General features: G+C 44.2%; 1 protein-coding gene across 1 annotated transcript; it reads left to right on the top strand.

Annotated features, from left to right (window-relative positions):
• The first annotated feature begins 11,564 nt into the window (after positions 1 to 11,564).
• CHRNA4 (cholinergic receptor nicotinic alpha 4 subunit) lies at positions 11,565 to 121,413 on the top strand. The gene is made up of 6 exons (XM_061631009.1): positions 11,565 to 12,075; positions 17,492 to 17,643; positions 55,255 to 55,299; positions 58,246 to 58,355; positions 81,540 to 82,923; positions 119,117 to 121,413. Exons 1-6 carry the CDS (start codon positions 11,985 to 11,987, stop codon positions 119,240 to 119,242), a joined length of 1,908 nt encoding a protein of 635 aa, XP_061486993.1. The 5' UTR covers positions 11,565 to 11,984; the 3' UTR covers positions 119,243 to 121,413.
• The last annotated feature ends 483 nt before the right edge of the window (positions 121,414 to 121,896 follow it).

Here is a 121,896-nt window from a genome sequence, read left to right on the forward strand (position 1 = left end):
CTCCTAAAGATACAGGATCAGTCTCAGGTCATGAACCTGGCAACCCTATCTGCATGGGAAAGAGTATATATAGAGAGGAACCTTCCTAGACTGTCCTTTCCTTTCTAACCTGTGTTGATCTTCCTTCCAGGCTAGACTGATAACTGATACTCTTATGACTGCTGACCTTACTTCCTACGTCCCCCACTCTCTCTCCCCCTCGCTTCCACTCCTCCCTTGGAGTAGAAATCGCTTTTCTCTGGAGATGCCTTGTTGCATCTTCACCTTAGTAGCCAGAACTAGGGGTATTAAACATGTATTTCCTTTAATAAATGCCAGTTTATTTTCTTAAAGCCAGAGTCTCAGTTTATCCAGGGTGAAATTCTCCTTCAACAGGGATTCTGTTACAGTTCAGCTTCTGCCAGCATTCAGCTCCAGCGCTTTGTTCTACCTCCACTGTTGGAAGCAGCTTGCCCCTGAATGCCAGTTGCTGGGAATCACAAGTGAAGAAATCAGCTGTCGTGCTGAGGTCTTGTTCGCAGGCTTCCCATAGGTATCCAGTTGCCACTGTGAGAACAGGATGCTGGACCAGATGGGCCTTTGGTTCAATCCATCAAGGCTCTTCTTATGCTCTTAGATTTCTCCTACCTAGAACATCTTCATACATACATTTGGTTGTATCCAGCTAAGTCTTACCGAGAACTGAAATTAATAGAACTAACTTAGTCACGCCCATTAATTTCAATGAGTCTACTCTGAATAGGATTAGCGCTGGATACAGCCCATTGTTCTGATGCCTCTTTGTAGATCTGATGCTTTCTGATACGCCCTTTCTACTTTTTCCAGCCAAATCTAACCCCTGTTCACATAATCCCTTCCTTAAAGGAAGAAGAACAAATCCTCCTTAATCTCCCTATGGCCTGAACTAATGTATGTTTTCTCTGGAGGATGCCAAATGCCAACATCTGCCACTTGCGGCACTCTTGATAACCCTGATGTTCCATCCACTTCCATCCACTCCCTGTTCCATAAGGTAACCAGCTCAGGAGGCGCTGAACGCAACTTCATTCAGGTGGATGGAGTTAAAAGGCAGCTTGCAGAGCAGCCTCTTGATCCTTCCACCTCCATCCCATTAAAGAGCCTGAATACACATGGAATACACTTTGCAAAATCACACATATTAGTGGGAACAATATAGTGTGTATAATGGGGAACAATATAGTGTGTATAATGGGAAGACCTTCAGATAACTATTTCTCACCTTTCTGGTATGAGCAGAAAAAGAAACCTTTGTTATTCATGAAGTAGCTCATTCCCACCCATAAGATTCCCTCCCCAGGGGTGTAGTCATCCAGCATCCCAGGGGGTCTTAGACCCTTTACTTTTTTGGGAGCAGTGTCCCAGCAAGGTCCCTATGTCTCCAGCATCCTGTAAGCCAATCAGTGTGAAAAGAGAGTGTGTTAGCCACTGAGAAGAGTCTTCTAATGTGCTTTCTTGACATTTCCTGCAGTTTGGAGCCAATCTGAGTGAAAGGTGGTGAGTCAGCCACTAAGAAGACTCTTCTCAACAGCTAACACTCTCCCCTTTCATGATTATTGGTTCCTAGGGATGTCTGTTGTGGGTAAAGGTATTAACAAGGATCTCATTCACAACTCAGCAGTAAAAAAGGGGGAGCATGATTGTGACTAACATTAAGGGACTCTGCACTTCTGAATTTGCCACTACACACCTGCCCCCACACCAGATTTCACTTATCTAGAGATGGTGTGAAAGTCCACTGTGATCTGTACATATCAAACAGTCTCCTCCTGCAAAGTGAGTGTCATTTAAATGTTTCTTCCCCCTTGCAGAAGAGTGGCAAAGGAGGAAGAGGTACTGCCAGGTTGAAGGGGTCCCAGTTTTGGAGTGCCCACATTGGCCTCACAATCCCCCTCTGCCAGTCTTATCACATACTTATTTTGGGGATGTTACTAAGCTAAATTAAAATGGTCTGACTGCTGGGTGTTGGGCTTCCTAGCATGCCATGGCTTCCTACCACTGGTCCACCACCACTACCTCCTGCGGAGGTGATGATTTGCCCTCCCCTGGGCTGCAAAGGTCCTGGACTTACGTCCCAAAGTTCAGGGCTAACAGCACCACTGAGAGGCAGTGGTGGTGGAGAATTCATAACATCACAGACTTGTTGAGTTGAATGCATTCAGACAGCTGAAGGGTTCGAAAAGTTGAAGAAAACCCTCATTCCTTGAGGCTTGGAGGTTCTGTGAGAACAACACTCTTTTCCGAGGTAGACACTCTTATTTTGTCCTGCTATCGTCTCTTCTTGCCAGAGATCAAAGCTTCGTCATCATCTTGTGTGTTCCCTAGAATCTTGATTCCATTTTGCCTTGAAAAGGTGAGGTAGTGTACAGTAATGCTTCTAATGTTTGTTGGAAATGTAAACAACAAGAAGGATCATTTTATCATATGTGGTGGCTGTGTAAAAAGGCAAAATCATTTTGGGCACAGATAGGTAGGAAGATGCAAAAAATTCTAAAGATAAATATTCAGTCAAAACCAGAATTTTTTTATTGGGTTTTATGGATAAACAAATAGAAAAGAAATATGGAAGAATAATATTATATATGATTACGGCAGCAAGATTATTATATGCACAAAAGTGGAAAATGGAATCAACACCAACAACGGAAGAATGGCTATTGAAATTAATGGACTTAGTAGAAATGGATAAATTGACATGTCTACTTAGAGAAAAATCGACAGATACATTTCTTAAGGAATGGAAGCCTCTCTTAGACTTTTTGTTGAAAGATCAAAATAAAATGATGATATTGGGAAGTTTGATATATATTATATACTTATAGCTGATCTGCGACAAATCGGAAGTCAACTATTTTTTTTATTTTTTTTTTTGTATTATGTTTTTTGACTTTGTTTTGTTTGTCTTTTGAAAAATTTGAATAAAAATTATATAAAAAAAAGAAAAGGTGAGGTAGTAAGGGTATGTTGTAAGTTTCTTGCCAAAATTCTGTATTGATATGGACCTCCTGAGATTGCAAATGCTGCTCATTCTAATCTAATCAAAGCCACACTGTATCACCTATAGAAATGGCTACTGAGTAGGGATGGAAGGATCTGTCAATTGCGGTTCTCTCAGTTTTCTCATTTTTCTGATCTTAAATTCAGCAATGAACATTTCTGCAGCAATTTGCCTGTTTTTTTTAATCCTCCTGAAAATCCATCACATTTTAGTGCAAATTTCTCCTCCTGAACACATTTTTGTATGCAGTTTTGACTAATGTACATATTTTTGCAAGCAATTTCTCCTTATATAATGGACTTTTATATTATTTTCACTAATATATTAATTGTTATGCACACTTCCGCTAACATAGCTTGGTTGGAGAACTGCATCACAAAATTCAGTGAAGTACGAATTTCAAAGGATACCCGTGTTTCGGTGCTGGTATTGGAAAAGAGGGTCAGAGAGAAAAATATAGTATTATTACAATAGATTTTTATTGAATTGGTCCATAGACCAAATCAAAATAAAATAAATTATAGATATTAGACTCCCTACCTAAACACCACCTTGCAACAAGCCTTATAGGCTACAAAGCAGTCAAAAGGATACTACTGTAGCTCAGAGCCGTAGTAACCCTGCCCACCTTTCAGCCAGAGGCACGCAACAGAAGCTGGCTGTTTGGTAGGGGTTTTGCTCCCCCCATGTGTTTGCCCTTGCCCTGCCTCTAGGAGGTCATGTACTGATGTTAGAGCAGCCTCTGCCAACCTGGTGCACTCATAAGAACATAAGAAGAGCCTGCTGGATCAGGCCAATGGCCCACCTAGTCCAGCATCCTGTTTTCATGGTGGCTAACCAGATGCCCCAATGGGAATTCTGCAAGCAGAACCTGAGCGCAACAGCACTCTCCCCTCCTGCAGTTTCCAGGAATTATTATTTCCAGCAACTGGTATTACCCACGACCCTGAGATTAAGAGTTCCATGCTCTGATGGGACTGGAGGGCACCATGTCGGCAAAGGCTGCATTAGAGCTCCTTGCATTGGTAGTACCATCTGTCATGGTTAAGGGTACACCTGCAAGTTTGACTTACCACGTAGTCCAACATTCACTTTCTTATTTATTTAATTTATTTATTATTTAATTTGTATCCTGCCCTTCCTCCCAGCAGGAGCCCAGGGCGGCAAACAAAGCGCTAAAAACACTTTAAAACATCATACAAACAGATCTTAAAATACATTAAAACAAAACAGCATTAAAAACATTTTAAAAAACAACTTTAAAAAAGGGTTAAAAACATTATTAAAAAACATATTAAGCAATTCTAACACAGATGCAGACTGGGATAGGTCTCAACCTAAAAGGCTCGTTGAAAGAGGAAAGTCTTCAAAAGGCGCCAAAAAGATAGCAGAGATGGCGCTATTGCACCATCTGGATAAGAAAAGACACTGAACATATTCCTCACCCTGTAGGCAGCGTTGGCCTTGGTGCATCTTGGCTTCTCCTGCTCTCTGCTTAAGTCGCACAGAGTCTCATGAACTATATTCTTTAACTGTATGCTTTACAGCAGCATGCTAAACAGCTTACTTCTAAAAAAGGAAACAGCGGGGAAGGGGTTGCCTGGTAAGCTTGTAGTGTGTCAGGGCTACACATTGACCTCACCCTCTGTGCAGATGCCACCAGCCTGTCCATATGGTGCATTCTATTGGTGCCTCCTTTCTCTGAAACTTTCTCATCCCAGCTATCCTGTCCAGAGCCGAAACCACAAGGCTGAGACGCGGGTGCAATTAAATCTCATTTTATTAAAGTAATGGATACATCAAAGGCATTGCTCTTCATAGAAGAACCTACACTAACTCACTAAAAGTCCTTAACTACACTCTAGACATGCTCTGCAGAGTATGAAGGAAGTTGACTCAGCAACTCCCCACTGTGAGCTGCAAGCTTAAGTAGGGAACGTTTTTGATCGTAATCTCTGACTCCTTCGCAAGTCCTGTCTCTGCCCTGTCCGTTTCTCGCGGCGGCAGGAGCGAGGTGACGGGGGGCGTGTTTCCAACGGCTCATCGGAGGACACCTGCTCCTGAGTAGCAGGCTCAAGGTAAGGAGGCTGCATCACGCTGGTGGCATCCTGGGAACTGCTTGGCAAGGGAGGAGTTGGCAAGTTCTCTGGACCTTCCCCCAACAGGTCCTCTGCAACAACAAGGGGCGGCGCGCCATCTGTGGGAATTGGCTCAAGTTCAGGCTTGCTTCCCCCCCCAAGGTCCTGCTCAGACTCAACAACTCCTGGGTCTTCTGCGCCTTCTGGCAGCTGAGGAGCCTGAAACTCATGCCTCCCCCCTCCCTGCCCCTCCAGGGAGAGCTGAGGCTCAACATCAGTTGGTCATTAGGGATACTTGTAACAGAGATCTTGAATCTGAGTTTGCTGATTTCCTCCTCCCTCTCAATCCATTTTCCTTTTGTGCCATGTCTTTTTAGATTGTAAGTCTGGGGGCAGGGACTGTTTTTTTTAAGTGATTTGTAAGCTGTTCTACCAGCTTTGTTGACTGAAGAGTGAGCTATATAAATATGTAAACAAAAATGCAGAATTTAACAGGCCTTTTGAGCATGTGCCAAGGCATTCACACATCATGCTGAGCTCTCTCATTCCTTAGACATTCTATGTTTATTCCGCATACTGTACGTATTTATTTGTTTGTTAAAAATGTATACCCCGCCTTTCTAATATATATGTATCACCCAAAGAGGCTTAAAATAATTAAGATCACCGTTGTAAAATACAACCCTAAAAACGTAACAGTGACAGGCAAAAACACATTTTTCTATAAAACCAGTTCAGTCTGGCAAATGTAAAGCCTACTAATTGTTAAAAAGTCTTCACAAGCCGACAGAAGGCCATCCAAGGCTCAGGCCATCCAAACCTCAAGCAGCAGGCTGCTCCACAGTACCTCTGGGTGCCTCCATCCCTTGCTGCAATCAATTTTGCTTCCAGCACTGATGAGACAACAGAGAAGGGCTTCCCCACTTGATCTTAACCAGTGGGAATGGTTGTCATGGGAGGAGGCAGTCCCTTGGGCATCCTGGGCTCTGCCCATTTAGTGAATCACTACTAATTTGAATTCTGCCTTGGAAGCAGATTGTCAACACATGCAGGCACTGCAAGATAGGTATAAAATGGTCCCATGAGTGACCACTCAGTAATAGGGATAGGGGAGAAATTTGATTCACATTTAAAGCCAAGTTTACCAAATTTCCTCTTTCTGAAACAGTATGAGAACCAAAACACAAATATTCTTTGAAATTTGCACACCTGAATTTTGCAATGCAGTTCTCCAGCCGAGCAGTGTTTACAAAAATGCATATATATGGGGAAAATGTGCATAAAATGAATATATTGGTGAAAATGACACACACAAATGCATTGCATAAAGAAAAATGCTTGCAAAATGTGTACATTAGTCACAACTAAGTACAAAAATGCATTTATCAGGGGAAATTCACACTAGAATGCTGAAGAATTCTCATTAATTCCTGAAGATTTTTTTTTTAAAAAAAAATGCAAACTGCTGCAGAAATGTGGAGAACCTAGTTTAAGATTAGCATTCTGGACCACAGGAACTTTCCAGAGACTCTTTCAAAGGTAGCCCCATGTAGAGTGAACTGCAAGAATCCATTCTCAATGTAACTAAGGCATGTGTTGCCATAAAGCTTTGCAATGAGCTCCATTGATTTCAGTAGGATTTGCATCCAAGTAATGCATTTCAGAACTCAGGCATTCATCATCAGTCGGGCCAGCTGGTAGGGAAGAAGATCCTCTCTCCTTGCAACAGTTTGGATTTTTCAGTTATTAATAACTTTGGACTCCAGCTCTGTTATTTATTATATGAATATTGGCATTTCAGCTTTGAGCAATATATCCTGAGCAGTGTACTTTGGATGAGCTGAGATTTGATGGATATGGGTCTGGGTTGAACAATGTGTAGGCTCTTCTGGTAGCTGCTTTTGGGGAGGCCTTGGTTTGTTCTTGTTCTTGTGGAGGATCAGAATGTTTTCAACAGTGGTGCCTGTGCCAAAATCTGTCCTTCAATTTCTCAAACATTTTCTTCCTCTGGGAAAGAGCCTTCCATTTTTCTGCTTCATTGTTAGGGTGCTTTAGAATATTTTTAGAATTCCAGTGGGTTCAGAGTTTTGAGCTTACTTTATTGTTGCAAGGTGGCTGCGTGTGTGATGTGTGTATATACCTCTGTTTCCATGAAACAATTCTCCGGTGTTCTGCAGCCTGCCTGGCTGCCTGTGCTTCCTGATCTGAAAAAGCCCCAAGGGTCTCATGATGCCTTCCTCTGGGCTGTAATGGAATAGTAGGCCCTCAGAAAGGGTGCAAAAAGCAGACCAGTGGTGGAATAATTTGCAGGATGAAAGAAAGGATACTCGCATCCCCTCAGCCAACTCAAAAGTAAAGTGCATCAGAACCCTTGCATCCCAGCCATGAGAAGTTAGCTGACATTTTCTCTCCCCTTTGATAATTTCTGAAGGCAATTTCTTTTCTTGTGAATTGATGGAGAATGGTCAAAAACAAATGTGGGAGTAATTCTTGGCCCAACGCTAGTTGCTGATGAGGATGCCGAACTACTGCAAAGAGACCTAAAAACATGCAAATCTAACATGCAGGCATGATGTCAAACCTCCCTCCTTCCCCTCTTCCTCTCCGTGTGTAAGGGGTTCTCAGCTTATCCACGGCCCACTCTTGGACAGGCTGGAGATCAAACTGCAAAATAAAAAAGGGGAAATAGTGCGTTTTAAAATCTGCTCCACTGTGGTTACTTTTTATATCTTTCAAGAACCACCATGCTGTTACCAAGACAGAACAAAGAGCGCTCTCCCCGCATTGTTAAATAAAGAGATGTGTCCCTTTGGTATGCACACTCAGTTCATTGTTGGTAATCACTCAGGCTGGATTTCAGGCAATCATTTTAGAGAGAACTGAAGACAGTATAAGAAAGATCCATGGGGAATACACTAAGGTATTTAACATAAGAAGATGAGGGTCTGCAGCAGAAAAGGGGGAGGGGAGCCCTAGTGTAGGTATGGTTCTTTGAAACCAAGCCCATGCAGCTGTTTTCTCCTGTGCAAATAAATCTGATTTTTTTTAATTAAAAAAAACTTTCTCTGATCAGAGAGGACTAAAATCTTGAAGCAGTTGAAATCCTGAGTTCAGTCTGCATTGATAATGGCACAGAATAAAATGTTGCACTCTACAACTCTCCCTCTCTGTCTTTTTTTTTTTTTTTTAAACTGGCTCATAAGAAAATGTATTAACTTAAAGTTATTTTTATATCGTTGTGCAGGGTTGGCGAGCCTGTGGCCCTCCAGATGTTGATATACTACAACTCCCATCGGCCCCAGACAACAGGACCGGTGGCAAGGGATGATGGGAGGAGTTGTCCCAACGCCTGGAAAGTGGCAGGTTTCTCATTCCTGCTGTAATGGGAAGTAGCCGTTGACCAAGCAATGAAGCTCATTTTTAGTGGACCTTATGCCAATTGTGCATTGATCTTGGAATGGAGGAAGCAGTTGCATAGGAAGCAAATGCATTGTGGTGGCTAGGGTTGTGTGTGTGTGTGTGTGTGTGTGTGTGTGTGTGTGTGTGTGTGTGTGTGTGTGTGAGAGAGAGAGAGAGAGAGAGAGAGAGAGAGAGAGAGAGAATTGTGTACTGGCAAGCTTGTGAACCTAATCTTCCCTCAGCCCGTTACTTAATTGGCTTTAGGCCAGCTTTAGTCTCTCATCTAAAATATGGAAATAATAATGCTAACTCCAGGTGAAAGCCTGTTTTAAGGATGTGAGATAATCACAGATATGCTATACACTCAAAAAGTATAGGAACCTGATGATCTCAGCTCAGACCATGGTGTAAGAAGAAACACCAATAAAGTGGCTCTGTGGAGTTCATTTCTCATGCAAAGAAGCCAGATAGAAGGGAAAGTTCTATCAATGCACTGCATTTAGTGATAATCAGATCATATTATATAATTGGTATTCTTAACTGAATTTTGATGCTATTTTATATTGTTTTGATTGATCTACTGTATGCATTATACTTCTGTTGCACATTTCTTTTGTAATATGCATTAATGTTGTCCACTGCTTTGAAGGGCTTTGGGCCAAAAAGCATTATATAAATAAATCATACATAACAAACCCAGAAGAACCCTACTAGATCAGACTAAAGGTCCATCTATTCCAGAATTCTGTTCCTACAGTGGCCAACAGTGGTTCCTACAGTGGCCAACAGAAGCCCACAAGCAGGACACAAGGGAAGAATATTCTCCTGTCTGTTATCCCCTTGAATGGGTATTCAAAGAGTTAAGCATAGGATTGGAAGTGACCTCAATGGTCATCTAGTCAACCCCTTGCCAATGCAGGAAACCCACTACTACAACATCCCTGGTACGTCTCCATCCTGCCTTTTCTTAAAAGCCTCTGGCAAAGGAGAGTCCGTCTGCTCCACTGCCAAACAGCTCATGCCATCAGCAAGTTCTTCCTAATGTTTGGTGTAAATCTTTTTCCTTGTCATGTGAACCTTGTGGGCTCAGGAGCATCTACAGCAATGGGGCAGGGAGGATGCTCCATTGTCTAGGTGACAGCCCTTCACAGTGGTGGCTGGTGGCTCCATGTGAGTGGGGCAGTGGAATCCACACCATGTTTTAGTCTGAACTTTAAAGGAGCTGTCCAAAGTGCTGAAGCTCCTTGAGCAGCTCCTTTAAAATTCAGATTAAAACCCAGAGTAGATCACTGCCCTGCTGACATGAAGCCACCAGCCAGCACTTGCCCTTCAGATATCTGAAGGTGGCTTTCATATTGCCTCTTCATCATCTCTTCTCCAAGGTAAACATACATAACTCCTTCAGCCTTTCCTCACAGGACCTGGTCTCCTCTTGGTTGCTCTCTTCTGGGCACATGACCTTGAAGTTTCATATAATTTACATTGCTGCTAATAATAACCACTATGCTACATTTAGGGTGGTATCCGATGCTCCTATTGCACAAGCAGAACAGGCTTATGCACACACAGTGGGGCTCTCCCATTCCCTCTCCCACCCTTCAGCCTCTAGAACCCCCTTCAAGGTCAGCTCAAAAAGGCAGGGTGACCTTCCAGAGCAGATTTTGGGAGTGGGGGGTGGGATCTATCTCTCTATCTCTCTATCTCTCTATCTCGATAGATAGATAGATAGATAGATAGATAGATAGATAGATAGATAGATAGATAGATAGATAGATAGATAGATAGATAGATAGATAGATAGATAGATATGGTTAACTGATTAAAATACTTCTGAGTAATTAAGAAGGTGCCTGCTGTTCATTAGGGATCAGATACTTTCACACATATTGAAACTATTCTGAAGACAGGCACTTGATTTCAGCTGCATAGTCCAAAGGCACTTAAAGCAGCTCCCTTGCTGAAGGTAAGTAGCTCTGGTCTGGTCCATGTCTGGAAGGGAGATCAGATGAGAACCATGGGTGGGCCACCCTTGGCTGCCACCATGGAAGAAAGACAGGGTGCAAATGATACAGCCCTTACAAAAAGCTGCGTGCGGCAGGGCCATCTTAGAAGAGGCATCCTTCCTCTGTCTCCCATAGGAGGCAATGCCTCTTAAGAACCAAAGAGCCCTTTGGCATCAGGCCAGTGGCCCATCTAGCCCAGCTTTCTGTTCTCACAGTGGCCAACCAGATGCCCCCAAAGGGAAGCCCTCCAGAAGCACCTGAGCACAACAGCACTCTCCTAAGGGATTCCTAGCAACTGGTATGCAGTCCGGAAGACGGTACAGACATTATGGCAATGGACCAGACCAAAGGGGTGTCACCAGTCCAACATCTTGGATCAACCCCGCAGAGCCTGCAACTTGCTTGCAGCCACCCACAACGATTAATGGCCACCCATAAGCCTCTCCTCCACAACGTTGTCCTTCTAAGGTGATGCCTGCTTCCACCAGGACACAAATCATATCCCTCCCCCGCGGTATTGTGACAAGCATATCTGCAGATTTAAAAGATGGTTCTGGGAAGGCTGCCCTGCGATGTGCACACTCAATGGGAGCAAGTCCCATTGAAGTCAAGAGGGTTTGCTTCTGAGTAAAGGGGCACAGGATCGCAGCTCATCTGGCCAAAAACACAAAACCTCAATCCAGTAAGATTTTTAAAAAAGAATGGGTGAAGAGGAGCTCTAAAGAAGGTCGGGAAATAAAGCGGGACATTCTGTGTGTGCGCTGTAAATCTGGAGGGAGTGAAGCCACGTTCTTGAACGACGCACTCCCCAGTCTTGTCCTCTGGGCTATTGCGTGGTTTGGAGTGGGATCTCCTCCTCCTCTCCCCCCCCCCCAGTCTCTGAAGAAGAGGATGAGGGTCGGTCTCGGGGGCTGAAACACACAAGCAGAGCCCCCCCCCGTTTTCCTCCCCACCCCCCCGGGCCCAGGGAAAGCGCCCACTGGCTCCCCTCCGCCTCCGCCGTCCAATCCGAGCTCAGCTAATTCAAAAGGGAGAGGCAAGGCCACCTCGATGTGGCCAGAGTGCCAAGAGGATGCAGCGGCTCCCTAAAGCTCGGCGGAGGCAAGCCGAAGCAGGACAGCAGGGAAGCGACCGGCGCAGGAGACCCAACGCCGCGAGGATCCCACGGGAGGAGCCAACGGTCGCCAATCGGCCTCGCAGAGCTCCGAAGGAAGACGGCTGTCCCGGGGATCACAAAGAGGACTAGAAGCCCGGCGCGCGGTGCGGTGTCTCTGCTTGTACGGAGCGGACGTGGTGGGAACGAGGCGGAGGACGCGGACTCAGCCCCGGCGAAGACCCTTTCTATCCAAAAGCGGAGCGATCGGGCGAGCCAGGAGGTGGCGGCAGCGCCGGCGCTGGGGAGACCATGAATCGGGACCCCGCGAGGACGGAGAGGGGGGCCACGTTGACGCGAAAGGAATTGGTACGCTGACCTAAGCGGAAAGAGGGATGGCTTTGCGTCGTCGTGGGCGCTCCGCAATGGGATTCCTCGCGTTTCAAGAGCATCTCCTCTTGCTGCTCTGCGCAAACTTCTTCCCTGGTAAGTTTCACGCGAATCTTACCTGTGGGCGCGCGTGTGTGTGTGAGAGAAGAGTGTGTCCATCCGTCCATCCATCATCTGCTCAATTTCTCTCTCCCGTGCCCAAGCCCTGGCTCAAAGCCTCTCGCACTTCGGTCGCTTTGCAGCAATAGTCATTTTCTCCAAAAAATCTTTTCTTTCCTCTTCCTTTCCCTGTTTTCTTTCTCACACCCTGGGATGTCTGTTTGAAGAGTCTTGTTTGCCTCTTCTAGAAGAATATAAATTATGGGTTGTATTCAATGCGTGTCCTACACAGAGTAGACCCATTGGAGCTAATGGGCATGGGTTTACTCTGGCCTGAACTTAGTTGGAGGCAACCCATGCTTTAAAAAAGTAATTGTGCAAGGGCTGACCAGGGTTAGTCAGCAGTAATGGGAAGGTGGCACTCTGCACATGCTTGGTGGTTCTCTTTTTGCATTAAATCCACCCCCTTTGTTCCAAGGAACCCTGGGCCACAACAACAATAGCAGCAGCAACACCAGCCCTTTGAGGTAGGCTAGGTGGAGAGATAATGACCGGTCCAAAGTCAGCTTGGCAACTTTTTGGCTGAACAAAGATTAGAACTCAGCCCCTTTCCACCACAATGACTCTCAAAATCTAACTCATTGCATTTGTATGCTGTCTTTCTCACACTGAACTCACACGGAATTCAGAGTAGCGGTGTGACAAGCGCTCCCATTTGATCCTCACAACAACCCTGTGGGGTACATTAGGCTGAGACACAATGAGTGCGCCAAGGTTATCCTGTGAACTTCAGTAACAATGAAAGTTACATAGGAAGCTGCCTTACGCAAGATCAAATGGTGTGCCTATCTAGCCCAGTATTGTCTGCTCTGACTGGCAGCCTCTCCCATCACCTGCTCCCTTTAAGTGGAGATGCCAGGGATTGACCTTGGGATTTTCTGCATATATACAAAGTATCGCCCCTTCCCTGGGTCCTTGTAGACTAGCCTTTCCCAGCCAGGCACCCTCTGGATGTTCTTGGACTCCAACTCCTATCAGCCCCAGACAACATCGCCAAAGATCAGCCATGGTCAGAGTTATGGTCCAAAAAGAGCTGGAGAGCATCACGTTAGGGAAAGCTGTCATGGACTAACCCTTCACCTGCTCCCCCTCTCCAGCCTGTTCCAGCACTCCCTGGAGGTTTGCATTACATGCCGAAAGAGATACTGTTTAGAGGGTCTGGACTGCAGAGTTTTCCTGGCTCCAGTCAAGCTCTAGGTGAAGAAGACACATGCAAAGTGAGATTTGGAGAGGGGTGATATTGTCCGTCTTTTGCAGGAAAACTTTTACTGTGCTGTTATTATTGGTCCTTCTGACTTTACAGAGGTGTTCTGGAATGTAGATGGGTGTTAACTTCCCCTCCATCCTGCCAGTCAGTTTCCATCTAGGAAGCTTTACAGACTGTTCAGCCTTGTTATATGTTACTGTCGTTTTTAGAATGTGTTTATGTTTATCATTTTGTACCTGCCCAGTGACTGGTGAAAGGCCTCCCTGGAGCATGTGCAGAGTACACTGGCTTGCTGCTGAATGACCACAGTCATCCACTGTGTCCCTGAGATTAGGCATCAGAGTTTTGATGTCAGAGAGCATGCTATGGAGACCTTGTGACAAGGGTCTTTACCCCCCCCAGAGTAACATTGTGAAAACTGAGAAGTATTACCTCATCCATGAACTCACTAGGAAGACTAAAGCAACGCTTCTATCAGCCTCACTTTTCTCCCTGATCTGCAGTATGGGAGGGGGGGAGAGAATACTATCCTACCTTGCAGGGCTGTTGTAAGAATCAGTTGCACATGATACACTTAGAATATTCAAAAAGCCAGAGAAGGGTGGCAGGTCCGTTAGCCATCTTGGGAGGTTTTTACCCCCAAAGGCAGATAGCAACAAACATCTAACTACTAAATATATAATTTGCTTTACACTCCTTGCAAGCAACAATTTTACAAAGTCTGTGATGATCAAAAGCCAATCCTTCTTTTTTGCTTTAATTGTTAGGGTTCTTCTCTTCCCCTCCCTTCTTTTCTGTCTCTAAGAGCCTCTTCTTTCCCCCTCTCTCTTCCTGTTGGGGAGTTTTATGCATCTTCCAGATTGCTTGTTCCCATTCCACTGATGCCTTTAAAGATTTTTTTTTTTTAAAGGCAAAAGTAAAGATAATATAATCCAGGGCAGGTTAAAGAATGAAAAGCTTTGCTGAGCCCTAGTGAAAACTGTGTCTGTGTGTGATCCACTGTCTTACAGTCCCACTGGCTTGAAGGAGACCACTTTCCCAGTGGAAACTGCAGCCGCTTAATGAGTGCCTGAGCCACACGTCTTAGCTTCCCCCTCCCTCATGCCCCCCTCCTTGCCTTTGGGCACAGGCTGTAAAGACTTGAAAAGCTTTATTTTCTTGGCAGTTTCTGAGCCAAGGCAAAGCTTGACTTCGTTTGTTTTTCCAAACTAAACCAAGATGCAGGTCAGAAAGTTCCCTTAATAGCTCCCCAGCAGCATTAAAGTTTTCAGGCCATCTCCAGCAGCGAGGGCCCTATCCTTTACTTAATTCTCACCTTATTATCTGCTTCACATATAATTGCTCAGGGAGAAGAAACTGGCCAAAGATGGTTAGTTCAAAGTGATCCTGGCATTGCAAATCCCCCTCTACCCTAAATTGGTTAATCTTCCTATGAATATTTATCACTTATGTAGCACTTTGAATTGCTTTATCACATTTGCAAAATGGTCACTTGTATTTATTTGCCTGCACTAAAACAGACAAAAACAACCTTGTGAGGTAGGCTAGCTACCAGCTATCATTTTGTTTTACAGATGGGGAACTGAAACTGGGAGAAAGGGCTTCCCTAAGGTCATAGAATAAAACCATGGCAAACCTAGGGCATGGGTTTTTACAGCCCATTCTTAACAGCAACAGCATCAGTTGCTATTACTATTATTACTATTACTACTACTACTACTACTACTATTAATAATAATAATAATAATAATAATAATATCCTGTTCTTCCTCCCAATAGGAGCCCGTACTCACCAGTAAAACAAAGCATCTATATTTCCATTTGATAGGCTAAGGGACACTTTCATGGCTACCTAGCAAAATGGCCACCTAGCAAAATTTTAGGACAATGCAGAGCATGGCTATTACAATAGCCACACTGGAATAACAATTAATCCTAGTTAGTCTCTATTGTGCCGTTTCCCACCTCTCTTCCTTTGAACTCCCATTTCTGTTTCCCTCCAGCAGACATAATAAAATTAGCAAATGTTGCAATGGGTTTAATGGGATTTACTTTCCTAGTAATTCTGTGTAGGGTCGTGAATGGATTTTCACAAGAGATCAACAGATCTGGCACATACCTGGGTCACAACTTGCCACATCCTGAAAGACTTCAAAAATGAAGCATGTTGCAATTCATGATTGGCTTTCTACTAATTTTTTATTATTGTTAAAAATAGTTATAACTTGCCCTTCATCAATACAAATAGCAGGGCAGTGTGCAGAACATAAAGCCATTGCATGTATATATGTATGTATTCCTAAAAGGGCGGTGAATCTAGACATGCTTATCTTGTGCCCCTGCTTGCCTTCACCACACACAAAGTGATTGTGTCAAATAGTCCCCAGTGTGAGCTTTCAAGGTTGCTCTTGGCTTATGTAGTGGCTATTATTCACTGGGTCTGGCCAGAGGGCCACAGACAGCTGCTTGCTTGCCTGAGGCCTTGCTTGCCTGAGGTCATTTGATGCCACACGGGCAGTTAAAGTAATCTTGGTTTTGGTGAAAAGTGTTGGATAATAGCTCTTTCTGATTGCCGACTCAGATGTGGGATCCCATCTTTGGAGATACTGTATATGAAATTCCCTGCCTGTGGGAAGTGAGCATGTTGAGGAGAAGGGTTTCAGCATCATTTTCTCCTGGCCTGCTAGCTTTCCATGTGCAGGAAATGCTTTATAGTGGCAGAACATTCAAACATGCAATCCCTCACTCTGAAGCCTGAGGTGATGCAGTTTTTCCCAGGAAGGACTGTACCATGTACAATTTTTGTATGCTTTTTGTATGCTTGAATCACTCTTTAGTGTATAACCACTTTTTGGTTCTCTTGTTAGGCAAGCGACTAGCCTGTGCCCTACATCTCCTGCAATTCACACATGCAAATCAATACTTGGTGTTACAATGAGTGATGAACATGCTCTATCGAGGGCTGGTTTGCATGGATGAATGAACTATCTTAGAGTCATCCCCAGATAAAGAACACCCATATAGGGATGAATCAGTTTCTGATCTGTATCGATTTCACATGCATCCATTCATAAGTCCATTCTATCCCAATTTCACATCAATATAATAATTTAAAAGAAGGAATCTACAAACATTTATGCTTCAGTAGTATTTTGTTTGCATTTCCTCACAAAATAGGCATTTCTAAATGTGTATTCTCTCAAAGTACACATTTCCAAATGGATTTTATTCTAAAAGATGTATTTTTTAAAATAAACATTTTGGAGGATTGTTTTGAACTGAGAATAGCAGCACAAAAATTCAAGGTGTGAAATCTGAAAGAGAACTGTTCCGACCCAAGGGGATGTGCTTCAGGTCAGTTTGTACTGAAATGTGCGAAGAACAAATTCCTCAAGCATCCCTACCTCCACATGACTTGATAGCCAGTTTACATGTGTGTTTTCATTGCTTGACATCTGCAACATCGGGCTGCTTGTGTGAATGAGCCACTGCAGATCTGACAACACAGAGAGAAGTCCCATGGGATTTTTTTTAACGCAGCTTGTTCATACATTCAGCTGCAGCTGTGAGCCAGCCAAAAGTTCATGGCTGAGAGGAGAGTTGCAGCCCAGCATCCTAGTCCAAGACCAGCTGCAGTAGCAGATGATGCAGTGGGGCAGCCTTGCTCACCAGGTCTCCAGTAACCCACATTGCTGCTGCATACCAGGATGGAGAGAGGGAGGAGGGAGATGGGGCAAAATGCAAAAGCCCTGGCAGGAGACCCAGATTTGGCTCCAGCAGTTCTTCTGTGCCGTCCTGACCTCACTACCTCCTAATCCCTCCTTGTCATCATCCCAGGATGCAGCAGTGATGCAGGTGACCAGAGGTCAGGTGAGCCCTGCCCTGCTGCCCATTATTGCCAGCGTGAGAGTAGACACAATACTGGGGTAGATTAGACCCATGTTCAAATCCCTGTTCAGCCAAGAAATTCACTAGGTAAACTTGGGCCACTCATGGTCTCTTAGTCTTACCTTCCTCACAGGGTTTGTATATTAGTTCTGTGTAGGAAGGGTTGACAGAACACACACAAAGTAATTTGCCCTTATTCATTTTTTGACAGGACACACACAGACACACACAGTATTATCTTCTGCTCTCTCTCTGCAGCATTCAGCCATGTCGAAACTCGAGCCCATGCAGAGGAGCGTCTCTTGAAGAAACTCTTCTCTGGATACAACAAGTGGTCTCGGCCAGTGGCCAATATTTCGGATGTGGTCATTGTGCGCTTTGGATTGTCCATTGCACAGCTGATCGATGTCGTAAGTACAACTGAAAGCAACTGTGTGGATGTATGTATATTAAGTGTAACAACAACAACAACAACAAATAACAACAATAATAATAAATTAGTGTGGAGGGAGACATGGGGGAATTATAACTCTAGTTCTTCCCAGTCTGAATTTGCATGTGGACGTTCTTCCTTCGCACTTCAAAATTGCATGTGGAAATCCAGAAATCCAGAGTTTTCAAACATGAAGTATTAAAACAAGAGTCAGTGTGGTGAAGTGGTTAGAGTGTCTGACCAGGGAGACTCAGATTCAGACCCCTCCTCATCCATGAAAATTGCTGGGAAGCTGGCCTTGGGTCAGTCAGCCTAACTTATCCGACATGATTATTGTGAAGATAAAAATGGCAGGGTGGGTGTGGGGAGGATGTATGCAACCTTAGCTTCTTCATTATAGGTAACAAGTGAATAGGAAATAACTGGGGAAACCACCAGCCCTAACAGCTGGAGCTCAGTAGTGTCTCACAAATCCCTTTCTTCCTTGCAGTATGAAAAATATATAACTAAGCACAGCTGGGCTTGTTTTAGATAAATTGTTACTATCATCTGCTAGTACTCATGTTGTATGTAGTAAATTAGTTTGATTTATTATTGAGACCTAAAATGCGGGAAACAGCAGGGAGTAGAAAAAGAGGAAGGCCAAACAAGAGTTGGATTGATTCCATAAAGGAAGCCACAGACCTGAACTTACAAGATCTGAACAGGGTGGTTCATGACAGATGCTCTTGGAGGTCACTGATTCATAAATAAGTCGAAATCAACTTGAAGGCACATAATAACAAACAAAATGCGGGGTCTATGTCTGAATCCAACCTGGACTACCAATGTGTTGAGTTTGAATCCCACCCCCTATCATGGCTTTATTGGGTTTCAATCAACCGGTCGAGTCATTGTCTCTCAGCCTTGCTATGCAACAGGGACCACAGCTCAGTAACGAAGCATTTGTTTATTGATAAGATTTCGTACCCACCCTTCACCACCGCAGAGACTGATGATTGCAGAAGGATGGCTGGCATTTCAGAGCATGTTGCCTTATACTTAAACCTGTCCCAGGGCAGATTATGATAATATAATCATACCGTCATAAAAGTAAAACAGTTGCAATTATAAGAAAGAGTAAAATGGTCCAAAACAGAACAGTGTAGTCGGAACAAATCTGCTTGGTATGCAGAAGACTCCAAGTTTTGTCCCTGACATCTTCGGTTAAAAGATCACAATGCAGGTGATGGGAAAGGCCTTTTTATGCCTGTGTCCCTGCAGAGCTGTTGCTAGTCAGAGTAGAACATACTGGGCTAGGAGGAGTGGAAGCTGCTCCATTAGGGCGCAGAAGGCACCGCCCCACCAACCTCAGTCTGCTGTCAGCCTGCCAGCTACCTGCCTGCCTTCTTACTCGCAACCAATTCAGGGGGTGTTTCACCTGCATGTCAGCTTCCTTCTCCTTAGTCCAAAGGTGTTGCCTCTTGAAGAATTCAGTTGGGAGGAGTATGGGTGCAAACCTAGAATTAGTTGGCTCCACTCGTCATTGGCTCTGGCTTCACCTACTGTTGGGCTCCCTGCCTTCCGCCCCACCAGTCTCAGTGGGCACCAGCCACCACTGGCTAGAAGCACAAATGATCTGGCATGGAATAAGGCAGCTTCCCATGAACAATAATCATAGGGTTGTTATCAAGCTGTTGCAAAGGCTTCAGAGACATTTGTTCCTCAAAAAAAGAGCAGGTGAAATGATGAATAATCCAGTGTATTGCTTTGCACATACTAATGCATTAGACATAATAACATTTGCATAATTGTTATGCTTTGAACTATTTACTGATGGACCCCTGCAGAACTAGGCTTCCTTGCGAGAATCGCTGAGTGTAGGAAAACAGGACAAGATAATGGAGATATTTTGGTGTAGCATGAACTGAGCTTTATTGACATGGCATTTTTGATGGCATGCAAGAGGAGACATTTTGGGACAGTTAATGAGCTCATTCCAGTGGATAGTTCATTTGGTCTTTGTAGTAAACTGCTCTGTGGTATATTATGTATGGGATGTTGAGTAACCTGGAAGTTAATTGGGAATGGATTCAGAGGGTTGTGGTTTTGTTTGCTTATTTGTTTTCGGATGGGGTGACGTTGTTATTCTCTTAGAATCAGAGTCCAAACCCTATTGACATAATCAAATGCAGAGTTAAACACACTCAAGAATGTTGATTTAAATGGGCATGTTTGTGCCTGAGTCTTTATTGAATTGTAGCCAATGGCCTGATTCACATGGCACATTAAACCATAGTTTAAAACAAAAGATAGTTTGCTGTGAATGAGCAACCTGCTAGTGCGCGCTGCTCAAAACATCCCATGGTACTCCTTCTGTGCTGCCATGCTACAGAGAAAACAAGCCAGAATTTGGCTTTTCATGTCCTCCAAACCTGGGCTCATGGTTTGTATGAACAAACCACAGGCCTAGGTTTGGACAAGCTAAACAGAGTCAGGTGTTGTCTGTATACAGCTTTGGAAGTGACTGGAGATGTGTGTCTCTTCTAACTTCTGCAGTGGGGAGTCTGCTTTGTGTGGTGGCTTCCCACATGATCTAGAACAGGGGTGTGGAACCTCTTCTGGCCAGATCTTCATTTCCTCGACCCCTGATGGGCCAAAGTTGACAGGTGGGTGTCTGACAATCACCTGCGAATCACCTGACATCATAGTGATGTCAGGTGATGCTTCCCTTTGAAGCCCCAATTTTCAGGACTTCAAAGTGAAACTGAAGGCACGCTCTGATCTACCTAGAATGAGAACTTGACTTTGAATGCTCCTTGTCCACATGGAAAAATGCGGAGGGGATTGAAGGTGTTCTCTGATCGGCCCATCAACTGAACGGCAGATGGGAGCACATCTTCAAATGACCCCCACATGGTGCTTCTACTTAGGTCTTTGTGGTATGAAGGCATGCTCTGTTCTGCCCATGAGTTGGTGGGTGGATGGGAGCATGCCATCAAGCTACCTGTGATGTCAGCTGGTGGGCATGGTTTGGGGAAAATGGTGTCAGGGTCAGCTTGGACCCCTTGAGGAGCCATGATTGCCCCAGAGGCCAGAGGTCCCCCACCCCTTATCCTGAACCTCTGCCTCACCCCAGGCCACACCTACTCCCTAGCCACACCTTGTCTCCCCAGGCCACACCCCTCTCTGTCTTTGCTTCACTTGCACCTACAGTGTTTTTGCCTGGCTGAAATGTGTCCTTGAACTCTGACAATGGCCCTTTCTTGCCTGGCTAGAGGAGAGAGAAAGACGGGTGTGTGAATGTGAATAAAAATTAGTCTACTGTAGAAAAGTGAAATTCACATTCATTACTTTTGTCTACTTTTGCCTCTGGCCCCTCCCACCACCAACATGTGGCCCCCATAAGGTTGCCCAGAAGGGAATGTGGCCCTTGGGCTGAAAAAAAGCTTCTCCCCTCCATTCTGCATTATGCATGGAGACCTTCACATGTAGAGCAAGATAAACACAGTGATGGTGGGGGTGGTGCTAAACCTGTGGCCCACTGCCCCTATTATCATGGTTACCTTCTTCACACACTAAGTATGTGAAGAGGGCTAGATGTCTCATACTGGACTTCAAGCCTAGCTCAGTTTGGAGGACTACACTGTAGCCTACACACTAGGAAGACAGTTTTGTGTGTGTGTGTGTGTTAATCTCCAGAGACTGATGACTGCAGAAGGATTGTTGGCATTTCAGAGAATGTTGTCTTATATTTAAGCCTGTCCCAGATATTCCCAAACAGGGTAGATTGAGGGCCAGTATGCAGATGAGGCTGGCAAAGGTAGTAATGATAAATGCAACTTCATGTACCTTCCTGACAATTTGTCATATGGTTATAGTGACCTTTATATATGTGCAGAGTGATTCATCGCTTGATGTGCCGCGTAGAGTTTTCAGATAATAGCTTCAGAGCAACCTTTTTTTTAAGGTTAGCTCACCGTGCCAAAAGCCATGATTGCAGCCGCATAAAAACTCTTCCTCTCCCCAAGTTCTGGCACAACTGTAAGATTGGATGATTGCTGTGGTAGCAGCACAGCTGTAAACTACATTCTTGTAGGATGTGTCTTCTATATGGGCTCATTTCTTTGGAACACTGCAGGAGGGAGGAGATGGGTGTCTCACCTCTATGGTGAAGAGAAGATTACATGACCTTCCAGAGGTCTATAGACTTAATATATCCTTATCAGACTTGGGGAGCAATCCAAACTCCCACACTAGCTCAGTGTTTGTGGGAGGGTACGGAACCGTGAGGCCACTGCCACATCCACAATCCTGGGCAGAAGTTGCAATATGCCCAACATTCCGTGCTGCAAAATTTCCAAAATTGGAAGGGCCATCGTTCAGTGGTAGAGTATCTGCTTTACATGCAGAAGGTCCCAGGTTCAAAGCCCAGCACTTCTTGGTAGGGTTGGGACAAAGCCTTGCATGAAACCCTCCACATTTCTGCAGAAATCCCCCCCCCCAAAAAAAGACCTCATGGAAATTGTTTAGCATTTTAGTGAAACTTTCTCCTAATAAACACATTTTTTGCATGCAGTTTTGACTAATGTACACATTTTTGCAAGCAATTTTCCTAATGTAGTGCATTTTTGTATGCCATTTTCACTATTTATTTTTATGCCCACTTTCCTCTGACACATGCATTTTTATAAACATGTTTGGTTGGAGAACTGCATTGCAAAATTTGGATATGTGTGAATTTTGAAGGAAGGCTGTGTTTTGGTTCTCATATTGTTTTGGAAAGTCCAAAGCACCTTGGACAGCTCCTTAACAGTTCAGACTAAAAACCAGAGCAAATTCCACTGTCCCACTGACACGGTGCCACCACTGGGTATCTCCATAAGAGCAGGACTGATGCTGTCTAAACTGTGAATATATCTGACTGCTTCACTTCAAAAATAATAGAGAAAAAGTGAGCTGGAAAAAGATCAGAAAAGGACAGCCAACATGATCAAGGGGATGGAGTGACTCTCCTATGAGAAAGGTTACAATATTTGGAACATTTTGTTTAGAAAAAAGGTGAGAAAAGGGGCACATGGCAGAGGTGCATATAAGATTATGTGTCGTGTAGAGAAAGTGGATAGAGAGAAGTTCCTCCCCCTTCATAATACTAGAATTCAAGGTCATCCAATGAAGCTGAATGTTGGGAGACAAGAAATTATGTCTTTGCACAGTGCATAATTAAACCATGAAATTCACTGCCACAGGTATTAGTGATGGCCACCAGCTTGGATGGCTTCAAAGAGGAATAGACAAATACATGGAGGGTGAGGCCATCCATCACCCTGTCCTTTATAGATTACAGCAAAGCCTTTGACTGTGTAGATCATGGAAAACGATGGAATGCTTTAAAAGAAATGGGGGTGCCACAGCATCTGATTGTCCTGATGCGCAACCTATACTCTGGACAAGAGGCTACTGTAAGGACAGAATATGGAGAAACTGACTGGTTCCCCATCGGAAAGGGTGTGAGACAGGGGTGTATTTTATCACCCTACTTGTTTAATCTATTCTCAGAACATATCATATGGACAGCAGGATTGGACCAAGATGAAGGAGGTGTGAAAATTGGAGGGAGAAATATCAGTAATTTAAGATATGCAGACGATACCATACTTCTAGCAGAAACCAGTAATGATTTAACACAAATGCTGATGAAAGTGAAAGAGGAAAGCACAAAATCAGGACTACAGCTGAATGTCAAGAAGACTAAAATAATGACAACAGAAGATTTATGCAACTTTACAGTTGACAATGAGGACATTGAACTTGTCAAAGATTATCAATACCTTGGCATAGTCATTCAACAAAATAGAGACCATAGTCGAGAAATCAGAAGAAGGCTAGGACTGGGGAGGGCAGCTACGAGAGAACTAGAAAAGGTCCTCAAATGCAAAGATGTATCACTGAACACTAAAGTCAGGATCATTCAGACCATGGTATTCCCGATCTCTATGTATGGATGTGAAAGTTGGACAGTGAAAAAAGTGGATAAAAGAAAAATCAACTCATTTGAAATGTGGTGTTGGAGGAGAGCTTTGCTCATACCATGGACTGCAAAAAAGACAAATAATTGGGTGTCAGAACAAATTAAACCAGAACTATCATCATCATCAGCGCTTTATTTGCTTTTAGCCATAGGCCATTGCACAGCATACAACAAACAATTTAAAACCATACGACCATTAAAACCATACAACTTAAAATTTGCAATCATTACAAGGTTGTGGGCATTTTGCTTTTACGTAATTTGCTCTTAGCTTTTTTGCAGCTAGGGCAAAGTTGGCCACCACAACTGTTACCTGGTTGTGCTTATCGTCCAGGAGCTCGGCTACTAGGATGTTGCAAGGTAACCCCCCTTTAAGGTTGATCAGAGGTGCTAGGAATTTGTGTCTAGGATTCCTATACAGGGGGCAAAAGAGCATGTAGTGCACTAGATCTTCAGGCACCTTACAGCCACGAACACAAATTCGCTCCTCTATCGAAATACCCCGATACCTACCTTCAAGGTAAGCTGTAGGCATTGTTTGAAATCTGATTTCTGTGAAAGCTCTACGCAAAGGGGCACTTGTTAGGGAGACAAAGTAGGGCAGGACAGCATGACTGGGTTTAAGCAAGGGAAATCAAGCTGAAAAAGGGGCCGCCATTATTGTGGCCCTGTCTTGATTCGCATCATTGTTAAAAACCCAATTACGGAGCTCAGAAGTATTTAAATCTAAGAGTTTCCTATGGGAGAGGTTGTAGGTTTCAATTATTGCCTGACAGCATTGAGCCCAACCCCCAGTCCGGTGCTGCTCGTGCCAACAGAATTTTATGAGAGGTATCCTCCGAGTTAGAGATCTTCCTCCAAAACCTTAAGGAAGCCAGATCAATTTTTGCTGCCAGCGAAGGGAGGCCTAATTCAGCTCTTAAATGGGCCGACGGTGTACCACGAGGAAGTCCCAGGATCTGTCTCATAAAGGTGTTTTGGAGGGCCTCAAGGCTAGATTTAAGTGAACGGCTGCAAAGCTCTGATCCATATAAAATTTTTGGTAGGGCTTTGGCCATAAAGATTTTTAACATCGGCATGACCAGCTGGCCCCCACGGGCATAGAAAAACCTTCTTATTTGTCCTATCACTCTAGAGCCCGTTAATTTGGTGACCTCCAGTTGGGATCTCCACGAGAGTTTATCGCTAAAGTTTATACCTAGGTATTTAAAGGTCTGCACTTGATCTAGTGATTTCCCATTTAGGGTCCAGTTTGTTTTTGCCTTCTTATGTTTCCCACATACCATGATTTTGGTTTTGGAATGGTTCAGTTGCAGGCATTCTTCCAAGTGGGTCAGCATTCTTTTTAGTCCTATTTTATTTAGGGAAAACAGGGCCAGGTCGTCTGCATATAATAGTGACGAAATTTTCCTAGGCCCCGCTGATGGAGGAAAGAAAGAAGGGGAGGCCATTTCGGGAATGATGTCATTTATAAAAAAGTTGAAAAGAAAAGGGGCCAATATGCACCCTTGTTTAACACCTCTCTCTGCTGGTATTTCTCGAGAGAGTATTCCATTCCTCCCAAGTCGGACTCGTAAAAAATTAGACTGGTGGAGAGATCGAATTAACCACAATAGTCTTTTATCAACATTGGTTTGACCTAATTTTGCGCCACAGCAGCTCCCTGTCAATGGAGTCAAAAGCGGAGGAAAAGTCTACAAATGCCACATAAAGGGATGCGTTTGGGTCCAGGGTAGACTTTTTTATTAAGTGCTGGAGGATAAAAGCTTGGTCGACTGTGCTCCTACCTGTCCTAAATCCGGCCTGTTCTTGATGGATAATAGAGTACTTGGAGTCCCACTCTAGCAATTTGTTTAAAAGGAAGCGCCTGTACAATTTAGATGTCACGTCTAATAGGCTAATAGGCCTATAATTTCAGGGGTCTGAGGGATCGCCTTTCTTGAAGATGGGGACTATTATACTAGTGCGCCAGCCGGTAGGGATGGCGCCAGTGGAGTTTATGTGAGAGAAAAGTATAGCTAGGAGGGGACCCCACCAGAGAATTTCAGAAATAAATATCTCTGGAGGCAACATGTCCTCCCCCGGTGCTTTCCCGGCCCGAAGGGTCATAATCAACTCCCCTATATCCACGCTGGAGACAGGGGGCCATGATGGAAGTATGGCCAGGTCTTCGGGGGGAGACAGCAGTGGTGATGGCTCACTCCCGAAGATGGCATGGAAACGTGAGACCCAGATTTCCGGAAGGATGGGGGGGATGGGCACAAAATAATTTTGGGAGAACCCCCCCTTGAATTAACCTCCAGAATTCGGGGTCGTTTCCTTGAGATAGTGCCCGTCCCAGGGCCCGCCAGTTGTTGGTAAAAAAGGCCTGCTTTTTTCCTTTAAGTAGCCTTTTATAAGCCCTTTTTAATGAGAGCAGGTGAAGTGTGGCTGCGTCAGAATTATCTCGCCTGGTAGTTCTAATTTGGGCACATAATTCTCTTTTCTTAGTTCGGCATTCCCTATCGAACCATGTTTTAGGGCCGCATGGGGTCCTGACTGGGGCTATTTGGGTTACCAGCGGTTTGAGCACGTTGATGGTGTTCTCATATATCCTGGAAATGTCGGCTGGGGTGTCTAAGGCCAACTGGCGAAGCTCTAACAAAGCGGTCGACTCTAATAATCGTCTTACAGCTGACCCAATTTCTATTGACCATTTAAGGCGCTTTGACCCTTGCAGAGTGTCCAGCATCGGGGCAGATGTAGATAAATGCGAATGGCGAGAAAAGCCACTGAGGACAAGTCTCAGGGGGATGTGGTCGCTGTCTGGTCTGGCTTCGACAGAAAATTCTTTAACAAAAGCAACTAAGGGAGGTGACCCAAGGATATAGTCCACTACGCTGGCGCCTTTCCCTGAAATGAAAGTATGAAACCCATAAGATAAGTCCAGGTACAAGCCGTTAAAACAAATTAACTGGGATCTAACAATCAAGTGAAACAAGGTGCGCCCATTTTTGTTGGTAGTCTTATCCCGGGACAACCGAGGTAAGGTTATCAGATCATCCGATGAAGCCCAAAGGTTATTTTCTAAGCAGGGGTAGCTGGCACCCATTCTTGCGTTTAAGTCTCCGCCAATAAGGAGAAGGTGGGACGGGTAATCACATAAAAAGTTGTCCAGATAGTTTTCCAGTTCAGACCAGGTGGACAGAGCTAGACAAGGATGCGGGGGGGGGATATACATTTAAACATATAAAGGGGGGGAAATCAGAGGCACGTATTATTAAAGGCAGACAGATGTCAGGGGCTGCTCCCTGGGGCTCGATGACAAGTACGTCCAGTGTGGTAGCTATCAAAGTTGCTAGGCCGCCACTACCATGACCCACAGCTGCGGTTCTCTTTGCCGGCTTCTCCCAGGTCTTAAATCCCTGGAGGGAGAGGGAGTTAGTGTCTAAAAGCCATGTCTCTTGAAGACAGAGGATATCAAAAGATTGTAAAAAGCCAATCAGCTCCAAATCTGCCGCCTTATTTTTCCATCCTGCGATGTTCCACGAGAGGAAGTTTGTATAAGGGCCCTGCATTTCAGGACGGCTCTTAAAAGTTTTTTGTTTTTCCGGCGGTGATGGAAACCCAAGGGGGGACAGTGGGAGAGTGGAATCTTTAAATGTTTGGTTCCGTCATTACATTGAGTTTCCCAAGACCGAGATTTGCTCAGTGTCCGGGTTTAAGATGCTGACTTTTGAGGAGATTGGGCCATGAGGGCGCACCAGGGAGCGTGGTCGAGGCACTGGCTTCCCTGGGGATCCCAGTTCGTCGGTGTGAACCAGAATTATCACTGGAAGCTAAAATGATGAAACTGAGGTTATCATATTTTGGGCACATAATGAGAAGACATGATTCACTAGAAAAGACCATAATGCTGGGAAAAACAGAAGGGGGTAGAAAAGAGGAAGACCAAACAAGAGATGGATTGATTCCATAAAGAAAGTCACAGACGTGAACTTACAAGATCTGAACAGGGTGGTTCATGACAGATGCTGTTGATTCATAGGGTCACCATAAGTCATAACCGACTTGAAGGCACAAAACAACATACGAGGCTATCCATGATGGCTATGCCCTGCCTCCACTCTATTACACTTAGGAGAGTTAGGGGTTAGTGGGGGAGGATACAAAGGAGCTGTGGTGTCTATCTGCCACCCAAGTGATTTCATGTCTAGGGTGGACAGAAGATAGCTCTAGATTTGCTGGTAGCTGGAGTATGCCTTTGAGTACTGGTTGCTGAGAATCGCTGCTGGAGCAAATGCTGTCATGCTCAGGTCCTACTTGTGGGCTTCCCATAGACACCTGGTCGGCCACTGTGAGAACAGGATGCTGGGCTAGATGGGACACTGGCTTGATCCAGCAAGGCCCTTTCTATGTTCTTAGCTTTAGAAAAGATTTCCGCAACAGCTTTTTTTCTTTTTGGGGAGGGGCTAGGCAGTGGGGCAATAAAATAAAACAAAACATTGGCAAGGAACTGCATTCACATTCCTCCTCTGGGAGCTCATCCCAGAACTTTGGAGTTGCTGCCAAAAGGGGTCTGTTCTTTCCTGCTACAGTCACGATCTCCCATCTTGGGGTGGTCCATGTGTCCCACTTTACAAAAGATGGTGCTTTGTTTGAAGGGGCTGTCTATCTGAAGGGCAGTCTGGCCCATAAACAGAAGGAAGGGAGAGCGGGAAAGGCCTTGAAGTTGCCCATCGACAGTTAGCACCTGGGGAGCAGGTTAAGCAGGTACACAGCTCACCTGCTCACAGTCTTCCCCACTACGGTGAGATTTGCTTATTTGTTTAAAAGCGTTTACAGATTCCTTACTATTTCAATAAGTGGCGTTCACATGAAAAAAACAACAACTGATCTTTAAAACATGCATTTTGTTTTATGTAGGCTGCATTCACACTGCACATTTATTCCACTATTATTCCACTTTAAACAGTCATGGCTTCCCCCAAAGTATGCAGGGAACTGTAGTTTGCAAAGGATGCTGAGAATTGTTAGGAGACCCCTATTCCCCTCACAGAGCTACGATTCCCAGAGTTCCCTGGGAAGAGGGATTGACTGTTAAACCACACATGGAATTGTAGCTCTGTGAAGGGAATAGGAGTCCCCTAACAACTCTCAGCACCCTTCACAAACTACACTTCCGAAGATGCTTTGTGTGACATCATGACTGTTTAAAGTGGAATCTTAGTGGACTAAAGGGATGGTGTTAATGTGGCCCTAGAGCATCTTTTGTCTGATCGGAATCCTCAGGTCATAGTTAAAGTGGCCAGTTTGTGTGCAGCAGCCATTACATGTCAGAGAGCAATGATAAATTAACATCATTCACAGATTTTATAACTCTTTTTTTATTGGTGCTTGTATAGTTTTTTGCTGTTTGAATTTTAATTACATCCTGTTTTAATGTTGTGTATTTATATTTCTATGCTGTAATAATAAACTTACTTACTTTAAAACAAGATCCAAAACACAGCCGAAAACCAATGTATTGTATTTAGATTAAATCTGTACCAATTATTTCTACATTAGCACTTCTATATGTACATCAGCATATGCAGATTTTACGCAAATGTGCATCCTCTTTTGGTGGTGATGCATTTTGTCTTTTTTTTTTTTGGTGGCAATTTATAAAGGGGCCTCCTATCCTGACATGATGGGGCTTTAAGAAAGGCCTATGCCTGCCAGCCTTAAGTGACAGCGTGCATGAGTGGTGATTATGGTGCTGTTGGTGAGAAGGTTTTTCAGGAAAGGTGAGCAGATCCCAGACTATGAAGGCCTATCAATGTGCCCAGCTTCCCAGCAGTGATGGCCCACTAGCATAATTGAATGATGCAGAAAGCTGAGCTGTGCTCCGTATTAAGCTGAGCCCTGAGCCCTGAACTGAATGAGACCTCTTCAGAGGCTTTTTGACCACGGCTGAGTCAGGTTCAGATAGCCCCAGAACATTATGGGTCAGGTATAATGGTCCAGAGTGAACCAGGGCTATCAGGGGTGGGCCATGTTGGGGTGTGTGGAGCAACAACATCATTCAACACTGGGCGGTGGCATCTAGAGGGGGGAAGCCACAGAGCAGGTGCCGGAGTGCCCCCTAACTGATGCCGACCTCTTCTGTGGCTCTTCGACAGTCTGCTCCCATGATGTCCTCCCTTCCAAGCCCAACCCAAAGGAAGAGGCCAGTGTTGGGCAAGCCTAGGAAAGGCCTGCCCTTGACTCCACCCTGCTCAGGCTCTTGCAGGATTGCCTGAGATCGGTAGCGATCCCGTGAGAGCAAGCATGGGTGGGAGGAAGAATCTCCCAACCATTGTTCTGGGGCCACGCATTGCCCCACAAATGTGCCTCATGCTGGGCATGCAGTAGTTCTTGCGCAGTGCTGGTTGCACCTGCCTGCTCTCAACAGGTAGGAGAATGGGGACAAAGCTAGCATTAGTTGTTCTACCTACTATTGACTCTAGCTGTGCCTGTCATTGGCTGTGGTTCAACCTAATGTTTGGCTCCCTAACTTCCTTCTTACCAGTTCCAATGGGCATCAGCCAGCACTGGCTACAATTCAACGTGTTAGTACTAGCATGCAAAACCTTAAACGGCTTGGGTACCTCCCCCCAGTATCATGCGTCTTGGGCCCTCCAGTTGAGAAGGAAGGACCTGTTGGTGATGCCGTTGACAAGGCCTTCTCAGTGGAGGTCCCCATTTGTGGAACGACCTCCCTGTTGAGCTGTGTTTGTCACTCTCATTATTACCAAGAGGTATTTAAAACATTCCTGGTCACCCATTTGATTTCTGAAAGAAGCTATTCCTGCTGGCAACAAAAATTGTATTGCTTTGCTGTTTCGTTGTATGCCACCTTGGGCTCCTTTGCAAGAAATTTAATAAAATCTTTATCATTTTAGAAACTAGTCTGAGTTTGAGGGAAATGCCCCTCTCTCATTTCCTCATGTCTGGGAAATCACATCAGAGTCTAACCACACTGCAGATGCCAGAGTTTAAGATGCTGTTGAATAATTAACGACATTGCACAGTGGTGATACATTAACAAAGATAGACTTTCCTAAATTATGAAGGGGCAAAATCAATACTTATGGTTTGAAGTGCTGTCCCGGCTTAACCTCACAAGAAGGAAAAAGGATCTCTCTCTCTCTCACACACACTCGCACTTATATTAGACATGCAAAATACATATGGCAATGAGTTCTACAAATTGGCTAAGCCACAGTATGGTTTTGAGTTGGGATAGTAGGAAGATTCAGGAGGAAGGATTCTTGGCCCAGGCCTCCTACTCAGGCCTCAGGGAAGGGGTTAAAAGATGCCCACAGTTCCTTTTCCTCTCCCTTGGCATAGGGGAGAAATCTGATTCTGTTCACATTTAAGGGCGAACGTATCTAATTTGCACTTTCTGAAACAATATGTGTACAGAAACACATCTATTCTTCACATTTGCACTCCTCTGAATTTTGCAATGCAGTTCTCTATCCAGGTACTGTGTACACAATGTATATATTGGGGTAAAGTGTGCATAAAATGCATATTAATAAACATACAAAACATAATTAAAAACAAAAATTCAGAGAAATTGCTCTGCAAAAATGTGCATGTTAGGGGACATTTGCATTAAAATGCTGATGAATTTTCATGAGGACTTACAAAAATTGCAAACTGATGTGGATAACTGAATGGAATAATGAGGAATTAGAGAAACCAGAACTGACAGATATGCCCATCCCTGCTTCTCCCCCAGCTCAGCCTCCAAGCCCCTACCTGAGTTTCAATGAATCCTCCTGAGCTTGGTTCACTCTGCTCCTTAAAAGCTGCCTTCTAGTCAAAACCTACTTCCCGCTTCTTCCCCAGCTGATCCCCACTTCCTGTTTCCTCCCCAGCTCCCTTGCAGGAATGTAGGGCATAAGCATAAGAAACAATTAATTTAATGTATTTATACAGCAAGACAGGTATGAGTGGGATGAGTAGCTTTGTCGCAGCTGGGTCAAAGCCGAAAGGAAGCCCAGAGGCTGATATGCACAGATCTGAAAGGAAAGTCTGGAGTTCTACAACAAACTCAATAGGAACATGAAATGTGAGAAGCATGAACCAGGGAAAGTTAGAAATTGTCAAGCAAGAAATGGAACGCATCAACATTACAATACTTGGCGTGAGTGGGAATGGGACATTTTCAATCAGGCAACTACAAAATATTTTATGCCTGAAATAAGAAATCAAGAAGAAATGGGGTTGCTTTAATAGTGAGAAGTGATGTAGCAAAAGCAATTAGGAGCTATAACACAAGGTCTGAGCGAGTGATATCAATCAGTTTTAATGCGAAACCTAGTAACATAACCATCATCCAAGCCAATGCTCCAACAGCAAATGCAGAAGAAGAGGAATTGGAAATATTTTATGCAGAAGTACAGGAAGAAACTGATCACACACCAAAACAAGATGTGCTGATAATCATGGGGGACTGGAATGCAAAAGTAGGAAACAGAGAAGAACTAGGAATTGTAGGGAAATGGGGCTCAGGAGATAGAAATGAAGCAGGAAAAAGACTTATTGAATTCTATGAAGCTAATAATTTGTTTCTTGCAAATACATTTTTGAGCAACTGAAAAGATGACTGTACACGTGGACATCACCAAATGGTCAATATAAGAATATAGGACTCAAACTGATTATATAATTTGTAGCAGAAGATGGAGAAATTCCATACTTTCTGCAAAAACAAAACCAGGAGCAGACTGCAGTACAGATCATGAACAGAATTGAGGCTTTAAACTTAGTTGACAGAGAACCAGAAGAACTGTGGATTGAAGTCAGAGACACTGTCAGGGAAGAATGCAAAAAGACAATACCTCTAGTTAAAAAGAAAGACCTCAATGGATGACTGATGAAACTCTTAAAATGGTTAAAGAAAGAAGGCAAGCAAAAGGAAAAAGAAACAAGGTCAGAACCCTAAATGCAATAATACAGCAACTACTACACAGGGACAAAGAGAACTATTACAATAGTTATTGTATAAAAATAGAAGGGGACAACAAAAAAGGTAGAACAAGAGCCGATTCCAAAAGATTAGAGAAATGAAAGGGAAATTCAAACCACGAATAGGGATGTTGAATAATCAACAGGGGAACACACTGACTGACCGAGATGGAATAAAAGGAAGGTGGAAGCAATACACTGAAGAACTCTGTAAAAGTGATGAAAGGATGACAGATTCATTCATGGATGAACTGTATGATGAAGAACCAGAAATTTTAAAATGCGAGGTGAAAGCTGCTCTTAAAATACTTATTTATTTTATTTATTTATTATTTTATTTATACTCCGCCCTTCCTTCCAGCAGGAGCCCAGGGCGGCAAACAGAAACACTAAAAACACTTTAAAACATCATAAAAAGACCTTAAAATACATTAAAACAAAACAATGTTAAAAACATTAAAAAAAAACTTTAAAAACATCTTTTTTAAAAAAGGGTTAAAGATATTAAAAGACATATTAAAAGCAATTCTAACACAGACGCAGGCTGAGATGGGTCTCAACTTAAAAGGCTTGTCGGAAGAGGAAAGAAGAAACATGGAAGAAACAAATCACCAGGAACAGATGACATACCAATACAGTTGCTACAAGTTACTGAGACTGAAACTGTCCAATTTTTGACAAACATTTGTCAGCAAATATGGAAAACTAAACAATGGCCCACAGACTGGAAGAGTTCAATATAAATCCCAACTCCAAAGAAAGGGAATCCCAGAGAATGCAGTAATTATCAAACTATTGCCTTAATATCCCATGCAAGTAAAGTAATGCTCAAGATTCTACAACAAAGGCTCTTGCCACATATGGAGTGAGAAATGCCAGATGTCCAAGATGGATTTAGAAAGGGGAGAGGCACCAGAGATTATATCGCAAACATATGTTGGATAATGGAACAGATGAAGGAATTTCAGAAGGAAATCACCCTGTGCTTTATAGATTACAGCAAAGCCTTTGATTGTGTAGATCATGAAAAACTATCGAATGCTTTAAAAGAAATGGAGGTGCCACAGCATCTGATTGTCCTGATCAGAGCTTGGAAAAGTTACTTTTTTTGAACTACAACTCCCACCAGCCCAATCCAGTGGCTGTGCTGTCTGGGGCTGATGGGAGTTGCAGTTTAAAAAAGTAACTTTTCCAAGCTCTGGTCCTGATGCACAACCTATACTCTCAACAAAGGCTACTGTAAGGACAGAATATGGAGAAACCGATTGGTTCCCAATTGGAAAAGGTGTGAGACAGGGGTGTATTTTATCACCCTATGTGTGCCCCAGGTTGGAGTGGGAGGTTTCAAGGCACCAGACGCTGAAACTGAGGACTGGGAAGATGAGCTGGGGGAGGGGAAGAGCAGCAGGGATGGTCCTCAGAGTTTGCAAGTCCCAGTGACACTTTGACTCCTCCCCGATCCTGGCCCTCCTGCTGAAGTGCAACCAGAACTGTCAGAGGCTGCCCCTTTGATGACTGTTCCTTTGGACACACCTCCCTTGACTGAGCCTGCAGTGGAAGCGCTGCCTGTTTCATGTGACAATTCCCAGACGGCACCCCGCAGGTTTCCACAGGCAAGCAAGGTGGTCTCCCATCACTCACAGAGAGGGAAGCTGACAGCCAGCCCCTTTCTCCATGCGCGCGCCAACGGCAAAACTGGGAGATTCAACAGCTGTTAAGGAGGAGCCAACGGCTTCGCTTGAAAGCCAAGCGTACTTAAGGGGGCGCAGGGGAGGGGTTTGGTGCTGAGTCAATGTTGTAATGCTGCAGAGTCATGCTTAGTCTAAATTAGTCAGGGGGAAGTTCCTAGAAAGCTAGTTAGTTTAATGAGGCGCACTGCTTTTGATGTAACTGTAACATTAATAAAAAGAGAAAAAATCATAGCTGCATCTGAGTCTGGATCTCTCGACTTTGGACAGGACACCCTATTTGTTTAATCTATATGCAGAACACATCATACAAAAAGTGGGACTGGACCAAAATGAAGGAGGTGTGAAAATTGAAGGGAGAAATATAAATAATTTAAGATATGCAGATGATACCATACTACTAGCAGAAACCAGTAACGATTTGAAATGAATGGTGATAAAAGTTAAAGAGGAAAGCACAAAAGCAGGACTACAGCTGAACGTCAAAAAGACTAAAGTAATGACAACAGAAGATTTATGTAACTTTAAAGTTGACAACGAGGACACAACTTGTCAAGGATTATCAATACCTTGGCACAGTCATTAACCCAAATGGAAACAATAGTCAAGAAATCAGAAGAAGGCTAGGACTGGGGAGGACAGCTATGAGAGAACTAGAAAAGGTCCTCAAATGCAAAGATGTATCACTGAACACTAAAGTCAGGATCATTCAGACCATGGTATTTCTGATCTCTATGCATGGATGTGAAAGTTGGACAGTGATAAAAGCGGGTAAGAGAAAAATCAATTCATTTGAAATGTGATGTTGGAGGATAGCCTTGCAGATACCATGGACCATGAAAAAGTTGAATAATTGGGTGTTAGAACAAATTAAACCAGAACTATCATTAGGATGATATCATGAAACTGAGGTTATCATACTTTGGATATATAAAGAGAAGACCTGATTCACTAGAAAAGACCATAATGCTGGGAAAAACAGAAGGGACTAGAAAAAGAGGAAGGCCAAACAAGAGATGGATTGATTCCATAAAGGAAGCCACAGACCTGAACTTACAAGATCTGAACAGGGTGGTTCATGACAGATCCTATTGGAGGTCGCTGATTCATAGAGTCGCCATAAGTCATAACTGAGTTGAAGGCACATAACAACAACATACAGCAAGAACTTTTTTTCAGGGCAACCAAACAAATTAAAAGCAACACCAAACAATGCAATTATCAACACTCTATAATCTAAAACCAGCAGGGGGTGGGTGGGGGAGAAATGCAGCAGCATATGGCAATGTAACCAATCATCATTTAAAAGGCCTGGGAAAATATTAAAGTTCATATCTCAGTGCTGGAATGCCATCTGAGTAGGTACCCGGTGAGCTTCTCCAGGAAGAATATTCCACAAAATGGGTGCCACCACTGAAAAGGCCGTCTCCCCAAATGTTACCCACTGCACCTCAGCTTAAGGTGCCTTTATAAGTTGAGCTCAGTGTATGGGCAGGCTCATGTAAACAATTCTTCTGGTGCCCTGGTCCTGCCACTGAGATATTCATCTGAATTAATAATCTATATATTTTTTTCTAAATATTTATTTATTTATTGCATTTGTATACCGCCGCATAGCCGAAGCTCTCTGGGCTGTTTACAACAAATAAATAAATTGCTGTGCAGTATGGCTTTACAGGTAAACTGAAGCACTTTGAATTAGGAATATAAATAATCAGAAAGGAAGAACAGTCCAAAACTCAGGTGTGGCTTAATAGAGAAGGGTAGCCATCACCACATTCAAGCCCCAGCACTCACACTGGCCAGGGGAAAAGGCAAAGATGCTGTTTCACTATGTCAGCTTCCAGGATGATGAACTCAGACAGGCCCGAATTGTGCCTATTGCCAGCACATGACAGCAAGAGGGCTGGGCCAACTCTGCCCCACGTCCTGTTCCAGGTGTTTCTGCTGGCTACAGCAGGCAATAGCTTCCACCACCCTCCTGCTATTTGGGGAGGTGCACTGAGGCACTTTTTGCCATGCCTGTTTAAAGTGGTATTTAAATGTATGCTGTGAGATCTTAGTAAAATATGCAACTTTTCCAAGGGCCTACAGGAAAATCCTATTGCTGGAGTCCATAACCAATAGCTTGGAGCCAAAGAACCACATACACAACTGAGGTCTCACCCACTTTCTGTTGCAGTCCCCCAAAGCTACTCCTGAGGTTCGGGGGACCCTCCAGAATGGAATGCTGCATGGGACTTCAGCACCTTGGTATGGGGTGAACAGAGTATCAACAACCCCTTTGTATACCTGAGCAGGTGTTTGGGTTCAAACCAACTGGCAACCTGCATTGCTAGGCATTTGTACATTAGAAAGGGACCTGTTTCAGCCAAAATCAGTTGTGACAAAGTCCTGTTGAAACCAATGGAGCAAGTTAATGGCTGCAGTCCAAGGGCTGCAGTTATGTTGAACTTTAGCTGAATCAGGGCCATTGTTTTTGATCACAGCCATTACCACTCTTGCAGTTCATTGATTTATTTTTTTTAAGCCCAGCCTTTGCTGTACATCCAAGGCAATTTATTAAGACAATTAAATTAGTTCATCCAGAGTAATTGCTTATTGTGAGCCAGAGTGCTCTTTTGAATGTCAATGGCTCACAGATTATATTTCTACATGCTTAGCATGCGAAATACACAGGATAGACCAACAAAAAGACCGGCCTTTCTAGCTCAAACTCTGTGATTCTGGAGGACTTAAACATGATGCTGGCTAGCATCCAGTTTCCTGTGAAGTTCAGCACAGGGGTAAGAACTACTACATAACAGTGGCTCATGCCACACTTCTTTATGTGTCCGCTCAGTTCAGTGGGGTTTACTCCCAAGTAGGTGTGTGTATATGATTGCAGCCTTAGAGACAGAGCTATGATTCAGGAAGATTAGTTCAAATCCTGCCTCGGTCATAAACTCAGTTGGTGCCTTAAGCAAGTTACTAGACCTCTGCGGGCAATTGATTGAACACACAGTGGAGAAATCTAGATTTTGTTGCTTTACCCCATTCCCCTCCTACATGCTCTGTTCACACTCTTGCTCTCATGTAGGGATCTACATACATAGAGCCACAACATAGGAGGAAGGGAGGAAGTTTCATGCTCCCGTTTTGCTTTGAACCCATCCAAATTTAGGTTGAAAGCTCTGAACAGATTGCTACAAACTTGCCAAGTGGTGCCTGTTGTGGAAGAGTTAATGATCCCTTACCGCAGCACTCCATGCAGTTGTATTAATGTTAAAAACGTTCATTGCTCTATTCATGGATCTCTTTTGAAACCCATAATTTGGCCCTGACTTAGAGTTTTTTGGAGGGTGGGGGTTTGAATACTGCTTGGGATTAGTTCTCATTCTAAATACACATTCAATCCCAGCACATTAGGATGTCTCTGGCTGTGTTTTGATGTTTTAGGAACACAGCGGCGGTGTTTGACACAGCGGGGGCCAGTGGAGGACAGAAAGGTGCCCTTAGCTGTGATTGTGCCGGCCTTTTGCAGTCTGAATTAATTTGGAGCTTGAGTTAATGGGGAGGCGGCCTAGTTCTGAAAGAGCTGCTTGTATATGACCTCTTTCGCAGGTTGGCCAGAAAAATAAAGAGAGAGAGAGAGAGATCTTCATTACTGATGCAGACTTTAAAATGAGATAATTTTAAAGCAGAGATCTTACTTAGCTCTTACTTCTGAGATGAGAAGTACAAATCTTGGGGGATTCATGTCATCTTTAAGATGGGGGAGAAATTAAATTCAGTTCATGCTGAAAGGCAGATCTACCTCATTTGCACTTTCCAAAACAATATACAAACCGAAAGGCAACCACCCTTCAAAATTCACACTTCCCCAAATTTTGCAATGCAGCTCTCCAGCAAAGTAATGAGTACACAAAATGCATATACTAGGATACACTGTGCATACATTAGTGGGAATAACATAAAATGCATTATATAAGATGAAATTGCTTTTAAAAAATGTTAGGGAAAATTGCAAAGAAAGATGTGTCATAAGGAGAAATTTGCACTAAAATGCTGCTGAATTTTCATGAGGACTCGCTTTTTTAAAATCCACAAACTGTGTGGAAATGTGAAAAATGGAACTTTAGAGTGGAAAAATGAGGAATGGAAAGAAACCAAAATTGACTGATTTGTCCATCCCTCCCTCAACTTCAAGGTGAGTACTGCCAGCCTCATATTCTTCTCCAGCTTAGATAAAATGGGAGCCATAAAACACCTGTTTTTCTACCACCCATAATTTCTCCTGTGCAGTCAGTTCCTCCCATTCAGCCACAAGTGCCTGGTTGGTGGGTGACTTACCTCTGGCTCCCTGAGGTGTGAAGTAGCAACGCAGGGAAGGCAGGAAGGTACCCAGCACACCACCCACATGCCCTTGATAGCCCTTGGGAAATGTAGTTTTTCTAAAAGCAGCTGACATTTGTAACAGTTAAATTTCTCAGGGGTTATCTTCCTGCCCAGGTGTTAAGCACTGGGAAGGTGCTCTGCAGAGGCAAGTGGAGGGCAGTGGGGAAGAGGTGTCTCTGTCTAGCTGTTTGGTGTTGTGGGGGCCCCACTGCCTGCCATGCTGGCCAGGTAAATGGGGTTTGGAAGGTTAGGGTGAGTGGGCGTAAGGGTCCGGATTACAGGCTTCCCATCATACACTACGTCAGGTTTGGGACAGGTAAAGACATGGCTCCCTAGCAAAGGCCAGGTTTACAGGCACCCATCAGCTGATGGTTGGCATTTGCAAAGCCCCATGACTTTGCCCATGTGGTATGCAAGCAAATGAACCTGCTTCAGGCGCCATTGTGATGTCAGGAGATTGGGTGGTTCTCACTACTTGTCAAAACTGCCCACAGGGGGTGGTGGGTCTCATCCCACTGCACAGAAACTGTTCACTGCCCCTGTTCTTAAGGGATGGAGAGAGATTGTAGGGCTCGGAGAGAATTCAGTTTGGCTCAACAATAAGTACCTTGACTTAATTTACAGCCAGCCTGATAGAAGTTGTGCAGGGGAGGGGGATGCCCATCTCTGCTCTAAAGTGGCAAATCAAAGCAGGTCAACTGAGGGACTGTTCCTAAACCCCATAATTTTGAATTTTGCCAGTATCCCTCATAGAGATGTTGGAGAATTCAGCGGGAAATGGAAGGAGAAATTGGAGCTGTATGTGCGGTTTTGTCCAAGGTGTGGAACCGAAATCAACCCAGCAAATACAATCAGTATTTACTCACAAAATTCTTATTCTTTTTCAAAAGTCCACAACTGATATGTCATTAATGATGGAGTTATTTTACGTTGCTTTTATGTTGCCTGTGCATTGAAATGAATAGTGTGGAAATAATTGTGTCATTAATTACATTAAATCCATAACATGCATAAAATTATGTAAATAATTATGTCAATTATGTGTGGTGTAGTGGTTAGAGTGTTGGACTATGACCTGGGAGACCAGGGTTCGAATCCCCACACAGCCATGAAGCGCACTGGGTGACCTTGGGCCAGTCACAGCCTCTCAGCCTCAGAGGAAGGCAGTGGTAAACCACCTCTGAATACCGCTTACCATGAAAACCCTACTCATAGGGTCGCCATTAGTTGGAATCGACTTGAAGGCAGTCCATCAACATCAACGTTAAATAGCAGATGATGAGACAAATAACATAGTATTTGGTGGAAACCAAACTTCAGCAGAACAGAAACGGTGCTGCTTGTAAATTGGAACAGAAATCATTGCCTTCTTACATCCCTAGTTATATTTCATCCCAGCTGGCATATCCTCCAAGGAGTTCAGCAGAATATGCATACTGCTAACCTCACAACACCCTTGTGAGTTGTTAGACTGAGAGAAGTCTTGTAATACATATGAACCCAGTCCAAGTCCTACACTCTAGTTACAACAGATAAAGGATCCAGAAAACATGAAATGAGTTGTTTTAAGATTTATTATTATTTTATTTATTAAATTTATATCCCGCCCTTCCTCCCAGAAGGAGCCCAGGGCAGCAAACAAAAACACTTTAAAACATATTAAAAACTGAGTTTAAAATATATTAAAACAAAATGTTTAAAACTTTTTTTTAAACAAAACATCTTTAAAAATATCTTTTTATAAAATGATTGTTAAAGTCTACATTTACTTTTACTTTGTCATACCATAAATATCCATGCCATCCCCACTTCAAATTATGGCCCTCCAAATCCAATAGTCTTTTATTCCTCAATAAAATCCATTCCTTTATCCAGACTAAACAGCAGGCAGCAAAATAAAGTCTCAGATTTGGTAATCCCAGTCCTCCTCTTTCTTTGGCATCTTGTAGTAGTTTAAATTTAACTCTTGGTTTTTTTCCTTGCCATACAAATTTAGAGATATCTTTTTGCCATTGTTTAAAAGGTAAATGAGAGGATATTACAGGTATTGTTTGAAACAAAAACATCATTCTCGGTAATACATTCATTTTTATCACAGATATTCTACCCATTAATGACAGTTGTAGTTTATTCCATTTTAGCAAGTCTTTCTTAATCTCTGTCCATAATTTTTCATAATTATTATGAAACAACTTTGAATTTTTATTTGTCATAATGATACCTAAATATTTCAACTTTTTCTCTATTGTAAAATCTGTCTTGTCCATTAACTCTTTCTGTTCCCTTAAAGTTAAATTTTTCACCAACATCTTTGTTTTTTGATTGTTGATCTTAAATCCTGCTAACGGTCCAAATTCTTTTAATTTGTCCATCAATACATTAATTCCTTCCAAAGGATTTTCTAGTACAATTATCAAATCATCAGCAAATGCTCTCAATTTATAACAAATCCTCTGTTGAAAATATGGAATAGATATAAACCAAGGTTTTATTCGAAAATACCATTATGTGTCTCAAGTCAAGAAGCGTTTTATACAAGAGAAATGGCTGGAAAAGAGAAATGGTTAACTTATCAAGAACTATTAGAAAATGTACATGGAGAATATACAATGAAAGAGAGAGAACAACTGACAAAGGAAGGATATAGTTTTCAATGGTTTGCCTATTTACAATTGTTAGAAAGATATAAAATGGACAAGAAAATGTATGGGTTTGAAATAAGTAAATCTGATTTTGAAATAGGATTGTGTACAAATGATGAAAATATAATTGCGAAAATGTATAAACTCTTATTGAAAATGGATATGGAGGAAGAACAAGTAAAAGAGTGTATGGTAAAGTGGGCAAAAAATTTTGGTCATAACATACAAATGGATCAATGGGAAAATATGTGGAAAAAAGGTTTGAAATTTACACTATGCTATAATCTTAAAGAAAATTTTTATAAAATGATGTACCATTGGTACATGACTCCAGAAAAGTTGTCAAAAATGTATAGTAATGTTTCTAATGTTTGTTGGAAATGTAAACAACAAGAAGGATCATTTTATCATATGTGGTGGTTATGTAAAAAGGCAAAATCATTTTGGGCACAGATAGGTAGGAAGATGCAAAAAATTCTAAAGATAAATATTCAGTCAAAACCAGAATTTTTTTTATTGGGTTTTATGGATAAACAAATAGAAAAGAAATATGGAAGAATAATATTATATATGATTACGGCAGCAAGATTATTATATGCACAAAAGTGGAAAATGGAATCAACACCAACAATGGAAGAATGGCTATTGAAATTAATGGATTTAGTAGAAATGGACAAATTGACATGTTTACTTAGAGAAAAATTGACAGATACATTTCTTAAGGAATGGAAGCCTCTTGGACTTCCGGGAAGGGTGACTTAGCCTGTGCCTGCTTTTGAGACGGGCTCCTGCCTCAAAAGAAGCTTATTCAGATATATCAGTCAGTTTTTTCTTTTTTTTTTGACTGATTAAACTTCTCCCGGGTAGGGAGAAACGAAGAGATTAACCTCAAAGCCTATTTTTGTTGGGACGACCAGATCTCATTAATTTATGGGACGAGGTCCAGCCGACGAAGGTGGGACGGATTTTCAACAGCAAGCTCTATCTGTTAAAGCGAACGTTCATCTTATCTTCTAAGAGAGAACGCACTAACAGGCAAGCACCCTTCTTTCTATATTTTTCTTTTACTTGACTTAAATTGTTGCTGTTTAAAAGAGATTTGCCAGATTGATCGGTTTTTGACATCTCACTGGGGAGCCGTAACTTCTCTCTGCTACGCACTAATTAATAGCTTATCTCTGTTTTTGTTGCAAAAAGCTGTCCTGGATTTGCATTCTAAAGATATACACAGAAGAGGGATTTCTATTCCAGATTTTTATTTTGAAAAATATTATACTGTTTTGAGACTACTCTCTTTTTGGTCTATTTTATTTTGACGAATCTGTTTCTTGACGATTGCCATTAATTGTTTCGATCCTGGGAACTGCATTTTGTTTACTTAACTATTGGAGAGATAAGGCTGTCTGCTCTGTTTGTACTGTGATGTCACCAAGTTTGGAGTATTAACCCAATTGTTGCTGAAATAAGAAGTGGTTTTCCTATATTTTTCTTTTAAAATGGCAATTAAGAAAGTGGCTGAGAATCTGGAAATAACTATGTTTCAGAAAATAATGGATGAGATTGAGATAATGAAAATTGAATTGAGTAAAATGAAGCAGGAGATTAAAGATATAAGGGTCCCTGTGAGAGAGGTGACCCTGGAAGGGGTCCCTGTGAGAGAGGAGACCCCGGAGATTGGAACAGGGGTCCCTGTGAGAGAGGAGACCCTGGAGACTGGAATAGGGGTCCCTGTGAGAGAGGAGATCCCGGAGATTGGAACAAACGTGGAACAGGAACAAGATTTGGAGTCTATGGACTTTAGAAATAAAATCTATTGTTTGGAACTCAATGTTATCTCTGAAGAAATTAATGAAGATTCTAGAGATAAAGTTATCAATGGCATGGACTATCTTCTGGACTGGAATGATGTGATGGAGCCCAATATAGAGAAAATCTATGGACTTAACTGCAGCCATGTGACAATGGAAAAACTTTTAAGAGATGACCCAGTGTATTTTGAAAAAAAGAACAGAGATATGATTTTACAGCAGTATTTCAGCAACCTATTCAGAATGGATGGCAAGAAAATATTTGGGATAGAGGTAATTCCCATCAGACTCTTACTATATGACTATGGCTTTGACAGCAAGATTATTATGGAATACTGATAATGGAAGATTGGATATTGAAATTACTGGACTTAACAAGACTACTGAAGATGGAAGATGGAAAATGGAATTACTAGAGATAATAGAACAATGGCTACTGAAATTACTGAACCTAACAGATTCTGATGTGATGGATTAATTGAAATGTTTATTTTGACTATGGTTATGACAATAAGATTATCATAATTAGTAATGAGATGGATTAATCGATATGCTTATCTGGAAAAAAAAATTGATAGATATATTTCTTAAAGAATTGAAACCTCTCTTTGACTTTTTGTGGAAAGAATAAAGTAATGTTTATGAGATTTGATGATATCATCAAGGCTTCTACCAAATTGTGTGTTTACTTAGCAACATGCCAGCATTTTGTCTGCCCTGAATTCAGATAGTTGTGTTGTTTCATAGAATACTAAAATGCAGCTGGATTATAGGGACATACATACACCCTTATTTCATGTTTGGTTAGGGTTGTTTTCTATTGCAGAAAGGGGTGGGGGACGGAAACTGAGCAGTCTATTTTTCTTTTAAGCTGCAATCTTGTGCATCCTTACCTGGAAGCAGAAATAGGAAGCTGCCTTATACAGAGTCCGACCATTGGCCCATCTAGCTCAGTAATGTCTACACTGACTGGCAGCAGCTCTCCAGGATTTCAGACAGGGTTCCCTCCCGGCGCTACCTGGAGATGTTGGGGAGTGAACCTGGGACCTTCTGCATACAAAACAGATGCTCCACCACTGAGCTACATCCCACTGAGCTCACTGGGACTTGACCTGTTTGATGTTAATTCATGTAAATGTATGCAGACATAGCTATCTGTTACTTTATTAAATACAACTATGAGAGAGTAAAAAGACTCACAAGCTGGGCATGAATATGGTGGCCTCTTTTTGGCTTTTGAGGTATAGTGCCTCTGCACATGGATGTTCTATGTACTGTGCATGTTTAGCCTTGAGAAGAGAAGGCTGAGGGGAGATACGATAGCACTCCTGGAGTACTTGAAAGGTTGCCACACAGAGGAGGGCCGGGATCTCTTCTCAATCGTCCCAGAGTGCAAGACACGGAATAATGGGCTCAAGTTTCAGGATACCAGATTTTAACTGAACATCAGGAAAAACTTCCTACCTGTTAGAGCGGTACGACATTGGAACCACTGACCTAGGGAGGTGATGGACTCTCCAATGCTAGAGGCATTCAAGAGGCAGCTGGACAGCCACCTGTCGGGTAGGCTTTAATTTGGATTCCTGCATTGATCAGGGTGTTGAACTCAATGGCCTTATCGGCCCCTTCTACTATTTTTTTTTTTTTACAATAATTTTTATTCAATTTTTCATAAAACATAGAAAACAAAATCATAAAACATTCAAAGACAAAAAACAAAACAAAACAAAAATGATTAAACAATAAAATAAAATAAAATAAAATGTTGACTTCCCATTTGTCACATATCAAATCAGTTATAGGTCTACAATATATAACAATCCTGTCTCTTAAATCATATTATAAAATCACTTTCCTCCAGTAGTTATCTTAATTAATCATCAAATCTCATAAACATTACTTTATTCTTTCCACAAAAAGTCAAAGAGAGGTTTCAATTCTTTAAGAAATATATCTATCAATTTTTCTCCAAATAAACATGTCAATTAATCCATCTCGTTAATAATTATAATAATCTTATTGTCAAAACCATAGTCCAAATAAACATTTCGATTAATCCATCTCATCAGAATCTGTTAGGTCCAATAATTTCAATAGCCATTATTCCATTATCCCTATTAGTTCCATCTTCCATCTTCAATAGTCCTGTTAAGTCCAGTAATTTCAGTGTCCAATCTTCCATTATCAGTATTCCATAATAATCTTGCTGTTGTAGCCATAGTCATATAATAAGAGTCTGATGGGAATTTCCTCTATCCCAAATATTTTCTTGCCATCCATTCTGAATAAGTTGCTGAAATACTGTTGTAAAGTCATATCTGTGTTCTTCTTTTTTACAAAATGCACTGGCTCATCTCTTAAGAGTTTTTCCATTGTCACATGGCTGCAGTTAATTCCATAGATTTTCTCTATATCAAGCTCCATCACATCATTCCAGTCCAGAAGATTATCCAAGCCATTGATAACTTTATCTCTAATATCTTCATTAATTTCTTCAGAGATAACGTTAAATTCCAAACAGTAGATTTTATTTCTAAAATCCATAAACTCCAGATCTTTTTCCAGTTCCACATTTGTTCCAATCTCCAGGGCTTGTATCTTCCCTTTATTTTTTCTTTTCTCATCTCTGATCTCATTCTCCTCTCTCACAGGGTCCCCTATTTCTTTAAGCTCCTGCGTCATTTTGCTCAGTTCAATTTTCAGCTCCTTACTACCCTGTCGCAGGGTTTGTTTCGTTATCTCAATCTCATCCATTATTTTCTGAAACATAATTACTTCCAGATTCTCAGCCACTTTCTTGATTGCCATTTTTAAAACCACGAAAACAAAGCAAAACAAAAATAAAGAAGAACCACTTCTTATTTCAGCAACAATTGGGTTAATATTCCAGGCTTGATGACATCACAGTATAAACAGAGCAACCTGCCTTATCTCTCTTGTGCAAGAATGCAAAACAAATTTAGTTCCCAGCATCAAAACAGTTAGTGGCGTCGTGAAGAAGCAGATTCGTCAAAATAAAATAGACCAAAAAAAGAATAGTCCCAGACAATATAATATTCCTCGGAATAGAAATCAGGAATAGAAATCCCTCTTCTGTTTATTATCTTTAGAATGCACTTCCAGGACAGCTTTTTGCGACAGAAACAGAGATAAGCTGTTAATTTCGTGAATAACAGAGAAGAGCTATATCTCACCCAGAAGTTGTCCAAAGCCGATCAATCTGACAAATCTCCTTTTGCTGCAACAATTTAAACCAAGTAAAAAAAATAATAGAAAGAAGGGTGCTTGCCTGTTAGTCCGTTCTCTCTTTGAAGAAAAGATAAACGTATCGCTTAAGCAGATAGAGCTTGTTAGAAAGTCCGTCCAGCATTGTTGGCTGGACCTTATCTCATAAATTAATGAAATCCAGTCCTCCCAACAAAAACAGGCTTTGAGGTTGATCTCTACGTTTCTCCCTGCCCGGGAGAAATTTCATCAGTCAAAAAAAAAAAAATGTTCTGACTGATTTATATCTGAATAAGCTTCTTTTGAGGCGGGAGCCCGTCCCAAAAGCAGGCACAAGCGAAGTCACCCTTCCCGGAAGTCGGCCCCTTCTACTATTGTATGATTCTATGTAATTATCATGACTAACACGTGGAACTTGCAACAAAATGTTCCAATGTACGATGCTCCTGTTCAGTGTTCCAGCCAGCCATTCTCTTTTCTAAGATACTCCATTCCTCTTGGTTTTCCTGAACAGTCAGCATTCCACGGCCACTGCTCAGTGAGCTGTGGTTTGGGGTGTGTGTGCATGTACGTTGTCTGTTAGGAGTTTTTTTCCTGTATTCTTTCCCTATTTTTTTTTGCAAACCTTGCGATTCCCCAAACCTCCAGAAACCTCTTTTCATGCTTTTACTATGTAAGTATTGGCACTCAAGATAATGAGTTTATTATCAGGGGGAACTGCGTGAGGATCAGGAGCTTGCATTCTGATGTGGAGAGCAATAGGGAGCACATGCAAGGAATTAAAGACAGGGAGATATGGAGTCATAGTGAAAGAAAGAGAATGATGAGTGTTGCACACATGCTCTGAATTGACTGGAGAGTAGAGAGAGAAAGAGCACAAGAGGTGAACATGTGGCTTGAGGGTGTTCATATCCCTCTTGCACTTGGATGTGTGCGAGGAGGAGAGAAATCCTATGGCAACACCATGAACAGGGTTTTCATGGTAAGTGGTATTCAGAGGTAGTTTCCCATTGCCTTCCTCTGAGGCTGAGAGGCAGTGACTGGCCCAAGGTCACCCAGTGAGCTTCATGGCTGTGTGGAGATTCCAACCCTGGTCTCCCAGGTTGCAGCCCAACACTCTAACCACTACACCACACTGTCTCTCACATCTATATCTATAAAGAGAGGCAGGCATGATAATGGATTCATGGCATTGAGAAAGTGGATAGAGAAAAGTTCTTCTCCCTCTCTCATAATACTAGAACTCGTGGATATTCAAAGAAGCTGAATGTTGGAAGATTCAGGACAGACAAAAGGAAGTACTTCTTTACTCAGCACATAGTTAAACTATGGAATTTTCTCCCACAAGATGCAGTAATGGCCACCAGCTTGGATGGCTTTAAAAGATTAGACAAATTCATGGAGAACAGGGCTATCGATGGCTACTAGCCATGATGGCTGTGCTCTGCCACCCCAGTCAGAGGCAGCATGCTTCTGAAAACCAGTTGCCGGAAGCCTCAGGAGGGGAGAGTGTTCTTGCACTCGGGTCCTGCTTGCGGGCTTCCCCCAGGCACCTGGTTGGCCACTGTGAGAACAGGATGCTGGACTAGATGGGCCACTGGCCTGATCCAGCAGGCTCTTCTTATGTTCTTATGTTCTTAACTAGAGCTGAAATGCATTCACTCCCAACATCTCCTTTGGAAATCTTTGGGTGTTGAACATGCTCAAGATGTCCTTCCAACAGTCAAAGGTACTTCAAAGACTGGATATCTATATATGACACCCAACAATATTTAATTTCAGTATTTGACACATGCTAGTTTACATTTTGCAGGATTTGCGCATTGTCAAGGAATGGCTAGCATTTGACAGTACTGATATGCAGGGGCAAATCACGACGGTTTTCAAACTTCCTACTTTATTTATTTACATTTATATCACACCTTTCTTCCATCATGGAACCCAAGGCAGTGTGCATGTGGTTCTCATATAGTCGCCCAGACAGGCACAGACCAGGACCAGATCTACGTAGCTTTTGAAAGGTGGTGACCTCAGGTGCATTCAGACCATATTCTGAGACACTTCTCAAAACGTTTTCTACCCCATTGTCTGAAAAGGATCTTCTACGTGTTCCAGATGAAGCAGACATCTGCCGCTCCAGGTGGTAGCACTAGAACTGGTGGGCAGGAGTTGCTGGGAAGAAGATTGCAGCTAAACTTGCTAATAATAAGAGTTAGTTAGTAATGGAAGACCCTGCCTTGGAAGGCGGTGGGCTCTCCTTTGCTGGAGGTGTTTAAACAGAGGTTGGATAGCTATAGGTAAAAGTTGCTGGTAGTACAGGGTTGGCCTTGCAGGCCAAATTTTACATGTTGCCAGGCCTTCTCTCCTGTCAATCACCTCACATCACAATGAGGTCACAGTCACCTCATGTCACAATCGTGCTGCATTGGCTGCACATGCTGGTTCCCTGCAGGGGCCTGGCTGGTGCAGCCAAACTGGGCAGGATTTAACCCCTCCCCCCATACACACACTCATCAGCTGATGAGCAGGGTTAAATCCTATTGCACTGACTGCACACACTGAGTTCCCCTGCAGAAATTTGTTCTGGGGGTTCCTCCAACCCTCCAGAGCAGATTTGGGGTAGGTGTGGGGCACACAAGGGGGGAGGGAGAAAAGTTCCAAAGGCCAACTGGAAATCTTTGTGCTGACAGAACAAGTGGGTTGAATACCCCCCTGACCTTCCAGTCCTTTCCACAACCATCCCTTCCCAGGTAATTTTTTTTTAAATTAAGTCTGATTCTGTATAAGTGGTCTGTCCCTTTCCCAAAGTATCTCCCTCGCTTAAAACAATTTGATGGAAATGGGGAGGAGAGCCTTGTCAAGTGAACTGCCAATGGTAAAGAATTAATTTGAGCTGTTATAGCCTCTTTATAGGAAGTTAATGGACCATTTGGATACAGGGTAAAGATGACGCCATTCCAATACCATTCAGGATGAATTTATTGGGGTAAAAAACAAACACACAATATACTTTGTTTAGCATCTTACACAGCAATTCTGCTGGAGAAAATAGCAGGGAAGATTATTTGAATATGTACTTTTAAAAAAAAAGGAGGGAGGAGTGCAAGCAGGAACATAGGATGCTGCCTTGTACTGAATCAGACCATTGGTTCATCTAGCTCAGTGTTGTCTGCACTGACTGGTAGCAGCTCTCTAGGATTCTTGGCCAGTCCTACTCCTACCTAGAAATGCTGGGGATTGAACCTGGAACCTTCCTGGAACCTGGAACCAGGGAAATGATGGGTAGGATCCCGTGGCTAGATAGACTAAAGAAAAAAGGAGCCCAAGAAGCGTGGGAGTTCATGAAGAACGTATTACAAAAAGCGCAATCGCTAACAATTCCAAAGAGGAAGAAAAATGGAAGACATCAGAAAAAGCCAATGTGGCTACACAGAAGACTGGTGGAGGAGGTAAAAGTAAAAAAGAGCATGTATAAAGAATGGAAGGAAGGATGCATCACCAAGGAAGAGTACCGACGAGCGGCTCGGGCTTGCAGGAATAGCGTAAGGAAAGCTAAAACCCAGAATGAGCTGAGGCTGGCGAGGGAAGCGAGGAACAACAAAAAGGGGTTTTCCAGATATGTTCGAAGCAAGAGAAAGACCAAGCAAACGGTGGGACTGCTGCTCAATGAGGATGGCAAAATGTTGACAGATAACGAGGGAAAAGCAGAACTGCTCAACACCTATTTTGCCTCCGTTTTCTCCCAAAAAGGGAACAGTGTGCAACCTTGCATCGGTAGCAATCTCAGTAAGGGGTCGGGACTGGTTTGAGATTGATAAGGAGATAGTCAGGAAATACCTAGTTAACCTAAATGAGTTCAAATCTCCAGGGCCTGATGAACTGCATCCCAGAGTATTGAAGGAACTTGCAGATGTACTCTCGGAACCTCTGGCCATCATCTTTGAGAAATCCTGGAGAACGGGAGAGGTGCCGGAGGATTGGAGACGGGCAAACGTTGTCCCGCTCTTTAAAAAGGGTAAAAAAGAAGATCTGGGGAATTACAGGCCGGTCAGTATGACTTCAATACCGGGAAAGATATTAGAACGGATAATAAAAGTGTCCATTGGCAACTATCTAGATGACAATGCTGTGATTAGTAGGAGCCAGCATGGGTTTGTCAAGAAAAAATCCTGTCCAACTAATCTCATCTCTTTTTTTGATCGGGTCACTAGCTTAGTAGATGGTGGAAATGCTGTAGATGTCATCTATCTAGATTTCAGCAAGGCGTTTGACAAAGTCCCCCACGACCTTTTGATTAGCAAACTGGTCAAATGCGGACTACATGGAAATACTGTCAGGTGGATTCACAACTGGTTGGAAAACCGTACTCAAAGAGTGGTCGTCGGTGGCTCTGCTTTGGACTGGAAGGAGGTTTCGAGTGGAGTGCCACAGGGTTCTGTCCTGGGGCCGATACTCTTCAACATTTTTATCAATGACTTAGATGATGGGGTGGAGGGAAGCCTTATGAAGTTTACGGATGATACAAAACTGGGAGGGATAGCTAACACAATGGAAGACAGGAATAAAATCCAAAGGGACCTGGATAGACTAGAAAATTGGGCTGAAATTAATAAAATGACATTCAATAAAGACAAATGCAGGATTCTGCATTTAGGCCACAAAAACAAAATGCATGGGTACAGGATGGGAAATACCCGGCTTAGCAGTAGTGCGTGTGAGAAGGACCTTGGAATTGTAGTGGATCGCAAGTTGAACATGACCCAGCAGTGTGATGCTGCAGAAAAAAAGGCAAATGCAGTTTTGGGCTGCATAAACAGAGCTATAGTTTCCAGGTCGAGGGAAGTAATAGTCCCACTATATTCTGCATTGGTCAGGCCTCATCTGGAATACTGCGTTCAGTTCTGGGCGCCTCATTTTAAGAAAGATATAGACAAGTTAGAGCGGGTTCAGAAGAGGGCGACAAGGATGATAGCCGGTATGGAGAACAAGTCTTATGAGGAAAGGTTGAAGGAACTTGGCATGTTCAGTCTGGTGAAGAGAAGGCTGAGGGGTGACATGATTGCACTCTTTAAGTACCTGAAGGGCTGTCACATAGAGGAGGGTACAGATTTGTTCTCTGCTGCCCCAGAGGGTAGGACTAGGTCTAATGGTTTTAAGTTGCAGGAGCGTAGATTCAGATTGGATATTAGAAGGAACTTCTTGACAGTAAGGGCGGTTCAGCAATGGAACCGACTGCCTAGGGAGGTGGTGGGATCCCCTTCGCTGGATGTCTTCAAGCAGAGGCTGGACAGCTATCTGCTGGAGATGCTCTAGCTGTGGATTTCCTGCTGTGAGCAGGGGGTTGGACTTGATGGCCTACAAGGCCCCTTCCAACTCTATGATTCTATGATTCTGCATGCAAAACACATGCTCTACCACTGAGCTACAGCCTTTCCCCCCTGTATACAATGGGAGGGGGTGATTCAAGCAGGTCAAGTGTCAGGGGTCAGCATTACTAGGGCACGCGCCCCTGGCAGGAAGTCCCGCTGCCGACTCGAAGTCTCTGGGCCCTCCTCCTTGCTGTCACTGCCCTGCTGATGCTCTCTGAGCCTGCACAGACAACAAGGAAGAGAGAAGGGACAGCAATCTTGTGTCCTCAGTTTGGGCAGCTTTGCAGATAGGAACCAGAGGGAGGAGGGCAAGGGAATGCTTACTGAGGACAGTGGCGAGGAGCAGGGAGACCCAGTCAAGGAACATCTCCCCCACTTAGAGCATCTTGCCCAAGACTCCGCCAAAACTGTGGCCAGCACTGGTTTATATTATTATTATTATTATTATTATTATTATTATTATTATTATTATTATTATTATGCTGCCCTTCCTCCCAGCAGGAGCCCAGAGTGGCAAACAGAAATGCTAAGAACACTTTAAAACATCATAAAAAAACCTTAAAATACATTAAAATGTAACAACAAAAACATTTTTTAAAAAAGCTTTAAAAACATTTTTTTAAAAAAGGGTTAAAACATATTATTAAAGAAAACATATTTTTGGGGTGGGTTAGATTTTATCATTATTGCTTTTAGATTTTAATGTTATTGTATTGGTGTGTCATTTTGTTCATTTTGTACGTCGCCCAGAGTGGCTGGATGGCCAGCCAGATGGGCGACTAAGAAATCCAATAAATTAAATTAAATGAATTAAATTAAATTAAATTAAATATTAAAGGCAATTCTAACACAGATGCAGACTGGGATAGGTCTCAACTTAAAAGGCTTGTTGAAAGAGGAAAGTCTTCAAAAGGCACCGAAAAGATAGCAGAGATGGCGCCTGCCTAAAATTTAAGGGGAGGGAATGATATCATGTACTGGAAATAGAACAGCAGCAGGGAGAAAGGCAAACAATGTGAAAGGGAATATACTGTATTATATCAGGCGTGGGGAACCTTTGGCCCACCAGATGTTACGGAACCAAAACTCCCATCTTCCCTGACCAATGGTGATGAGAGTTGATGGGAGCTGTAGTTCAGCAACATCTGGAGGGTCAAAGGTTCCCTTTGCGGTATATAGTACAAGGTAATTACTAAAGACTATTCATTGAAACAAATACAACAGTTTAAAAAGAGGTAACCTAATCAATGCATGATTTTCCATGTCTCAATAACAAACTATTTTTATTCAATTTATACCCAGTCCTTCCTCCTGAAGCAACCCAGGGTGGCAAACACATCAATAATAGTGTTGTTTTTTTAAAATGTAAAAACAGTGATTTTAGGGTTGCCAGAAAAAGTATCTTTAAGCCATCAAATGCTTGGGTAAACAGAAGTGTTTTTAAATTCCTCCCAAAAGTCATCAGCTTTTTTAAAATATGTTTTTAAAGATGATTTGTTTTAATATATTTTAAAGTCTGTTTTTAGGATGTTTTGGAGTGTTTTTAGTTTTTAGTTTGTCGCCCTGGGCTCCTTCTGGGAGGAAGGATGGGATATAAATATAATTGATAAATAAAATAATAATAATAATAAGGCAGACGGCCACACCTCATCAAGGAGGGCATTCCACAAACAGGGAACCACCACTGAAAAGGTCCTGTCACAGATTAATGCCAACTGGGCAGCCCTCACTATGACTGTCTCTCTCTCCCACCCCCATATAGAGGATTACAAATCAATGTTTAAAAGACAGGTCCCTGTGCCAAGGAGGTGCTAAACTAAAATGTAAAAAAGTGACATGAAATCCTATGGCTTGAGATAAGTTATTTACAGCCTTTTTCTTCATCTGCGCCCCGCAGGTAAGGGCCTCCTGCAGAGACCATCTTATCAGGAGGTCTGTTCTGCACAACATAGGAAGCAGACCTTTAGTGTAGTGGCACCTACCCTTCGAAATTCCCTCCTGTTAAGTATCAGACAGGCACCATCTTTTTGGTGCCTACTGAACATCTTCCTCTTTCAACAAGACTTTTAAGTAGCAACCTTATCCCAGTCTGCATCTGTTTTGGAATTGCTGTTTAAGCTGTTTTTAAACCTTCTTCTTTTTTTAAAAAAAAGATGTTTTAAAACCTTTTATTAAAAAGATGTTTTTGAAGCTTTTAAAAATCATTTTTAAAGATGTTTGGTTTTAATATATTTTAAAGTCTGTTTTTATGATGTTTTAAAGTGTTTTAGTGCTTTTGTTTGCTGCCCTGGGCTCCTACTGGGAGGAAGGGTGGGATATCAAATAAATAAAGGAAGGAAGGAAGGAAGGAAGGAAGGAAGGAAGGAAGGAAGGAAGGAAGGAAGGAAGGAAGGAAGGAAGGAAGGAAGGAAGGAAGGAAGGAAGATGTGGCTAGTATTTGGAGAGTGCAACTTTTTGGGGGGGAATGTCATTCAAGGCTTGCACCCCATGATTTCTTCTTCTGGGTCTCAACCAGCCACCTTAACACTGTGGCTCAGGTTTGGCACTAATGCACAAGCATGCAAGTTCCCAGAGAGGAGATTGTGGCTGCTTTCCTCCTCCTCCATTCCTGCTGCTGCTGCGAGCTAGACTATGGTTTGGCTTGGTTTAGCATGCCACCTGAACCTGAGCCCAGGGTTTGCCTTTCTCCAGACAATCCATGAGCTGCAATCTAAGGTTTATTCTCGGTTTACAGCTCATAGCAAGTGTGGAGCGTGACAGATGACAAGCCCAAGTTCAGATGACACACTAAGCCAAAGAGTAGACAGTAGCACAAGGACTAGAGGAGCAAAGCAGCCACAAGCTCCTCTCTGGGAACCCTCACACTTGCACATTCACACTAAGGCCTGACCTGGCTGAGCATTCCTGTTGAACTGAGTTTTAGAGAGAAAATATTTATTTATTTAATTATTAATTAAACTTATATACCGCCCGATTAGCTCTCTGGGCGGTGAACATCAAAACATCAAAAAAATACAATAAAATTACACAATACTGTTTAAGAGCGTAATTTCTCGGAATATCATCAGTCCCTCTCCCAAAGTATGATGTGGCAGAATCTAGAATGACGGTCCCATGCTGCAGGGAATGTGAGCTTATCCCCATACATGATAGATGGGGAAAGGCCAGGCTAAAGTCCTACCCCTCTTTCTCTTATGACCGTGGCTTCAGCGGCGACTGTTAATAGAAATTTACAAGCTGGTACTGCACAAGACTGCGCTGTTAGGTTTGCTTGATGAGCAATGAGAAGCAGATGTGTTCTGTTTTACACTAAGCTAAGATGCTTGGTAGCATCTGCTTTTTTTAAGCTCATGCTTAAATACCTTTATTACTGCAATTGTTAGTGATTTGCAGAAAGTGGATGGCAGCAACGAAAGCTGCTGTTTCAAGAGCATTCAGGGACAATGGCTGTTCTTTTTTCATCTCAGGCTTATCTTTCTTTCTCCAGGATGAAAAAAACCAAATGATGACCACTAATGTGTGGGTGAAACAAGTGAGTCAACCAAGATGCCTTCTCTTGTATTTATCAGTTTTCCTATATATTACAAATAGCTCACTTTTTTTTTAGCTGAGAAAACAGAGGGCAAAATTTAGCTAGAAGTTCTCTTGTGCAAATGGTATGCTCTTGTGCAGCTCCATTTCAGTGGAATTCAGATCTTTGCCACTGGATTGTATCCAGAAATTTGCCCTAAACTGTCATTCTGAACTCAAAATCCATATTTAAATTACCAAAATCACATACCTCCATTCTGAATGCCCAATAACCCCAACAAGGAGTCAGCATTAGGTGCAAATTTTGAAGGATGGCTGAGCTTCAGTTCCTGTGTTGTTTCAAGAAGTGCAAATTAGGTAGAGTTGTCTTTAAAATATGAACTGAATTATTTTCCCCCAATCTCTAATGCTAATTAATATATTTCCTCAAGGGGTGGGATATTAAATTAAATCATCTCTAGCTACAGTTACATATTGCAGGTGGACAGTGCATGCAGAGGGAGCTTTGCAAATCACCTACCCACAGTTTTTCAGATTTGATTTATCATAGATTATTTTCAGTGCCTCTCTATACAAAGTCCAAAAATAGATTGTAAAAAAGTCACGCCATCTAAACCAGGGATGGGGAACCTGTGGCTGCCAAGATGTTGTTGGATGCCAAATTTCGTCTGTCCTGGGGAGCAAAGCCAATGGTCCGGGAAGAGATGCTGTGCCTGTTCGCTGCATTCCTCCAGGAGTGTTGCAGGAGACTGCAGTCCAGTCTGGTACAGCGTGGCTATTCCATGTCTCCTGCCGAATTCTCTCTGTGAGGAGAGGCTGGCTGGTAAGCCACTTGGCAACACTAGGCCCTGGAGCACCCATTCCTCTGTTCCCGTCTCACCACCCTCACTCTTCTCCTATTGTAATGGCATTGCAAGGTCATAGGAGAGCTTCTGTTGCCACCACCTACCAACTAGGAATGGTATTACGTCTCAGTTACAATCATTCATGAAGTCTAGTGTCTCACAAGAACTTGCACAAAAATCACCAGCACAGGATCCCAAAGATTTTTGTCCCCAGACATAGGCTCCAAAGACAAAAGAAAATACCCACCTAGCTTGCATAAAAGAGACACCCTTTCACCCCCACATCACAAATGATCCCCATACAATCAGTTCCTTCTCTCCCACAAACTTCAAAGGCCAGTGTCAACCCTTCCAAGCTTGAACAAATGACTTCAAAGCCCACAGCATCCTATCAAAATTCTAAACAGACAGATTTGTTTCATCCATCCCCGCTTCTTAAAAATCTTCTAGAGTTGGGCAAAAAGGAAAACATCCTCCTACCAAACAGCTGGTATAGCACAGTGGGAAGGAGAGCCTGGCTTGGAGTCCAGAGTCTGTGAGTTCAAATCCCCGCTCATGTCTCCTGGGTGTCAAGGGCCAGCTAAAGATCACCCCCACAGCGAGTGGCTCAGGGGTTACGTGCCCTGCCACCTGTGCAGCCATGGGCAAGCTGCATAGTCCCAAGGAGCCCAGTTGCCCCCCAGCTGGCAGCTGCGGACAAGGAAGGGGCCGGCTTGTGCAGCTGTGGCAAGCTGAGCAGGCCTAGCCAGCTGGGGAGGACTAACCTCAGAGGGAGGCAATGGTAAACCCCCTCTGAATACTGCTTACCATGAAAACCCTATTCATAGGGTCGCCATAAGTCGGGATTGACTTGAAGGCAGTGCCTTTTCCATTTCCACCTGTGAGACATGCTTCCCACTGTTTCTGCCATTCTCTTCCATGCTTCCACTTAATCCAACATTTTGCAACACAATATCTCAATCCTTATGTCCTATTGCATCCTTAGGAACCTGATCCACTATCTCATTACGTTCCCATATGGGCTGGAATCCAACAAAGAGGACCAAAAGACCCATTCTGAACTAAAAATCCATATTTAAATTACCAAAATCACATACCTCCATTCCGATTGCCCAATAACCCCAACAAGTAGTCAGTTAACATTAGGGATTTGGGGGGGGGATTATTCAGTTCATATTTTAAAGACAACTCTACCAAAATTTGCACTTCATGAAACAATGCATGAACTGAAACACACAGCCATCCTTCAAAATTTGCACTTTTACACATTTTGCAATGCAGCTCTCCAGCAAGTATTATTATTATTTATTATTATTATTTATTAAATTTATATCCCACCCTTGCTCCCAGTAGGAGCACAGGGCAGCAATGTGTAAAAAATGTATATAGTAGGATAAAGTGTGCATAAAAATGCATATATTTGTGAAAACAACATGGAAAATTGCTTTGCAAAAATGTGTACATTAGGTGAAAAAGCATGCAAATGTGTGTACATTAAGAAAAATTCACACCAAAACTCTGATGATTTTCATGAAGACTTTGAAAGAAGAATCAGAAACTGCTGTGGAAATGTGGACAACTGAACTTAAAACTGGAAAAAAATGAGAAACTGAGCAAAACCCACAGATTTATCAATCCCTAGTTAACATCCACCCTCACCTTGCAAAGCTAGGGAAACTGTAACTTTGCTGACCTGGAAGTCACGCTTCCCCGCAGCCACCCTTCCTTCCCCACCCTCTTGACCTTGCCAGTGCTGTTTGACCTATGTTTGTGATTGCATAGCAATGTCAGAGCTGTGAAGGAGGCTGGCCCTGTGTCTTCAAGGTGGGTTTTGTTTGGAACCTCTTGAAAGCCCTACTTTTCATTCAGGGTAGGGTATGTCACCTTGGAAAACATGGAGGCACCTTGGAAAACATGGTGCCTGGCTACACTTGGGAGTTGGGACCCTCTAACACAGATGAGCATGTAATGTTTTGTTTGTGCCTGGACTTAATATTGCAAAATGCTGGACTTGAGTCCATTTTTAAAAAGATGCAAATGAGTTTCAGTGTGACTTCTTAGTCGAATTATCTGTGAAGACTTTTTTTGCTTCTCTTTTGTAGGAGTGGCATGATTATAAACTACGCTGGGATCCTGAGGAATACGAAAATGTGACATCCATACGAATTCCCTCTGAGCTCATTTGGAGGCCAGACATTGTTCTCTACAACAAGTAAGGTGCCATTCCATGCAAATTTGCTTTAGAGCAGTAGTTTCAAAACAGTGTTCCTAGAAACTCAGAGGTTCTTTGGAAGCTTTTCTGGGGTTCTTTGGTGAGAAGATCTGTAATAAGCACCATGTTTCCCTTAAAGGCAGCTCATCCATAAGCCCATGTTCCCTTGGAGAGGCCTGTTGGGTGAGTATTCTACCTGCACTCTCTGTTTATGCAGGAACATAGGCAGCTGCCTTATGCTGACTCGAACCATTGGCTCATCTAGCTCAGTACTGTCTACACTGACTGGAAGTGGCTCTCCAGGATTTTAGACGGGAGTCTTTTCCCAGCCCTACTTGGGGATGCTGGAGATTGAACCTGGGACCTTCTGCATGCAAAGCAGATCCTTTTCACAGGGGAACAGTGAAGTCCAACAGGCCTGACAGGTGCCTCCCATCAACTCATGCTGTACTGTAGAGTGTGCCAGACTCCTCTGCAATGTGCTGGGTTTCCTTGGCCAGCTATTTAGAGCTTCCTTCACAAAGGGGACTTCATGTGGAAAGGATCCCCCGATGACAGAACAGAGCTTGGCAAAGTTACTTTTTTGAACTACAACCCCCATCAGCCCAATCCAGTGACCATGCTGGCTGGGGCTGATGGGAGTTGTAGTTCAAAAAAGTAACTTTTCCAAGCTGTTTGCAAATCTGTGCTTCAAAAGCTTGTTTGTATTATGGCTTTTGCCTTTCCCACTGTGTGATGCAGATCATTGGATCTTGCAAATTGACAATAAGAACGTAGGAGCTCCCTTGTTAGATTAAAAGGGTTATCCCATCCAGCATTTGTGATCAGCGACATCTTTGGAAAGCTCACAAACATGGGATGTCATGTGTAGGGTCTATTCAAAGCTTTTCTTGAGTGCATTAGAGGAAGGGTCAGGTGTGTTTGTGCAACTCAGCCTATCCACATGATGAAATGGACAGTTTTGGAATAACTTTCTAAAATAGTCAGGTCCCAGTCTGAACCTTTTGTATACTGCCTCTTTAAACTCAGCATCTGTGACGGGCTTGTCTGAGGGGAAATATTGGTATACCTCTGCCAACTCCCCCTTGATCAAGTTCGATAAATATTGCATATATTTATCCTCTGGTAGCCCCCACATTTGAGCCGCTTTTTCAAAAGTGCTGAGGTAAATTTGTGGATCTTGTCCAGGCTCAAACACTGCAAAATCTTTCGGTGTCACCTTTATTTTAGTTTCATTTCTGTCCTTTCTTGTTTCATCAGCATTAAACTTCTCTCTTTCAAACTTTAACTTTTCCACCTGTAATTCAGCGTCCAATGCTCGTTGCTTCTCCCTCTCCTCAAACCCCATTCTCATTCTCTCAATTTCCAACTCCCTCTGTTTTTCCTTCTCTTCCATTTCAAAGACCCTCTGCTTGTCTTTTTCCTCAGCTTCAAAGACCCGCTGCTTTTCTTTCTCATCAGCCTCCCTCCTCACTCTCTCAGTTTCCAACTTTAACTTCTCTCTGAAATACTCTATATAAGCGGGATTGCTTGAGTATCCTTCTGGGGTCTCTTCCCTGACAGGTTGTTTTTGCTGGACAGTAGTAAAAGCTATTAGTGCTACTCGCAATTCGTCTACTCCTTTACCCTCGTGAGGTAAATTGAATGTTATGCACTTCTCCACCAGCTCCTCTCTTTTCATCTTTATATATTCAGCCATGTTTTTGGAGTTCACTCACTCTTTGCCACACACTCTTTGCCAGTCACTCTCACAAGTAATCTTTATTTGTTATTTCTGTTTGCCACACCACTTTTAGGGATTCTCTAGTATCCGTATCTGGACTCTCTTTTGTTCGTATCCCACCGCTACAGCCAACACCTGTGACGCCCTTCCCTGGCTCTCCCTGTCAGGTTCCTACCTGCTTGTGGCTACTGCCTTTCACTAGGCACCACCACGGACTCCACCAGTCTGGACTGTCCTTTTTTATGGTTTCTCTCCCCGCTCTAGCACAGATCTCAATAGATCCCCCTGCTAGGCAGCACCACCAGTCACGTTCTACAACCAATGTTCCCAGAGACCTTGCCTGAGTCTCCCTATCCGGTTATATTTGTGACTGCGTGCCTATGCTTTTCCCAACCCCCTTGTATCACTGCAGATAACTCATAACTCAGGGTTGCTCTAGATACTTATGAATGTTATAATCTCCTCTTCACCGCTGCCACCATTTGTTACTGTTTCCCTTCAGCCTTGGTCATTACCTTACCCTCCCTTCTGGTCTTTGAAACCCCAGCCAAGGATCAGGCCTTCGGTAAACCAAAACAGTATTTATTAAATAACATTAATAACAAGATAACTTTGATAATGATCTACAAGCTTATGGTTTCATCTATTACTGTGATATTTGACTTATTACTAATCCGAACTCCACCTCACTCTTTCTCAACACTCTCCTGACATACACCAACTCACACCCACCTCCCAACTCCACCAACACAACCCACTCACGACCACCTAACACCTCTCAAACAACCCACTAACATCCAACCAGATTCAACTGTCATCCTTCCATTTATACTCTCAGCCATCCAAACACTCAGCCAATCATCCAGCATTCTACTGCTCATTTACTCCCCCCTCCTCTTTCATTCCACTTACCATGTATCTTCTATACAAACAGCACTTACCATATATACATTAATACAGGAACATCACAGAGTCACCCCATGATGTCTTCTCCCCTGGGCTTTAATTGAAGCACGGAGAGCTAGGGAATCTTGCTGTTGAGCACCTGAGATTGATGTGTTTGCTGATTTGTTTTTAAGCTATCTTTTCTTTGCCTTAAAGCACTAGTTTCTTTAAAAGTAGAAAGTCTCCTGTTTAAAACCAAGAACAACCAATAGTTGTCAGACACACAACAGGCAGCCTCCTCACCTTCCTGTGCTTACAGGTAATAGGGTAGTGGCAAATCCAGAAGTACAGCAGCTCCCTTCATGATAGTCATGCCCCCTCACTCATTTGCTTGCTATCTGTCATCACCTCCACACTCCTTAGGCCTTCCCGCTTGTGTCTTCTTCCACAACAACAGACATCCCTAGGGGCCAATCAGCATGAAATGGGAGTGGGTTAGCTACTGAGAAGAGTCTTCTCAGTGGCCAACTCACCTCCTTTCACTCTGATTAGCTCCAATCAGCAAGAAAGGACAAGAAACCATGTTAGAAAATTCTTCTTGGTGGCTAACATACTCCTCTTTCATGCTGATTGGCTTGTAAGACACTGGAGACATAGGGACCTGGCTGGGACCCTGTGCCCAAAAAAGTATGGGGTCTAAGACCCCCTCGAAAACCTGGATGAATACACCTCTGCTTACAGGAAAGCCGAGCTGAGGATGTCATGGGGTTTTCAGAAATGTGGCCACCAAGGAAGGCTGCAGAGTGCAGACCACTGGAGAGATGATTTGAAGAATGAAACAAAGGACACTCATAACTACCTCTTGGCCACCTTGAGAGTAAAAAAAGCACTGCAGAAGCCCTACACATCTCACCCATGAGAATTTCACCAAAAATTTCTCTTCCCTTTCATAGAGTAGAATCCATTGTAGAGCTAAGGTGAACGTTCTGTCAGCAAAAGGATTTATCCTTGCACAACAGGTTGTTCTCTCTTTCTCTCTCTCTCATCCCTGCTGTGTGCATCCCCTCAATCTGTTCTAGGGATTCCCCCAACCCTCTGGATCAGATCTGAGGAGGGTGTGGGACACATGCAGGGAAGAGAGAGGAGGGGAAAGTCCCATTGCACCAGCAGAAATCCTTGCGCTGGCAGAATACGAGAGCGGAATACCCCCATAATTTTCCAATGCAATTTTTCTTTCTTTTTCTGGAAAAGCCACCCTACAGGGGACCTCCTCCCTGCCACTTCTCTCATAAAGTTGGCATCTGTGGGTGCGCGCACACACATACATCCAAAGTTCAATTAAAGCAACAACAATGGGGTCTTGCAGGTCACATTTAGTTTGGCCATCAGTGCAAGCAAAACACAACAAGAAGAAAAAAAAGAGTCTTCTAGGTTGAAGTCTCTACCAAAAATCTTTTTGCGTTTCTTCTACTGGGGAGAGTAAAGAAGAGAGGAAATGACACTGAGATTTGAGATTTGCATCTTCCAGGGACGCATCCCTGTAGTTGGCAAGTTATCTTCTCATCCTGGCTCATTATTGTCAAAAGCTTCCACCAACGCTCTCTGGAGGGCCAGATTAAGTCATTAACTGTGGCTAAGCTTGTTCCAGGGAGTATATACTTGTCAACATTCATGAGGAATCTAAAGCCAAATTAATATCCTAAGGGGGAATTAATATGCAGCAGGATTTGCAGCCGAGGGGCAAAATAAAACACAGAGACGTCAGCTTGGGTTGAACAAGGGCCACTTTATTAAATTACATTAAACATAAACCCAATTTAAAGTGACCTGCAGAAGGAGAACCTAGGTGCGGGAACTGTCTCTAAGCAAGTATCTTGCCATACAGCTCTCGGGCGACCCTGCCGGAGGAAGGGCAAGCCCATGTGCTTACCTTTACCCAGGCCACACCTTGTAGGTGAGTAGGGGGGCCTTCCTACGTCATCCCCACCCGGGGCTGGATAACCCTTGGGTAGATTAGATAAGTTGGCCCCAGAGGCAGCCCATATCCTGCCCTCAAGCTGGAAAGCTCTGACAGACAGGCCTCCGAAACCACCAATCACCTCCAAAGGTGCCTAAGGGGGCCACCTAGCTGTCCTTACCTATTTCCCTTCCCGCACCTTCCCACACTAGTGCTAAAATAATCTGCCCGGCAGGGCATTAACCTCCAATGCAAATTAGCCAAATTAGCCAAAACCACCTATTGATCACAACGCCCCCTAACCCGATCCCCTCCCACTCCCATAGTGTGGAGCAGGCAAAAAACCTGCCCGCCAACGAGGGTGGGTAGGATAAAAATTCCTACTCGGCCCCGAAGCGACCCCTAGGCACACCATGAAAGAGGGAGGGCAGGTTGGGCGTCGTGCAAGCAAAGAGGAGGTATGAAAGGGCGGCTGGGGTTAAATAGGCCCCTTAAACCCCGCCCCTTTACGCTGCACATCGCGTGCGCGTAATAGACGTGACGCGCAACTCTGCCCCAGCGGCAGATGGAGGCAGCAGCTTCACCTCCGGCTGCAATTAGGCCTCACCCATCAGCTACGCAGTGAGTGAGGCCTCATTTCTCTTCAGCAAGCTCTGTTTGAAGGCTCAGCAAATAGTGGTTTTTTCCCTCTAGAGCTGGCAGAAGCATATGTCAAAGGGGAACTATGCCTTTACTTAGAGTAGCCCACACAACTGAGGCTTAGACCAGTGGTGGGCCTCATGGACCAAATGTGACAGATGGGTGGAGCTGCTGACTTGTCAATTTCATGGCATCATTATGACATCACATGGTTGGGGGGCAGGCAGGGGTGCCCACCTGTCAGCTTCCCATATGTCTCCACAATTGAGGACTTAGCCTTTCCAAGCTTCCCCCTTCTTTGCGTCCCTGATGAATGAAAATGAAAAGGGAAACATGAGCTAAATGGACCAATGGTGTGACTCATAGAATCATAGAATAGTAGAGTTGGAAGGGGGCTATAAGGCCATCAAGTCCAACCCCCTGCTCAATGCAGGAATCCACTCAGTGTAAGGCAACTTCTTGTGTGCTTCTTTGCAGAGATGAGGCAGGCACCCCTGGCATTTTGCACTCCAGGCAGTTGCCTGGTTTGCCTCTATTGCCAAGCTGGCCTGCTGGAAGATAGCCAAGTCAAACATTCTATGCAAGCAGAGAGGCTAGAAATATACTTGTGTGGGAAGGGATGAAAAATTGAGATTCTCTAGGGTCACTTAAAAAGTTGCCAGATCTATAGCTCTCGCAAAGCAGATACTTTGCGTTGTGGTGTTATCTCAGCCTTGGGGTTTTCAGGTCCCCTGGAGAACGGCCTCGAATCTGTTCCTCAGCATTAAGTTGGGAACGCTTTCCCCACTAAACTCATTAATGTGTAGCTCTAATTTCCTTGTGCCCAATATTTTCTGAACAATGCGTTTCTTTAATTGGGGAATGTTGCAGTTTGGATGTTAACAGTTGTGTCTCTTTAATGTTTAGCCAGGGGCTGGAAGGTGGAGGGGCCATATTTGACTAACCCAGTTCTGTGTAGATTTGTAAGTGCAGGAAGAAAGATTTAGCAAAGGGCTACTTGGGCTCTTATGTGGGGCCTGCAGGCCCCACTCTTTTTAAGAGAGAACTTCCTCATGGATTGTGCCCCAAAACCGTATAGTCAGATCACAGTCAAAGAACTTGAATTGTGATGGCATTTTGTGTTATGAGCTGGTCTATCTAGCTTTGTATGGAAAAATATTTTACTTATTTTCCCCCAACCCTCTGGATCAGATCTGAGGAGGGTATGGGACACGTGCAGGGAAGAGAGAGGAGGGGAAAGTCCCATTGCACCAGCAGAAATCCTTGCACTGGCAGAATACGAGAGCAGAATACCGCCCATAATTTTCCAATGCAATTTTTCTTTCTTTTTCTGGAAAAGCCACCCTACAGGGAACCTCCTCCCTCTTCTCCCAAAGGACTCAGGCAGCATGTCTGGGGTTTGTTTCCATTAGTGTACAGTCACAACAGCCCTGTGAGGCAGGGGAGGGAGAGAGAGAGAGAGATTGGGACAGGCTGAAGATTATGCAGTGAATTTTATGACTAACAGAACAATCCAACTGGTTGGAGGCCAGCGGGAGCAAACTCAGCGAAGGTGGAGCTGGAGAAAGAGGCCACTACACGCAGCTGCTGTTTGGAGGCTTCTTGGCAGGGAGGATGCTAGCTGCAATGGGAAGGTGTGGCGGAAGAAAAGAAAATACATGTTTCTGTCTGCCACCCCTTTTCCTTGCATACCTGCTGCTGTGACAGAGGGCCAAGGGAGGGAGCCAAACGGGATCTGGATATCGCTTAAGTCCCCCTCGACCCCTTCTCCAATACACCCCCAGAGCGCCCCTTTTTCAGGCCTTCCACCGGCTTCCACTGACTCCTCTTACGCCAGGCTGGGCTTCCTTGGTGGACCTCCAGTTGAGCCCAGCTGGGTCCGAGCTCAGCCATGGCTGAGCCAGGGTGAGGGGCGTATGTCAGCGTAGCTCGGCTGAGCCAGGACCCAGTCATTTCAGCCAGAGGTCTGCCATATCCGACTCTGCTCAGTCTGGCATAAATAGCAGTTGGACTGTGCCCTAACCTATAATCCTAGACACACTTACCAGGGACAAAGTCCCATTGAATTCAACCAGGCTTGCTTCTGAGTTAGACTTGTACAGAACTGCACTGCAACAAGGAGATCTACTCTATTAACTACACTGCACTGGCTCAAATTACTACTGAGTGTGCATTGGAGACCAAAGGAAATAGTTTTTTTTTTTGTTAGCTCAGTCCTGGAAGTTCATATGGAAGTACAAGCTTGTATGCCAACAGAAATTGGTCTCCAATAGGGCATATCATGGTGGTATTTTGGTGGAAATGTTTTGAGCTGCAGTTATGGTTCAGTGGCCACAAGTGAGAATAATTGGCAATGCTAATCCAGAGGGGGGACTGAGCAGCATGCCTAATAGTCAGGTCTTCAGTACCTTTGATAGGTTAATGCTTTTCCTATCGCTAGAAGAATCAGAATATAATTATGCAAATCAAGAAGATTTTTTGTTAATTTTGCATTTTGAACTGCTGCTGCTAAGCAAAATTTCCCTATTCCATTCTATTCTTGTTGCATGAATTCAGTCTGCTCAGCGTTCCAGCTTCTCTGTTCCTCCTGTTTTCCGGCTTCTTTAGAAATTTCTAAAATTAATTTTATAATTTTAGTGCATTTGCAGTGTGCCACTTTTTCATTCTTCCTAATGCTTGCAAGATCATACATGCACTATTTAAATCAGTGCAAACTGAATGTGCATGAGCACAGTTGTACAATTGCATTGTTTTATCCTGTGATTTATCTTGCTTTTATACTTGGTTTTAATGTATGTTTTGTAAGTTGTTTTGAGTAACTTTTGTGAAAAAGGCAATTAAATGCTAATTATAAATACTAATTTAATCAATGCAGATCTGCAATAGTGCATATTGATGGCAAGTGTGTGTGTATGTGTGTGGAGAGAGAGAGAGAGAGAGAGAGAGAGAGAGAGGAGTACTGGAAACTGCTACAGATTCCTCCTATGCGTTGATCTTTAATATAGATTTTTTTTAAAAAAATAAAAAACAGTGGGTTGCTAATGCATCACTGCTGCTCTGGATACAAAAACAGGACATTTGGAAACCTGAAATCCAAGGAAACATTCAGATGGGGAGAATTTTGTAAATATCTCTAATTTTGTTGAGCACAGATTGCACTCTAGGGATGCTTCAGGAATTTGATACTTGTGGCTTCCGATATGAACTGGCCTGATCCACATCTCCTGGACTGATGTGCAGATCACAAAGTAGTTATCCTTTGGATTTTTCACTTCCACAGATGTGATGTAGTCTTCAACTCAAAATAAAATAAAATAAAAATAAAATGCATTTTATAATGGACATTTTAAGACAAAATACATTTTTAAATGTGTGTTTTGAGAGAAAATGTATTTAAAAATTATTTACACATTATCTGGAAACAAGAGCAGGAAATTTGGAAACATATTTAAATGCAAAATTGGTGCGGATTTCTTTTGAAAAATTGCAGATTTATGTGGAAATGGGATTAAATGGATTTATGAATAAACACATGCAAAAGTGGCATGGACTGGAAATAGACTCATCTGCCCATCTCAATTCCATGCAGCCCTTTACCTTATTCATCCTCACAACCCCTCCTTAAAGTGTTTACAGAGGCTGCAAAGGCTACGAAATAATACAAAGGCCCTTTAGCCAGTCAGCCAGCTCCTCCAGGGAAACGGAGCCTACTGCACTCCACAACTGGTCAGCCTGCATAAGGCTTCACTTGGCTTTAGCTATCTGCAGAAATAGCATCATTTATTTCTAAATTTGCATCTATACATGCAAACTAGCATATGGAAATCTTTTGCAAATTGGTGTCTCCTCTTTTGTCCCCCCCCCTTTTTTGTGATGTGTAGTGGCCACCCCATCTCGAGATGCCAGGGATTGAACTGGAGACCTTTTTCATGCAAGGCATGCCCTCTCCGACTGAGCGATGGCCCCTCGCCAAGTGGGGCGCCTGCCTTTGACTGGCTCCTTGTCCATGTCCCGCTTCACTGAGATTTCTTGGCAGAGTGTTGTTAATCTGCAGTAAATACCTTGGGGAAAGTGCCAGCCAGGTTTCCCAGCCGCTGGTACAAATGGAATTGTCTTAATAACCCAAAACACAATGACTTTCGCATGCTGACTCTGCAGTTGTCTGTAAGAAATTACTTGGCTGGTGCTTCATGAAGTGAAACGCTGCCTCTCTGACGACAGAACAGAGCAATTTAGGCCCAAGGAGAGGGTATTCTAAGTGCAGGGGGGAACTAAGGAACTTGGGGCAACGGTGGCCCCTTTCATAACAGCCCAGCGTGTTGACAAATGGTAAGGCAAGCAGGTGGGAGAGAGACCAAGGGAAGGGAAGCGATACTGCCAAAAGTATAGCTCTTTTCCAGTAGTGGGAAATTCAGAAGTGCAGGGTCCCCTCATGATAGTCACAGCCACACACCCTCCCCTCCCCCTCCTTTTTTGCTGCTGGGTTGAGAATGATCCTTGTTAATGCCTTCGCCCATCACAACAGATGTTCCTAGGAGCCCAAAAGCATGAAAGAGAAGCATGTTAACTACTGAGAAGAGTCTTCTTAGTGGTTGACTCACCTCCTTTCACTCTGATTGGCTCCAATCAGCAGGAAGGGAGAAGGGAGCATGTTAGAAGGTTCTTCCCAGTGGTTAAACACTATGCCCTTTCATGCTGATTGGCTCATAGGATGCTAGAGTCTTAGAGACCCTGCCAGGACCCTGCTCCTGAAAAAGTAAGGGGCTAAGACCCCCCGAGACCCTGGATGACTACATCCCTGCTCTTTTCCAACATGATCTTCCAAAAGTGTGCATTGATGAGTAGGATATCTTCACTTCTAGCCTTCACATATTGATTCTGCTTCTGTCCACACAGCTTATGCAAGCCTTCCTCAAACTGGTGCCCTCCAGATGTTTTGGATGACAACTCCCACGGGGGAGATTGGGGAAGGCTGGTTTACGCACATGGACTCTACATCAGGAGTGAGGAACTTCAGGCCAGGGGAGATGAATGTGGCCCTCCAGGCCTTCCTATTTGGCTCTTGGATCTCTTGCCCGGCCAACCCCTCTTCTCCCCAGGCCACCCCCCTCTGTGGCCCTGCTTTGCACCCGGATCCAAGCATTTTTGCCTGGCTGGGATGTGTCTTTGAACTCTGGTAATGCTTCTTGCTTGTCTCGATGGAGAATGTAGAGGGTTTGTGTGTAGAAGCAAGTCTATTTGGGGAAGGGCTGTAGCCCGGTGGTAGAGCACCTTCCTTTCATGCAGGAGGTCCAGCGTTCAATCCCCAACATCCCCAGGTAGGGCTGGGAGAGACCCCTGCCTGAAACCCTGAAGAGATGCTGCCAGTCAGTGTAGGCAATACTGAGCTGGATGGACCAACTGGTCTGACTCGATATAAGGCAGCTTACTAAGTTCCTATGGAAAAAATTACGTTTGCGTCTCTGCCTACATTTGTCTCTGACCACGCCTACTTTTGCCTCTGGCCCCGCCCACCACTGGCATGTCCCCCCACAAGGGTTGCCCAGAAGAAAATGCGACCCTCAAGTCTGAAAAGGTTTCCCCGCCCCTCCTGCCCACCCACAGGCCCAGAATGCACGGAAGCAGGGAGTGAGGCCAGCCGGCTCAGGCTTGTGTGCACACAGTCACAGTTCACAGTGTGAATCATTACACACAGTTTGAAACAAAATGTGTGAAAAGCGGAATCTCTGCATAATGATGTACCACTTTAACCTGTTCCCCCCAAAGCCTCAGGCATTTCCACTGGGTTGGCAGTAGGTCTCTCTGAGGCTGAAAGCAGGAAGTGTGAGCCTTACTAGGCATGACCTTATTCACATCTTTAGCCTGGTGCATGAGATGTTTAACAAAAAATAATTTTTTTAAAAAAAACAATCTGTATTGAGGCATGGCATGTGGACAGCGATCCTGGCAGAATTGCCCGCCCATGACAGCTTCTGCTTCTGCTTCCTATGGGCTCTCCAATATTGGAGGCGTTCAAGAGGCATCTGGACAGCCACCTGTTGGATATGCTTTAAGTTGAATTCCTGCATTGAGCTGGGGGTTGGACTAGATGGCCTTAGAGGACCCTTCCAGCTCTACTATTCTGTGATTCTTTTCTTCAAATTGAATGTCACATCTAGTTTGGCCCTGTTGCATGCCATCAGATTGTGCTTCTGGCTGCTATGCCCAGTAGCTACTACCAAAATGCATTCATGCATGCATTTATCTACTCTTTTTCTTTTTTTAAAAAAAATGCTAATGGACACCATAACAGGGTTGTTCACATGTTACAACCAGAACGCAGATATGAGATGTCTCTACACATGTACAATCCCAGTCTGCATCTGTGTTGGAATTGCTTTTTAATATGCTTTTAAACTTTCTTTTTTTAAACGTTTTTAATCTGAGAAGATGATTTGATAGCTTTTTTTAAGTAACGTTTTTGAAGATGTTTTGTTTTCATGTGTTTTAAAATTTTTTTTATGATGTTTTAATGTTTTTAGTGCTTTTGTTTGGGCTCCTGCTGGGAGGAAGGGCGGGATATAAATCAAATAATAATAATAATAATAATAATGATACAAGCGACTGTGTGAAAGAGTGTACACTTGTTCATTTGTACAGCATAGCTGTTGTTTACACAAGCACACACACTGTACAACCATGAACATGATGTGTTAACTGCTGTACAGTTCAACTGTGTACGCAGGAACACTGATCGACTGTAACATGTGAACAGCCCCAACATCTTGCATCAGGCAATGAGTTCAGCAGATAAACTTTATACTGCATGATGATTCATACAATGATCCGTTAAACCTGCTGCCGTCAATATTCTCCATGTCACTATATGGCCTCAGGGTCCCCCCCCCCTTGGAAGGGTGCCGTTCCCCACCCCCATTAACTCCTTCCACCCCAATCAGGGTTTGATAGACTTCATATGTTCCCTGCCCACAGGCTATAAAAGTCCCAGCTGCTTCATCTTGATGAAAACAAATTGTAAACATTTGCCAATTGATTACCTTTTTTAACTCCACTTTTCCTCCAAGAATCTCCAGGCAGCAAACATGACATCCTATTTCACCCTCAAAACAACCCTGTGAGGTAGGTTAGGCTGAGAAAGTGTCAGTGGCCCAAACTACCTACTGAGCTGAATTTGAACCTGAATCTTCCCAGTGCAGTTGCTGGAAGGTACAGGGGGTGGGGGAGTGCTGTCACATTTAGATCCTGCTTACAGGCTTCCTTTAGGCATCTGGTTGGCCACTGTGAGAACAGGATGCTGGACCAGATGGGTCACTGGCCTCTTCTTATGTTCTTAAATCCAACCACTACACCACATTGAGGGCAGATCCACACTATGCATTTAAAGCACATCCAAAGCACATTTAAATCAATGACTTTCCCTCAAAGAATCTTGGGAACTGTGTTTTCCTTCTTCCAGAGCTACAAGTTCCCTTCAACTTTAACAAACGACAGTTCCCATGATTCTTTGGGGGAAGTCATGCGCTTTAAATGTGCATTGGGTGTGTTTTAAATGTACAGTGTATTCTCATTGCTTCCTTCAAATTTAAGTATGATTGGTTGGTTATCAAATGCCCATGTACTCCGTCCTGTCTCTTGCTATGCGTCCACTTGCTCTTTCCATCTACCTTTCACAAACTGTTGAGGAATGGGCCTGATTTCCTCTACTGGTGGAAGCACATTTGAGATCATTTTTGACAACACCATCTCTAATGCTTGCTTCTGTGTACTGGTCTGATATGAATAGCAAAAGAAAAAAGAAAAAAAAGGACAGTTGGGGAACATACAAGGAAAGCAATGTCCTGCTTTAAGAATGTTGTTATTCTCCTGTGGTGAGACACTAGGAAACAGTTACGTAAAGTTCTCCAGAACAGGCCTTTTCCATGGATCATAAAAACTGAAAGCCTCCTCCGTCCCACAGTTTCTTCTCTTCCACACATTGTGTTCTTCCCAGCTTCGCTCCTTTCCCACATGTAAAAAAATAAAATTACAACAAGGAAATCCCCAAACAATATAAAAATGACTTCTACTAGTAGAAAACTGGAGCAAGGCAGTTTGCCACAGCTGCCACTGTCTTCAGTTCATTTGCATTTCTCCTGCCCCCACATCTCTGATTTGCTTATGAAAAAATGAGATTGTGTGCACAGAATCCTAGAATTGGGAGGTACCTCAAAGGTCATCTAGTCCACCTCCTACTGATGCTAGGGATGGACTGAGTTGCTGTTTTCATCCCATTTCAGTCTTGCTGGCAAATCATGGGTCCATTCCATCCTGCTGTGTTCCACTGCATCCTGTGCCGTGCTGTGGCATGTCATTCTGTCCTGCTGTATGCATTTTGTGTGCACTTTCCCCATAAAGTGCACCCTTTTTTTCATAAAATGCTCACTTTTCTAATGCTCATCAATGCATTCCCCAGTAAAATGTGTATTTTGCATGCATTGCTCTTGTGAAATGTGTATATTTGTGTGCACATTTGCACACTGAAAATGTATTGCAAAATCTGGAGATGGGTATAATGTAGCTGGGAGTTGTACTCCACTGCCAAAAAAGAAAGAAAGAGCAATCTTGATGTTCTTGAGACAGCTGGTATAGCACAGTGCGGAATAGAGCCTGGCTGGGAGTCCAGAGTCTGTGAGTTCAAATCCCCACTCATGTCTCCTGGGCTTCAAGGGCCAGCTAAAGATCACCCCCACAGCGAGTGGCTCAGGGGTTACGTGCCCTACCACCTGTGCAGCCGTGGGCAAGCTGCAGAGTCCCAAGGAGCCCAGTTGCCCCCCAGCTGGCAGTTGCAGACAAGGAAGGGGCTGGCTTGTGCAGCTGTGGCAAGCTGAGCAGGCCCTAGCCAGCTGGGGAGGACTAGCCTCAGAGGGAGGCAATGGTAAACCCCCTCTGGATAACGCTTACCGTTTCATAGGATCGCCATAAGTCCATTTTGATGTTCTTGGACTCCAACTCCCATCAGCCCCAGCCAACATGGCCAATGGTCAGGGATGATGAGTGCTGTAGTCAACACATTGGAGAACACCATGCTGGATACTCTGTCCACTTACAATCCCAGGAATAGTGAAATACAATGCAAAAGGAATCTTTATGAATGCACTTCAAGAGGAGAGGAAAACACCTTAAGAGGAGATGGAAGGAACTGGATGAATTTAAAGGTGAAGCAAACTGAGCACGTGCCACCATTCTGCATGATATTTTGATTTTTTTTTTAATAAAACCAACCCAGTTTAATGATAAATTCCTAACACACCTGTTCAGTTTTGGAAACTAAGGCTGCAATCCAACACACACTTACCTGGAAGTAATTCCCATTGAATCCAATGGAGCTTCCATCTGAGCAGACATGTGTTAGATTGCACTGTAAACTGGGAAATTTGTAACCTTAAAATCCAGGAAGAAAATCCATTGAGTAGAATTTCAGATATATCCCAACCTGAAAAAGATAAAGACTGAATGTTAATATCATTTGATGAATGAATCTGCATAAATCCACTGTGGAGCAGAGTGGAAGTGTGGGGAAAAAACATTTTCTGCAGATTTTTTCAAAAGCAACTGTGCTTATCAGAAAACAAAGGCCCACATAAAAGAAAGATTCTGCCTCCAACGTGAAATAAATTATTAAATCTGTTCCACATAGAAGCCATGTCTTTCTAGCCATTGTCTCCCCAGCAAGGGGAGACGTCAATAAGGGGAAATGTTACATTTGTGAAATGTACAGATTCCCTCCCCTACTCTGCGTGGCTGCTTCAGTGCACAGATGTAATGCGACAACAACAGCACAAGGATTAGATTGCTTTTGCTTACCTTTGGTGAGGATGGGGATGGAGGAGGTTGCATCTCAGCCCATGGCGTAAAGAAAGTGGATAGTGAAAAGTTTTTCTCCGTCTCTCATAATACTAGAACTTGGGGCCATTCAATGCAGCTGAATGTTGGAATATTCTGGACAGACAAAAGAAAGTACTTCTTCACACAGTGCCTAGTTAAACTGTGGAGTTTGGTCCCCTTAAACTTGAATGACTTTAAAAGACAATTAGACCAATTAATGAAGGACAAGGCTATCAATGGCTACTACTAGTCACAATGCCTATGTTCTGCCTCCACTGTGGGAGGCAGTATGCTTCTGAATACCAGTTGCTGGGAATCACAAGTGAAAAGAGTGCTGTTGCGCTTATGTTCTGTTTGTGGGATTCCTATTAGTGTCTGGCTGGTCACTGTGAGAACAGGATGTTGGACTCGATGGGCCACTGGCCTGACCCAGACAAGCTCTTCTTATATTCTTATGCTTTCTCCAGGTCGGGGGAAAACTCATCTTGTTTGGAAAAGACAAAATGGTATCACAGAAATTATTTGGGTATCTGAAAGAATAGCAGGAAACTTGGCAGAAATAAAGGATCAGGTTTCTCACATTCGTAGCATGCACCTGAGTTCAGAAAGAAAGATGAAAATAGACCCGCAGTTAATTATGAAGGGAAGAATGGTTTGGGTTCAGCGACTGGACAGGAGTTTGGCTGTTATAATAATTATGAATGGGGCGTAGTATTTTTCCAGACATGAGACTAGACAGACATTTCATTTACTTGCAAGCAGACTGAATAATTAACTTGCACAGCATGCAGACATAGTAGGTGACATTCTGAAGTCATTAAGATTCTATCACAATCTGTTGATCAATAAAACATTATTTGACATGCACAAATTTGCTCCCCAGTCCATCCATCCATGTGGGGACTCTGATGGAAGCGTAGCCTGGAAGCTGAGAGGATGAACTCTGAATCAACACATCCTAGTTTACATGTCATTCTTTTCATTAAGCCCCACATTAGCATTTGGACAGCCAGCACTGATGAGTCTCTCGCCTCCATGTATAATAATATGGTTGACATAATGTTAATCTTCCTTATTGGGCTGTTACAAGGATTATTGAGATAACATATGCATGCTTTGAACCTTTTGAAATGCGTTATACATTATTATTATTATTATTATTATTAGGCAGGCCTATAGTATCTCTGAAGTGGATTAATTTTTATGTTTTTATTAATTGGAAAGGGGTTTTTTAGATGATTTATTGAATTGTGACCTTTTGGTCTATATATTTTGTAATTGCTTATATTAATGTACGTCGCCTAGAGTGGCCATTCATTCGGCCAGATAGGCGACTCACAAATAATTTTATTATTATTATTATTATTATTATTAAAAATGACAACTACTACAACTACTGCTGCTGCTATTTGCTATTAAGGGTGGGGCCTGGAACTCTTCCACTTGCAAGAGTTTCATTTTTCATCTCAAAGGAATATGCAAGCAGAGCTGTCGTACAAGAAAATCAGTGAGGAAACCCACATGAATAGAAGCATTGGGTGCATGCACTTTTGAGCAGGGGTCCCCAAACGGTGGTCCATGGACCACCAGTAGTCTGTGAACTCCATTGAGGTGGTCTGCAGCATGTCCGCATGCATATTCATATTGAGTTTTTATTTTTAGTGTATTTGTATTGCTTCTATTATTACTTATATTGCATTTATTCTACTTACAATTTGAATTCTATGCAATGCAAATTGTAATACAATAAAATGCAAGATAAGAAATAAAAGAAGCAATAAAAATACAATTAATAATCAAACAGCATCTAGCACAGCACATTAAAATTGGTATGACCGGCAGAAAAATAACTAAATGGGCTGCCAAGACTATCAGCAATTTTGGGGTGATCCATGGGGGGAAAACATTTGGGAATCACTACTTTAGAGTGCATGCATGAATACATATGAAATCTGCTTCTAGTTGGACAAAGAATGAACAAACTCGTGTTTCAGATGACTATATTGGTCAACAAATAGGGTTTTCCAACTACTGAGTACAATAAATAATAAAATATTAAAATAGCAAATCACAGCAGGGCCACTGCTGGGTACTTAAGAAGAGTTGGGCACAGGCCTATAGGCACAAATTTGCATAACATTTGCATATGCTGATCTATATTCATAAATATAGAAAGAAATGCTAAAATTTACATTTCACAGAAAGCAAGCCAATTAACTTCCATTTCAAATCAGCCCAAATTTTTTTTCATTAGTTTACACCCCATTTCAGGTCACCCAAATCTATTGATATATGAAATTGAGGAAGCATCCAAACTAGGAAAGGTGGTAGTAATGGGTGACTTCAACTACCCAGACACAGACTGGCTGCATATGTGTTCCGGTCATGACAAAGAAGCAAAGTTTCTAGATATTCTAAATGACTATTCCCTAGATCAGTTGGTCATGGAACCGACCAGAGGGACGGCAACCCTGGACTTAATCCTCGGTGGGGACTGGGACCTGGTGCGAGATGTAAGTGTTGTTGAACTGATTGGGAGCAGTGACCACAGTGCTATTAAATTAAACATACATGTAACTGGCCAATTGCCAAGAAAATCCAACACGGTCACATTTGACTTCAAAAGAGGAAACTTCACAAAAATGAGGGGATTGGTAAAAAGAAAGCTGAAAAACAAAGTCCAGAGGGTCACATCACTCGAAAATGCTTGGAAGTTGTTTAAAAACACTATATTAGAAGCTCAACTGGAGTGCATACCGCAGATCAGAAAAGGTACCGCCAGGGCCAAGAAGATGCCAGCATGGTTAACGAGCCAAGTCAAGGAAGCTCTTAGAGGCAAAAAGTCTTCCTTCAGAAAATGGAAGTCTTGTCCGAATGAAGAAAATAAAAAAGAACACAAACTCTGGCAAAAGAAATGCAAGAAGACAATAAGGGATGCTAAAAAAGAATTTGAGGAGCACATTGCTAAGAACATAAAAACCAACAACAAAAAATTCTATAAATACATTCAAAGCAGGAGACCATCTAGGGAGACAATTGGACCCTTGGGTGATAAGGGAGTCAAAGGTGTACTAAAGAACAATAAGGAGATTGCAGAGAAGCTAAATGAATTCTTTGCATCTGTCTTCACAGTGGAAGATATAGGGCAGATCCCTGAACCTGAACTAACATTTGCAGGAAGGGATTCTGAGGAACTGAGACAAATAGTGGTAACGAGAGAGGAAGTTCTAGGCTTAATGGACAATATAAAAACTGACAAATCACCGGGCCCGGATGGCATCCACCCGAGAGTTCTCAAAGAACTCAAAGGTGAAATTGCTGATCTGCTAACTAAAATATGTAACTTGTCCCTCGGGTCCTCCTCCGTGCCTGAGGACTGGAAAGTGGCAAATGTAACGCCAATCTTCAAAAAGGGATCCAGAGGGGATCCCGGAAATTACAGGCCAGTTAGCTTAACTTCTGTCCCTGGAAAACTGGTAGAAAGTATTATTAAAGCTAGATTAACTAAGCACATAGAAGAACAAGCCTTGCTGAAGCAGAGCCAGCATGGCTTCTGCAAGGGAAAGTCCTGTCTCAGTAACCTATTAGAATTCTTTGAGAGTGTCAACAAGCATATAGATAGAGGTGATCCAGTGGACATAGTGTACTTAGACTTTCAAAAGGCGTTTGACAAGGTACCTCACCAAAGGCTTCTGAGGAAGCTTAGCAGTCATGGAATAAGAGGAGAGGTCCTCTTGTGGATAAGGAATTGGTTAAGAAGCAGAAAGCAGAGAGTAGGAATAAATGGACAGTTCTCCCAATGGAGGGCTGTAGAAAGTGGAGTCCCTCAAGGATCGGTATTGGGACCTGTACCTTTCAACTTGTTCATTAATGACCTAGAATTAGGAGTGAGCAGTGAAGTGGCCAAGTTTGCTGACGACACTAAATTGTTCAGGGTTGTTAAAACAAAAAGGGATTGCGAAGAGCTCCAAAAAGACCTCTCCAAACTGAGTGAATGGGCGGAAAAATGGCAAATGCTATTCAATATAAACAAGCGTAAAATTATGCATATTGGAGCAAAAAATCTGAATTTTACATATACGCTCATGGGGTCTGAACTGGCGGTGACCGACCAGGAGAGAGACCTCGGGGTTGTAGTGGACAGCACGATGAAAATGTCGACCCAGTGTGCGGCAGCTGTGAAAAAGGCAAATTCCATGCTAGCGATAATTAGGAAAGGTATTGAAAATAAAACAGCCGATATCATAATGCCGTTGTATAAATCTATGGTGCGGCCGCATTTGGAATACTGTGTACAGTTCTGGTCGCCTCATCTCAAAAAGGATATTATAGAGTTGGAAAAGGTTCAGAAGAGGGCAACCAGAATGATCAAGGGGATGGAGCGACTCCCTTACGAGGAAAGGTTGCAGCATTTGGGGCTTTTTAGTTTAGAGAAAAGGTGGGTCAGAGGAGACATGATAGAAGTGTATAAAATTATGCATGGCATTGAGAAAGTGGATAGAGAAAAGTTCTTCTCCCTCTCTCATAATACTAGAACTCGTGGACATTCAAAGAAGCTGAATATTGGAAGATTCAGGACAGACAAAAGGAAGTACTTCTTTACTTAGCGCATAGTTAAACTATGGAATTTGCTCCCACAAGATGCAGTAATGGCCACCAGCTTGGACGGCTTTAAAAGAAGATTAGACAAATTCATGGAGGACAGGGCTATCAGTGGCTACTAGCCATGATGGCTGTGCTGTGCCACCCTAGTCAGAGGCAGCATGCTTCTGAAAACCAGTTGCCGGAAGCCTCAGGAGGGGAGAGTGTTCTTGCACTCGGGTCCTGCTTGCGGGCTTCCCCCAGGCACCTGGTTGGCCACTGTGAGAACAGGATGCTGGACTAGATGGGCCACTGGCCTGATCCAGCAGGCTCTTCTTATGTTCTTATGTTCTTATTCAATTAATTAATTAATTTTCCACCCAGACAGATGATCCAGCTCCTGCTCCAAAAATCACTTTCTCTTCAACAACCGACATTTAATATTATTATTATTATTATTATTATTATTATTACAGTAGGGCCCTGCTTACTGGCGTTCCATTTTGCGGCGTTCTGCTGATGCGGCAGCTTTCAATTCGGGGAAATTCCCTGTTTTAAAGCCGATTTTGCAATTTTACGGCATTTTGTGACATTTTCGTGTCATTTTCGCGCAACGCGGCCCATTATAGTCAATGGGTTCCACTTTACGGCAATTTCTGCTTTACGGTGGGGGCCTAGTCTCTAACCCACCATACAAGTGGGGCCCTACTGTCGTCTTCTTCTTCTTCTTCTTCTTCTTCTTCTTCTTCTTATTATTATTATTATTATTATTACCCATCCTTCACCTTAAGGTCCCGGGATGGGTTACAACAATTTAAACTACAGCATTAAAAATAGTTTTAAGATAAATTACAGTCACAAGAGTAGGGCAGGTCCTGAAAACATACATCTCAAGTGCCAAAGGCTAGGCTAAAGAGGTACATCTTCAACATTTATTAAAAATTGTAAGCGAAGATGCCAGATGCAGCTCTGTGGGGATGGAGTTCCATAACTTAGGGGCCACCACAGAGAAGGCCCTCTCCTGGGCCGCCGCCGCCACCCCACACTTCTGAGGGCAGTGGAGGTGCCATGAGGGTCCCCTTCGGCATCACGTCTAAATTAAATTAAATTCAAAATAATATGAATCTTACTATGAGGTGAGATGGTCGCTGATGGCCTTTCTACTTTTTTTAAGCTGAGTTGCTGTGGCCATCTGCTGCACATTGGGCATTGTCAACTGAAAATGCAAGTGCCCCTGGGAAGAAGGGAAAGAGTGTTGTTGCCATTTCTTTCCCTATTGGGGGGGGGGAATAGCTTCCCTTATGTGAATCATTTGGCCCTCTCCCTTACCTTTGCTCAAGAGTTTAGAAAATGAAAGTAAAAGGGCCAACTTTGCCACACAAGTAATGAATGGCAATAGTGTCTGCCTCCCCCTTATCCCACCACAGCTGCCACTGGCAGAACTAGGCCCCAAAGATCTGGGGCACTACCCTCTGCCTCTGGCCATCCCAAAGTGATGCTCCTGACACACAGAGCAACATAAAACAGGTGTGGGGCACCTTTGGCCCTCCAAATGTTGCTGAACTGCAACTCCCATATTCCCTGGCTGTTGGCCACGCTGGTTGGGGCAGGTGGGAGCTGTAGTTCAGCATCAACTGGACGGCCAAAGGTTCCTCTCTCCTGATATAAAACAACAATAAAACCTAAGGTGAATGATGCACCATGTGATTATACTGTTCAGCAATTTCATTAACAGACTATTTAAGTCCACCGCCTTTAGAAATCCCAACAAGTATGCAAAACCAAATTTGAATGGAAATACGTAAATATCCAATCAGCCACAATTTTGCCATAAGAATGAATCCTGAGTTAAGATGCATTAGGTTGTACAAATAAAGACCTATAGTTAGATGAACTCAGTGGAAAAGAAGCTACTGAATAAGTAATCTTCTACTGAATAAGTAATCTTCTTCTGTATTGCTAAGCTAAATATACCTTCTGAATTACATGCTTAAAAAAAGTTAGATCCTCAGACAAAAGATCCCAAATAATATTTTTAAAAATATTACCAGTTTCCAGAATATGTTAAATGGTGGTCTCATGATCTGTGTGAGGGAGTACACGTGTGTGTGTGTGTGTGTGTGTGCCTGTATGTGTGTACATACATGCATATAAGTATTATACAGCCATGCTGTATACTATAGCCAGCGTGGATTTTTCATATTCCGCAATGTTAAATTGAAAATACCACCCATGCCATTTTGATGCTTCCCATAAACTCATTTCAAAACAAAACCTTACAAAACTAGTGAATTCACTAATAGGCAAAAAAAACCCCTTGCGGTTTAAGAACATACCTATAGTCAACAGATATTTCTATCAAACTTTTAAAAGCAGGGAAATTGGGCAGCTATTGTGAATGCACCAGGGAAACAGGAGACCTGACCTCCTCTTTGAGATATTGTACTGCACTACAAATTTGTAAAAAATGCAAGCATAATTTGGGTTGGTCTTTCACAGTCCAATCCACTTCCTGTGTAGCTTGGAAAGAAGAATTTGGTAAGAAAGCTAGGACTGGGGAGGGCAGCTATGAGAAAATTAGAAAAGGTCCTCAAATGCAAAGATGTGTCACCGAACACTTAAGTCAGGATCATTCAGACCATGGTATTCCCGATTTTTATGTATGGATGTGAAAGTTGGACAGTGAAAAAAGGGGATAAGAGGAAAAATCGACTCATTTGAAATGTGGTGTTGGAAGAGAACTTTGTGCATACCATGGACTGCAAAAAAGACAAATAATTTGGTGTTAGAACAAATTAAACCAGAGCTATAACTAGAAGCTAAAATGATGAAACTGATGTTATCATACTTTGGACACATAATGAGAAGACATGATTCACTAGAAAAGACAATAATGCTGGGAAAAACAGAAGGGAGTAGAAAAAGAGTAAAGCCAAATAAGAGATGGATTGATTCCATAAAGGAAGCCACAGACCTGAACAAAAGTGGTCCACTTCTGATTCACCTGATGTCATATACCGCCCTAGGCTTATTTGGGAGGAAAGATGGGATATAAATTTAATAAATAAAAATAATAAATAAATACAGCAGAAAGATCTGAGCTCACCGGAAAGCAGTGGAGCTGGCATTTGGCGTTGAATTTAAACAGTACTGAATGCAAGAAACCACTAGGAGTGGATGGCTTAGAGTGTCCCCCAATTGTCCCTTTGCAATGGGGCTTGCATTCAGTGGTGTTTAAATTCAGCGCCAAACACAATCCCTCTTTCCAGCACAGATCCACCCACCTGCCAAAAATGGAGTGCATGGGCCCATCAGACAAAATGGTTCCCCAAGCCTGATCTACACTGACTGTCAGTGGCTCACCGGGGTTTCAGACAGGAATCTTAGTCAGCCCTGTCTGGAGATGCCAGGGATTGAATGTAGGATCTTTTGTTTGCAAAGCATGTTCTGTACTACCGAGCTAATAAAAACACATGAAAATGCCACCTTCTAATTATCCTTTTTGCGTCTGTTTTATTCTCCTTCTCTCACACAGTGCAGATGGGGATTTTGCTGTCACCCACCTCACCAAAGCCCACCTCTTCTATGATGGACGGATCAAATGGATGCCTCCAGCCATCTACAAAAGCTCCTGCAGCATTGACGTCACCTTCTTTCCCTTCGACCAGCAGAACTGCACCATGAAGTTTGGCTCATGGACTTATGACAAGGCCAAGATCGATTTGGAGAGCATGCACCGCCATGTGGACCAGCTGGACTATTGGGAGAGTGGAGAATGGGTGATCATCAATGCCGTAGGCAACTATAACATCAAGAAGTATGAGTGCTGCTCAGAGATCTACCCTGACATCACCTATTCCTTCATCATCAGGCGTCTCCCTCTCTTCTACACCATCAACTTGATCATCCCTTGTCTGCTGATCTCTTGCTTGACTGTCTTGGTCTTCTATCTGCCTTCAGAGTGTGGGGAGAAGATCACTCTTTGCATCTCAGTCCTCTTGTCCTTAACTGTCTTCCTCCTCCTTATCACCGAGATCATCCCCTCTACCTCATTGGTTATCCCCTTGATTGGGGAGTACTTGCTCTTCACAATGATCTTTGTCACCTTGTCCATCATTATCACAGTCTTTGTGCTCAATGTCCACCACCGCTCTCCTCGCACCCACACCATGCCAGACTGGGTGAGGAAAGTTTTCCTGGATGTCGTCCCACGCCTTCTCTTCATGAAGCGCCCTTCAACAGTGAAGGACAACTGCAAGAAGCTCATTGAGTCCATGCACAAGATAGCCAACTCTCAGCGTTTTTGGTCCGAGACTGAAGTGGAACCCAACTTCACTAACTCGTCATCCAACAGCCCTCAGAGCAATGAGCCATCTCCCACATCTTCTTTCTGTGCCCATCTCAATGACCAAGTAAAGCCACAGCCGGTTTGCAAGTCACCATTGGGCCAGTATTCCATGTTGCACCCAGAGCTAATTCGGGCTAGTTGTACATCACTCCAACCTCCCTGTCACCCACTGGGAGACTCTCAGTCCAGCTCAATCTCCAAAAGCAGGTCACTAAGTGTCCAGCAGATGTACAGCAGTCCAGGGAAAGCAGAGGAAGGAACCATACGTTGTCGCTCTAGGAGCATCCAATATTGCTACTTGCAAGAGGAGTCGTCCCAGACCAATGGGCAATCCAGTGGGTCCCCAGCCTCCCAGCGCTGCCACCTCAATGAGGAGCAGGCCAAAGCCAAACCCACTCACTGTAAATGCAAATGTAAAAAACCCGAGTTAGCTGGCACATCAGGGCAAGGGAGCAAGACTCTTGGCATGAAAGACCAGCAGCTTTTGCTGATGTCACCTGCCTTGAAGTTGGCTGTGGAGGGTGTCCACTATATTGCAGACCACTTGAGAGCAGAAGATGCAGATTTTTCAGTAAGTAAAAACACACACATAAACTTGTTTTCATCTTCACCTGTTCACTGCATGTCAAAAAAATTGAGCTTTGCAGCTAACAATATCAGTATTGCTAGTGTTCAGCTAAATGTTCTCCAGGTCCAGTTTTTGCCTCAAAAGTAGTAATGTCAGGGTGTATGCACCCCCTCCCCCAGTTCTTAATCCTAATGTTTTTTGTGGCAGCCTTTCTCCATTATTTTCCTCCTTTGCGGCCTCTTCATCATTTATCCCCTCTCTTGTTCTGTTCCTCCACAAGCAAGCATAGACAATCAGGGGGCTTGTGCTGGACATGATGACATCACAACAGTATGTAACCAATTAGATTTAGATATGTGCTGATGTCACTACAGGTAAATGAAACCTATTAGCATGAGGAGAGTGTTTCCTGTAGTGGTCACACAATGGATCCTAGACACTGATGGATTACTCTATGTATTGAACAGTTTATTTTGTGGTGATCCCAGTCAAATCACTGAAAGGCTCCTTTTTTATTTTGATAAAGTTTTTTTTGTAGAACCCCCTCAGCCTTTTCCCCCCTGGCCATTTCAGCTCAGCACTAATTCCTACTATAGCTGTTTAAGTTTACACTTGGAACCAAACACAGCTCCCTTATAAGTACATTTGTATGAGTGGGGACTGGTGGCTGTGATGTCAGTGGGGCAATGAATCTGCTCTGGGCTCTAGTCTGAACTTTCAAGGAGCTGTCCAAAGTGCTGAAACTCATTCCCAAAATAGGTCTGGCACCTTGGACAGCTCCTTGAAAATTTGGACTAAAACCTGGAGTGAATTCACTGCCCCACTGATATCAGAGGCACTAATCTCCACTATGCATTTTCAACTGCACCTTTAAACCATCTTAAGTGGACACCTTAAAAACGGTTATGTTTGAATTAGTCTTTTTCCCCCACTTGATCCTATGAGTGGCAATGCATAGACAGTAACACACAGGGAGAGCTAGGCGCATTCTGCAGTTCAACAATCACGCCATGCTGATTGATCAAGGGGATGGAGCGATTCCCTTATGAGGAAAGGTTGCAGCATTTGGGGCTTTTTAGTTTAGAGAGAAGGTGGGTCAGAGGAGACATGATAGAAGTGTATAAAATTATGCATGGCATTGAGAAAGTGGATAGAGAAAAGTTCTTCTCCCTCTCTCATAATACTAGAACTCGTGGACATTCAAAGAAGCTGAATGTTGGAAGATTCAGGACAGACAAAAGGAAGTACTTCTTTACTCAGCGCATAGTTAAACTATGGAATTTACTCCCACAAGACTCAGTGATGGCCACCAGCTTGGATGGCTTTAAAAGAAGATTGGACAAATTCATGGAGGACAGGGCTATCAATGGCTACTAGCCATGATGGCTGTGCTGTGCCACCCTAGTCAGAGGCAGCATGCTTCTGAAAACCAGTTGCCGGAAGCCTCAGGAGGGGAGAGTGTTCTTGCACTCGGGTCCTGCTTGCGGGCTTTCCCCAGGCACCTGGTTGGCCACTGTGAGAACAGGATGCTGGACTAGATAGGCCATTGGCCTGATCCAGCAGGCTCTTCTTATGTTCTTATGTTCTTATGCTGTTGCAGCAAACTGCATCTTGAAGATCTCAGCCTTCCTTTTTTTAAAAATGAGTTTCAAGATGTCGTTGAAAGTGTGCGGGCAATGCCTTGCGGAGTCTCTGAAAGCCCAGGTTTTCTGGGGGAGAGGATCTGAACATTTCATCCCAATGTTTGACCCTTCAGAATTTCAGCAAAAACCCTCCTGAAAATTGGGGCAGGGGCTAAACATTCACCTGGTGGAGTACCAAAGTTTGGGTGGTTTTTGCGAGTGAAGAGGGTTTCTCTCCCCACACACACACTTTTCCTTCCACTTAAGAATGATACCAAGTTGCCACTGCAGCTGGAGAGTGGCAACTGGGCTGCCATTCCTATGCAAATATAGGGCACAATGCAGTCCTCAACATCTCATAATAATGTAAGTTTAAAAAAAGTGTCGGGTGAAACGCTGCCCAAGCTTGTTGTGACTCTTGCAGAGCCTCCCTGAAAGTTGCAGAAATTCTCCCCCATGTACTTTCATGTGGGACAAAGGTGCCACGACTGGATGTGTGTGTGTGTGTATGGCTTTTGGTCCAGTTCTAATATGAGCAGAATTTTCAGAGGGCCTGCAGCCTTCCAAAAAAGGAAAGTATAAAATGTGCTTATTCCTGGTGGGCATGGATTGTGAATGGTTGACTTGCCTGTTGGCTGCTTTAACAGTTTGAGTAATTCATTTGTTTCCTTGTGGGTTGTGCAGGTCTTCTTTTCGTAAGCCCTTTTGGGATGGATAGGGAGGCAGGATAAAAATATCTTAAAGAAGTATCTTTGACCTTGACCCTTCCTACCCAATCCTTATAATCCTGCATTTTCACCTTCGTGGCTCCAATGAGGCCTAACCAACTGGCTTTTTTCCCAACTTGGCAATGGTGTGTGCTGTTCATTGAGCACTCAGTGTCAGGTACCACTGAGCCCAAATTGGGAGCCCCAGGGATTCAATCCAGAGCCCCTTTCCTTCTGCACCACCAGGACTGGTGATGAAAAGGAGAGATCTGCAAGCACTGGGAGGGGGGCAGACAACAGACACTGTGGGGCAGGATCTGCTCCCAAATATCTTGTTCCCTGAGGTGGAGCAGTGTCCTGTTCCCCCACACCAAAGCCCTAACATCACTATACATTTGAAACACTCTTATGCCACTGTAAACAGCCATGGCTTCCCTGAAGGAATCCTAGCAACTGTTGTTTGTGTTTCGTGCCAAGAATTGTTAGGAGACCCCTGTTGCCCTCACAGAGCTACAATTCCCAGAGCTCCCTGGAAAGTTGCTTGAAACCACAAGAGGGGAGAGTGCTGTTCTGCTCAAGTCCTGTTTGCAGGTTTCCCATGGGTGTCTGGCTGGTGAGAACAGGATGCTGGACTAGGTGGGCCATTGGCCTGATCCAGCAGGCTCTCCTTATGTTCTTATGTTAAGAGGGATTGATCATTGAACTACTCTGGAAAATGCAGCTCCCTGAGGGAGAAGCCACAACTGTTTAAAGTGGCATAAGACAGTGCGGATGAAGTCCAAGTGAAGGTGCGTAATACTGAAGGCCAGCCGAGATATTTTGGCACCTGAGTCAGAAAACCTGACAAGCACATCTCCCCCTCTCTGTCAGTGAAATACAAGGACAACAAATTAAGTAAGAAAGAATTTGCTGCCCTTTCGTGACACCCAAAAGCTGCTCCCTGAGGTGACCCCCTCACTCTGGGTTGAATCCAGCAAAGTCCTTGGCTTCTTTCACACATGGGGCTAATAGCGCTAGTTTAACGGATGAAAAAGGTAGCGCTTCTGTCCCGATTTCTAAAATCCCTTTCACACTGCAGTACCTCTTGTGATAAGGAACAGTACTTTTTCAGCCGACAGAGTGGCATTTCGGGCAACTGTCTTTCACACAGCTTGTTTTCGTCCCTCGTCCTTGCACACTGTTCCCCACTGTGTAGGAGGTCTGAGATCTTGTCCTGTTGCCATGCAAGCCCTCTCCCTTTAGGATCTGACTTTTTAAATTGTTTTAGTTCTATCAAGACGGGAATGTGTGGGAAATGCTGCTGCTATCTGTGCCAATGCCGGAATACCGGTACAACGTTTGTCAGGCAAAAAAACAAACAAACCCTGCACGACTAAAGGGCAGGAATGCATTGAATGCTGAGATGCCTGTCACATGAGTGGCAGCAGCTAGTGAAAAACACTCCTGTGGTCTTCCGGGTTCCCAGCCTTGCTAACGGATTATTTCTGGTATCATTTATTGCAGAAATTAGTGCTACACTTGCACTACATTCCACCAGGTATGTTGTGTGAAAGCTCAAATATAATGCACAAATTACCAGCTAAGAAATCATCAGAATAATGGAATAAAGTGCAGTGTGAAAGCACCCCTTGTGTGAGCGGAGCAACTTCCACTCATGTAGTAGAACTTCCCTCCCTCTCTCACATGACCCTTGCACTCCCCCCATCTGCTCCAGATGGTTGGTGGAGCCCCCAGAGTGGATTTGGAGGGGATGTGGGTGCCCGCAGGGAGAGGAGTGGGAGGGGACGTTCCTTTGGGACAGTGGAGGTTGTTCTGCTTGTGCAACCCTGCCTGGTCTGGTGATTCAGTAGCCACATCACTACAAGGCATGCAGAATTCTGTCACCCTGGGACACTTGTCATTGGCAAAACCACTAGGCTGCCCCACCACATCATCAGATTCTTCCTCGGCCTGCTTTACCTCCCACAGCAACTTCCGGTGCTGCCCAGCCTAACTCATCCCATCTGTATCCTGCTTTGCCCTCAGTCATACAATCTCTAGCTCTGACTTTTTGCTCCCTGTCAGGGTGACAAACTCCTCTCTCGCCTGCCTCTTCTGCTTTGGGTCACTCGTAGCCTTTCCAGCTGCCGGAGCCCGACCCTGCAGAGTTTCCAACACTGAGCATCTGATGCTGGCTCTTGCCTTGATACCTCTTCACGCCTACGTTTAGCATACTGCAGTCTGTACTGATCGCTTTGGTAGCTGTCTTGAGCTTTTAAAAAACAGCCAGGAGGAAAATGGGCAGTAATGATAGAGGAGAGAACCCGAACACTCGTCGAAAGCAAATTGCATTGGGGAGGGCGTACCTGAGTTCTCAGAGACTCACCCTGGGCCCCCATCAAGTGCTGACCACCGTGACTGCAGATGGCCACACATGGTAGTCCAATGGCTTTAGATGGCACTGAGCTCTTTCATAGCACTGAGCACCAAATACCGATGAGTGTAATAAGCCATCCCTAAAGCTATTATCTGGGAACAGAAAGCCTGCATTTTGCAAAAGGCAGATTAAAGAAAGAAAGAAAAAGCAAAAGAGAACTAACAAGGCAGTCTTCACTGTTCATTTGTGGAGAGTTTGGTGGTGTTTGCCTTCATAGATGAGCCACCAACAAGACAGGAAGCTATTATCACCACTGTCTACTATTTACAAAATGGCTCAGGCCACACAGCAAAGGCTATTCTTAAGAGAAAGCGAAGTGGCCAGGCTAGTTTTTTTTTTGGTGGAAACAAAACTTCAGTGTTGTGCTGTGAAGAGTAGAGCCCAGTTCAAGGCCTCTAAGTCTTAGCACACTGTTGATAGGGTTGCCATATTCCAGTTCCACAAATCCGGGCAGGCTAATTTGCATATTATGCATATTATTTGCACATTATTTGCATATTATGCATATTATTTGCATATTAATATTTGGATTGTCCAGTTGTTTTGTTTTTGTGCCTAGGAATTACCACCAAAAACTGGGGAAAGATGTGAGAAATCTTTTTTTTAAAAGCAACATTTTCAGCCTTAAATGCCTAGACTCTAGTTTCCAACACTATGGAGTATTTATTGATTGATTAAGAGGATTTATATCCTGCCCTTTTGCTGTTAAAAACAGAGCTCAGCACAGCTTACAAATATAATAAAAACAATAAAAATACACAATCAATATAAAAACAATAAAAACACAAAATAGCAACAAACATAAAGTAAGTCTGGGCAGCAGTACGGTTAACCATATACGATATATTTCAAAGATGTGGTGGGTGGAGAAAAACAAGAAGCCAAAATGTTAAGAAAAGGAGTCTTTCACACCACATGCTCAGTTCTAAATACTGTTGCAGCAAGTTTTACAAGTTCCTCCAGTATTCTACTGGTGCAGGCACTCAGACATTCAAACTATCTGTATGTTTCTTAGGTTTTATAAAAGCAGAGCTTTCCTTAACTCAAAATTTCTCAACCACATCTACACAGGTTCCACCTCCATACTCAAAATGAAACTGGTCCTGGAAGTGTGCAACAACCCCACACATACCTTGCTAATTAGATTACCAATGCCAGGATGTCTGTCATCGACTACTCTCCTGCTTCCCACCCCACCCCCCATCAGGCATCATGAAAGACCCAGTCCTGGGTTCAGAAATAAAATAAATATCTGGTCCTCTTCAAAGTATTGATAAGCCTCTTGTTTTAATTGAAATAATAATTATAAATTCTTGCTCTTATCACTAATGGGAGTTAATTATCTTGCATATGCTGCTGTTGCTTCTATGGCTGTAACGGAGTGAGGTTAAAGATGAGTGAAATGCAAATAGGAAAACAACAACACAAAAGGCAGTATCACTTTCCTAAATGTAATACCATACCAACCACAACAAGATTCCTATGAGTAAGGCAGAAAACTAAGCATCTCACAACCAGTCAGGATTCCTAACCAAAAAACAAAAATATGATAAATGAAGAAATATTTATATAAGCATGACTTTCAAATATATTTATTATTTACACAAACTGTAAAGATATTTATAGTGCAATCCTAGGTTTATTTATTCAGAAGCAAGTCCCAGTGTATTCAGTGGGGCCTACTCAAACAGGGACAGAAATGCAACCTCAAGTGATAAGCAACATATGGGATTAGCATTGCTTTTACAAAAAGCAAGTATTGGGAAGGTTTTCAAAACACTGCCCAAGATCTGACTCCTGCACACAGGAGGAAAAGAAACTGAAATGTATATACTTACCCAATTTATGAGATTTTCAGATAAACGGGGGGGGGGACCACCATTTTGTTTTCTAGACACTGCCTCAGGTCAATGAAACTGAAACAATCCTGGCTTCTCTGATTGGCTGCAATGCTGAACGGGCGGGGTTAAAGCTACGAAGTGCTATAGTACTGTACTGTATACAGTACTGTTTAAAGAAAGATTTAACAGTCGGGGGGGCGGCTGACGTTTTTCTGTATATCTCGAGAACCGGACCACCTAGAAACTTAATTTTTTAAAAAAATTAAAGGTGAGAATCTGGGCCACCTAAGGGGCTAGCCGGGCGCCGGGTGGCATGCAAAGAATCTGGGTAAAACCCAGCTATCCGGGCAATATGGCAACCCTAACTGTTGATGACATCATCAGGGGCACACTGAGATCCCTATGAGCAGTAGAATCTGATGTATCATTATTTGGAAGAGACAGCATGCCTTTGGGTTTTGGGAAGTTGGGAAAAACTAGCTTTGGTCAGCTTAAAGTCAGCTCCCATTTTTGCTTGGTTATAGACTTTAATGTATTTCTCACTTTCTCTTGATCCTTAAGCGAGGTTTCCAGCCCCGCATCAAGTACGTATTGCCATGGGTCTTGTATTCCGTCTACTATGCACATTGACTCGATTTTATCCTTATGCAATACCGTCGCAGTCTGTCGTATATTCATTTTTCCAATGGAGGGTTGGGATGATTGAAAAGAGGGATTTAAGTCTCCTTGAGTGGTATGTTCCTCATTAATCTGTTGAGATTCCTTACATTTCTTGGAGTTTTTAATTGATGTCCGTCGTGTATCCTCCAACAAGTTAAAAAGCTTTCTAAAATTCATTCCCTTACATTGTTTTGTTATTTTTTGTCTTTTCCCTTTAGACTTGATGTTTTTACTCTTTTTCTGTGCCGCACCCTTTCGCTTTCCTTTACCAGGGTTTCCCTTTACTACTTCCTTTTGGGAAGGATCTGTACTGATCTCTTGGTTAGCATTTGCCTGTTGCTGGAAAGTATTACATCAGAATTGGTTGACCACTTGGATTATCCAGGAGACACACATTTCTCTGTCCCCCCCCTTTCTAACTTCTTCAGACCAAACTCACTTTGGGAATTTTGTTCAAAGTTTAATTTAATTTATTTATTTAACAGAATGTATATACTGCTTACTTGACAGGGAACTTCTAAGCGATTATCAAATAAATATTAATTAAAAATACCTATAAAAGCAAACATTGAAAACATAAAGAGACTCTTCAAATAAATAAATAAGGCCCGGGGCTGCCTCATGCCCTCCAGACTCTATGGCAAGTACTGTCAACCACAACATCTGCTCTACAGGCTAATACTTTTACAGTTCCTTCCCCACAATCCATGGAAAAGTCAGCAGAGCAATGATGTCACTCTTACCATTGTACACATTTTAACCTCACAAAAGTCAGAGTGTTCAGTACACATAGACCTCTCTTTATCGTCCATGCAGGCAAGCAAGAGGCCTTATCACAGCTGAAGGACAAATTCCAGCCAGGCAAAAGCACTCAAGGCATGTGTGGTGCAGTCAGCAATGGAAGTTGGCTCATTAGGGCAAATGGGGTACTGCCCCACCAGCCTCACTGCCCTTGAATTACTTGGCTCTGACTCCACCTACTCTTGGTCTCCCTGTCTTCTGCCATTGGATGTCATTGGCTCTGGTTCCGCCCACTGTTAGTCTCCCTGCCTTCCGCCCTACCAGTCTCAATGGGCACCAGCAACCACTGGCAGTTGTTGAGGGGTATGGTCTGGGGAGAGTTCCAAGGGCCCGACAGAGGGCTGCATCAAGTCCCTGGACCTGAGGTTCCCGACTCCTAATGTCACAGGTAGGGAAAATGCTTTGTACAGATGTATAGACATGATTCTGGGCTCAGTCTTCAGTTAAAAGAATTTCAGACAGACTGGGAAAGGACTTCCGCCAGAGACTCTGGAGAGCTTCTGCAGCTCAGACCAGAGCGGTGTGTGTGTGTGTGTGTGGGTCCCAGAGATGCATGTGGCTCATGACCTAATTTCAAAAGCTATCTGCAAATAGGAATAAAGGAGAAATTTGATTCAGTTCACATTTAAAGCCAAATCTATCAAATTCACGCTTTCCAAAACAGTATGAGAACAGAAACACAGCAATCGCCCGAAATGCTTATCCAAATTTCGCAATGCCATTCTCCAACCAAAAAATGTTTACTAAAATGCATACATTAGAAATATGCATAAAAATGAATATATATTTGTGAATATAAACATATTATAATGCATTATATTAGGAGAAATTCATTGCAAAAAGGTGTGCTTGAGTCAAAACTGCAGTATAAAATATGTTTCGTAGGAGAAATGTGCACTCAAATATTGAAGAATTTACAAGAGGATTTTTTTTCAAAAAAATTGCAAATTGCTGCAGGAATGTGGAGAACTGAATTGAAGATTGGAAAAATGAGAAATGGAGAGATCCAAAATTATTGACAGAATCATCCATTGGTGTCTACCAGCAGATTCCTGGCAAAAGTCCCAGGCTGTGGTCTGAAGGCATGTAAGGCCAGCGCCCTGCTGAAGCTAAGCAGGGTCAGGTCTGGTCAGTGCTTGGATGGGAGACTACCTGGAAACCATATGTAAACCACCCCGGGTTTCTATCATGAAAAGAAAGGCGGGGTAGAAATGTATTTATTATTTATTATTTGATTTATATCCCACCCTTCCTCCCTATCAAATGTAATAATAATAATGTGTCATCTGCCCTTCTACCAACAGCCTGCTAGGCAGTTACAGGAAGAGGGCAAAGAGATGGGGTGTCAGAGAGTGAGAGACAGAGAGAGAGAGAGATAAGGAGGCATCAGAAAGACATAAAGGTTGGTCCCACATTTGTCACTGCCGCTTCCTATCACTGGCTTCGGCCCTGCCCACTGCCCCATGTGGCCCCAGACAGATTAACCCAGAGAAATATGGCCTTCAGTAGAAAAAAAAGGCTACCCATTGCAGGAGTAGAGAATACAGAGCTGATTCTCACCTGCTATATGGCTGCTTTGAACCACCAATGTGTGCCACCCATTCCCATCAACTCTCCAAGGCCTTAGAAGGACACCTCCTCCCCTGCTGCTCTGCCGGAGAACATTGTAATTACAGGTGCCAGGGACTGAACCTGTGGACATGTATATGCAAAGCATGTTTGACATTCAGACCTGGTCTGCTTCCCACAAAGGAATCCTTAGGAGAGTGCCTGTGGTAGGGGAGGCAGTGGGCAAGAGTATTGGGCTGCGCTGCAGCAGGGCCTGGGGGCTTCCCCACTTGTCGGGTGCCTCTGACACAGGCTGGCAACACTGCACAGCAACCATCATCCAGCTGTATTCTTTTCAGTTGCTACCAGCATCCAGAAGTGTTAATAACGGGAATACTTGATCTTTGCGGATTCCAATACAAATGGATCAGATTGCACTTCTCTGCTTGCCCACTTCCACCTGGACTAACGTGAGGATTGGAAGTCAATAATACGCTGGCTTTTGCATTTCCAGAATGTTCAGGCGTGTTTCTTGCCTCAAAAGCTGCATCAAAGTGCATCATGAAATGTGTATTTGGAGAGAAAATACACGTTTTGAGAGAAAATACATTTAAAATGCATTTTCAGATAGATAATTTAATGCAATTTTTGTGTGCGGATTGAAACAAGATTGCAGATTAATGTTGAAACAGGGCAGATGCAAAAGTGACAGAGACTGATTTGTCAGTCAATTTGTTCACCTGATTAGACTGATTTGTTCACCTGTAGCTAATCCACCCTCCCTTATGAGTGATAGGGCCATGAGGTATAGCCAATTATTTTATTTTCTTAAAATTTATTTCCCCACTTTTCTTTCATCATGGAGGGAGGCGTGCATGTGATCCCCAGGCAGTCACCCATCCAGGCACTGAGCAGACCCAGACCTGCTTAGCTTCAGCAAGGGGGTGGCCCATGTGCTCTGCAAGCCATACCCTGGGAGAGTTTCCAGCACTGTGGTGAGGAGCTTGTTGGAACTTAACTGAGGACCACAAAGACTGCAGTAAATGTTCCTGGGTGAATGCCATGCCTCATGGACTTTAAATGAAGTGGCTATGTGAGTCGTGGTCCATTGCTGCCACAAAGAGCTAAGGGCCAAACTTCCAAGGCTATGGGAGTTCAATCCTGTACACCGAGTTTTGCATGCTCAGAATAGGAGTTATTTACTTTTTGATGTCTCTAATATCCGTCCTGTATCCCAGTTTTTGAAGCAACTTGCAGTTAAAGCCCCCTCCAAGAGTGTGTTGCAGCATTCAAGTAAAATGGAATCAATTTGTGACATTAAAACCTTGACATTTGTCATTCCTTAAAACAATGGGATCATGGAGAATTAACTGGGTTGGGCCTTCCATCTGTGTCGTGCCAAAGGCCATTCATTAGCATGACCAAGGCAGTTTCTGTCCTCAAATGATACCAAAAGTCATATGGGAAAGGGTTACAGGTTAGCAACTGGAGATCCCTGGGCCAAATCTGGCCTGGTAAAGGGTGCTTTTCAATACCCTTTCATTGGGCGGGCAAGCAACAGCAACAACAGGCTTGGTTAAAGTGACTTTGGCAATTTTGCTTTAGGAGAGAGGGTGGCACCTCAGAGCAGCCCTCTAGGAAATCTGAATAATCGGTTTCATCTAAGAGTGAATAAACCCCAGACCATGGGGCCCCGCAGAGTAATTTTTTTGCCTCCCCAATCAATTTTTGTCTGGTTCCTCAAGACCGTAATCATTTTGGCAGCAGTGGCAAAAATAAAAATAAAGTAGACATGTCACTGGTTGTGTGTGGGAGGGGGGTTAATCCTCTTTGACCAACCCAGCACCCTGATGAGGATGCAAAGTGCCCCCCTTTCCAGATAAATTATTTGATAAGCGGGAAGGGGGAATGCACAGATCAGCTAAGGGGGGGCTGTTTGTAACCTGTCCATGTGTGTGTGGTGTGCATCCACGTGTGGGGTATGGCCCACAACCGCTTTTCCCCCACACCTACCACTGGCATACGGCCCCTGGAGAGTTGGCCAAGGGTGAATGCCACCCTCAGGCCAAAAAACATTAGCAGGGTTTCCCAAACTGTGGTCCACAAACCACCTGTGGTCCACAAACCACCAGTGGTCCGTGAGCTTCATTCATGTGGTCCATGGCGTCTCTGTGGAGAACACTTAGCGATTTGAATTCCATACAATTCAATGGAATTCAAATTGTAATAAAATAAAATGCAATGTAAGAAATAAAAGAAACAATAAATATACAATTAAAAATCATATCGCATCTAGCATAGTGCATTACAATTGCTACAATAGTGTAGTTTGTGAAGGGTGCTGAAAGTTGTTAGGAAACAACAACTTTGTTGTTAGCTCCAGTAGCTAGAGTGGTTGAACAGTCAGCCCCTGGAGGTTGTAGCTCTGTGAGGGGAATAGAGGGTCTCATAACAACTCTCAGCACCCTTCACAAACTACACTTCCCAGGATTCTTTGGGGGAAGTCATGACTATTCAAAGTGGAATAAACGTCTGGTGTGGATGTGGCCAGGCACAACTTTGGTTCAAATTTGGGTGGGAGACTACATGTGTTTGCTGTAGAATAAAAAGGTGAGGGAAACCCTGAAAAAATAATAACAGTTTTCCTTTTGAAAGGAAAGGGGCCTTCCCTCTGTTCAGTGCCAACCTACCCAATCTCCTCCCTTCCCTGCCCCTCCCCCTCTCTGCTCCCCCTTCCTCCTTACCCTTACTCTTCCTCTCCTCCCCCTCTTCCCCCCTCCCTGCCCCTCCCCGAGGTCAGTTTCCCCTATCCTAAGCATGATTGCACAGGAGTAAATCCCACTGAACTCAATAAGCATGCAAATGATCAAGCCTACGCTTCCCTCCTCCTCCAATCCCCTCCCTTCTGCCCCTCCTTTCCTCCTTCCTTCCCCCTTCCATCCCCACCCCTCCCCTTCCAATCCTCTCCTCCTCCTTTCCCCTCACAACCCTCCAACAACCCAAATTGTGTTTGCATTTTTATAAATTTGTAGGGCAGTACAATATCTCAGAAGAGGAGGTCAGGTCTCCTGCTCCCTTGGTGCATTCACTACAGCTGCCCAATTTCCTTCCCTTTTAAAGTTCAATAGAAATATCTGTTGGCTATAGGTGCATTCTTAAACCGCAAGGGATTTTTCCCCTTATTATTGAATAATATAACTTGTTCCATTTGCTGGAAGTCACACAATAGAATTTGTTCTGTGTTGGTTCCCCCATGATCACTCATAACAGAAGCAATCTTTTTTCCACTCTTTTCCTTTTCCTTTTTTTTTTTTTTTGGCTTGTTGAGGAAATATTACCACACATTTCTCATAAATATAGCCCCTAATGTTATTGAAGAAATCATTATGCCTTTATTATTTCCCTGATCCCATTCTTTTTCCCTTTAATTTGTAACATAAGGCCCAGGTGATGAAAAATGCAATATTTGGGATGTATCTTTTTTCTGCTTTGTTAATGCTTCTTCTCCCTCATGTGATGCACCGCGGCACTTTGTGGGGAATCTTCCCTCCCTTGCAAATGTCAACACAATTTTCCTTGCTATAAAGGACAGGCCCATCGCACGATTAATTCGAAGGAAGAAAAACAATAATAATAAAACAACAGCCCAGTGTGAGAGTGAGGACTCAAACTGGAGAGAAATAAATTACTATTGGTGACCTTGGGTTTTTGTCAACTTTATTGGGGAAAAGATAGAGAATCTGTAATACTAGAGTGCTTGTTTTGCGGCTGAAAATGGAAAATTGCTTCTCTGGCTTCCAGTGCCACAGAGACTATAGTAATTTCCCCAGAAAACTGTCTTGAACACTGTCAAGTAAGCCTGTGCTGGCCTGTATAAATATTTTGCATTAGAATTAACACACTGGGAGGGAAAAATGAACCTTCTGCTAATTTTATCCCAAAATAACTAAATTCTGGAGTTTGCATGGATTGTGCAAATTAGGAAAAAAACGTAAGAAACTTGCTTTTATTGAGTCGAGCAACTGGTTCAGCATTCTCTACACCACTGTTCTTCAACCTTGGGTCCCCAGATGTTGTTGGACTACAACTCCCATCATCCTTGGCTAAGCTGGCCTGGGGTTGATGGGAGTTGTAGTCTGACAACGTCTGGGGTCCTGATATTGAAGAACACTGCTCTACACTGACTAGCAGCAGTTCTCCAGAGTTGCAGACAAGGGTCTTTCCCGGAGATGTCGTGGATTAAACCTGGAATCTTCAGCATGCAGAGCACATGCTTTGCCTTTGAACTACACCTCATCCCCTAAAAATAAAGCAAGATTTCAGTCCTCATGGTTCCGAATTAAAGGCTGATTTAAATAGGCAAACCAGAAGCTGCCTTCTTATGAGTCAGGTCATGGGTCAGTCTTGCTCAGTACTGTCTACACTGACTGGAGCAGCTCTCCAGGGTTTCACAGAGGACATTTCCGGCCAGGGATTGAACCTAGGACCTATAACATGCAAAGCATGCGATCTGACTCTGAGCTGCAGGATATATTTGAATATATTCACCCGTTTCTGCTTCTGATAGCCACAGAGGGAAAGAGGCTGAATGTCCTGTGCCCTAACCACTAGAATAGCCATTCTATGATTGAGTAGAATGATTGAGTCATGTTCTGATGGCTTTTGGCATAATCCTGCACAAATACATTCTGCTGTGGAATGGATTCTGTGGTCTAGCCAGGCACATGTTCTAAGGCAGGGGTAGCCAATATGGTGCCCTCCAGGTGTTGTTGCCACGCTGGCTGGGGCTGATGGGAGTTGTAGTCCAACAACATCTGGAGGTCACCACATTGCCTATCCCTGGTCTAAGGCCTCTTCTCCTTCCAAGGCTACTGCTGTCCCCTTAACTCACCAGGGGCCTCCGACTAGCAGGTGCTGGGCCCACTCTAGAAATGCTTTCCCTCAAACCAGAAGCCACACTACCATCTGGACTACCATCTGGGTGGAAGCACTGGCAACCTCGAGACTGGATGACTGCAGTGGGCTCTATGTGGGGTTGCCCTTGGGCCTAATCCAGAAGCTCCAGCTAGTGGATAAACGTAGCATCTGGACTGCTGGTGGGGCAGGTGGCCGACAGTATGTGACACTTCTGTTAAAACATCTACACTGCCCATACGCTACTGGGCCAGATTTTATATCTTGTGTTGATATACAAAGCCCTGAACAACTTGAATCCAGGATACCTCAAGGACCACTTGTGTCTTCATAAGCCCACCTATCACTGATAGGACTGCTGTAAGTTGTCCCCTGTGTTAACAGGGGCCCGACTAGCCTCAACCAAAAACTGGGCATTTAGTGTCACTGGTGACATTCTGTGGAACACTACTGTCCTCTCTCTTGTCTTTCAGGCAACTTTGCAACGCTTTTTGCAGGCTTTACTCCTCCCTTTCTCTCACAGCCTTTGATCTCAGTTAGTTATTAATGGCTCCCTGAGTGAAGGCCGCATGGCTGTTTCAGTGTATATGCCTTTACCTCTTTGTAGGAATAAACCTTACTTTTCTTTATTCTTTCAACTATCAGTCTAACAACTATAAATATAGGTATAGATATAGATATGGACTCTAACAACCTTAAGGTAGGGGTAGGGAACCTGTGGCCCATCAACCTCAGCTGGCATGGCCAATGATCTGGGATGGTGGGAGTTCTAGTCCAGCAACTTCTGGAGGGCCACAAGTTCCCTGCCCCTATCTTAAGGGCAAGAATCATAGAACAGTAAAATTAGAAGTGTCCTATAAGGTCATCTAGTCCAGCCCCCTACTCAGTGCAGGAATCCATGTTAAAGCATACACAGCAGGTGGCTGTTTAGCTGCCTCTTTTGCTCCCTCTTTTTAAAAAAGGTGAAAACTAAAATTCTCAGGATGCTGAATTCTGTTTGCAAAATGGAATCAAAGAAGACACCTAGGTTGGCTTTTACCCGAGTGGCAGCTGTTGAGCTTGAATTCCCAGCTCTCTTGGAAATGCTGGGGAACTGGTCTTGTCCTGCATAATATATGGAACCAATCAATCATTTGGAGAAGAAATGCAATGTTCTAGCCTGAACTCAAAATAGGAGATTTGGTTTATTCCCTCCTGTGCACCTCTGTAGCTAGCATTCTGAAGCACCAAAATTATAACTGGGTGCAGAATAGCTTTTCTCTCCCACCAAGATGTTTATGGGGAACTTAGGAAAGGAAGAACTTTTGTATAAAACAGCTTTGTGTACGTATCAAACTGCTCGGCTTTTTGTGAACAATGCCTGTGTACAAGAGGCTACTAGAATAAAAGTTTCCTAGATGCCTTTGATGCCGGTCTGGAGAGGGAGGCAGAGATAGGGATGGGTGAATCTGTCACTGTTGGTTGGTTTGTCTCCATTTCTCATTTTTCCAATTTTAAGTTCAGTTCACCACATTTCTACATCAGTTTGTGATTTTTTTAAAATTCCTCATCAAAATTCATCAGCATTTTAGTGTGAATTTCTGTTAATATAAACATGCAGTTTTGCCTGATAGGCACATTTTTGCAAAACATGTTTCCCTATTATAATGCATATTATATGTTTCCTCCCCCACAAGCATATGCATTTTTATGTATGCTTTATCCTAGCACATGCATTCATGTACACATTACTTGGCTAGAGAATTGCACTGCAAAATTGGGAGAAATGCATGTTCCGAAGGATGGCTGTGTTTTGGTCCATGTATTGTCTCAGAAAATGAGAATCTGGTAGGCAGCTTCCTAGACTCCTATATGGACCTCATTTACATGTGTCCCAGTCCGTGACTAACTCCTTACCCGTGTAAATGTTTCATGTGTGCCTTATAAAACTTCAATACACTTACCATTTAAGGCAGCTTCCTTGTGTTCCTAACCTGAACCCAGGGGCTAGGACAGCTCCCTCCTCTTCCTGAAATTGCTGGCTTGCTTGATTTGAGGGGGGAATGGGGTGGCCATGATTGCAGGTAGGTAGCCATAACTTTTTGGATGGCTTCAAACCGTTTGGCACGCAGCACTTATTGTGGCAAGGATGATGGAGGATTCCTTTCCTTCAGCGGCAACTGGTGGCTCCAATGTCAGTTGGGCAGTGAATCCACACTGGGTTTTAGTCAACTTTCAAGGAGCTGTCCAGTGGATAGCTCCTTGAAAGTTTGGATTAAAATATGGAGTAGATTGATACCGGCAAGGTTGGCCCCCTTTGTCATGACTGCACAGGGTTGAAGGTTCTTGCTTTCTCCCCTCACCCATATCTACACACAGTCCTTATATGTTGAACATTAGCTCACCTAAGCTTGCAAGTTTCCAACGGCAGGAGTCTGGAGTAGGCGGAAGTAATAGTTGGAGACCCCACCGAAGGATTCTTGGGTGTTGGGAGGTACCAGAAATATTTAATAACAGGAGTCAGATATTAGATAGTAGAATGTTCTTATAATATGCTATTTATTCATGTCTTACACACTGCAAGTATTAAATGCACTCTAAATAGCTTCAGCCATCATAGCAGAAACAGAAAACTAGAATATCATTCAGCAGAAAAGAAGTTTCTGTATACAGTCATTTAACATCAACGTCTAAAACGTTGAAGATACAAAATTACTTAAGTTGCAAATGTATGAACAGACAGAGTTAAAACACAAAGTCTTACTACAGAGCCAAAGGCACAAAGTAGATAGAAATAGGCACAACAATATAGCTCACTCAGCAGATGATATGATGTGGATGGAATACATCACTTCTGCAGGCCTTCGACCACATCTCCAAGAGATGGGTACAGTACATCAAGTGGCTTGGCTTTTTATACACTTTCTTATCAGAGAGAAGGGGCATCTTATCTTGCTTTTGGCTCTCTGGCCCTCTCGCTCCTGACTCTTGGTTCAGACACCAGCCAGAACGCTCGAATGGTGTAATGACACTACCTTATATGGAATTCCATTCACTGCCGCAACTGTTATCAGGTGTTTACAAGCACTACAAGAACATTAGCTGCCATCCCAGGAATATTATTTCTCTGTACCCTCTTAAAGGATTCTGGTAGCTTTCTGTCAAGAAACTCTTTTTACGTGTGAAGGAGAGGGAGAAGAAAACCTTTCAAAGAACAGCTTGTCATGAAGCATACAGGCTGTGGATATAATGTATATATAATATAACTGATAATCTGTGAAGCAATAACAAGCTATTTTTAAGCAATTTTCAGCCTATATGGGGCTGGGCCACAACAGGATTCACTGCTGCAGTAACATCAAAGCCACTACTCTTTTCCTTCCTTTATCTGCACTAGTTTTTTTTAAGTTGCATTTTCTGGCTGTAGCAGATCCTTTTTACATGGTTTAAAAACTGCCATATGTTTTAAACTGTTAAAAACTGGATTGGCCAAAAACTGGATGGGAGTGGAAAAGGAAGTCTCCACTGCCAAAGTGCCCACCCCCCCAATCCATTTGAATGGTTTTGGCTTTCCACCTTGAAAATAATCTGAACAGCCCCAAATTCACCATCTATAATTTGGGGGGGGGGTGGCTGGTGTGGCCAAGACCTACCTCAAGTGGTTGGAGAACCCAGAGAGAGGCCTCAAATTCTAATAATTTTATTTATACAAATGTTTTGTACCTCACTGTTCCGCCCTTAAAAAGAGCCACTCAAAAGCAGCTTGCAGAATAGAAAACACAGCATTCGTGATCTGACATGAAAACATAAATTACCAGGAATGCAGCATCAAGATGCCGAGATGAAGAGCCAGTGTGGTATAGTGGTTACAGTGTCAGACTAGGGCCTGGAAGGCCAGGGTTCAAAATCGCATTCTGCCATGAAGCTCCCTGTGTGACCTTGGGCCAGTCATTGTTTCTCTCAGCCTAACCTGAGAGAGATTGTTATAACACAGGGTAATTGTAAGGATAGAGTGGGGAGGGGGGAAACCATCTACATTACCTTGAGCTCCTTAGAGGAAAGTGGGTTATAAATGTAATATTAGACAGACAGACAGACAGACAGATAGACAGATAGACAGATAGACAGATAGACAGATAGATAGATAGATAGATAGATAGATAGATAGTGTCATGGCCCCATCAGAGGACTCCTCAGATGAGGACAACTCGGGAGTAACAGCAGCAGACCCAGGAGCAGCAGGAGACACGGAGGAGCCTCCTGAGAATTCAGCTCCTTCTGTCCCTCAGCTGCAGAGCACCCCAGGGACAGCAGAGGCCCTGCAGCCAGACACAGACAGTGAACAGGATACTCCCCCCTCACCTGCAGAACGTAGACAGCAGAAGGTCAGGCAGAAGAGAGGCAGGCCTGTCTCCTTAAGGCCCAAACGCTGAGGGCTCACACCTGCTGTCCATCCTGCTCTTTATAAGGCACACCTTGGCTGCAGCTTGCTGCTGACTGCAATGTTAGGCGTGGCTTTGTGTAGACCTAGTTTCCCTGCAGCATCTCTTTGACTGACCTCCTTGGCAATTAATCCCGGACCTCCACTGACCTCGCTTCTGGACTTCTGACTCGGCAAGTACGCTTCGGATAGGCCTGGCAGATTTACAACCCGACTGCTGGCTAAGGACTTTCCTTCCCTGCCAAAGACCCAGGAATTTCCAGCCCCCCCTGACACTGCTGATGCAGTGTAGAGCTGACAGTTTGCAGTCAGCCCAAACAAAACAGGCAACAAAGGAGTGGGGGAAGTGCTGACCATGGAGCAACTCCAGCAGGAAAACTTGCTCCTGTGCTCACAAGTAGACCGGCTGCTGTTGGCCATCCAAGGCTTGCAAACCCAGCTAGCAGCAGCCCCACCCCCTCTCCCTACAGGGAGAGCCAAGTGCCCTGTGACTCTCCCAGAGAAATTTACTGGGGCTTCCGACCAGCTCTCAGCCTTCTTGGCCCAGGCCCAGCTCTTCATGGAGCTACGCCCAGAGGCCTTCCCAGATGATAAGACCCGGGTGGGATTCTTGATTAACCTCTGCACCGGGGCGGCAGCTAGATGGGCCATGCCCCTGCTCCTTGAGCGGAGCCCCGTGCTCAACGACCTAGCCGCCTTCACCAGAGAACTGAAGGCTATGTTTGAGGACCCAGTCCAATCTGCCACAGCCAACCGCCGGATACACAGGCTGCGGCAAGACCGACGCCCCTTGGGGGAATATGTAACAGACTTTCATCTATTGCAACAAACCCTGGGCTGGAACAAAGCTGCTCTCATGGACCAGTTTCAGGAGGGGCTGTCAGATGAGCTCCTGGATGAGCTAGCTAGGGTGGAGTGCCCTGGAACCCTGCAAGCCCTCATACGCCTGTGTCTCCAGATTGACGGGAGGCTGGAAAGCAGGCGTGCTGCCAACCGACCCCGGCCAGTCTACAGAGCATCAGCCCCAGTGGCTGGGCCCTTGGAGCCTGTCGGCAAGGACCCTACACCCCCGGCAGAACCGATGCAGCTGGGAGGGGCTCGGCCACGTCTCTCTGCGGCCGAAAAGCTGTGACGCCGGCAACAGGGCCTCTGCCTGTATTGCGGGGCCCCGGGACATTTTGCAGCCCAGTGTTCTGCGACACGACCCACAGCCCCTGCCTTGGGAAACGCCCATGCCCCGGCCTTCACAGGCCCCTGAGCCGGGGCACCCTCATGGGTCAAGGGGCCTGCCACCTCAGTTCCTCACCGCCCAAGCATCTGACCGTGTTGATCGCACTGACAGTTCCCGGAAGGGGGACCCTACAAGTACCCGCCATGCTGGACTCAGGATCCACCAGCAATTTTATGGACGTGTCCTTTGCCAAGCTCCACCGGCTTCCTAGTCAACCCATTCACCGCCCCCTCCTGGTGGAGACTATTGATGGCCGGCTTCTTGCCTCGGGCCCTGTAGTACAGGAGACAGTGCCGCTCGACATGGCCCTGGGGGAGCACGAGGAAAGCCTCCAGTTCTACCTGGCTGCCGCATCCCACTTCCCGGTCGTGCTGGGCCTGGCATGGCTCCAGCGGCATGACCCCATCATCCAGTGGTCCACGGGCCGACTGACCCTCGGATCCCCCTATTGCCAAGCCAACTGCTGGAGGCCGAAGGAGCGCATCCTGATGACCCAGGAGGCAAGCTCCGTGCCTGAGGCCTTACCGGAACAGTACCGGGAGTTCGCGGATGTGTTTGCGAAGCAAGAGGCAGACCAGTTGCCGCCCCATCATCCTTACAACTGTCCCATTGATCTGCTCCCCGGAGCCAAGATTCCCGTGGGCCGGCTTTATTCCCTGTCAGAACCCGAACTGGCAGCCCTCAGAGAGTTCCTCCACAAGAACCTGCTCCGAGGGTTCATTCGCCCTTCCACGTCCCCTGCAGCCGCCCCTGTCCTCTTTGTCAAAAAGAAATGTGGGGAACTCCGGCTGTGCAATGACTACCGCGCCCTCAACCAGATTACAGTTCGGAATCGCTACCCTCTGCCCCTGATCCCAGAACTGTTAGAGCGGCTGCGGGGCGCTCGCATTTTCACCAAACTAGACCTGAGAGGGGCTTACAACCTGGTGCGTATGCGGGAGGGCGATGAGTGGAAGACGGCCTTCCGCACCCGTTATGGGCACTTTGAGTACACCGTGATGCCGTTGGGCTTGTGCAACGCCCCTGCCGTCTTCCAGCACTTCATGAACGACATCTTCCTGGACGTCCTAGACCGCTTCCTGGTGATCTACTTGGATGACATCCTGATCTACTCGCAGAACCCCTCGGAACATAAGGAGCACGTTCGAGCGGTGCTGCAGCGCCTGCGGGAGCACCGCCTCTTCGCCAAGCTCGAAAAATGCGCCTTTGACCTCACGACCGTGGATTTCCTAGGTCATCGGATCTCGCCCTCGGGTATCCAGATGGACCCCACCAAAATTGAGACCATCCTCCACTGGGCCGCTCCGTGAAGCCCCAAAGATGTGCAGCACTTCTTGGGCTTCGCCAACTATTACCGCCGGTTCATCTCCCACTTCTCCGAACTCACCACACCCATATCAGACCTGCTTCGAGGCAAAGAGAAGTTTGTTTGGACCGAGGCCGCTCAACAGGCCTTCCGGCGCCTCCAACACGCCTTTACATCTGAACCCATCCTCCAGCAACCCGACCCTACCCGACCTTACATAGTGGAGGCCGATGCATCGGATAAGGCAGTGGCAGCGGTCCTACTTCAGCCGGTGGGGAGCAAGCAGTCCCTGCTCCCCTGTGCGTTCCACTCCCGGAAACTCAACGCTTCGGAACAGAACTACACCATTTGGGAGAAGGAGTTACTGGCCATCAAAGTAGCCTTCGAGACCTGGCATCATCTCCTGGAAGGGGCACGCCATCCGGTCCAGGTACGAACAGACCACCGAAACCTGGAGCACCTGCAAAGCGCCCGATGGCTGAACCAATGCCAGATCCGGTTGTCCCTGTTTTTCTCCCGGTTCCAGTTCACGGTCACCTACCTCCCTGGCCGCCGAAACACCCTAGCAGACGCACTCTCTCGCAAGCCGAAATACCGAGCCGAGCAGGTCGATCGCCCCCTTCGCCCAATTCTTCGCCCAGAGAACTTCGCCGCTACCCACCAGCCACAACCCCTCCTGGACCGGGTGCAGGAACAGCAGCAAAAGGACCCCTACACCCTGGCCCAGCAGCGACAGCTCCAGTCAGGGATGCCCGCCCGGGACAGCCCCTTTTCCTTGCAGCAGGGCCTCTTGTATCACCGGAACCGGTTGTACGTTCCCCCGGGAGCTCTGCGGAGAGAGGTGCTCCACCTCTGCCATGACAGCCAGCCGGCAGGGCATTTTGGAACATATAAAACCCTCCACCTGGTCCTACGGGATTTCTGGTGGCCCCGGGTCCAAGAGGACGTCAAGGACTATGTATCAGCCTGTGATACCTGCCAGCGAGCCAAGAGCCACCCCGGCAAGCCCCCGGGGCTCCTGCTCCCACTGCCTACCCCCCCTGGGCCCTGGCGTTCGGTCTCCCTGGATTTTATCACGGACTTACCGGCCTCCCGGGGAATGACCACCATCCTCGTAGTCGTAGACCTGTTCACCAAGATGGCCCATTTCCTCCCCTGTGCCGGCCTACCCTCTGCCCCAGAAACTGCACAGCTGTTCTTGACCCAGGTTTTCCGGTTACACGGCCTCCCCGACCACCTGATCTCTGACCGAGGAGCCCAGTTCACCGCCCGGTTCTGGCAGGCCCTGTTTCGGGCCCTGAACGTCCAGATCCACTTGTCCTCCGCCCACCACCCTCAATCAGATGGACAAACAGAATGTACCAACGCCACCGTCGAACAATACCTGCGGTGTTACACCTGCTTCCAACAGGACAATTGGGTGGATCTGTTACCGCTGGCGGAGTTCGCGTATAATAACTCCGTGCGTGCCTCCACGCGCCAGACCCCGTTCTTCGCCTCTTACGTCTACCACCCCCGATTCTTCCCCTCAGTGCGACCCCCGTCACCGGTCCCCGCTGCGGATGTCATGCTGCAGGCAGTCCTGAAGGAGCAGCTGGAGCAGGCCAAGGACGCGTATAAGTGCTTTGCTGACCGCCACCGCCAACCAGGCCCGCCGCTGAAGGTAGGCGACCGGGTATGGCTCTCAACCAAATTCCTGCGTTCGCAACGGCCATCTCACAAGCTGGAGGCTTGGAATGCAGGTCCCTTCTGGATCACCCAGCAAATTAACCCGGTGGCATTCCGGCTCCAACTCCCTGCCTCCTTCCGCATTCACCCTGTCTTCCATAGATCACTGCTGACTCCTGCTCTCCCGCCTCACCCATTGGGTAGTCAACCGCGGCCCCCGCCACCGATACAAGTCGACGGGGAAGAGGAATTCGAAGTGGCGCAGATCCTGGACTCCCGGAAGCATCATGGCCGCCTCCAGTACCTCATAGACTGGCAGGGGTACGGCCCTGAGGAATGCTCCTGGGAAGATGCGGCGCAGGTGCATGCCCCTCATCTGGTCCGGCGCTTCCACCAGCACTACCTGGCTAAGCCGGGCCCCAGCGGGAGGCGGAGGGTTGGTCGTGGGGCAGGGGATAGTGTCATGGCCCCGTCAGAGGACTCCTCAGATGAGGATGACTCGGGAGTAACAGCAGCAGACCCAGGAGCAGCAGGAGACACGGAGGAGCCTCCTGAGAATCCAGCTCCTTCTGCCCCTCAGCTGCAGAGCACCCCAGGGACAGCAGAGGCCCTGCAGCCAGACACAGACAGTGAACAGGATAATCCCCCCTCACCTGCAGAACGTAAACAGCAGAAGGTCAGGCAGAAGAGAGGCAGGCCTGTCTCCTTAAGGCCCAAACGCTGAGGGCTCACACCTGCTGTCCATCCTGCTCTTTATAAGGCACACCTTGGCTGCAGCTTGTTGCTGACTGCAACGTCAGGCGTGGCTTGTGTAGACCTAGTTTCCGTGCAGCATCTCTTTGACTGACCTCCTCGGCAATTGATCCCGGACCTCCACTGACCTCGCTTCTGGACTTCTGACTCGGCAAGTACGCTTCGGATAGGCCTGGCAGATTTACAACCCGATGGATGGATGGATGGATGGATGGATGGATGGATGGATGGATGGATGGATGGATGGATGGATGGATGGATGGATGGATGGATGGATGGATGGATGGATGGATGGATGGATGGATGGATGGATGGATGGATGGATGGATGGATGGATGGATGGATGGATGGATGGATGGATGGATGGATGGATGGATGGATGGATGGATGGATGGATGGATGGATGGATGGATGGATGGATGGATGGATGGATGGATGGATGGATGGATGGATGGATGGATGGATGGATGGATGGATGGATGGATGGATGGATGGATGGATGGATGGATGGATGGATGGATGGATGGATGGATGGATGGATGGATGGATGGATGGATGGATGGATGGATGGATGGATGGATGGATGGATGGATGGATGGATGGATGGATGGATGGATGGATGGATGGATGGATGGATGGATGGATGGATGGATGGATGGATGGATGGATGGATGGATGGATGGATGGATGGATGGATGGATGGATGGATGGATGGATGGATGGATGGATGGATGGATGGATGGATGGATGGATGGATGGATGGATGGATGGATGGATGGATGGATGGATGGATGGATGGATGGATGGATGGATGGATGGATGGATGGATGGATGGATGGATGGATGGATGGATGGATGGATGGATGGATGGATGGATGGATGGATGGATGGATGGATGGATGGATGGATGGATGGATGGATGGATGGATGGATGGATGGATGGATGGATGGATGGATGGATGGATGGATGGATGGATGGATGGATGGATGGATGGATGGATGGATGGATGGATGGATGGATGGATGGATGGATGGATGGATGGATGGATGGATGGATGGATGGATGGATGGATGGATGGATGGATGGATGGATGGATGGATGGATGGATGGATGGATGGATGGATGTGGGGTAAAGGTGCAAGCACACAAAATTGGGAAAGATCTATAATCAGATCTCCCACCATTCTTAATGCTTTTTTTTTAACCTTAGAAAGTTAAAAGCACCCACATCATGGGGATGGCAATTAATAAGATTGGGACTGTGGTGTTGGGGGAGGGCAGTTAAAGTCTTCCATCCCCCCCATGCCCTCTTGCTTGTAGAAAATGTGTCTCAATGCTGCTGTTTGCCCTGCAAGAGAAAACATCCAGGTCCCTTGTGGGGGGCCCTCCAATCCAATTCCTGCTCCCCCTTCCTGGTAGTGGCTGCATTTCATTTTTATAAAAACATGGGAGATTCATTCACAGAACCCCCATCACCCATCTAATTTAGCTCTCAATCCCGATGAATTCGGCTGGATTTATTTCCTAGTAAATATGCATAAGAAGGATTGGTCTGAAAAGCGGGGTTTTAGCAAGCCATCACTTAGCAAGATGGGCAAGTTCTTGATCAGTATTCTGCCGAAGCCTCACTGCCACAAGGGAAATGTGGTCATATTAAAAGTAAATGGTTCTTCCCATCAAGTGCTTGAGGTTTTTGTGTGCTTTGTTTTGCTTAAAAAGCCAGAAGACAGGAGGCAAGGAAGTGTTCCCGAAATGGCCTTGTGGCTATTTAGATTTGCTAGGCACTAGTGACCAGGGGATCTTTGAATTCATTCTTGTTTCTCCCATTCGGAAGGCTCCCACAAGGGGGTGGGTCTACCTGTATTTGGCAAATTTGGTGCAAATGCAGATGAAGTTTCATGCATGCAACTAGGGATGGGACAATTTGGTTTCTCTTTTTTTTTCAATCTTAAGTTCAGTGCTCCACATTTCAGCATCAATTTGTCTTTTTTTAAAAAAAATCCTCATGAAAATTCATCAGCATAAAATCTTAAATATTGCCTTGATGATCAAACTAAAGGTCCATTTAACCCAGCATCTTGTTTTGGCCACCCAAACGCTTCTGGGAAGCCCACAAGCAAGATCATGAAGGCAACAGCCCTTACATGTTTATTTCCCTCCGTTTTTCATTATTCCAACCTTAAGTTCAGTTCTCCACATTTCCACATCAGCTTGTGCTTTTTTAAAAAAAGTCCTCACAAAAATGCATTTGTTTTTTAAATTATTTTTTATTTGCAAACAAAGGAAAGAAAAAGAAAACAAAGAACAAATAAAATAAACAAAAATACGGAAGGTACAAGAAATGTTAAAAAAAGAAAACAACAATAATAATCCTTCAGTTTACATTTTGGATGCATTACCCATCAGTACATGCATCTTGAGTGAAGCATATAAGTTAACATAAGCCCTCCAGATGTCCAGACAGGTTATCTACTCAAAATTGACATAAATGTGTTCAAATGTAGCCAGGGCAGTGAGGTCTTCAGTCCATTGCATAATGGACAGCGGGTATTTATCCTTCCAGACTTGAAGTCTTTTAGCAATCATAAGGAGTTAATTTCTCCTAATATACACATTTCTGCAGAGTTTTCCCTAATGATTTGATTTGTTTTAAACTGTTTTTAATAACGTATGTTATATTGTTGTGACTCGCCCTGGGATCTACTGGTGAAAGGCAGATAATAAACATCATCGTCATCATCATCATCATCATCAAATTTTATTTGTGAGTCGCCTATCTGGCCGAATTAACGGCCACTCTAGGCGACGTACATATACAATAAAATCCAGTATAAAACCAATACAACATACTAATATTTAAAAAACTAAACACCTCTTTCAGGTAATTAAAAACTAACATACCCCAGATTTCCCATAGGCCTGCCTGAATAGCCAGGTCTTTAAGGCTCGCGAAAGCCTATCAAGGAGGGGGCATGGCGAAGATCGAAAGGAAGGGAGTTCCAGAGGGTGGGGGCCCCAATCGAAAATGCCCTCTCTCTGGTTCGCACCAGCCTAGCTGTTTCAACTGGCGGAATCGAGAGAAGGTCTTGTGTGGCTGATCTTGTTAGGCGGCCTAATTGGTGATGCTGGAGGCACTCCTTCAGATAAACTGGGCCGACACCGTATAGGGCTTTAAAGGTCAGTACCAGCACCTTGAATTGGGCCCGGTAAACAACTGGTAACCAGTGTAGATCTACTAACACTTGCATGATGTGATCACGGCAGTTACTAATTAAATGTGCCACCGCATTTTGTATCAGCTGTAGTTTCCGGATCGTTTTCAAGGGCAGCCCCACGTAGAGCGCATTACAGTAGTCTAAGCGAGAGGAGACAAGGGCATGTACTACTTGTGGGAGCAGATGAACAGGAAGGTAGGGTCGCAGCTTCCGTATCAGATGAGGTTGATACCAAGCTGCCTGACCCACTGCCAAAACCTGAGCCTCCATGGACAGTTGGGAGTCGAGAATGACCCCGAGGCTACGGACCTGGTCTTTCAGGGGCAATTTTACTCCATTAATCACCAGGTCTATATCTCCCAACTTACTCTTGTCTCCCACGAGCAACACCTCGGTCTTGTCAGGGTTGAGCTTCAGCCTATTCCTTCCCATCCATTCACTAACGGATTCCAGGCACTTGGACATGGTATCCACAGCCAACCTTGGTGAGGACTTAAACGAGAGATAGAGCTGAGTGTCATCTGCATATTGGTGACACTGCAGCCCAAATCTCCTGATGATGGCCCCCAGCAGCTTTACATAGATGTTGAACAGCATGGGGGAGAGGATAGAACCCTGTGGCACTCCACAATTGAGAGGCCAAGGGTCTGAAACCTCATCCCCCAATGCTACCCGTTGGTGCCTGTCAGAGAGATAGGAACGAAGCCACCGCAAAATGGTGCCCCCTATTCCTAATCCCTCCAGGCGATCTAAGAGGATACCGTGGTTGACAGTATCAAAAGCTGCTGAGAGATCCAGGAGGACGAGGAGGGTATGTTCTCCCCTATCCAACACCCTCCTCATATCATCCACCAAGGCGACCAAGGCTGTTTCAGTTCCATGTCCAGTCCTGAAGCCCAATTGGAATGGATCCAAATAATTTGCTTATCATCATGCACTTTGTTTCTTATTTTAATAAATGCATTTTTATGCACAGTTTCCCCTTATGTATACATTTTTGTACGTATTAGTTGGCTAGAGAACTGCATGGCAAAATTCAGAGAACTATAAATTTCAAAAGATGGCTGCTTTGCTGTTCTCCTATTGTTTTGGAAAGTGTGAACGGGGAATGTTTGCCTTTAAATGCAAACTGAATTGAGTTTCTCCCCCATGGCTACATACAACTAAGGCTGGAATCCTGTGCTTGCTTACTTGGGAGAAATCCCATTGAATCCAATGGGACTGACTCTGCAGTTGAAACCCTTTTTGTGCTGGGCTGAGGTGTTGGTGGATTGGGCAGAGGTGTCCCACCACCCATAGCGTGATGTCAGTGTCACTCCTCCAGCACAGAGCCCCCACTCTGTCAACTAAAAATGCAATTGGGTGGAAGTGGGGTCCTCACCAGGGCAGCCCATGAAAAGCCCTGATTGATGCACTGAGAGGACAATGGGATCCTAAAGGCTTGAGAGAAATCCAGAAGGGAGAAGAAGATAAGTCCGAGAAAGGCACAAGTTCAGAAATAAAACAAGAAAAAAGTCTCACAATGCATTTTCAGCCCAATGCATTTCATTTGCAACATTTGCTCTGCCAAATCACAGCGACAGAGCACTTAGAAAATACAGAGAGTTGCCTTGTTTGGTGCCCCTGACAAAGACTGCACTGGGCTGAATAAATTGGAATTTGATTGCTGCTCCTGAGAGGTCCTCTCATCTCCCATTCAAGCTGACCATTACTGAAGCATCCCAAAACGCACGCTTGACCTGGGAAGCTTGCATAGCATTATTACCAGGATAGGGAAGGCCAGTGGGTTGCCTCAATGGGCGGACAGCACACTTCTAGGAACCCTGTGCTCTGTAACTTTTAATGGCTCATGGGGAGGAAGCAGGTCAAAAGGTTCATGGCTGTGGCCCTGATGGCTCCCAACATTATGCTTCTATATTAAGAAGAGTTGGGTTTTCTTTGGGGGGTACTTGTGGAGACAGTAAATGCTTTTCTCATGCACTGTATGTCAACTAATGTAGGGTCTCCTGAAATTCTGATGTAGTTTCCCCTGATAGTACATCTGATCATAGCCCATCAAGACTGCCATCAGGGAATATTTTGTGCAAAATTGCCTCTACAAAACCACTGGAGGTGTGGGGGGGATTGAAAGCAATTTGGAAATTACATACAACAGCACTCTATGTAGGACCACAGGGGAAGGTATTTTAATCCTCATGCTTGTTGGTTCACTGGTCTTCAAAAAATGGGTCTGATGCACTGTCTACCAATTAGCTACCAGGCTACGCTAAAGGTGCTGGTGCCTATGCAACTTGGGAGCAGAGTACTGGAAAGATCATCTCACCCCTTACATACTCTGCAGGTGAGGATCTCCTGCAGACACCATCTTATCAGGAGGCCCATTCCATCCTAAATCAGGTCTTTAGTCTGGCAGCACCTACCCTTTGGCACTCCCTCCCATTACTTATCAGGCAGGCCCTGTCTCTATTATCTTTTTTGGCACCTGTTGAATACTTTCCTCTTTCCATAAACCTTCTAAGTGGAGATTTCTATCCCAGACGGTATCAGTATTGGATTTGAAATTGTTTTTAAATGTACAATCACTTTTTGCTTCAAGATGCTTTATACAAAGTGATTCATAAATAAAAAAATAACAACATAAGATATTGACCACAGTCTCTTGGGCTGCTTGAGCTGATAGAGGTTTATTCAAAGTAAGCCCCAGTGTATTCTGTGGGGCTTATTCATAAGTAATGTGCCTAGCTTTGCAGCCATGCAGCCTCATTCTATGCACGTTATTCTATGCAGATTTTGAGTTCAATCCTTTGCTACAAATCTATGCACTCTAATTTGGGAGTAAGTCTTATTAAACACAGTGGAACTTACTGCTGAGGAACATGCATAGGATCAAGCAGTCCAATGTCTTTTTTTACAGTCATTCATCATGTTAGACCAGTCCCCCTCCTCAACCTTATTAAAATGAATGAAGAAGCACCAAGTTCCAATTAATTTAAATTTTAAGCTCTTCTTTTGAAATGTAAGTAGCTCTTTTTCTCTGCCTGTGTGATCTGATTTCTCCATCCAAAAAAGTACTTCGGGGGTTTTAATTGCTCTCCAGAGATCATTTCTAGTAGGCTTGATATTAATTTAATGTGACTCTTGGGAAAATGTATAGACGTTGATGAAGTTAAATAAGTAAAAACTGAAACCAAATTCTGCCAAAAAATCCTTAAGTAGGTCTCATTAGAGTCAAAGACATGCCAAGTCCACCACTTGGGTTTTATCAGTTGATGGCTCACAGCTGTATTGGTGGCCAACTCCATTAGAAAGAGGTGAGATTAGGAGGGTCAGGCTGAAAGTATTAAAAAGAGAACTTTCCACCTATTTTGTGTGTGTGTCAGGAGTGGGGATATACTTAAAATGAAATGGACTGCCTTCAAGTCGATCCCAACTTATGGCAACCCTATGAATAGGGTTTTCATGGTAAGTGGTATTCAGAGGAGGTTTACTACCATTGCCTCCCTCTGAGGTTAGTCCTCCCCAGCTGGCTAGGCCTGCTCAGCTTGCCACAGCTGCACAAGCCAGCCCCTTCCTTGTCTGCAACTGCCAGCTGGGGGGCAACTGGGCTCCTTGGGACTATGCAGCTTGCCCATGGCTGCACAGGTGACAGGGCACATAGCCCCTGAGCCACTCACTGTGGGGTGATCTTTAGCTGGCCCTTGACACCCAGGAGACATGAGCGGGGATTTGAACTTACAGACTGTGGACTCCCAGCGAGGCTCTCCTCCCCACTGTGCTATACCAGCTGTCTGGGGATATACTTAGGGATGGACAAATCTGTCAATGTCAATTTAACTCCAGTGTCTCATTTTTCTGATCTACCATTCTCATCAGTGATTTTTTTAAAAAAAGTCCTTCTGAAAATTCATTATCATTGTAGTGTACATTTCTCCTAATATACAGGTTTTTGCAAGCAATGTTCCCTAACATAATGCATTTTCTGATATGTTATCCCCTAATGTATGATAGGCCGTGGCAGATGGTAGCTCCTATGTCAGAGGAGCAGGGGAATCCGCTGTGGGTTTTAGTACAGGCATACCCCGCTTTAACGTACGCAATGGGACTGGAGAGTGTACTTTAAGTGAACAAGTACTTACAGTGAAGCAATTATCTTCACTTGTACTGCATGCAATCACCACTAGATGGCAGCGGTGTCATGCCAATAAAGTGTCCATTGTTGCGAAGCATGCGTACTTTAAGCGGGGTATGGTGGAGTATGGAGCATGTACTTTATAGCGAGGCTACTTTAAGTGAAGCTACTTTAAGCGGGGTATGCCTGTACAAACGTTCAAGGAGCTGTCCAAGGCACTCAGCATCCTGGACAGCTCCTTGAAAGTTTGCTTTAAAGCCCAGAGTAGTCAGCACCTTGAAAGCTCCTTGGAAGTTCAGATCCCAAATGGTCAGCACTTTGGACAGTTCCTTGAAAGTTCATGCTAAACCTTGGCTCAGGCAGCACCTTGGACACCTCCTTGAGAGTCTGGACTGAAACTCGGAGTGGTCAGCACCTTGGACAGCTCCTTAAAAGTTCAGACTAAAACCTAGAGCAGATTCAACTGCCTCACTGAATGGGAGCCACCAGCCACCACTGTTGTTGTTGTTGTTATGTGCCTTCAAGTCAATTACGACTTATGGCGACCCTATGAATCAGTGACCTCCAAGAGCATCTGTCATGAACTGCCCTGTTCAGATCTGGTAAGTTCAGGTCTGTGGCTTCCTTTATGGAATCAACCCATTTCTTGTTTGGTCTTCCTCTTTTTCTACTCCCTTCTGTTTTCCCCAGCATTATTGTCTTTTCTAGTGAAACATGTCTTCTCATGATGTGAGACTACAATAACCTTAGTTTCATCATTTTAGCTTCTAGTGATAGTTCTCGTTTAATTTGTTCTAACACCCAATTATTTGTCTTTTATGCGGTCCATGGTATCCGCAAAGCTCTCCTCAAACACCACATTTAAAATGAGTTGATTTTTCTCTTGTCCTCTTTTTTCACTGTCCAACTTTCACATCCATACATAGAGATTGGGAATACCATGGTCTGAATGATCCTGACTTTGGTGTTCAGTGATACATCTTTGCATTTGAGGACCTTTTCTAGTTCTCTCACAACTGCCCTCCCCAGTCCTAGCCTTCTTCTGATTTCTTGACTATTGTCTCCATTTTGGTTAATGATTGTGCCAAGATATTGATAATCCTTGACAAGTTCAATGTCCTCATTGTCAACTGTAAAGTTGCATAAATCTTCTGTTGTCATTACTTTAGTCTTCTTGATGTTCAGCTGTAGTTTAATTCAGCTGGCTTTTTGTTTCATAAAATGTTTACTCTTCCCAGTTTAGTATTTTGGCCTCTTTTACTGTCTGACATAGGAAGCTGCTTTATACTAAGCCATATCATTGCTCTATCAAGCTCAGTATTGTCTACACTGACTGGCAGCAGCTCTCCAGGGTTTCAGGCAATGATCTCTCCCAGCTCTACCTGGAGATTGCAAGGATTGAACCGGGGACCATCTACCACTGAGCTACATCTTTCTAGTTTCAAAGACATACTCAAAAGAGAATAAGAAAATATAAAATTAACGATAATCTAAACTTTAAAAATACATTTAAGAAGAAGATTGACCAATGAAGAGGCCTGATTCATCTATCTAGTCCAGTATCCTGTTCCCTACAGTGGCCAACAAAAGCCCCTTGGAAACCCACAATCAGGCCATGAAGGCAATAGCCTTTCACTTTCTCCTGTATTTGTTCTCCAGCAGTGAAAAGCTATGAGTGCTGTACTGTTCCTGAACCTGGAAGCTGCGTATACAGTTATGACTAACAGCCATTGATAGTCTTATCCTCCCTGAATAGACAATTTACAGCATCAGCAGTAAAAGTTTAAAATAGCAGCATCAGAACATCATTATTAAAATACAGTACCCTCAAAAGAATGCTGAATGAGATGGGTTGTAATTGCTCACTGGAAAAAAAACAGAGATAGAGCCAGGTGGAACTCCCTTGGGAGGGGATTTCATAGCAATGGACCTATCACCAGGAAGGTGTGTGCCCATTCATTGCACTTCAGACAGTGGAGGGAGCCAGAGCCCTTGATCTCAGGGTTCATCCAAGTCCATATGATGGTTTCATCCCATGCCCCTACCTAGGATTCCATAAGCCAGGAGCAAATTACAGGTTTGGCCATTCTAAGTCTTCTGGACCCACAGGACACAGGTCGCTCAAATTTGCTGAGAATTTCCTAGATACCAGCTTGAAAGAACCTTTCTGTAGAGAGTTTCATATTCCGGTGAGATTGCATAAAATGTATGGAAACATTCCAGGTATTTATGGGAGATATTAGAAAGCAAAGATTGGGTTTTTTCCCCCATATGTGGTAGGGTTGTGTTATTGGAGTAATATTGTAACAGTGGTTCAGAACACTGTCGGATATGAGAGCCCATTAAGCCCTGTGCTTATTCTGTTTACCGGGCCCAATTCAAGGTGTTGGTTTTAACCTTTAAAGCCCTACATGGTTTTGGTCCAGTTTATCTAAAGGAACGCCTTCAGCATCACCAGATAGGCCGCCAAACGAGATCAGCCTCCCAAGACCTTCTCTCGGTCCCACCAGTCAAAACAGCTAAGCTGGTGCGGACCAGAGAGAGGGCATTTTCAATTGTGGCCCCCGCCCTCTGGAACTCTCTGCCTTATGATCTCCGCCATGCCCCCTCCCTGACAGGCTTCCGCCAAGAACTGAAAACATGGTTTTTTAGGCAGGCATTCGAGACCTCTGTCTAATTTAGTTTAAATTTTTGTATGATGGGGGTAGGTTTGGATTGAGTATACTTATTGTTGTTTTGTATTATATGTTATATTTTACTCTATGTTATATTTTAGTCTATGTACGCCGCCTAGAGTGGCCGTTAATTCGGCCAGATAGGCGGCCTAGAAATAAAATTTTATTATTATTATTATTATTATTATTATTATTATTATTATTATTATATCTTAAGCAGCTGCCCAGATTTTGTTAGCAAAATTTTGGAAATAAAAACAGCTACCAATATTGGAATATTCTATGCATGAAATGGAAATGGGCTGCCTTCAAGTTGATCCCGACTTATGGCTACCCTATGAATAGGGTTTTCATGGTAAGCAGTATTCAGAGGGGGTTTACCGTTGCCTCCCTCTGAGGCTAGTCCTCCCCAGCTGGCTAGAGCCTCCTCAGCTTGCCACAGCTGCACAAGCCGGCCCCTTCCTTGTCCGCAGCTGCCAGCTGGGGGGCAACTGGGCTCCTTGGGACTATGCAGCTTGCCCACGGCTGCACAGGTGGCAGGGCACGTAACCCCTGAGCCACTCACTGTGGGGTGATCTTTAGCTGGCCCTTGACACCCAGGAGACATGAGCGGGGATTTGAACTCACAGACTCTGGACTCCCAGCCAGGCGCTCCTCCCCACTGTGCTATACCAGCTTTTATTCTGTGCTTAATCTGTGATATATTATGCTAATAGCAACCATTTGCTTTCTTTTGAAATACCAAAGGGAAATCTTAATCAAGTATATTACCCATTGTTTCATTTAATGGATATGGGACTGAATATTGTTCATTTCTTTGTGCACTACCTAAACTGCATGCTTTCATTTTAATTTTTTTAACAATGTAGTAAGTATTTTATTTTATTTTATTCTCAGAAAACAGAGAGTCATGCACAGGCCTAATTGGTTCCTGTATTTCCTTTCCTTTTTTGCTCCTCCTCAGGCAAAACATCTGAGGAATTGTAAGAAAAGCCAATAAGAGTTGGGAAAAGACGAGTGGTATTTCTTCAGAGGGTGCCAAACATCTCTAGTTAAACCACAAAACTCTCAATGGGCAAGACTCTTCGTCCATGGAATTATATGAATGATTGATGGCAACACAGCAAATCTTGGCATCCCCTGAAGTTTAAGGAAAGACTGCTGGGAAAACATTTAGCGGAGAGGCTGTCCCTAGGTAGAACTTTTTTTTTCAAAAAAGTTTTGATCTTTTCATAGCTGGAAGAGGGTTTTTTTTTTTTTTAAATACATTCAATATTAGCTTGACTTTTTCCACTGTGGCCAACACAAGGTTCTCCAGTGTTGGTGACTAACATTTCAATGTTAGTGAATAACATTTAGGGAAGGGCTTAAAGTGGTGTACATGGTTCTCCTCCCTCTCCATTTTATCCCTGTGAGTTAGGCTAGGCTGATAGACAGTGGCTGGCCCAAGGTTACCCAGTAAGCTTCATGGCTGAGCAGGGATCTGAACCCTTGTCTCCCAGATTATAGCCCAACACTCTAATCATTAAACCACACTGGCTCTTGTCAGGGCCGGCTCCAGGAATGCCGGGGCCCTTGGGCATCAGCTTGCCCTGGGCCCCGGCGTGTGTGTGCATGTGTGTTCGCATGCGCGCGCATGTGCGCAGCCCACCCCACCCCCACCTACCTGTCTCCTGACTTTTACTATTGCCATTAACCAAGATGGCGGCCGCGGTTTCCCTGAGGGATGAAGCCTCTGCCTCCATCTTTGTTGATGGCACGCATGCGTGCTACGTGCGCGCATCTGTGCCATCAACTAAGATGGCGGCAGGGGTTTAGTACCTTAGGGAAACTGCGGCTGGCATCTTTGTTAAGGGCAACAGTAAAAAACAGCAGACAGGTAAGTGGGGAGACGTGGGGGGACATGGGGGAGCTGCGGATCACAGAAGGGGAGCAGAGGGGCGGCTGAGGGCCCCCCTGTAGCTCCAAGGGCCGTCGGGCAGTGCCCAACCTGGTTTAGAACTGGCCCTGGCTCTTGTTGTCAAATACCTATATGATAAGCCTCCCCTGCAAACCTTAGGGTTGCCCACCCACATTGGGGGGCAATGTGCCAAGGATTCTCCCCCAGGAACCTGGATCCAGCTCTGCCTACGATGACTACATCATTTGTCTCTCACCCCCCAAAAAAAGTTTATGTGGCAGCTGCCCAACCAATAGTTGAAGAACACCTCAGTTTCACTGTTTCTGCTTTCTGAATTTATTGTTGGCAAGCCTTCTTTGTTCTCTCTCTCTCTTTCTCTCTTATCCTAGGTGAAGGAGGACTGGAAGTACGTGGCAATGGTCATTGACAGGATCTTCCTCTGGATGTTCATCATTGTCTGCTTGCTGGGGACTGTAGGACTTTTCCTCCCACCTTGGCTGGCGGGAATGATCTAGGAACAAAACGTCTCTAAAAAGGAATCAACAGATTCTAGTCCACCTGGAAGGGGCAAAACTGAACACTGGAGCGGTTGCCATGAATGATTTACTGTAATGTAGTTCACATTAACAGTTCCCGGAAGCTCCGGGGATGCCTTCCAAGGTTGCATCACCTGCCTAAGCCATCTTCATCTTCTATATCGCTTTGGGGGTGGGGAGGTGGGAGGGGAGGGGCTGGTCAATTCAAGTTTATACATAGCATGACGGCATTTGTTGTCGTATATACTCCTGAGAACACAGCCGTGTTCCTTTAAAGCAAGTGCAAAGAGAGGCACTTAACATACAGACTCAATTCCTGGCAAGTTCAATTGAGAAGTTAAGCACTGGCTGGGTGTTGAGCCAAAGCTCTTCAGAACCAAAGTGGTCTGAATTAAGGGTTTTGTTGAGGCATATTATTTGCACAACAGGCAAAGAGAGGTGGAAGTTAAGAGGACAGATTTTTGTTGGAGGAATGCCTAGGCAGAAACGGGAAAAAAAATCCAAAATCAAGTTTTCCTGATCCTCAGACTTCAGCTTCATAATGAAGCTGAGCATACTCCAGAAAAGACATGTTGCATTTGGCCACTGATGGACTGTGCGGCTTGGCGGGCTCATCTGTGAGCGACCCGTATGATCAGAAGGGACTCCTTGCACAGCTTTTGCTGGGCCATATATCAGGCTGCAGGCAGAGAAATCACACCTTTAAATACTTCCTATACATGTAAAACAGCCATGTCTGGAAGAAGGCTAAGCTTGAACTCTTCTTCCTGACTTTCCAGGGAGCTTTTTGTATTGCAGGAATGTCCAGATCCTTCATTTGCAGTCTGAAAGGGAACAGCCCAACAAAACCTGCAGCATGCCATTCTTGAGATCGGGATCATCGGCTTTCTGCTCTCTGAGACAAAGTCAATTGGAGACGCAGCTGATGTTCAGAGCCCCACGAAACTACAGGGTTCCCAATAACTGGAGTTGGAGCTTCACAAGGTCACAAGACACTTCCCTCTGTTGTGCCAAGAAGTGGGAAGCCCTTTCCCCCAACACAGTGTTGGCTGCTCTGTTGGATTGCGGCTAAAGTAGTTAGTGGCAGCATCCCCTATAACTGTGTTTACAAAAGCATTTGCTGCATTGGTTCCAAAGAAAGACTTGGAGGATCCAACATGGTACTGGCAATGTCTTTTACTGGTACAGCAGCCTTGTAACAGTAGCAGGCACTTGAATTGAAAAGATCACTTCTTCATGGCGAAAAAAGAACTTATGTGGCATGAAACTGTGATACTCTGCCAACAAAGTGGATCAAAGGCATCAGGTGCATCATTCTGCATCTAATATGTAATGCCCCATTCCTTCCATTTGTTTTCAAAGTATCAGACATAATTTGCATAATATATTCCACTTGTACAATTCACATTTGCTAGTAATATGATGTGGATCGTACCCCTGCCCCCACAGTTCAGCGCAAATATGGAAAGGGACATCTCTCTATTAAGAGTCAGGGACAGGGCTATCAATGGCTACTAGCCATGATGGCTGTGCTCTGCCACCCTAGTCTGAGGCAGCATGTTTTTGAAAATCAGTTGCCAGAAGCCTCAGGAGGGGAGAGTGTTCTTGCACTCAGGTCCTGCTTGCGGGCTTCCCCCAGGCACCTGGTTGGCCACTGTGAGAACAGGATGCTGGACTAGATGGGCCACTGGCCTGATCCAGCAGGCTCTTCTAATGTTCTTATGTTCTTAAGAGTCCTTAGCTATGAAGATACCACTTCAGCTCTTGGGACAAGCAGTATTTAATGGGTGGATCCAGGTGAAGGGGTGTATGCACCTACATAATCTACTGTTCACCACTGTTACGTTTTCAGTGATGGCAAAAGGGATGAAATTTCAGTGCTGACATTTGTGGCTTGATCCTTTTTGGTAGATCTGCTTGTGAGTCTTACAGTTCTCATCCACACAAAGCTCAGTCCATACCTGTTTGGTCTTTCCCTGAGGATGTGAACTCAGGTCAGCTCTTCAACTTGTCAAATTATATAAGCAATGTGGAAAGGAGAATCTTTGAAAGAGAGATAGGAATCCAAGGCTGACTCTACCAGACTTTTATTCCCCATGAGTCTGGGCTAAAACTTTCTCGATTAAGAGAAGCAATTGTTGACGCTTCATGAAGAGACTTGAAATAAAGGACTTCTGAGTAACTGTGGCCTTGTGTCAATCTTTGTGTTACCTTACTTGAACGTGAAGCTCCATGAAGGCCTCTGTCAGAGCAGTGGTGTACCAAGAATTGTGGAAGGGTCATAGCTCAGTGGTAGAGCATCTGCTTTTCATGCAGAAGGTTTCAAGTTCATTCTTCAGTATCTCCAGGTAAGGCCAAGAAAGACCCCTGTCAGCCACTCTGGGGAGCCTCTGTTCCTTAGAATTGAGATATTTGGAGGAAAAGTAAGTGACAGAAGGTGGATTGGAAGAAAGGATGCGTACCATAGTTGAGAATTATATTGCATGCAATATACTTATCTCTCACCTTTGGATAAAATCTTGTAAAACTCTTTTTAGAATGGCTTTAGGAGAAATTACTTATCAACCAGATCATCACCATTTACCCTTCAAATTTAGTATCTTTTTTAAAAGGCAGTTAAAGATGTTATCAGT

This window comes from Rhineura floridana, chromosome 6, assembly GCF_030035675.1.
Source record: "Rhineura floridana isolate rRhiFlo1 chromosome 6, rRhiFlo1.hap2, whole genome shotgun sequence".
Taxonomy (NCBI): Eukaryota; Metazoa; Chordata; class Lepidosauria; order Squamata; family Rhineuridae; genus Rhineura; species Rhineura floridana.

Bases quoted from the DNA above. Each gene is read 5' to 3' on its own strand.
- CHRNA4 (XM_061631009.1), top strand. From the start codon at position 11,985: ATGGCTTTGCGTCGTCGTGGGCGCTCCGCAATGGGATTCCTCGCGTTT. The intron at 17,644-55,254 runs GTAAGTACAACT...TTCTTTCTCCAG, and splicing joins TTGCACAGCTGATCGATGTC to GATGAAAAAAACCAAATGAT. The intron at 58,356-81,539 runs GTAAGGTGCCAT...TCTCTCACACAG, and splicing joins GACATTGTTCTCTACAACAA to TGCAGATGGGGATTTTGCTG.